This window comes from Ammodytes marinus (genome assembly GCF_949987685.1).
Source record: "Ammodytes marinus genome assembly, chromosome: 14".
In the NCBI taxonomy this organism is placed as follows: Eukaryota; Metazoa; Chordata; class Actinopteri; order Uranoscopiformes; family Ammodytidae; genus Ammodytes; species Ammodytes marinus.
The window spans coordinates 7,336,504-7,480,682 of record NC_137218.1 but is presented as its reverse complement, the minus strand read 5'-3'; the positions used below and the strand labels follow the sequence as shown (position 1 = coordinate 7,480,682).

Here is a 144,179-nt window from a genome sequence, read left to right as displayed (position 1 = left end):
CTTAGTTTGACATTGACTGTTTACCTAATCTGGCACAACAGGTTGGACATATCCAAATAGTCTCAATTGTAGGCGATTGTGCTCAGTCCGACAGATGTAACCCAGGAAAAGAAATGAAATCAAATTGACAGATTGTCATGAAATGTATTGATAATAATCATCATAAAGCATGGTCCCAGAGGATAAAAAACTTTCAATTCAGGTAAATCCATAAACATGCTTGTAGTCAAACCATCAACTCAGCTGATTGCCTCATGAGTTGCCCATTCAACAAATACTCTGTCCAAAACTGTATTTGGCTGCCTTATGGTGGGCTTATGATATGAGTTTTCCTTTAACACCTCAGCCCTGCACCTTTTTTGACTTGATAAATCAGGTCCTCCCGACTTTATTACGCTGGCATTAATGCAATGATTAGCATTATGCTAATCCTGTAATACCTGAGCTGTTACAATATTATCAGAGAGAAGATGAAGTTCACTGATCCTTACAAGACAAAGGCAAGAGAGCAAGGTCATTATCAAAGTTATGAGCCAACTTTATGGCTGGTAATTAATGTGACTTTTCAAGCGATCTTTTGGCAAGAGCACACAAGGGCTCAATCTACTATCCCAAGGCATTTGGTGGGGGAATATATCAGCATAATAAGTGGTTGACATTACAATTTATTATCAACACTGATTAGTGCCTGCATCTCACAAAACATTTGGAAGTCATGAGAGCTGTCATTAAAATAGAATTTGAATAATTTAATAGAGAGGCAAGGAGAAAAAAAAAGTACCAGGCAGGATGCAAAGTTAACATTGACCTCCCCAACAATGTACCTCCTATTTCCTTTGAAAGCCCCATTATCACAAAGGACCTTCAACTGAAAGGTTTTCTGTATCTCTGCAGATTAAGATTGAACCCGTGTGCTGGATTGAGTTCACTTGGAAATGTGCTGTTTTTGTTGGCATACTAAAAACAAGGTTGTTGCTAACAAGTAAACCCTTTGGAATAAATTGGTTTGTACTACCAGAATGAATAACTGCTGAGATTAATCAGTGAAGAAAGTGACCTAAATCAGTTGTTATTTGTGATATTGGCCCATATCAATATTATTGACCTGACATTATTGAGTTTAAAGCGATGATTTAGTGTTATGTATATATGATTTTGTCACGCTACTAACAAGTGGTCTTAACCAGGAGAACGTCCTTACATGGTTACCATTGAGGGGAAGAACTTAAGGTTAGCTCTCCCACTGCACTCCTGAAAATCTCTTTGAAGACCCAATGGAAATCACTGACAAAATGAGTATAACCTGGAAAGTCCGCAGTGTGCAGTCATCCAGAAAAATGTGAAGAAGCTGAAACGCATGACATGACAAGACAACAGCAAGGCAGATAATGGAGAGAGAAGAGGCTGTGAGTTGGGATGCACTGGAAATGTGATTATGTCTAAATGAAGGTTTGCTTCAGAACACATCTAGGACACAAATAGACCTTCCAAGTATGTTTGGCGGAAGAGACTGTTTACATAATTTACTTGCGTGTGGTTAATGTAATAACAAACAGGAATATGCAGCCTATAGGTCAACAGTAGCATTTCTCATATGCAGATTTGTTGAGATTAAAATGATTATCAAAGACGAATAGTCCCTAACTTAAACGGTACAACATCAATAACTTGTGATACATAGAGATAATTTTGCTGTTGTGCATTTATATTATAAACTGAGGTGGCCATATGCATTGCATTAGGCTCAATGAAACCCCTTTTGATTGCAATATGTAAAAGATGAAAGAACATTAAATCAAAAGGTGGCTGCGATGTGTAGAATAGAAAACAGCTGTTTTCAAAGTGCCTCTTGTTCAAGGAGCTGTGGAAATTGATTGGATTTGCGTTACAGCCTGTTGCCAAAACAGTCATGTCATTTGCCTTTGGACACACTGCACTTTCTAACTTCAATCAGCGACAAACATGTAGATATGCTACAATCTGGTGGACTACAATCACTCTAAACATGCTACATTTAATTTACAGACCTTCTTAGAGTGTATTTGAAAAACAAACTAATATCATGAATTTGCTTGAGCAAGAACCAACTTGAAGATGAAATGGTGTTTTTTCATTTACATTTGCTGTCTTGGCTCGGCCCAGTTTGGTTTGGGTCGGCACATCAGCCCAACATGGCAGGGTTTGCATTTCCATTACAGATGCACCGCCCTGGGTTGATGACTTATAGAGGCACTGCCCTCTGTTTCTGTTTACGTTTACGTTTTGCTCTGTGCAACAGTTGTTGGTAAAAGTATTTCAGTTTTACTACATTATCGTTAATCACTGGATAATGAAGAAGCCCCCCTCGCGTTAAAGCAGCGCGCTTGGAGCCCACTCCAGTGAAGGTCCATTTGGGCGCGGCATGGCTTGGCACAGTAAATGTTGTAATGGAAAAGCAAATCAGTACGGCACGGTTTGGGAAAGAGCCTAAAGTCTTCATGGCCTGCATATATACAATACATATCAAGGCTGTGTTCTTTATCCTGTCCTTCTCGTTGGATACCAACAGCTACACCTTCAGTCATCAGTAGGGGAGAACGGGGTAAGTAGGCACACTTTTTACTCTAGTGAGAATTGCTCATCACCAAAACATCTGTCAATAGCCATTCCTACATTAAATTGAAGCTTAAAGTGTTGGCTAGAAATGTGTGTCTCTCTTTTTTTCCAACTTATTGTAATGAAGAAGTAATTTACCATCAAAGACACTCTGACACATTGTGACAACCAACCCCATCAAGGGGTCGGTTGTCACACACTATGGGGTTGTTTGTCACAATGTTATCTTAATGGGAAAAATCTTAAAAAGAAGGCAAGGAGGCAGAACCAAATTTGAATGTTTAATTGCATTGTCAAGTTGACAAATAGGCCTACATAACGTTCTGTAGCCTTGGCAGCTGGTCTAGTTTGGGATGCACTGGGTTGTTTTGATTTTGTTGCCCTTTTTTCTTTTGCTTGCTAGCTGCCTTTTCCTGCTCTCTTCTTTCCTTCTCTGGGGTGTCAGTGAGGATACAGCTTGACAATTTATTTCGTTATTGGGTTCCTTTTCTGGCTGCAGCCTTGAGATAACATGTGACAACCAACCCCCCAAAAAATTTGACGACCAACCCCAACTTGAATTTCTTGCTAGCATCAAGGCCAACAACCATCTGACAACTAATTAGCTTGCTAACCACAATCTAAACTATAGTTTACCCTTCACACTTTCTGAGGGTAACAAGTGTTTTGTTATAAACCCATTGTGTAAAAGCCTAGAAGAAAAATACTGAGGAGCAAAATATTTTGAATTTGACATGAAAAACACAAAACATCCTCTCACCTGAAATGCAGCTGTCTTCCTCCAAGGAAGTCTATGTATGTGACCTCTGATCCCAATTCTGGACCTTTTTTATATCAACATTTCAGAGCTAGCGCACTCTGGTGGCGAGATATAACGAATGTGACATCCAACCCATGTGACAAATTACCCCGTTCTCCCCTACATCAGTATATCAAGCTTTGCGGACGACACCTCTCTATTTGGATACATCTGCTCACAAGCTTCAGAGATTGACCATCTGGTGTCCTTTTGTGGTCAGAACAACGTTGAGGTTTAATGCTCAAACTTTCACGGTAGGGGTCGAATTTATATTTCCCATAGATCAAAATTCAGATGTGTCATTTAAGTCACTGTTCCTATAGAAACACGAGCCAGTTGAGGAGTCTGTGTGACTGAAGCTCAAGCCATCCCTGCCCTAAAAATGAACCATTTTTCAAATTCACTTTGATCTTTTCTTCTTCATCTTTCAAAGTCAGATATGACTGGCACTACTCAGCTTTTCTCTTTTAATATACATAATATACACAGAGCTTGGTTGGATGTTAAATGTTTAATCGTAACATGCAGTGCATTAAGTTAAATCATATGGTATAGCTGAAATAGTAATTGGGTAGCTATATTAATACGGTGACATTCCCTTGAAATTTGATCAAAAGGAATCCTGGTAAATGTAGTTTTTTACTAACTGATTAATTAACATATGATAGGATGAAGGAAAAATAAATAAATAAAAAAGAAACAATAAGTTAACTTTACAAGTCTTACCTACAATGTGTCTGTGCTGAAAAACCCATACTCACACACAAAAATCAGATAAGAACTCCCATTTTGTATCAGCTGCACCCATGCGGTCAAGATCAGATTCCATTATCAACTCTCTGCCAATTTTCACTCCTGCTCTTTTCACTTTCCTCCCCCACATGAGCTGTCTGTCTGTCTGTCTGTCTGTCTGTCTGAATGCTGGTCCGTCTCTGTGAAAGCAACTTAATGACAAACTCTGACTCCCTCCAAATCCATTGTGATCGAGCCCTTCATCATCCCACACACACTAATGGAAGGAGAGAGAGAGAGAGAGAGAGAGAGAGAGAGAGAGAGAGAGAGAGAGAGACGGGGACCAATTAGCATCTCTGTGCCAAACTAAAACCCCAGAGAGTCTCGGGTCGTCTCAGGGTTTTCATTATACAGAAGACCTTTTTTATGAAACTTGCTGAAGTTCAATTCAAGTAAAGTCAAAACTCTCTTTAAAGAAAATAAAAAATCCAAAAGTCTTATTTCATACTTTTTCAGAAGGTGGGGAGACATCACCTGTCAATTAATGCAAAGTGCCTGCACAGCAAAATAGTGCCATACAGGCATGTTTGAAATATGTTGGAATCTACTTCCCCCCATTTTAATGGGTGCAATTATCCGCTGCATGTCAAACTATCTTCTCCAATCTGGACATGTAACCCTTAAATGCACCTCCCACACTACTATAATGCATAATATCATAACATCTTAACAATAAAAAAACACACACACACACACACACACACACACACACACACACACGTTTTTGCCATTTTGCACACAGGACATCTCATCGACCGGCACTTACCAAGCACAAATTAAACACACAGCAATCAGGAATCGCAAGACAATATTATATGTCTAACAAGTGACCATGATTTTAAACAAAGGTGTTTGATTGCACATTGAACTGTGCAGGAAATATATATCAAACATGCTGCTTAACTACACACTTAATAACTGACTCATGTGCATGTGCAACAATGTCCGTCATCCATCAGAAAAACAACACAACCCTGCCAGCAAACACAACCCCCAGGAAGCGTTTCATTATCCTCTGGTTTTCTTTCTGACTGTGTAAAGACAATATGTGGTTTAATCAGAAACAGCATCGGAGCTAAAAATGGAACCTGACTGACGCACATGTGTAGAGACGTCACATTGTAAAGTGAAGTAAGCGAGAATCTAAAGATAAAAATGATAAGTACACTGCTGCAGCTGAGTAGATAGATGCTCCCCTGTTGTTCAGTTCGTCACTAACTTGAAGACTAAATCAGGCAAAAGAAAGGTAGTGGCAGAGTTTGGGATTATTCTGCATTTGCCCAAAGCTGTGAGTAACCACCTATTATAGACATTCCATGTTTGTATAGAACAATATGATTACACTTTTTTTTTTAATGCTAGCTTGAATTTGCAGATCAAAGGGCTTCCACCACCAACACCATCTACATTCTTAAACTGAACATTGTAAACACCTTTTCATTGGCCTGGAAGTCCAGACCTGCCGTTGGCAAATTAGATTTGCTGTGCCTGTTGGTCTGGACACTTTCCATTGAAGCTCATTAAATATGTCAGAAAATTCTGAGCTACGTTTCAATTGGTTCTATCTGATATGGGCGGGCCATAGCCCTATGTATGGTGCTCTGGGGCGGACTTAACTGGATGACGACAGTGCTGAGCATGTGCCCTCGAAGCCGTGATAGTAAAAAACAGAGATGGCTGCGGATATGTTGTTTGAGTTTGATGCAGCTTTGGTCTTCTTGACACTTAAATATTTGGAAGACGCCACTTAAATCTTTCATTAGCAAGAAAGAGGAATGTTCTGTTTTGCAGACCGACCACGGCAAGTTTAATTTACCCGTTAACCCCACTGTTCGCTAAACAAACAGGGCTTAATACGTCACCTTGTTCATTACTCTGATTGGTTGTAGTGCTATCCAATTGCGTGCAGTGGTATTTGAAATGCACGCTTGAGTTGGGATCGCTATTGATCGTGGCCAGACCCTATATCGTTCTAGATATGGGTCTGGATTTCCAGGCTACCTTTTCATCTGATCGGGAACAGTTTCTCCTCCATTCTGCTTCCAGGCATGATGATGAGGTTGGAAGTCCTCGGTATGAAAGCTTTCCTATGTTGGGAGTCCATGTTATGCTTAAGCCTTTCGCCCTTGAAAACAACTCCATATGTATGCTGGCCGTACATGGAAGGTGAAGGTCGCACTGGATTTCGAGTTGATTGCTTCCCTTGCCTCTCGTCCTTGCCTCATTCTTACTTTTCAAAGTAAGTATATAGTCAGGGCCGCTGCTACGCTTTTGGGTGCCCTAAGCAGAAATTGTCAGTGATGCCCCTCCCCCCCCCCCCCCAAAAAAAAAGCACCCAGAAGCTCGCGTCCGCAGGGCGCGAGCAAATTTTTTCTCTGCGACTGCTTTTTGGCACATTTGCCAGCATTTACTAACAGAAAGAACAGCTTAACTTGTGAAAAAACTGCCTTTGCAAAGGAATTGAGTGATAGGATCATAGACTGATTATGAGATAATGGGCCCCTGGGCTTACACTCTTAAAGGGCCCCCCACTTGTCCCTATCCAGTCAGGTACACTGAATTTTCTACACGGATACATACAATTAATGGCAAAAACATATTAAGGAAGTCAGTGTTTCCCACAGGATCTTGGGGTATTGTTGGAGGGACCCTGTACCTTGTTGGGGGGTGGGTGGAATTTTTTTTACCTTTTTAAAGTAAAATGCATCAATCTGGTGCACTTTGTGAGGAAATTTTAGAGACTAGAGAGATATCAAATCCTGAGATGCAGAAGGAACATTATTTTTCAGATTTTTCTTAAACAGGTAGCACTCTTTACTCTGCAACTGTAAAAACAGTAGATTGGTCTGCAGACCCATGTTCTATGATGGAGAGGCCCATTTCAACAGATAAAGGGTGGATATGAACAATTTAGAATTCACACATATAAAGTTTATTTGTGTATGTGTGAGGGGGCCTTCAACCCCCTTAGACAGAGCTACTAATGCTGTTGTTTTTAACTTGCTTTTGTATTTCTCCCCTACTAGTTGAGGGGCCCATGATGATTTCTATCTTGTTACATTTTAATGAGTACTTATATTTAGGCTATTCCTTTTTGGACCCTGTTATTGACATCAGTGACTGAGCTCTTTGACTATGCAACATGAAAAGTTACTATCAGTATCTCTGGCTAAGGGCCCCCCTGAGCCCTTGGGCCCCTGGGCCTGTGCCCGGTGTGCCTGTGCAGTAATCCACCCCTGGATAGGTTACACAATTAAGAAAAAACAACGATGGGCCTGTTCATAACTAATTTATATATTTTTTGTAATGTAATGATTATCATGAACTTTAAAAAAAATAAACTATTTTGGGGGGCCCCCGGACCATCTCTTTTTCCTTTTTAATTAAAAAAAAAAAAAAAAAAAAATTATAATTATAATTATAATTTTTTTTTTTTTGGGGGGTGCCCCCCCCAGGAACTTGGTGCCCTACGCAGTCTGCGTACTCTGCGTATAGGGAGCGGCGGCCCTGTATATAGTATACTGTATGTATTTACATATTTAGGAAGAGAAGGCGACACGTTGAGGATGTTCAACCAGTGGACTCTTTCACCTGTCAACTCAGTAGATTGTATTTTGCTGTCAGTGAACAGTACCGTGCTGAGAAGAGTCAAGTCACATCTGTAAAAAAAATCCAGTGCCCTCTATTGTGTATTCTTTACACCACCAATCATCCTCTTTCTCTCTCCTCATCCCCCCTCTCCATCTGTTAGTCTGATGAAAAATTGGAGAAACATTGTTCTCACCATTTCCCATAACCCGAAATAGACCTGGCCTACTAAAGTGGCCCCTTCTTCACCTTTCCGTCAGAATTGGGCCAAGAATACCGCACAAGGGATAGTCAATGTTCTTTTCTCTATTTTTTTTCACAATCTTAACATTGAAATAATAACATTTTGAACCAATACTTTTCTCATGCAATTACCAATGCTGTTTTTACTGATTTTCTGTATTTCTTTTTACATTTCCGATTATTTTTATCTGTTGCTATTGAGGCTGTGAGCACACAAGAAAACAGCATAAAAACATTAATTATAAAGAAACAAACAAAGGGACCTCAAATGTGGCAGAAATCAATCAGAAATATGAAAAAAACATTTTTATGAACACATATAAAAACATCTGTCACAATCCTCAAATTAATTCCCAAAAACAATGAATGCTGCATGGCTATGCATTTTCCAACATTATTATGATAGTCTTGAGTGTAAATAACCCAAGCAGTAGATGCAAATGAAGAATACGACTTAACAAAACATGTAGCAGCGCATTATTGGATACTCAACATCACATTTCACATTTTGTGCCTGTTTAATTCCTAAACTACATTGGGGAAAGTGCTAAAAATCAGCTATCTCCCAAATGACTCAATTCTTTTAATCCTTTTCCTTTGAAAGAATAGGCAACTCTTTCACCTCTTCTTCTCATCCCTGACTTATTGTCTGCGTTCACACTTTCATGTCATGGAGGATTGTACTGCTTTGATTCCCCCTTGATACTTTAAATCTATGCAGGTGTAAGCACTGCCCTTGGAGCAATAGGCTTCTCCATCTTGTAAGTATCAACCGCTAACCCAGTGTCGACTTAAGAGGCAGCTTTAAAAGTCTTTGGAGTTTGCTGACTCACGGGGGGCAGGTAAAGTTTAGTTTACATACACAGCAGTTACATTGCATTAATTTTCCTTAAAAAGGCAAAATATCAAAACAACCATAAACACATATACCCTTTCACTAACCCAAATAACTTTCCCTAACCCTAACACATTTTTTATATTCCTTACCCTAACCATATCTACATGAGTTTATTTGCAGTGACCAAAGTCTTCACCTAATCTTAACCATACTATACTCTGTTAAGATACTGCAGAAAGTTTTGCATTGGAGGTCAATTTGTCTTCACCACCATAATTGAAAAGGGAAAATCTGCCATATAAGGAGTACTTAAGTACTGTAGCAAAACATCCTCCATCTCCTTCTACTGTATATACCGGAAGTTCAGACACATTATTCATTGTACGTCACCATGTGTGTGTGGAAAATAGACTTGACTTGACGTGTATAAAGTGTGTTGCCTGTGTAGACAGCTGGATGGATTAAAATAGAAGCAAATCTGTTCCATCAGATGAGCAAGAGACGGACGTCTGAAAGGTGCAGCTGATTCACCTCCCATGCAGACATGTTGGGGTAGTGTGTTATGTATAGGTTGTTTCATGACAGAATAAAACCAAACCAACGTGTTAATGACTGTCCCAAATTTAGCTAATTGGACTAATTCAAACAGACAATAGGACCTATACTTTAACTTAATATGTTGAAGATTGAGTAAAGAAAAAAAAGATTGAAAAGATAAGTTACTGGTGGGGCTCTGTAATTCTTACATTTTCATAAGCTGGCGAAATGCCTTATAAAAAGAAAGAAAGCGAGAAACAGCTGGGTAAAAAGTGTCAAACAAGAATCACTTTTGGCACCATAATACCAGCACCAATCACATATCACTGCGCCAATGATGAATAAAACGTTTCATTATATTATTTGATGAATAAGTCTTAGAAGTCTGGATTCAAAAAATACCCTCATACAAAGTGTATTCCGTACTCTTGAGAGACCCACACATACACATACACATACACATACACACACACACACACACACACACACACACACACACACACACACACACACACACACACACACACACACACACACACACACACACACACACACACATCTCCACTCTGGCATACACTCATACATTCACCACCTGCAGTCCTTGAATAGAGGCAGCGGACCTAATCTCTGCCACATACTATTGGGTGTAACATTGCATGGAAGATGCATGCAGAGAGAGGTTACACCCCATGACTGGGCCGTTATCTTTTTCCTTCTGGCCGGATCAGCTCTTATGTTAAAAACATTTTCAGCATAATCATTTCTTTTTGTAGGGCTGAAGAGTTTGAAAGTGAAACGAAGGTCGATTTCATCGGTTGAAAACTGATTCTTGTACTGTATAAGAAGAATAGTTTTCTATCAGCCTATAGCTCTGATGGGCTTTACTGTAGAGGGAAAGGTTATTTGGTGGACTCACTCTAACTAGGTTCTGCTGAGTAATGAAGGTCATTCTGTATCATCTATGTAAAAAGGACAGGGAATTTTATCTCTGAATGAATTGCAAATGAGAATGACTGCGGTAAGGTCACCCCGTGGCTCCATAATTACAGTATGTGCAGTAACCATTAAAACGAATTGAATGCTTCTCCCAAGGACCTAACCTCTGTTTGCTGGTTGAAATGAATCCATCATTGTGTGTTGTCGTAGACGGCCAACAGGAAGAAAACTCGGTATGATGTGAATAGCTTACTGCAGTGTGGCCCACTTTCCGAACACAAATTGCAAAAAAAGATCACAAAATGTTGGCAATTTCACAAATAACGGTCACTTCATACATGCTCATGGCGTTAGTTTTGAGAAATGTTCAATCTCAAAATAAATACAATTAAAATTATATCATGTTCCTAATCACAGCTTGCATGTTGCAAGTTTGAAGCAACAAGCCCCCTCTTCCAAACCGTCTTGGCTTGTGAAGTCAGAGATTCTGGAGAAAGCCTGTTGTCATAAGTGGTGAATAGCTCCTCCAATATAAAAATAATCCAGTGTTAATACAGCCTAGGTAAACTGTATGTAAACAAAGGGGCCCACCGTGAAATGACAGACATTTTAAAGTGTAAACTGACAGAATTTTTTTTAGACGAGTTTCAATTATGAAAAGCACACAGAAACAGGCTCCTACTGGCCATTTATTTTGAATGCACATCTGTAGGCAAAGCCCCGGAGCGAGATGAGAAAAGTGAACACTCAGCAGCTTAATGAAGCCTTTTACATCGCAGCTAACATCAGCCAGAAAATAGCAGCCACTTAAATCCTGCAATCTGGTCACTCTGAAAAGATGCGTCCATTCCATTATAGCAATGACCAACAGACATCCACGCCCACTCATACATCTCCCTATGATGTTCCAATTAAACTAATGCTTGCTGGTGTAATGCGCTGCCTTTGCTATATTGCAAAATCAAACAATAAAACAAGAATAATGTTTTACTTTCTCCGACAAACAAATCTTTCGCCTGGCTTTGAGCGCCCCTGCTGCTTGCTCAAGTGCTTTACTTTTTGACTGCCATTGGAATCTGTTACTTGAAGGCCAACGCAGACATAAAACTTGAAAAACGCAACCCAGCAGCATGTAACATTTACAGGCCTCGTACCGTGGCTGCTAAATATATATATATATATATATATATATATATATATATATATATATATATATATATATATATATATATATATATATGTATGTATATGTCCCTGGCAAAGTCCCACTTTTTCACTAGAACCCAAGCAGAACAACGGTTGAACTTACAATCATATGAAAAAGTTTGGGAACCCCTCTCAGCCGGCATTATAATTGACTCTGCTTTCACAAAAAAAATATAAAAGTGGTATGTCTTTAATTTACCAGGAACAGCTAAGTACTGGGATGTTTTCCAAACAAAGATTTTTTGAAAAGCAGTATTTGGTTGTATGAAATAAAATAAAATGTGAAAAACTGGCTGTGCAAAAATATGGGTACCCTTGTGGTTTTGTTGATTTTAATGACTGTAACAGTATGTAAAACTGATGAATTTAAACACAAAGTTGGTTGGATTATGTTGTTAAGCCTTGAACCTCATAGAAATGTCTGTTTAATCATGAGAAAATGTATTTTAGGTGCCTAAATGCAAGTTGCACTTCTCTTTGACTCTCTGCTGAAGTGAGACAGAATGGGATCATCACAACTGCTCCCAAAATATCTTAAAAACAAAGATTATTCATTGTCATGGTTTAGGGGAAGGCTACAAGAAGCTTTCCCAAAGGTTTCAATTGTCAATTTCTACTGTAAGGAACGTTGTCAGGGAATGGAAGGACACAGGCACAGTTGCAGTTAAACCCAGGTCTAGCAGACCAAGAAAAGTACAAGAGCGGCATATGCGGCGGATTGTGAGAATGGTTGCACACAACCCAAAGATCACCTCCAAAGACCTGCAAGAACATCTGGCTGCAGATTGTGTATCTGTACATGGTTCAACAATTCAGTGCAATTTGCACCAAAACATCTGTATGGCCGGGTGATGAGAAGGAAGCCCTTTCTGCGCCCACGCCACAGATACAGTTGCATGGAGTATGCAAAAGCTCATTTAGACAAGCCAGATTCATATTGGAAGAAAATGCTTTGGACTGATGAGACAAAAATTAAGTTATTTGGTCTTTATAAAAAGCAGATGTTTTGGTGCAAATTGCGCTGAATTGTTGAACGATGTACAGATACACAATCTGCAGCCAGATGTTCTTGCAGGTCTTTGGAGGTGATCTGTGGGTTGTGTGCAACCATTCTCACAATCCTCCACCTATGCCGCTCCTGTTTTTTTCTTGGTATGCCATGCCTGGGTTTAACTGCCACTGTGCCTGTGTCCTTCCATTTCCTGACAACGTTCCCTACAGTCGAAATTGACAATTGAAACCTTTGGGAAAGCTTCTTGTAGCCTTCCCCTAAACCATGACAATAAACAATCTTTGTTTTTCAGATCTTTTGGGAGCTGTTTTGATGATCCCATTCTGTCTCACTTCAGCAGAGAGTCAAAGAGAAGTGCAACTTGCATTTAGGCACCCAAAATACATTTTCTCATGATTAAACAGACATTTCTATGAGGTTCAAGGCTTAACAACATAATCCAACCAACTTTGTGTTTAAAGTCAACAGTTTTACATGCTGTTACAGGCATTAAAATCAACAAAACCACAAGGGTACCCACATTTTTGCACAGCCAGTTTTTCACATTTTATTTTATTTCATACAACCAAATACTGCTTTTCAAAAAATCTTTGTTTGGAAAACATCCCAGTACTTAGCTGTTCCTGGTAAATTAAAGACATACCACTTTTATATTTTTTTTGTGAAAGCAGAGTCAATTATAATGCCGGCTGAGAGGGGTTCCCAAACTTTTTCATATGACTGTAAGTGTAACCCTCTTTGGGGCTCGGGTGATTCAAGACTTTTTTTTTAAAGTGAAAAAGTTGATATGGTACTTACTACACCTGGCAACATTTGCTTTCTCTTAATGTATACTTGTTAAATTGTACTGAATCTGATTTTTTTAATTATTGAAACTGTTCCTTTTAAGTAAAGCTTTGGTCCAGGGTTATTTCAATATCAGCAAACAGTTATGCCTCAGATTATAACAGAGGGCAATGTTGCTTTGACTGTTCTACATGTTGCCGTTTTCAATGTATCAAATACACATTTTCATAAATCCAGGACTGTGGAGAGGAGCTTGTTATTTACAGCCTCCGTATCAATGCATAATCATATACTCACAATGCAAGGCTGATGCAACGCCGACCCAATCACTGTCAATTACCAGCCCAATTTTCCTTATTTTCTCTCTTGATTGGCTATAGGTTGCCATTTGTCTGTGTGCTCTCTCAGAACCCCCTCTGGTTATCAGTCATTTATTCTCTAATCTCTGGGTCCAGGAGAAGCCTTGGTCAGGCTCCATATGGCAGAGAGCGACGGTGGCAGCTGGCTCTTTTATCACAGCCCACAACCCAGGCCAGGTTACCCACTATATAACTAACTCACACTCCAGGAAAACGCATACATGCAAACAGTGACACTGCAGACTGAAGCTGCACCTGCAACTCCTAGCAAGCCCCTAGCCAAATTACACATACAGGCATAATGCAATCTACATGCAGGTTAACAAACACTGGGACACAAGCATTAGTACAACACATACATTGTCAAAAAACAAGCACAAACACCCATAGAACAGTGTAGACGCATGTTAACAAGAAATAGATCAATCAGAAAAAAAACACTATATATGACTGGATTGTGAACACAAATCCAAACGTAATCAAGATGCAAGCACTCAGGGACACGGTTGAACATTTCAAACAAATAGTCCACATTTCACGCACAATAGGTTCAGAATGTGCCTTCACATTTTCTGCAGCTCTGTCACTCTCCCCCCCTCCATCAAAGGTTTTGTTTGTTTTACATTGTATTGAAGAGGGTACAGCTGTTGGGAGTGGAGTGCTGTCTGAGGTTGCCTCACTCTGTCATTTTGAGCGGCTCCACATTGTTGATTCAAAGGCATGCAGTGCTCTTCATGTCTATGTTAGAAATCACTTCGTCTGTCATACACAGTTTGTTAGCAATCATTATATAAGGGACATATAGTGTATTTCGACCCTGGAATTATTTTGAGACTGCATGTCTTTAATGGAAAAAAATACAGCTTTGGTTGTTTATTATGCTGTACATTATCTTTTCATGTCTTGCGAATATTGACTGTCCTCTCTCAGAATATGTAGTCTGTAACAAAAGAAGTTCTAAAGCTCTCTTGTTTGTTTAATCTATACGACTCGATGCCATTGTAAATGAGGGTCACCCCTCAATGATCTCTCGAGTATGGATAACGGTTGATTGAAAAAATGAATACTAAATAGTGCCTGACTATTTCACTGCTGGAAACAATTGTCCTGGAAAAAGCAAAGATGGCAGGAGATCTCTTTCCCTTGTTATGCTGCTATTACATTGAACTTGGAAAATCCCAACATGTGCCATCATCCAGCATTTCATTTCTCCCCAGAACTTATATTTTTACTTCATGCGATTTGAAATTTCATTAGATCAGTGAAGAAGGATTGCTCCACTTCTGGGTGAATAGACATTCCAAAACTCAAACTCAAAACTGAACTTTTTTAACACAAAAATGCACTTGCAACATGCAGAAAGCAACAGCTCATTTATATTTAGTGCGCAAAAACATATCATTTTGAAAAATAATTTGTTTCACGGTATTACATTTTGCGATCACAACTTAAGCTTGAGAGGTATTTTTTACGGCCACATTTCATGGTGTTGGCTCTCATTCACTATTAATCTACTGTAGTGAATGTAGCAGGGTCCAGTTCTGCCACACTGACAGCTTTTTGTAATGGATGGGACAGAAGCTGAATCATGCAGCAGTCTAATGTATTGTCAATTACTTGATTTCTGCCCCACTCTGTCAGATGCATTGATATCTAGTGTGGGTTTACAGTGAGAGCTCCAATGTCCAGACTGTCAATAGAGCTCAGTTAAAAGCCAAACTGGCAACGCCGTGTTATGTATGTGGTGGGTTAGCACTAAAGACACATAGTGTGCAGGGTCAGCTCATTACTCATGAGCAATAATCTACTGTATTATCAATAAGTTGATTGCTGACTGGCCGGAGGCAAATCTATCGATACAGCAGTGTGTAACACAAGTGTGTGTGTTTGTGTATGTGTGTGTGTGTGTGTGTGTGTGTGTGTGTGTGTGTGTGTGTGTGTAAAAAAAAAGCTTCTTGTGTGCACTCAAACAAGTTGACAACATTTAATTGTCACCTTACCTATAAAGTTGTTTGAACTAATTGGCATATACACATCCAGATTGCACAGATATTCATTTGGAGTTGTATTTTGCTACAAATGTAAGTCTTATAGTCACTCAACTGATATTACAGAACATGCTCTTTTGTATTGTCTCCTAAGAAGAACATCTGAAGTTGAAGAGAGTGCTGAGAGTGCATCAAAACAGGAAGGTTTGGCCATAAATCCCCAAAAAACAATAAGCTGAGAATTTCACAGTGGATGGTTAGAGAAAAAAATCCTATTTATGGGTAAACCCAGAGGTTTATGGCAGCAACAGAAGGGTGTACGTCAGGAGACAAACAGGGGAGAAGGATACTGAAGTGGATCAAACCCACAGTGAAACATGGCGGTGGGAATATTCAAGTTTTGTTAATCGAGAGAAGGACACCTGCAGAAATGTAAATAGAAGTATTGACAAGTGGTGGAAGACTTTTGAACTCAACTTCAAATACATTTTAATATACAGGCTGTTTCCTGATTGTCAATCACTAGATCACAGGATTCAGTTTGTACTTTGTAATGAATATGTTAAAAACATAAAATGTAGTGTCGATATTTTTGGTAATTTAAACTTTAAAAGGGTTCCACTGTTCAAAGCGACAGTCTCCCTTCAGTACAGTTGGCAGCATTGAAGTAGCTCTCTTTGATATGCAGAGCACACACACAAATGTATGTACAAGGAGACGCATGAGCAGATATGTTCTATTACACAAACAAATGCTCTCACATCTACATCAGATATAAATACAGCACATTACAAATACAGACGGCTTTGGGAGAAAAAAAAGCCTTCCACTGATGATATCTCTTGAAAGCTGTAAGGATTCTTGTGTCTGTAGAATGGAATGCATAAACGTTGATCATTTCCCTGTCAATCAATATGGAAACGATCTCTTTGCTCTCGGCTTTCGTAAGGCAAAATCTAAGGGGAAATAAAGAGGAAAAAAAGAAGTAGATGGAATGCAGAAAGAAATCCCTCATTCATGAATTCATTTCGACCATATCTCCTCCCTGCGCCTGAGTTGTTCATATATCTACTTAATGTGGTTTCATGCAGACGAGGAGCCGAGGCCATTAAATGCAAAGGAAGCTGCATAATGGCAGATACCGCGAGAGTCATTCACAGCCTCAGTCAGAAAGAGGATTTTGGGAAATCTGTATGGACGGCATTTTGGAGGAAAAAAAAGGAACTCACTCTGCATTCCAATACCCATGCCTCCATACTATTTAGTACGACAGAAAAAGATTTAGGATGTCCCAAAACATACATGTCAAATGCAGCAGGCCTATGCCAAAAATACCTGTATCCCCTAAAACATCCAATTGCATTTTGCAGTATGCAAATGTGCATACTAAAGTACAGAAAATACAATAAAAAGTATGTGATTTGGAAGGCAGGGTGACATTTGTCCGCTGAATTAAGTGGCCATCTAAAATGCCATCCTTTAGTTCTGCTGTAAATGTTAATGTATAACACTGAAATATTTCAGGAAATCAATTTTAAATGCCAATAGAGATGTCAAGTATAAAGAGATGGAAATGCATTAGCTGACTAACGAATGCATTTCTTTGATTCAAATGCACACATAAAGTACTGTTTATGAGAGAAAGCCACATTCACTGAAACAGCTAAACTGCCGCTGCTGGAGTCACAGCTGAATTTCACATTTATAAATCTTTTCTGTCTTTTAAATGTCAACCTATCTGTATTTTTCCCCTCTGAGCCTGTGAGCTTGAGCTGTGCCATGTCAGTTCCATTCACCCAGTGAGGGGTTCACATCATGTACCCAACAGCCTGTCACTTAAAAAGTTCTGTTTGCCCAATGTCCCAGTTGTTTTTGTCAGAAATGTTGACAGCTGCAGAGCACACACACTCTTACACACTCACACACACACACACACACACACACACACACACACACACACACACACACACACACACACACACACACACACACACACACACACACACACACACACACACACACACACACACACACACACACACACACACAAACACCAACCAAACACCTGCAATGCAAATTGAAATCACGTTGGGTATTCTAAACCGAAAAGTTTGAAAAGTTTTGACAGCTTGAAAAACGTCTGGAGCAGCAGTAGAAGTATAGGGGCAGCAGTATGTTTTATGTAAAACATATTGCAGACTCACTGTGGGAGATGAAAAATACATTGGACTTTATTTTTTAATGCTCAGTGTGTTCGTCTGCTGGTTGAAGTGAAAACAGATGGATGGTCTTCTGTGTCTCAGAGTCTCTAAAATTGACTGTTTAAAAAGAAAGTGTTTTAAAGTCAAGATATAACAGCCTCGGTTTTACCACTTGTGATCTTTTTTTCATTAATTTGTTTTATGCAAATCCCCCTGAATTCTGTGGAAGTGCACTAAATAATACATACTAAATAGCTGGGTTACCACTTTTATAACTATAATTACAGGCAATTACAGGCATTGCACAGTACTAGGTGTTCTGCCATTTATGTTTTGAAACACAGACATTATTTGCGCCTGAAGTATGTGCTACCGCAGTGTGTTTTCATATGTTGGAAGTGTTAATGTTTTATACTGCTGCACGGAAGTGGTAGAAAGAGGATGGTGGATTCATACAAAGTGCATGACTTTGACACATCCTGCATAAGATTACATTCAGGCAACAAAAGGCAAACATTAACATAAGTGCCCTAGCAGCCTTTAATTGACCTCTATATCAACATTTTGCAATATTGCAAATTATTTGATTAACCTTAGCCTACTTCATTATGTTTTTTATTGACATAATGATTTGTTATCCACATAACAGATGTGTTGCTATATTTGAGTATACCGGTGTGTATAGTGTAGGCTACTGTTTGTAATGTAGGAGACAGGGTTGAAGGGAAAACACCATAGAACAATCTTTACGCAGTAGACAAATGAAGTTGAAGCACACACAATTATTAATAAGTAGGCTACTGATACATATTTGTCTTAAAACATGTTTTATCTATATCAAAAGGAAAGATTAACATCCCAAAAAATGACTATCATCCTGATCAGCCTGACAAAGGGTTTCATTTCAGAGCACACCACTTCAAACGTGGTTTTTGGCATTCTGAAAAGTTTTTCACTAAAAAAAGAAAAAAAAAACACTTCAAATCCTCAAAAACCAAAGCACGTCCCAGCCATGATTGAGACAGCTTTCCTACTCTTTTCTTAATCAGTTCATTCAATTCAGATGCTCACAGAACATCCACATTTAGTTAATCTTGTAGAACTTTCCCAAAGTTGGTTTCACTTTCATCCATTTTGGCCGAAACCGTAGCAGCTGTCCGAACATTTGGCCCTGCAGGCGCCCTGAGTGTTGGATGAGGTCCTGCATTATTTGACTTTAATGAATAATAGATAGAAGCTCAAGCTGAACACACTCCATTCTCTTTGACATGAAATATCTACTACGTCTATTCAGAGTACAAAGACAAGGCACATGTAGAATGGCTGCAGGAGGAAAGCACTGGAGTGTATCGCTATGTTCTTTATTTTCTCATACTTTTATTCCCTAAGTCAGCTCTGTCTATTACATGCAGTCTTTATGACTTGGCACTTTTGTCCCTTTGCCTCATGGGTGGACAGACAAAGCCACCTGACTGTTCCAATATTTTGATAGGGTGACATATGTCTAAGGTTGCAAGTCAGTTTTCAATGCCACATTGCAGGAAAATCACAGGGTTTTAACAATATTTTGGCAATTGGGGACTTGTGAATTAATTTAAAATATGATCATTTAAATTTCACCTTTAGTTTTAAGTGATTTCCTGAATGATAAGAAACTGACTATTCGATAAAACTACTTAACTGAACTGTGACTGTCCAATCACATCGCAACCTGCGATTACACATTGTGGGCCTGTTGGGCATAGAATTTTCAAATTGGTTGGCATCAGTAGTAAGAAATACTCTGTATCTAAAGGTAGGCTGATGATGTACAACACAGGAGTGCAAGGGTGAGGAATTGTTTCAACAGTGCATTTATCTGCACTAGCATACGCTGCAATTGTTAGCACAAACCGGTTTATAGCTTCCTATAACACTAGTAACTCACCATTACTTGCAAAACCGAGTAGCATTTCAATAGCTCATTAACAAGCAAGAATAGCCATATTTTTGCCTGGGACGTTTAGCATGCAGGGTTCTCACCATACAAATGGCCCAGTCCTTAGCTTTATTAGTTAGCTAGAGCTGAATCAATCTAGACAAAATCGAAGGTCATTAAAGTCTGCTATTGTACCTTGTAGGCTACTAACTTCAAGGACCCATTGTTTAAGAAAATCACTAATGAATTTGAGTGGTGAATTTGCCACTGTAAAAGCATACAGTATGTGCCATGGGAGAATGTAAGCCTGAAAGGCGTAGCGATGGTAACCAGGGGGACGGTTAATAAAAAAAATGTGTGTTTTGGATAATGGTTGGCAAACCAGAATGGTTGGTCTCTTGAGAATTGGATAAAACGTGCAAAACAAGGCGTGTGGTTCCTAAAATACAGCATTCATCCCTCTATCAACTTTGAAGGTCGACTTCGCTGGAAACTGTTACTTCTACTTTCATCCCTCCATCTCAGGGTAAGTAGAAACATTTGGCAGCACCATCTGTCTAACTCATTAAGGTCGCTGTTTGTTTAGAAAAGATGATGGAGGTATTAGGGGAGCAGTGGAGAGGAAATAAGGTATAAAATGACAGGGGAAGTGGATGGGATGGCTATGTTTATGGAAGAGGTGGGGAGGGGGGGGGGCTTTATGAAGGTATTATGATCGCATGGATATGAATATTTTCGGCTGGCTGGATACGATCATCGCTCAGATTGGTTGACGAAGCATCTGGAAGGGACAAGGAGAGGAGACAGAGACGGAACAGGGTATTAGGGTTTTTTCCTATAGCTATGGTTATAATGTTGAACATTGAGATGGATTTATTTAAATTTTTTTATATCTGATTTTCTTTCTTTACAGTAAAGTCATTAAGAGCAAGATCGTTTTTACAATGGCGGCCTGACAAGCGAAAAATAGCCACTTGGCGGAAAGGAAGGCGGGATAGGAGATTGAATACATTAGAAATAAAATACAGTTTAAAATTACACAAAATACAACATACAAAACTAAAATTGGCAATAAGAACACAGACAGCAATTAACAAGTATAACACAATGAGTAGTACGCAATGAATGGCTTGAGCTGGATCAGAATGAACTGAAAGAGAAAACTGCAGAGAAAAGCAGAGCAGAGCTGCAAAGTGATTGCATAACCATGTTCACGTAAGACTCAAGGTCCAAACATTCACACAGGGACATTCAGACCAGACGTTTATAATGGCAATACCACTTAATAACCGTGATGCCTGTAAAAGCTTTCTTTGTTAGCACTGAGAACTTTGAAAATGCAACAAGGTTTCCAGTGAACTCCAAGAGACATCACTATTAGAGAAGCACGTGTTCGATGGCTGCTGCTACTGCATGCATGCCCGTATCTCTCTTCTCATATATATTACACATAGTAAAAACTCTACATTATTATTATTGTTGAATTATTTTGATTATTTAAGCTGACAGTGGCCGTCACGGTTGCTGGTACATTTCATTTACTTTAACAAATAGGAATTCATCGCCTTAATGTATCTAGTAAAATTCTTCTTTAACAGAGCCATACTGCAAGGAGGTAAGGTAAGCCTGCTTACATACAATATGAATTTAAAAACTATAATATTAACATTAATATTTATTACACAAAATAAACAGGAATGTGACTGGTTATATATATGAAATAAGGAACAAAAGAGGGTTTGATGACCCTAACTAACTTTTTTATCCTTTGCTTAAAATACAACCCAGGCCCATATTTTAGTTGAGAAATGACTGCAGCATGGACCCAGAAATGTTTAGACTTGCTTTATTTGGAGATGTTTCTGTTAAATAGATTCCGGTGAGTCGGGAGGAACAGCACCATGTCTGAATTTTCATCATTTCTTCCACTGTGTTACCACAGGGCTTTGTCCCATCACCTTCCCCTATACATGCTGTACATCGATGACTGTAAAACTTCCCTTCCTGACAGAACATATTATACATTTTGGAATGAAATGACTCAGCCATTGTTACAGGGAATTGGTTATAGTCATGGTCCAGTGGTTTTTATGATTTTGTTCTGGGGTGTGAGAATTTAGGAGTTGTTCCAGGCACGCCCAGCTGGGAGGAGGCCTTGGGGAAGAGGTGTAGAATATACCATTTGGGAGATAAGTGATGTGAGTGTAACCAAAACAAAATGTGTGTGGTGATTTTAGAAGGAACCGCAACGCTCCTATTCAAACTATCATTAAGGGATTGCTTATTAAACAGGCTACCTTCATTAATAAACAGTTGGCAATTCAAACACCACGGCGGCAATTTGTAAAATAAAATAAAATAAAAGACCAGTAATAACTCCACTTCCTTTGAAACCAAAATGGGTTTGGGTTGTGGGAAATTCACAACACTCTTCTATAATTGATTAGAGTCAGTTATCGCCTCTTCCATTATATTTGGTTTTTAGAATCTCTCGACGGGGTACTAGAACAGGCTAAAACATACAGTTAAAGGGCCCAGTTGTTATGGTAATGGCTGGATGGACTCCAGGGCTTATGTTATGCTGTCACTTACTCAGTGGTAAGACTTTTACATCTATAGAAGCACTCATAACGTTGGAAACTTAGATATACCAAATTGCAATGTCATATCTGGATAGGTTTACACAAACCAAGTACCATATTGACCCATAGTGTGGGGCTGTACAATCAATTTCTAAAGGATTCTCAGATAAACATTACAAAAAAAGTGACTTCTACAATACTCATTCAAGCACAGAAGTCTGCCAAGAAACTTGAGGTTGACAATTTAACACAAGTGCAAGAAAGAGAAGCCCATTATGAACAGCTTTGGGGGGGTGGAAATGGACACATTGGAGCGCAACAAAAAACCAAGAAGAGGCAAGAGAAGTCTGAAAATGGGCACAGCGGTAAAGTGGGTATAATGGGGCAGATAGATTGTCCCACAACAGGGATTTTGCCCTAGACAAGCTTCTGGGCAACAATAACAGAAGCTGCATTCAGAAACATAAGTTCTTACCACCTGGCAGTGGCTGTGATATTTTCCAAGGAAGGTAGTAGTAAGAAAACAGCCGCCAAAGCTGTCAGGGTAAAATACACAAATGCAGTTAGAGTTAATTTAATGAAAGGGATGTAGAAAGTAGACGGCTGGACCCCGAGAAGACAGATTTACGGAGGGCACGAGTCCAGAAACAGCTCTGGGAATGTAACAGCCTAATCTTTCTTTCTCTGCCAGTTACACCACCAGGCTGAGGGAATACTGATGGCGCCTAATTAATTTATACACAAAAGAGGACCAGACCCCATTATTGTCAACACAGAAGGATTCTTGCATGCAAAATGGTTGATTTGGCATGGCACAAACACACACACACACACACACACACACACACACACACAGACACACACACACACACACACACACACACACACACACACACACACACACACACACACACACACACACACACACACACACACACACACACACACACACGTGAAATGGGGTTTTTATAATAAAGTCAAGCTGGGAGACTACTAAAAAGAGGGTATTAAAGTAATGCATTTCTGTTTAATTTAACGTTTGGCCACCCCGCCCCACAAGCACTTGGACAATGGGGCTTTCACTAAAAGTCCATGAAGTCCAATTATAGCGCTTATTATAATTAGTCACTGATGACTAATTAAAAACAACAACTCTTATTATGATTGAGGGCTTATATTTAATTGACTTGATAAACTCACTGTCAACACTTCTTTCCAGAGAGTCCTGTATACAGTCATTCAACACTATGTAATACTAGCAACAGCAAGTCACCCATACTTGGAACCATATTTACATTTAGGTTAGTTTGTTCCCTCTAGTTGATTCCAGCTGTAATGACCTATCATCTTCAGCTAGTTCAGAATGTGTGTGTAATAAGTTATCTGTTTCCAGGGCTTTATGGCTTTATCTTTGAGATGCATCTTTTTCCTAACCCCCCCCCCCCCCCCCCCCCCCCCCCTACTCGTGCTTGCCCATACATGATAGATTGCTCCTGCTGCAGATTAAGCTAGAAAACCTCGGCAATTATATAGAAAGCATCATATGACAAAAGTAAAGTGGAACCATAAAACAATTCTGCTTCGATTCCACTCTCACTCTTCCACTCAGCACACCAGTCATGCCTGGTATTATGTTGCTTGGTGTTGCCATGTGCAACAGTAATTCATCTGCTGAATTACCACTTCTTGACCTTTCATGGCATTAAGAAAGGACACTTCCACACATAAATTGTCAATGGAGTGTTCCTCCATAGCCTACCTCTTTATCACAAGCACCAGACAGGGAAGGCAGCATGGGAGTTTCATTATGGAAGATTGTTTTTAGTCAGCCATATAGGCTGTATTAGTGATTAAATGCAAATCTTCTTCAGCTTTGAATGTGTTTACCACAACCAACCGTAATAAAGCATTTGAATAGTGCCACAACTGTCATTAAATCATAACAATGTGTACTAGCTAGACATACACAAATCTAAGGCTTCAAGTAAATATTAACCTGTTGCACATCCAGGAGACACAGATGTCCATTTCTTATAAAACCAATTGCATGTCATTTATGTAGTGTGTGTGTGTATGTGTGTGTGCTTGTGTCACAATGTTATCTTAAAAGGGAAAAATGTTAAAAAGAAGGCAAGAAGGCAGAACTAAATTTGACATTTTAATTGCATTGTCAAGTTGACAAATAGGCCTAAATAACTTAATGCATCTTAACACAAAATGAGCAAGGAAGACGAACAGGAAACCCATATTAAGACCAGCCTATGTAACAACATAAAGAAAAAAATAAATAGGCCTAACAGTAATATCCTACTCAACTATGCTACACACATTCACTAACTGAGTTAGAGTGATGGCAAATGTAGGGTCTGGTCACTCCGACTAAGCAGAGCTTGTGTGCCCACTTGTTGCACATACAACACTTTCTCCCATACCTCCCCTGAACGGCTGCTGGAGAACCTTTCCATACAAACCAAACAAAAACTATCCTCTTCTTCTTATGAAGACTCCTCCTCCTGTCTCTTTCTCTTCTGTTTCTTCTTCCCCAGCCTTGTCAGCTGGTCGAGATTGGGATGCACTGGGTCATTTTGATTTTGTTGCCCTTTATTTCTTTTGAATGCTAGCTGCCTTTTCCTGCTCTTTTCTCTCCTTCTCTGGGGTGTCAGTGAGGATACAGCTTGACATTTTCTTTCCACCAACCCCAAAGTGAATGGTACGACCAACCCTAACTGAAATATATATATGTATGATATAACTAATGTGACAACCGACCCATGTGACAACTAACCCCGTTTTCCCCTACTATATATACTGTTGCAGATTTTACCTTGGGCTTTGGGAAATGGACATGCATCGTTTTCCATTTTATAGAGTGGGTCGTTAATATTGATAATAAATAATCATTAGAGGCATCCCTCTCTCATAGATTCATTCTGAACAGTGGGCAATAGGAAGAATTACAGGCTGAACAGTGCGGTTGGAAAGCAGATGAGTCCTCGCCTTGAGCAGTTTTCGAGTCATGGTATCAGTCAGCAGCCTTATCTAACATGGTGTCGCCACAGATGGTGTGTATATTATTGTATTTTAAAAGCTGCAAGGCACAAATAATCTTCCTTAATTCTCCACTAGGAGAAATTTCTCATTTACAGGGAGAGGTGACATGCTAGTTTGGCCAACGCTGCAGGAGCAGAAATGATTGCCCACATTTATCTGTTTTGTCTCCAGGAAAAAAAAACACTGCCAGCAGTAATCTTCAGCTAATCACAGTTCAGCTCAATTAAAAAGAAATGGCATTGCCACATTAAGCTGCAACAGAAAGAGTATGTACTTGGCACAGGTTAATGGAACAATTCCAGTGATGTGAACGGTATCTAAATCTATTTTTGTTCTGGCTTTGTGATTTAATTCGTTCCCACGTCGTGATGCGAAAAAAAGAGAGCTTTGTCACTCTAATTGCATAACAGCTTTCAACCTTGACACATACAGGGAAACAGGAGAAAACAACACCATGGTATGTGTATATAGAGTCTATATAGACATTCCAGTAATTAGTCCCCAAAGTAAAACATCTGTTTTTCCCTGACACAAGATCATTCACTCCTGTCATAACAAGGATGTAGGCTACTCATTAAGGAAATGTAAAGATGATGGATACAATGATGAAGCAAAGACAGCGGAAACACATTTCTAAATTAGGGGGCAATACAATGACAGTATACCGAACATCAGGCAAGGGCTGTTTTGCCTTTGCCTTTTTTTATTCAAACGTTTCTTGTTGCCTTCCATCTTGCAATCTGGTATCAATCTTTAATAGTCAATAAGTCCCTTAGAAGTACAATAAAAGAGGCTAAACAGACAAATGCGGAGATGTAACATGTTGAAAAAACCTGTTCCCTCCTCGCCTACCACTATCCTATGACTTAACCAGCTGCGTGACGAATGGAAGTTTGCAAAGGCTTAACGTTATAAATAAAAATGTCCTGATGGGCGGGACCAATGGCCTTGACTGAGAGGCTAAAGCATCATTCAGTTTGCTCACTCAGTTCAAAAGGTTAGAGTGCTAGTTTACTTTTCAATAGACATAATTGAAATTTTGAAAAGTCATTTCCACTGGCTTTTGCGGCTTTATCTGACTGTCACTCATTGCAAATAGCGCGCCCACCCTTCTCTTCTTGACCTCCAGCTGCCTCACAGTTCCTTATTGTTTTGAGTGGCATTCCATTTGCCTCTTTGCCCTTCACCCCCTGACACACACCATGAACAAATCCTCATTTCCAAAGCAGTCAAGCATCGCCCTAATCTCTCTTCTAACCCTTGTATCAGACAGGCGAGCGTATACGGAGTGAGAAGAATGAACGTGGGGTTAAATGAAGATTAGCCACATTGTTTAACGGAGTGGACTTGAACCAGGGATGCGTTGGGAGTCACCACCCCTCCTAATCCTGCTCTGGATGCTTAGAGGGAGAGAGAGAGAGAGAGAGAGAGAGAGAGAGAGAGAGAGAGAGAGAGAGAGAGAGAGAGAGAGAGAGAAAGACAGAGAGAGCAGCTTATTTCTCTCTCGTTCTCTGCCTCTGTACCAGCTCTGAGTTGTGACAATTCAATCTGTTCAGTGTCCTCCCTCATGAATTATGGATGAACCCTGCAACCTTCTGAATGTGGCGGAGGGAGTTGGAGCTTCTCTAACTGCCTCCTGCTCATGTCACAGGGTCAGCGTGGATTTGAAAGAGGTTTGAAATAAAAAAAAGGAAAAGAAAAAAAAAATCAAGGTAATTCACAAAGCATCAAAGCAGAGGATGTGCCAGTATTAATATCGTCCTATTCACACTCTCCTGCGCTGAAATCCATTAGCCCGAGCTCATTCAGAAAGAAGCCGGGGGCCGTGAGTTATTCCTGATAAGCAATTACAGAAGCGTCATTCTGTCCCGATGAACTGAGCCGTAAAATATGCATCCAGAGGTCAAATACACAGACAAAAAGACTCCTCAGAGGGAAGCATTTGGTGAAAGAACACCCCCCCCCCCCCCTTCTCTGAGAAAAGGTGTTTAATTTGAATAATATGTGTGTAATATGTATGGCTCGCATTCCAGAGCCTAGAATCAAGCATCGGTGGTGTTAATTAAGAAGTGAGCGCTTAATAATTTTAGTCATTGTATGCCCTGTCCCTGTATGTAAGTGTAGCCTTGAGATAAAATGCATAAGGAGAGCAATGAGAAGCAGAGAGAGAAATCTAACACAATTCTCAAAAATGGAAGACAGAGTATTTGTGTGAGAAAGTGAAGTGAATACAAAGAGACTCGGGGATGAGGACAGTGACAAACACTGGAAAGCGCCAACAACAAAATGACACAAAATAACTGTCACTATAAGTCAGTTTTATATTCTCTTAAAATAACCAACCTAGCTCCAGCCTGGAAAAGCAACATTGACAATGGATGGATTCATACAATCCTTTGTTGTCAAATATCAGAAAATATTTTGGAGGGGTTTGCCATATTTACTTAGCTGTTTTGTTTAGTACATACTTTGTCTCAACTGGTATCTCAACAACTTTGCAGTGTGACAAAAGTGACACATTTGGCAGTTTAAACACAAATTGAGCGAACAAAGTTTGAGACAGATCCACTAGATTATCTCTCCAAGTCACTTTGAAGATCATAAACCGCATCAAGCTGGATAGAGACAATACGAATGCCACAGGAAGTGAGGTGATTGACCCTTCAGAACAAAAGCATTGATTGTGTAATTGGCGGAATAACATAAATCTAAAGTTGTTTGTTGATGTTATAATAAGTAGAATAATACTGTTGTGATGCAATACTGAAAGATAACCTCTAATATGTCTAAACAATATAATACGTTATATATCTAACGACACACAGCACTAAAAAGGGATACATTGCTACAGAATAGGGGCCATGCAGGAGCTGACTTAACAGTATGAGTCCTTCCCAATTGTAAGATGGCAATTTTCCTTTTATCTTCCTGCAGCCCATTTACATGTGGTGCACAGTGTGGGTGCGAATGTGTAATTTGGTGGATTGTTTAGTCCCCGGCTGAGCTCTCATTTATACAGCTCTTCTAGGAACAACATTGCTATAGCGTTTGGGGTTTAAATAGGCAATTTGGCCCTCTCCATGCTGTTTTTTTTGATGAAGCTGTTGTCTGCATGAATTCAGTTTTTCTACTGTTCTTCAGAATAACCTTGCTTTGTTCCTATTACATTTATTGTAGTGGTTGTGGTGAGTAGCTATAAAATGTAACTTTTTTTCACATTTTTGAGTAGGGCTATTCACAAAGCAGAGCTAGTTAGTTTATAGAATTGTTTTAAGTTAAGTTTGAATCCATTGATGTTTGCATCACATACAACGTCATCTTGCTGTTGTCTCACTTGTCTTTTTATGATTTTTTTATTTTCTTACTAGGTTTAACATCTATTTTTGTATGCCTTGTTCACCCTGATGAACATGGGTTGAGTGCCATTTGCTTTGCACACAGGCAATACAAAAGCTCATTTACTGAAATGAATTTGACTATAAGAGAACTTGGTATTTTAAATGTGATTTGAATGTGAATAATCAACAACGTATGTATATACAGTGTACACATGTCATTTCATGACCATGTTGAGAATTGTTGAAGCAAACCTCTCCTTGAATTGGAATATACAACCTGACAAATGTAAAAGTGTCCTGTCTTGAAGGTTTCCTACTGTGCAATTTTCACTTTTTCTGTTAATATTGGTCCCTGGTGAGGTTGCAAAGAGGAGATTCATTAATGACACTGTGAGAAATGTAAAGGATTTTTGGACACTACACCATGAAAGGAGTTTCTAGTAGAAAAACAAATTACAATTTTGAACCTGGAAACAAGCATGTTACCTTTAAACATGAAGCCTTATTCAATGAATAGTCTATATACATTTTGCAGGATACAAAACAATTATTTTGCTCGTTTAGCTCCTCAAGAAAGAATTGTAGCCTACTTGAGACAAGTCATGTGTCTTAAGTGTTTTATTGTGAAAGTCATAACCGGATGTGGCGTATGATAGAGTATTTCATCTAGCTTTAAAGCATCTTCCCCTTACTCTCTCTCCCGTCCTTCGTCTCTCCGCTGTCAGAGTGAAAGTTGTCTCCGCGTGGGAGAGCAGGGAGCCGGGACTCGCTAGTTTCCATCGCCGCTGCTTCACAGTCTTTCTCCCGGAGAGATGAGGCGGAAAGAGAAGAGGCTGCTGCAGTTCGCGGGGCTCCTCATAGCGGCTCTTCTTTTCCTCCCCAACGTCGGGTTGTGGTCTTTGTACCGGGACCGAGTGTTCGACAACTCGCCCAGCACCGTGGACGGACCGGGCGGCAGCCCTCCAGTACAAGTAAGGAACATCTCGCTTTTAACAGTAGCCTACTCTTGTACTATTATTTTTTGTATTTTTGCATGTTTTTTTTGTGTGTTGTTGCTGTGTATCTTGGATGTTCATGGTGTCTTTAAAAAAAGAATCCGGGGCCAACTGTGGGCTGCTGTATCTTTATGCTGGAGAGTCAGGACCATGGAGAGCGCAGCCACTTTGGCCAAGAGAGGGGCTTCTTGGTTCTTCTTGTTAAACTGCTTTGATAAAGCATGGCTATGTCCAATCAATCAATCGACAAGATGTCATTGGTGTATATTACATCATAAGTTATAGCCTATGATACATTCTGCCCCTAAAGAGGCGATAGGTTAGGGCGTTCATCTCCTGCAAACTAATTGATGCTGTTAGTCGTGTTTGCTGCTCGCTGTTATCGATCTCCGCTCTCACACTGGGGGTGATTTGTTGCTGCCGGAGGCACCAAGCACTTACTAATGGCGTTTCTCATTTTGCTTTTCTCAGCAGTACCTGTAGCCTAGATGGTTTCATTTAGGCTAGTGGTCATTTTTCAATATGTGTATATATTGCAGCCTTTCAACTTCTGGTCTGCAGTGGTTTCCATTGAGAGGAACCTGGGCTGCCACTTTTTTTTTTTTTGTATTCTTTTGATCAATGTAAGGATTTTTGTCCATTTGGTACATGGACTATGTGAATACGCCAGCTTGGTTATCAGATCATAAAATGATGATTCTGGATTTTTCTTTGACCAACTAAACAAAGTAATATGAAACGGATTAAAACAGTAGGCTTAACCCTTACAAGGAAGAAGTTACAACCAGCAAATATTTTCATATTATAATAAAACCATCACCATTTTTTGTTAAGAATGACTCTTTAAGTTGATCACTAGTGCCTCAACTGACAAGCAGTTTAACAGCTAGTGTGTAAAATGATGTTGACGTTAACAGCCAACTGGATTTACTGAGATTGTACAGCCCACTGGGTGTGTTCCCGGTAGAAAAAATGCTCTGATTAAACTATCGGCAGAACTCATCGTGCTTAACTCATTGAATCACAGCATGTTGTCATCAGATACACGTGTGAGAAATGCCACCCGTAGCTCCGAATCTGATTCACCATTTGAGCATGAAACAGCCACTTTTCCACTTGAAACCATGCTCCAAATGACAAAGAGCCGTGCCACTTCAATTCAGCTGATTAAATAGAGATTATACAGCTTCAGGTAAAACTGTCCCTACTGGCAGGTCATTTGGCGCACTAGCAATCGGTGTGTGATCTGACTCCATCCAGAAACAGTGTCCTGTCACATATAACAAACAGTAGCGGGTTCAGATAAAGGTTTCCCCCCACACATTGTTAGTTATTGATGCTCCCATCCATTCCTCAGTTCCTTTCCCACTGTTCCAACTCTGTAGATGAGGGAAGATGAAAGCAATTGATTTTTTTTTATCGAAGGGTCTAGTGACTGACTGACTGACTGACTGACTGAGTCATTTACTGAACAGCACAGCTAAGGTCTGAGCAGTATGTGTTATTCTTAGTATCACTATAGGATTCATTGCTAATTGTCGCTGTGAACAATCTGTAACACTATGGATTTTTTTTCAGTTGTTTTTAAGTCAATTTTCCTGTATGAGAGTCTTCAGGCATTCACTCGTAAGCATATCTTTACGGCACAGTGTTTTGTAGTGTACACATTGAAATGTGTTGCTCCTTCGGTGCTTTTTGATTTGGAAGCAATTTCATTTGAGAACATAGATTGTCTTTAATATCCCTCAAGATTTCAACAACTTAACGGCTAATTGCACAATATATCTCAATTTCAGAGTTGGAATGGAACAATGTTTCATGCGAAATATTCAGTGAGAAGTAATAACATATTTAGTCTGTTTAAACTGTGGTTCCCGTCTCACAAGGATGTCATTAAATGTGGCTCTGTCCATGGTCTTTTATATAAGTATAATGTATAGTGAGGATAATCCTAGTACGTTGTCAAACATCTTGTATGTCAGGTCAGGTGTTTGACATTGTAATTCTGGTCTGGCTTGTGTTGTTATAGAGCTACAAAGCCAGCTAGTTAGTATGCAGGACAAAGAGTTGGACACACACACACTAATTGCCAGGCTGGCTGTTTGATCCTAAGCTCCTGTGGTCCACATTCCAAAGTGTTCTCGTGCCGGACACACTGAACTGTAAATTGTCGTTTCAGATCCTTAAACCTAAAGCTATGTGTTTCATTTTAACCGTGATGAAAGATGTACTCGGAACATTAACAACGTTGTCATTTCACGAGCAGTTGTAATGTTGGTTGGGTGAAAATTATAAAAAGGAGTGATTGGCCAGTACAATGCAATAGCTATGAATTTAACATTGAATTACCTCAGACAAGGGTTGTTGGCTGATGTGAGGCATCTATGTTTGTTTGCCTTATCAGGAAAGTTGTTAAGTTCTTCTTATTGGAGTTACAAATCTGAGTCATATAGGACTTGGGTGTTGTTGTGAAGGAGGAAACTGGTTTAACTCCCACGTGAAATGAATGTGCCATTATTGCAGTGTTGTGCGTACTGAAGGCACTCCTAACATGCATTGGGTGAAAATACACTGGAACATACTGACCTACCATCAGTCAGCGCAGTCATTTGTCTTAATTTAGCTTCTAATTTAACACAGAACCTCTATTAAACTGCTGGAAACTGGCTGCGGGCATTTCATCCCTGCTTCTGTTTTTCTTTTTAATCGTGTTAACTTTTGATAGCGATAGATAAACCGAACAAAAGGAACAAATTAGAAAAAGGTGAGAAGAAACACTACGCCAGTCTGTGTTAGAGTGCTCCCTGTGGGCTGTTATGGCTTCACTGAAGTAGATAAGAATCAATACACTTATCCCATTTGGCCTTTTCCCACATAAGTCTTGTTCCAAACATTTGTAGCAGATTTTTTTTCCTTCCCCTTGTTGGTTCTTGTTATTTTCTCCTGCAGACAACAATGTGCTTAAACCGTCAGAATGAGATCAGAGCAGATTGTATGTAAACCGAATGGGCTGCAGCCTCATTCATTTATACTCAATCTATCCCACTGATCTAAAAGTGATACAATATAATTTAAACGAACAAGATTCATACATATTGCTTTTAAAATATTTATTTGCTTCATTTATTTAGCAGGCTTTTCTTCCGCAGTGCCCGTGTTGTCGTCACATTATTTGGCAACTGTCTTTCTGCTTTCTTGCTCTAGAGCATTTTAGCCAGAGGTGCTTTGCAGTGTGTGACTTTTCTTCGCTCCGTTAGCTATAGAGGAAGAGCAGCAGTCAGCTGGGATTCACGACAGGCACAATGGATTCCAGCTGCAACTCCAAGTCCTGTCAAACAAGTGTCAAAAAGTTTTCAGACATCCATTGAAACATTTCACGGCACTCCTGCGGCTTAATCCACTTCTTAATCCCCCGTTGACCCGTAAAGCACAGCATGTTCAGATATGTCTCCCCATCATTTTCAATACATCATGTCCCAGTAGCTCCAAAGCTCAGCTAAAAAGAGTATTTAGAAATGTGTTGGGGAGGCAACCATTTTTTGAATTTAGCTGTTGGCCTCTGCAAAGTAGCAAGATTCCAATTTTTCAAAGCCACCTTTTAAGCTTGCATGTGGGTGGGTATTTAATACTTAAACGATATATTTTCTGTGGAGTACTCATTTTAATGCAGTTTAACAGCAGTTGAGATTGGAGGGAGTATGACAGCCTGACACAAAGCTCCTCTTTGTAGACTGTCTTGCCCCTAAATATGATAAGTTTCCATTGGAACTACTGGCTCCCAATATGTGTGCTGGGTTATCCAGAGTAAGTCATGTACACAGTCCAATAGGATCAGTCTAATCACTCATCAAATTCAGTTTCCATATTGTATTCACCCACTCGCTCTCTCCACGCTCCATCTTCCTCACTCCCCATTCTTCATCTGCATTCAGGATGCAGTCAAGGAATTTGAACATCCTTACTGGTGGACTTGGCAGCAGGGATGGAAGGAAGAATAAATGGCTGAATGAAAACAGTCAGTGATATGAAACCGGGTCTTCACATTTCTGTGTTGACTGATTAAGTGGATTTCAACAAAGTGTGGATGTGTTGAATGTTTCAGCCCAAACTGAGCCCAGCAGCATCACATATATAGATCCTGTGTGTGAGTTGAGCTCCTGTTCTTTCATTAGATTGTATATTAGATTTGTCCAACTCGTGCTGCGAAACAAGGTGAAAAGTGAAGTTTATTTAAAACTACATTCCCCTACAGTGTATTGGCACAGTGTGGCTTAATGCCTTTCGGCAGCACAGTGACAGATCTTAAATCATTTCATTTGCTCCTCTTAACCCCTGCCGCACATTGATCGCTGTAGTAGAAGCAACGGAGCGACCTGTCCCTGTCTCCTGGCTCTCAGCAAAGCACAGCATGACTCAGGCCCAGCAGAGCAGAACAGGTAAGTTTGAGGGGGACCGGGGAGGAGGATTAGGTTAGTCAGTGTAAGCCACATCTGTCCTGTAGTAGACCCATGCCGAACGGAGCCAAACTCTGAAGCAACACGGACATCATACAAGTCACTCATGAGTAGCCTGGACTCAGCTGACAGAGAGCCATTCATACGGAAGGAGAGAAGGGACCACTGCCACTACTACTTCCCAAAGACTCAGGGCTAAATGTGTAGCTCCAAAAAGACCGAAACCACAACATAGATCACTTATTAATCCATTCCAAAAGAGACCATATATTTTATACAACTCAATACAACTCAAACTGAATGACTTTTTCTACAAACAAAATAAATCAGTTTGGAACTGCCCTCCAGAAAGACATATAAGTGTTTTATTGGCAGGACACAAAATGCTGGTACTCTACACTTGTGGTTTAGCTAGACAGAGAGAACCCAAACAAATCTTTTAGGGCTCTAAAAGATTGTGGTTTTTCAATATAACTCTATAGTAATTCCCACATGCATCAACATCCCTAGTTGCAAGATGGTTTTACTGTTTTCAAGGCCAAAAATAAACTTGGCTCTTCTAAGCTCAGCTCAAAGGAAAGATGGTATAGCGGTGTTCCAAATTGCATACGAATTAGCGGGGGAGTATGTGTATTGTAACACAGAGTACGTGTGTATTACTGCTCGGTGTATGAGTACAGTTTAGAGCTGGTCTGTGCAGCTTGTGTAGAGCAGGCCGTTGGGGACTGATAATGGTTCCTGTCTGTGAGATCCTGTCTGTCAGCTCCGACCGTGTCTGCTACGAGACAAGAGGCTGCTCTTTGAACCGTCAGCCCCACAGCTCAGCACTTAATGGCCACCGTACAGTATTTCTGTGCTATTATTCCCCTGCCTTTGTCTCCCTCGGACATGATAATAAGGAGCTTATTTGAACAGCTAGAATGGCTTTGGACAGGAGCCAGTGGAGGCTAGCCCAACAGCGCCGGCACAGCTGTAAATTACCACTGAACCCTTCCAGCCGTTCAATCACACCATGCTCAGAGCTCATGATGTATTTCTGTGTCTTCTTTTGTTGGCAAGTATGTGCAAGGGTGCTTAGAATGTAATTTCATGTTCCCTTGAGATCTTAAAGGGTCCCATCACCCAAATTTCGAAAAAAACATATTTTCAAACATATTCGTAGTAATGTCTGGTCATGCAGATATTGTGTATGTGCTGAAGTTTATATCTTATCCTAACCCCAATACAATGGAGATTTAGAACAATTAAACTGCCCAAAAACATCATCCTGGTCACTCTTGATAATGCACATATTTCACTCGCAGTTATTTCTATATCATTTTAATATATCTGGTACAAGATGGTAGTCAAAATTACAACGCTTCACTTTAACTTTTTCTTGCACATTGCTGTGACAAACAGGCAGGACAGCACACAAACACAATAATGTGTGGCATGACTGCAAGCCATGAATTCCACTAGTTGAAAAGTGCACCTCATATCATTTGCATTGCTACTGTAGTGTCTACCATTGTCCTTGCACTCTAAGCCATACCACATCCATCCATGTCTCAAGGCGGCTTGACAAGTGATTCTTTTTATAGTTCATTCAGGTGGTACAGTTTGACATGCATCTCTTAAGTGTTGCTGAATACCTTGGATAACCTTGGGACCAGAAGACAGAGAGCATTGAGTTTGATCGTTAGGTTTCATGGCTATTGCAAGGTCAAAACAGGAAGCTTAAAACTATCATAGCATTCTGGTCAGCCTTCACGGTTTATGTAGGCGTTAAAATACAAAACTAAAACCGTGTTTCAAAAATAGTGTGTGCATATATTATGAAAGTGTTCAGTGGCAGTGATATGAGTATAAATTCAGATGTCTGCCTGTTTATTAGTTCTATTTTTTTTGTAATAATCTTTTAGCTGTTTGGGGGCTCTCTGCAGTGGTCTGTTAGCAGGTGATAGCAGTACTGCTTTAGGCTGGATGTGTGTGTGTGTGTGTGTGTGTGTGTGTGTGTGTGTGTTTGTGTGCATTTTGCAGTTTGCCCTCCTAAGTGTGTGTTAGAAGTTCCTTTCCTATTAATTTAGCTGACTGCGTATATGTCCTCGTAGTGTCTACCTCTTGGTCAGTGCTTGATGGTTTCTTTTTTGTTGTTGGGTTGGTTTACTGTGTGTGTATGCACATAACTGGACAGGTTCAAAGTATGCTACCTGAAAGAGAGACAGAGAGAAAAGCAAAGAGTAAACTATATGGCCAAACATACTGTATGTGGACTCTCTAATATTCCATCCATATTTGATTGGTGAACATCTCATTTCCAAAGCCATTTGCATTAATGTACAGTTGTTTCAGCCTCCACTCTTCAGCTTTCCCAGTCCATTCTAAAGGTTCTGGATTGGGGATAAGTTCAGGGCTCTGTGCAGGCAAGTTCTTCCACATTACACTGGGGGAAACCAGTCCTGGCATTATGCAAGGGGGCACTGCCATGTTGAAAAAGAAAAGGGCCTTCACCAAACTTTTGCCACAAAGATGGAAGCACAGTTTTCTAACATTTCATTGTTGAATGTTGTTTATAAGGAGTTCGATTGACTGGAACTTAAGTAGGTTTTACAACATTCACATTCGACCAATGTATCTCCATTTGTCTCAGTTTTTATATTTTGTAAAAGAAAAATAAATAAATAAATTAAACCACTATTCCCCTTTGCATGACTGACAAGCTTAGGTAAGGAACTTGACATGTCAATTTCTAACACTTCAAACCCTTCATCAAATCAGTACCTTTTGGAAAATCAGCTGCACCCACTGAAGAGGGTCACACACTGCTTCTCATTCCTCTCGGTGCAGATTCAAAAAACAGAGAGAACAAAAGGTTTGGAGCGATGGATTGAGCAATGGATTCTGCAGAAGGGTGTGAATACACACGTTTGCAGCATCCATCGTTCAAACCTCTTATGTCTCTGTTCCCACCCTTGACGTGAACTTTGATTTAATCGTTAAAATAAAATAAAAAAAAACGAGTGAGAGCTGTCATCTGTGATTCATATCCCCTGGCCTATTTCAGGGAGAGAGCGGGTGGTCCAAACATTTTGTAAGGCTTTTGTTCACGTCACAATCCATCAATATCTCTGTAGAAAGCCCGGAGACGGCAGGAGGCAGGAGACACCGTGCGTCCTGGCCTCTCTGGTCCTCTGTCTGCTCTCTCGCTCTCAGCGGGACTCTGGATAATGACTCCTTTTGGGAGATAATAGACTGAGCTCCTCTTTGAGGGAGTGTTGGAGTGCCTCACTGCAGGAGCCAAAGTCTGGAGGTCCTATATGCCTCAAGCTTATTTCTAGCTCAGGCAGGACAGAGAATGAACAACCGCTCAGAGCAAATAGCATCCGCATCACAATAGGGATGGGTATTGACAAGGACTTCACGATATGATACGATACGATACGCGTTACGATACGTGAGTCATGATATGATATATCACGATACATTGCGATACGATGCATAATTTGATAAATTGAGATATTCTACATAGTTCACAGATAATGTAAAAACAGAGCTAACATACAATTTCCTATGTATGATTATGGGTAGTATTCATATATCGCATCGTATTGATAATTCAGCAGACTTATTGAGTTAATAATTCTATCCAAAACTCAAATTTAAATTCAAAATCCATCATGTGACATCTACAACATCATCATACATCATGTTAGCCATAGCAACTTTACAAGATTAAACGAGTCAGCTTTTTGTGGAATTATTTTTTCCACTACAGACAAAAAAAATTATATATACAGTATATATCAGTGAATGCAGCTTTAACGTATGTGCTACACAGCAGCAGACACTCTGTCTTTCTCATCGGCCTTTACCCTGGCCTCCACTGAACTGAAGCAGGAGTATGGTCAGTTAGTGAACACTGAAGTTTCCTGTTCTTAGAAGTGGTAACGGGGGATTTTTTGAGCCTCCAGCACGGATTGACTTGTCTGTGAAGTGGCTGAAGGTGGAGAAGTTAGAGCAGAGGGGTGATGTGGGAGAGAAAAGACAGGTAATTGTGTCTCTGGGGTCCGAACTGGATCTCTCTGTGATCTGACAGAGCAGGAAAGAGAGAAAAAAAAACAGAATAGCTTCCTATTCTCAAACCGCAAGAGGAGAGGATACAGAAAAAGTATTGACCCAAGGTGGTCTGATTCGTCCTCCAGAGAGAATGAATGGGCTGCTCACTTCTTATCAGACTTGCTGCGCTAGTGGTAATACCAGCTTCTTCTCTTCCTCAAACAAAGGCAGCCCGATAGTCCTTCTCCTCTCCTTATTCACTCCTCGTCTTCCTTCAACAAAACAGATCTGAGAGCAGCTGAAAACAAGCAAAGTGTCTGTTCAAAAGGTGGCGCTAGAAATGTGCCAGACATTTTTGGAGATGGTCAATTATTTTGAGCAATTGATTGCTATCAAAGGGTATCTTAAAGCTTATCAATGTTCAATATTTGTCTTCAAAACATGTTTTTTCGTTGTGCAATGGAGTCACATCCTATCTTGATGCTGAGATACAGATACATGTATATACTGTATATATATATACAGTATATACTATATATATACAGTATACTGTATATACTGCACTGTATATGCATACTTTCAGTAGATGTAGTTTGAGATATTCATATTAATTGTACAGTGGGTGAGTTCATGCATTAAGCATGCTTTCCTACTGTGCATTGAATCTGTCTCAGGCATTATTAATGCTACGCCTGACTCATATATAACAACTTTGTGTGAAGTCAAGCAGCCAAGAGGAAAGCAAAGCTCGTATTTTCCAGGCATTTCTCTTGAAATAGAGCCAGCAGTCGTTAATAAAGTGAACACCAACATATACTGTAAATATGCACACATACTGGGTTTCCGCCAAGAAATACTCTCGCCATTTGTTACAATACTTAATGTAAATGGTTGTTTTGGCAGTTTAGTTGTACTATTGGGAATGCTTAACGCTGCGGTAATACAGAATAACAGCCTGGAATGCACATCTTGTATGAGAAATGCAAACAATTCCCCTGTGAGATTGACTTTGATAAGGCCTACCGAGGTGTTTTCAAATCGGGATAATTTAAAACGTTTTAAGGTTGGGGTTGCAGCTGCAAACCTGATTAAACAACTCTACGTTCTAACCTCTTGGGTTTAGCTTTGTCTGTGCAAAGTTTCCCTATGTGCTTTAATAGAAAGCTTAGAAGTTAAGGGCCAGACCTCGGGGGTCACTGGCCCCATTGTTCATATTTGGCTGTCACTTATTTCTCAGGAGAAAAAAGTGTCTCTCCTATGCCGCAACACATCCACGGAAGAATAAAGCCCCTGCCACAAAGCATGATAAAGTGGCTCTTTGCAGAAAAGGTGAAGCCTCAGAGGTTAGCATGGCATTTCTATTCATTGTGGGTTTTCATTGGATTTGGAAGGTGTGGAAGACCTTTTCAAGTCTGCTCAGGTGCTGCCACGTGGAAGACATCTTTTTTTTCCGAAACCAGTGATGGATGGCACAAAATGGTTGGCAGATACATCAAGAATAAGAAGTACTGCAGATCAATAAAAAAGGGCAAAATAGAATCAAGAGCGAAAAAGAGTTGAGAAACATGGACCATGGTGGAGCTGTCATATCCCATTAGTGCGATTGAACATTCACTTTTGAATTTGTTGAAAACAAACATGCAAACACATTTTGACGTATGGGCTGACTCAAATATATACAATACAAACTCTGTGAAGGGTTGAATATGCGGAAAGACCCAGGCTAAAGCTGCATGTAATCTGACAATAATATAGCAATTGTCACCAGTCTGTGATCCATGTAGACACGGAAATGAATAACAGTATTGTTCTTGTATTTCATGCTAGCTATTCAGTCCAAGTATTGTACAACAGTATTACACATCCTTCTAACATAACTCTGGATGCTTACTATAGAGAAATGCTTGGCCAGGCATCAGGGGTTTATGATTCATTATTTATTGTTTGTAATATCAAACACCATGCTTCCCCTTGTTAGATGAGAAAGGGCTATAGGGGATAAGGGAACGAGAAATGTGGTGCTGTCTCAGCTTTCTCGACTTTGGCTGGAGTCGCTGGATTGTAAACTTAATGTTACCTCAACTCTAAAGTAGCATTATTTTGGCTCCTACATTGTGGATGTTTAATGTTTTTACACTTCCCCGTGACAAATCAAATACTGACAAGCATTTTTTCTTTTATCTACTCCATAAATGCCCTTGTTGGAACACCATCTGCAGATTTTAGTACAGCCGGTTCGTGATCGTTAATTTGGGATTGAGTATAATTTTGATTTTCTATGATCAGTCAGTCAGTCAGTCAGTCAGTCAGTCAGTCAGTCAGTCAGTCAGTCAGTCAGTCACTCACTCACTCACAGACGCACATATCCATAAATTGCCTTCCATGGGGAACCTTTGATGTTAATCCCCAACCAGGGACAGAGTCAGCATAAAACATTAGATGAATACATCATTAAAAGGCTACATGAAAGTTGATTAGCGATCACTCATGCAGGTAAAACTGGACTCTCCCCCTCCTTCTGCCCCCCCCCAGCCCCTGCTGTATAAGCTTCATGTTTTTCTCGATACACTTCTATTGTAAATCGTTACTTGTCAGACATTGTGTTGCTCCTGTCATGTCCTGTTAGTTAGCCAGATGACGCTGTACCTTAAATATTGATGACAAAGAAAATGCATGGAGCAGAAATTTGTTTGTGGCAGTGTGCAGTCTGGTCCCAGTGATGATGGCCATTAGGAAGGCAGCAGCGGTGCACACAGCGGGGAAGCAGAGAAGGCAATAAGCAACACGCAAGGTTGGAAAGATGGCTGTGTTTACACTGTGGTGTGTTACAGTGTGTACTAACAGTACAATGTGAACCACACTTATAAAAGCTGTTGTGATGTAGGTGTTGGCAATGTTGTTGATTCTACACAATACAGGCCTGCAGCGGTGCACATTCACTTCTTTGTTAGAAATCTTTCCCCACCTGCCACGCCAATTAAATTGGATGTTTTTCAAGCATTGGAGTTGATGAAAAATGGTCAGGCAAAACCCTGGAAGGGGTCGTTTGGTGAGGTGGTAGCAGGTGAGGCACTGTGACACAAAGGAGAAATGATGGATAGCTTGGCTGAAAAGTTTTCTTTTGGATCTCACTGTTAATACAAATGGACTTTGGCTATTTGATATCAATCTGACAATCTGGTTCACACACTTCACTGTTTCTCGGCTTGGCAACCCTCCTTTTAGTCTGGGTTATATGCAGATCAGATTCTGCCCACATTTAGTGAAGATTTATATTGAAATTTGAAGGTGAAATATCTTCATGTAAAGGATGTTTAAAACTGCAATAGCTGATTGGCATACATGATGATCCTCAGCTGCTCATAAAATCATACAGTTAAAATGTTGGCATATAGTTTTCATCATCATCAACCTTTATATAAACAGTCAAACATTGCTAAGAAACAATGTCTTATTTAAGCAATGGCCTGGTTTTCAATGTACACAGCCAGCAACATTAATGGAGTCATACTTGTGTCCAGCCAATTGTAATTCTAATATTATTTACTCTTCTTCTAGCTCTGGTTTGGCCTCCTCACCAACTCTCCTAAGAAAAATCTTTGGCTAGTTGTTCTCTTTCTTTGCCAGATAGTTTTTAACTTTTCGTTTGGTGCTGGGAATGCAGTAGTGGTTTAATCAAAGCCTATTTTGTTCTGTACTGTAAGTGGGACTAAGTGGGACAGCACTGACACATATCCAAAATAATAAATGTGCTTTTACAACCAAAGCTATTAACTAAAGGCCCAGCACAAGGCTTACTTTTATCCTTAGTTGAATTACTTGCACTTTGCAAAAATAATTCCCTTTTGTAAACAAATAAAGACAAGGACTGATGAAAAGCATTTGGACAAAAATACAAATCCCTGTCAACGTGTCCACATTTCATTCTTGTTACTTGGCTTCATAGTGGGATTTTTTTTTGTGTAATCAGTCTGTCTCTCTCTACTGCAATGTTTTTTTTTGCATAGTTGATAAACGTTGATTCAACAAGGCAGCTCTGGAATTTTTTGTTAAATAGTGTTACAACCTTATGCTTACCAAATGTGTACATACAGTACATTTTTTTGTTTTGCATTTCTTGTTAATCATGACTCTAGTTTGTTATCCACTGTAACCTCAAGGGAAAAGGAACCCACTTTAACTGTGCACCGTTGTGATGCAGAATGACAGTAAATTCAAACTGAACTGAACTGAATTCAATTGAAGTTAAATGAATTGAATGAAAACGAATGTGCCTGTGTGGTGGGGAGGAAAAGGATGTTCCACTAGAATGCTGGGTTAATGTAGTGTCCAGTCTCATTTTGTGCATATTAGTGTTGAGTGATCACGGCAGCTTTGCTGGGACTGCAGTTCCCCTGGCTGTTTGTTTTCTGCAAGGTTCTCTATACACCTGCCGGCAGCATTGTTTCGTTTTTTTCGTCGGTTACACACAGATGGACTCTCGCTTCATGTCAGGTGGTCTCGGCCTAACGCAATGAAAGTAAATATGAAACGAAAAAGAGGAGAGTGGGTTGAAGTAGTGGCACTATTACATTGGCATTTTGCTTTGTAAAAAGAAAAACTAAACAGTTTTAACACAAACAGGTAATCATGACAGCTTTGGTTGTTGCCTTGCAGACCCAAATCAATGCATAGTAATAGACCTCCGTGATGCTCTCCATCTGTCGTTTCAGCTTACAGTATGGTTGGAGGTACAACCGAGTAATGCTTTATTCATGAAATCACATATCACAAAATGATACATATACTGTATCTACGTTTCTCTTCTCAGGTTCTTATTTGTGTCGCCATTCCCAACTTTTATTGGGCTATATTGGCATACCGAACATAAATAGTGTGTTCTAAATAATAGCTAATAGTTATTCAATGCAACACACCAGCTCAGTTATAAGTTCTACCTTTACAAAGATAAGATGATACTGTTGTGATTTTTAACACAACTAAATTACATGTTGTTGTTTACAATCACCAGATGAGATATAATACCGATTTTGTTAACAGCTCACCTTTACAACAACAGAACCACAATGAGAGATGTTCCTTTTATACACAGTGAATATAAAAATCTATTGGGATTCAGATGCGAGGATATTTGCTGAGCATCCATTTTCACACCAAAGGAAGAACTGTGTCCACTTTTATCATTACACAGGCTTTTGTCCAAAAATATCCTAATTGGCCAAATTATCCACTTTGTCCTTGAGACACACTGGCAGCGCCGGCTGAGAACATTTATTCCCCCTCCCAGAGAAAAAATAACTTGAGGTTATCCAACAACTCTTCTGTAGTTCTTTCCTCAGATCTAACAATTTACAATTTAGTCCACTTAGTGGCATGACTGGCAGAAAAGTGAAATAGTGCTGAGAATTTACCATCACAACCTCTAGGGTACACAAGCAGTATATACTGTATACAATTTAAAAGGAAGTATGTAATATTGATGTTTGCAGTATTTTATTTATTTTCTATACAACAACTACTAAGGGGTGGGAGGATATAAGCTTGCAGTGACAAACAACAAGTCAGACGTGTCGCAACTTCTCCTTAATTGTATTCACCCATGGAGCTAATTCATTTACCGTTGATCCCATAGTGTCTCGAGTCGCTGAAAGTCATTTCTGAAGCGGAGAGAATTTCATGACTGGCTGCTTTCCCGTTTTAATGCTGAGTAAAGAAAAATAGCTTACGGTGACTAGGGTGTGTGTGTAACAGCAAAATGTAATTTTCTAGGTGTCATACAAAAAAACAATGATTATTTTACTCCCCCTTGGCGTGAACCCAGCTGTCAGCAGCTCACTTTAGGAAGAAAATAATATTCATTCAGATTTTGTCTGACAGCCAGGAGGAAGATGTAGTAGCTATAAAGTCTGTTATTCTTCTTTAAGTATGTGTGTTTATTGAAAAATAAAATGAAAAATTGCTGTATCTTTTATTTAGGCATTTTACTGCACCGACTGCATTTTACTAGATTATAAAAATTCTTGTGGATCAGGTTCAGATTATTAATATCTACAATATCTTCTCCTGTTGTGTTTTTTTGGTAAATATCGCAGACAACATCTCAATTTAATCTAGCCCGGAAATCCAGACCAGTAAAATGAGCAGATTTCAATTTGCCAGCTCATTAATTATGTCGGAAAATTCGGAGCTGCCAATCAAATCGACTATCTGATATCGTTTGGTGCCGCCCCTTGAGTTGGGAAGCTCTATTGCTCATGGCCAAGACCCTAAATCATTCTAGATGAGGGTCTGGATTTCCAGGCTAAATTAAATCATCACTCTGATATAAAACACAAAAGTCCTTTATTGCAGACAATAATACTGAAGTTAATCAGGTTTCCGTGAGTGGTACCCCTTCTCTTTTGGAATAAACTTGATTTCTAGATAAGATAGAGATGATAGATAGATGGAAAGCTTTTGAGTGATCCAACTAAAATTTGCATCAGATGGTAAATTTTTCATAAACTGTGCCACTGTGCAGCTGAAAAGGCATGACATAAGTGCTCATTTCTTTGTTTTTCTTCTCTGTGCTCTTGTAGGGATTGAACCAGATGAGGCGGGTGGCTCAGGTGGGGCCGGATGGTGTGCGGCGGACGGACTGGCACGACTACGAGGCCATGATGAGAGACGCTGCTCGCTCAGGTGGGTCCAAACGCTTTTGCTGATGCTGCAGTAGTGTTTACTGTGAGGACATCTGCTTCACTTCAGCACAAGGCTGAGCACACCCATACACACTCAAGTACATGAACTCCAGCTCAACTTTGTCTTTTTTTTTACTCCTCTTTTCCCTTAATTCCTTTCAAGTAGATTTCTCTCTCGCAGAAGCAGAGTGAATCAATTCTGCAAGTACAATTCTGACTACAAAAAAACAAAAAAAAAAACACTGCTAAACTTCTACAATAAGCATTGATTTAGCCCTAGGCTTTTGGAAACATAGCGTTGCCTCTTCATTACAAATGTAACAGATTTAACTGGCTTTTATACGGTATTAGGGGGGTGCTTATTTGGCAAATGAGCTGGATTTGTGAGAGAGTCACAAGGGGGTTGAGACTCTTAAAGATAATACAGTAGAGCTGTGGGAATCTCCATGTATTTCGGGCATGTGTATTTTTCCCATTCATTTTCTCTATAGAAATTGATAGGTGGTTCACAGTTGTATAACACTTCCAGAGCTTCCTGGTTGAAGGATCAGAATAAATATTAACCACTGCACAGCTGTAAACACCTATATTTGACAATACTTTTTGGGGGGGTTTTTGATCAATTTAGTATCACGTTTTGCAGTAAAGATGTGTTTAGAATTTTCTACAACCCTCCCTCGCACCTCCGGGTGACTCGTCACTATGGAAAACTGTGCCTGAGGCTGTTAAAAGCTATCCGCCATACCAAATGAAGTGAAATAAAACATGGACTCCCAAGGTTGAAGTTACGGTTGCCTTACTATGTAACTCCAGCTGTGCCATTGGATGTCAATCCACTGGGACTTTGAAATATCACTTTCCATTTAATCAAAATATATTTTCAAAGATTTAAGACGTATTACTTTATATTCTTTAGCAAAATATTTGTAGAGCAATCTCACCATCACCTCCAGTTTATTTGAACCTTGTTAAATGTCCCTGCGAGTTGTGACTCCGTTTTTTTTGCATTGCATTGTGTGGCAAAAGTGCCTATGTACAGATTTTGTAGAGAGGGAGACACACAGAAAGAGCGATCAAGTTTCAATACCCAATGCGGTCTTTAGCCCTTCACATGCCTTCAGCTAACTAGGCAAGTGTGTGTGGAAAATAATTCCCCACGCATGTAACCCCCCCACTGCTTTAGTGCACCATTCAGACCTAAGTGTTTCTCAAAATGAACGATGAGTTAATTCTTTAATCTTGTATCTTACAGGGTAATTTTATTTTCTTGCTCGAGGAGGACTGGAAAATGTAACTTAAGTGATCAGTCTAACAAGTTCATTCTGTGGGGAATAGTGCAATGTTAAGAAGAGGAGTTTATCTCTGAAAATGAGCAATTAAAGTGTAAGGAGTTATTCTGCACGGTTATTACCTCCAGGAATATAGACGGATAATTTCTATCTAATGGAACAAGGCAGCTCACTTTAATTTGATGCTCTGCTCTGACTATAGATCAGCCTCCATGCATTCGTCTGCCTGTGGTTGCGTGGAGTGCATTGATGAGGGGCTAATGAAACATGCAGCATGGTGTAATTTGATGCACTCCTAGAAGGAGCTCTGATTTCATAGTGTTTGTGTGTGGTAAAGGGTTGTCGGGAATGTGATTAGGTGTCTGATGCAGATGATTAGTGGAGAAAATAATCCTCAGATTAATCAGTAATGACAGTAACTGTTCCTTGCAGCCCTGAAAAAGAAACATTATCGGTGCTTGAATGCTTCAATCCCTTGTTGCATATATCTGGTAAATCTTGTTGCTAGTTTTGTCCAGGTCTCTCTTTTAAAAGTGATAGTGTGGCTCAAGAGACTTTGTGTTGAAACAACAGATGGACAGATCTGTAAAGCAAAAGAAAAGAAGATTGTTTTCCTACTCTATTTGCAACTAACTGTTTGGTTTCTTTATCATCTTTACATACAGTATATGGAGTATTAAAATAATATTTAAAAAATCTGCTTCCTGCTGATGTGTATCATTTTAAATGGCCAACAACCAGGAACCAAATATTGACAGTGTACAAACAGAGATCTTTAACCAGTTGTTTGTTGATTATTTGGCCACTTTGGGGTCCACAGCTCAGGTAGTAAACACAACAGTAACATAAAATCAACTTGTAAATATGCTAATGATGTGTAAGCACAGTTGCCTATTTAAACATTGAGGAGACACAGAGCAAAATTAGCATTCATTTGGACTTGTGTTTGACTCTGTCACAGCAGCAGGGCCTTTGTGTTGTGTGTATGTTGCAGGGTGCCTCGTTGAGGGCAGCTTGCCAGTGCCCTCAACTTCCCATATAACTCGCCCCATCCTGCAAGCTTCCTATCCTCCTGGCATCATGTCCTTTGTTTAGTTCTCTGTAGTTCATTTGAATTATTGCCTGTGTTGAATTAGCCTTAATCAAGTAGATATTTTATAGTGTGCTTTGGCTTCTATATTTGTTACGGTCTACAAGTTGGCCATAACAAATTGGGGGCTCGTCCGGGATATGACATAACATAACAGACTCACACATGCGCATGGTCACTGATGGAGCGTTTCTTTGTGTGCCTTTGATGCAGGTAACGGTGAACAGGGGAAGCCGTTCCCTCTGACAGATAGTGACCGGGCAGACCTGGCCTACAGGGAGAATGGATTCAACATCTACATCAGCGATCAGATCTCCCTCAACCGTTCCCTCCCGGACATCCGCCATGCAAAGTGAGTCATCTGTGTGCATATTTGTTTATGCCTCGCGGTCAAAAACGTTGCTCATGTACATACAAACCCTTTTTGGATTGGCTTACTGGCAACTTTTCCCTTTTTCTCAATACATTTTTTTTCTTTGTCAGTTCACATTATTTTCTTTAAACCATGGGTCCTTATGGCTATTTAAAAAAGCAAGCAGACCTCATTTTGTTGCAGAGATGAAGAGTGCACTACTCTCAGTGCTCATTCACATGTTAAGCCATGATTTGGCTTTTGGTTGGCTGCCTCTGCACCTGTGTTTTCATATTCATGACAGCCGGCCACGGAGTGAATGTTTGGTTTATGTCAAGGACTTTGACGCTGTATCAGGAAATAGTGAAGAAAAAAACCATCGACTTCCAACATATTTTATAACGCTTTTGAATTTATCTTTAAGAAACCAGAATCTGTCCAGACTTCAGTGACCTGTTTGCTCCCTTTCAATCCAGGAATATCAATGTGAAAGGCCTTTAATCACAGCCTTTTTCTTCTCCTGACAAGAACTTTCCTCTGACACTTGACCTCCATCTTCTTTTTCATGTGGAAAGTGGATGAATGCTTCCTCAATGCCAATTTCCCCAGGGGGACTGATTCTTTTTTATCAGTGTTTATAAAAGCAGGCTTTCCTTGACCTAGCACCCCTCTTACTGACAGGTTCTCAAAAGTACATCCAAGATCTCAAACATTCAACTTCAGATACTTTCTCTTCTTTTATACGGGCCCAAAGTTCAGTTCTAAAGCTGACTGATGTGGATGCCCGCTAGAATGTCCTTCTTTTAAAATGCTGATCATTTCAGCAACACTACATTTATGTTGTTTCTTGTCAAAGCTCCTATTAGTGGTATGTTATGTTCATGACAGAAACCAGTTCTGTTCCTGGCCTAACAAGTATATAGCACTTCTAAAAAAACAATACATCATAATTAATTGAACAACTCTTTTTAGGGATTTTAGTAAGCCAAAACGTAGCTCCTGTTGAGTCTCAAGCCAAAACAAATCTTTAGATAGTCAAGTCTCAGCTATGTCAAACCCTTCCTCTCCATCCATTATCTGTACCCACTTATCTTCTGCAAGGTCACATGGGGCTGGAGGGTTTAAATTGGCCCAGATGGCTAGTCTGACATTGAGGCCTGACACATTTAGACTGACAGCTATTCACAGTCACGTTCACACCTACGGGTCAACTCTAAAGCGCTTAACCTGCATTACTGTAGATACTCAGGGGGGAAAGTGGACACTGGACACTCGATACTTGACTTTTCTAACACAAACTGCATTTTGCTGCATTAGTTATCCTGAAGGGATATGTGGTTTAGCAGGAACAACTATTGACAATCGCTGTAGCTATATGTTGCTACAAGCCCCAGTGTCCCTTGGGTGAGGGGATTGTGCTGATTTGCACTTCACAAGTCCTCCAAACTAAACTAAATTTCAGAACATATTATTTATTTTTTTACAGTGCCGTCCAAAATGACCCATATGAGCATTTTCTGATCTTGTTCCAGTTGTGCCTTGACAACATCTTTTGTCAGGTTCTGCTAATGCTACGTTTCAGTATGATAGGGTTTAGGAAAACAGGAAGGCAGCTGTCATATCAACAGTACGTGTTGATGACATGACAGCTGCTATAATCAGTCTTGCTTTAGTGTGGTTGTAATTGGATAATTAGCATGTAGATGTGTTGAATAAATGGATGGTGGTGAGTATTGATGTAGCCCCCCTGGCTGCCAGATACTTGTCACCGTCATGTGACCAATGAGACGGACACCCCTTCCACACACACACACACCCACACACTCTGTCTCTCTCACACACGCTCTCTCACACACACACCCACACACACACACACACACACACACACACACACACACACACACACACACACACACACACACACACACACACACACACACACACACACACACACACACACACACACACACACACATAAATACACACTCGACTTTGCACCCACTCTGCATCTGGTGGATTGGTATGTTGCTTGTGCCTCAAAAGCAGCCAGATCCACACCAACGACTGACACATTCAATTCCTGTACGCTGACTAGATTTAATTGAGGCACACACACACACCAGACCCACAGACACACACACACACACACACACACACACACACACACACACGCACTGCTCCGTCCACTATATGAGATATGTACAGGGTTTAGAGTCACCAGCCGGCTGCTTGTCAATCACTCCGTCTGTCTCCCAGCATTCATATTTGAATGAATAACTTACAGAATGATGTTCAACCCAGACGTTGATCGACTGCCACTGTTCACTTCACACTGGGTCTCTTTCTCTCTCCATCAGCCGAGGAGCATGACTCTCTTCCCATTATTATCTCCTCTGTAAGTGTCCCGCCACTTGCTGTGATGATCATTTACAAGGTGATCTCTATAACCTTTCACTGGAGCACGTATTGGCGTATGTGCTGCAAATAATAAAATTAAAGCTGTCTTTGTTGCAGGAGAAACATGTCAGTGGCATTGCTACAAAGTCTGCTGCATCAAGCGCCATTCAATGGCTGAGGGATGCATTATTAGTGGTTGTAGCTTCTTTTTGCCTCTATGTAATCTATGGGTATTCCGTTTGAAGCAAGAACGATTGTTCACCCAAGAATCTCTGAAATCACTGGTTGTTCTCCAATGGCTATGATAGTTTGAAACAAGCAGACAACCTCAAGGATCAATATTTGGGCCATTTCTGTTCTCTCTGTATTGTGTCATGCTAGGATTATTGTGATGTAATTTACCTGCCTGTTCAATGGTCAAGCCTTAGCTCAGACTGTGCAGAACTCAGTAGCAAGTCTCCTGACAAAGAACATTATTTATGTTTCGTCTGTCAGGAGCAAAGCTAGACGTAGCCTGATGTTGTCATAGAAACATCAAAGAAGTGTTACCTAAACCTTAATAATAGCAGTTAAGTGTCAAATCAAGAAAACACCCGCATGGATAGTTCTTAAACAGTGACATGTAATGGTTTTGAGAGGCAGTGACTAACACTGCTGTCTTGTTGAAGGGCCTCAGGCTCAGGACTCAACAACAAACAGCACATGCTGCTTTCAGAGATTTCTTTTTTTGTCAGATGATTGCCCTGCAATCATGGACACATTTACATCCTACCATTTACTGTTAGCCCAAGTTGTTTATTTCAAATTATTCTGTATTATTTCTTGCGGCACTCACGGATACATTTTGAACCAGAAATGAAGGTGCATGTACATTTGCGATGTAATGGGATCTTTGAGCAATACGTATACATATATTTATCTTCTTTGTTCTTTTCTAGCTCTCTGAGAGATGAGCGTGTACAATTCTTCTCTGTTATAGCAATTGATAGAAAATTGATTGAATCGTGGTTTCAGAGAAGATTACATGTGGATTTTTGCAAGCTGAGTAGAACTGCTGTCTTGCAGCTTGCGCAAACACATCAATTCGAGCACTGAATCCATATGGCACCTCACTGACCTCCGATCTGCTTAGGAGGCGAGTGTGTAAACAGAAGAAATATCGTTGATTGAGGGATTTGAATTAGATGCTTCCTACCTTCCCCCAATACGTTGTATGGAGAGAAAAAAACAAGGACAGAGTTGTAAAATAACCACTACAAAAGCATAAATGACTATATATTTGTATTTTCTTCGCCCGTGTGTAGCTGTAAACAGAAGCTGTATGCGGAGAAGCTGCCCAACACCAGTGTCATCATCCCCTTCCATAACGAGGGCTGGTCGTCTCTGCTGAGGACGGTGCACAGCGTGCTCAACCGCTCTCCTCCACAGCTCATAGCAGAGATCATCCTGGTCGACGACTACAGCGACAAAGGTAGAAAACTAAAACCCTCATCACTAAACAGAACACAGGTCTGCACTGTATAACACACTGCCTCAGACAGGTGTAAGGTTCCATTGCTGTGACTTCATTTAAATGTATAATTTGTATAATGGAATTTAGAATTTTTATTATATAATTTGTTTAATTCTATTGTTATGGTATGGAAGCTTTGATCAACGATATATTGCTTCAGTGAGTCCGATAACCTAAATTTGTTTCCACGGGTAAGTTTGCTTCAATAAATGTATATTTCCGATTATTTTCTTGGTTATCCTTTCCCTTAATGTTTAGCATAAAAGTGGTTCATGTTAATATCAGATAGTCATAAGTCTGAACAAGAAACTGAATGAATGATTACAGTCAAACAAATCTAAAAGTGCAATTGGTTTTCCTGTGGACTTCTGTGTTCAGGATGAAGTGTCCATTTATCATTAGTATTTCATTGGTATACATTCTATGCTTGCTTTTCACCATGAGATGCTAAAAGCTTCAAACACCACAGGACAAAACATTGCAGTGTAATCACATGATTGATTCAGGTCCAAGGTTTTTTTTTGTTATATTTCTCTAGTTTCAATTAAGTATTTTCTCAGAAGGGACAAACTTGTATGTTGCACATTTCTAGTTGGTAAAATAGTAAAGGTTATCCAAATGAATAAAGCTTTTCATCTGCACAAAAGACACAATATTAACTACTTATAGCCAGGGTCTGAGAGTTCTGGATTTCAAACAACTCTATTGATCTCCTGAACTCCTCGTCCAGGAGGGTTTTAATAAAAAAAAAATCCCTCGTCTGTCTGTGACCTCCTTACGCTCCGTCTCACAAAACCAACTGACCCTGTACAAGCTGTGTTTCTGAGATATAAGCATGGTGAATATGTACAAAAACAGACTAAACCCGCCATGTGAAAACCAGTCTAAATCAATGGACTATTGGGATTTTCTTAGAAGCTAAGTGGAAACAATGCATCCACCTTTGCCCTACCCAAAGCTTCTGGGAAAACTATTGAACCTACATTATAAAGATAAGGTATACAATAGAGCGTTTTTTAGCAGCCTGTGAATTTGTTTCATGAATTCAAAAGTGTGATTTGGGGATAATTTAGAGGAAGAAAATACACTGAATGTTGTATTTGTCTTAAATACAACTTGCATAGTGAACCTGAACATTATACAAGCACCCTGTGGGCTGGTTTTGTGTAGGGACATCATCTGAGACTGGCACAATAAGTGGTATTATATATACACAAAGAAATGTGGATAAAGTTTGGTGAGTGTTCCTATTAGAGTTCAGTATTACTCTTCATGTTAAATGAGGTTTTGACCCTTCAGTGAATGAAAATAATGAGCCCCAAGGCGACACCATTCTGTAGCCCTGTAATAAAGTATCTTCAAGCTGTATTTAAATCCTTTTTTCACCCAAGCATAGAGGAGACACTCGAGCGGCTTGGTCTGGCCTCATATCTACCTCGTATCTGCTTGGGCTAAACTACTGTAGGTGGCTCAACTAGCTTGATTGGCAGCTTCACCTGAATGCCACTATTATTGTGTTACCATGTTTCCAAGAGCCTCTGAAGAAAATACACGTGGCTGGATGGAAGGAACATGCACATCAAGTGTGTTTAGTCAGATTTTTCCAATAATACTTTTTTTTACCTGGAAAGAGGCTGTAGCACACACATGGCATTGTGTTGGCTTAGCAGCATGTCCATTGGTAGCTGAAGAGTGCAACAATAGAATGGCCATTGTCATTCAATGGCCCATTCCTCACTGTCATCAAGAAAGTGTGATTATACCTTACGAAACCAAAATATTTCCTCCCTGCACTGTGTACAGCTCTGGTCCATTCTGTTCAGCATGGCTTTGTGTGTTTGTATCTCTTCTCCTCCCAGCAAACACCTGTTTTACATTGATGCATATGTATGTGTGTGTGTGTGTGTGTGTGTGTGTGTGTGTGTGTGTGTGTGTGTGTGTGTGTGTGTGTGCACATGTGTCCGTGTTACTTTCATTTCCGCTCTCTCTTCACCAGCCCTCTTGAGCAAGTGTTTAATTCCTTGTTAATTAGCGCTCTCTGTCACGGTCCCTCGTTGAAGGATGTGTTTACCTCTCGTCTCCAGCGGTAATGAGATGTTCTGCTGCCTCAGACTCATTTAGAGGTCATCAGAGCTCACAGACTCAACCCTCCCACTGCTGCTGCTGCTGCTGAGTGGAAGAAGGGGACAGACGCAATGGCCAAAGCATTACTATGATTTAGAATTTTGAAATTATAGGGCACTCGGAAGTCTTTTTTTTTTCAAGTTAGGTGTAGAGAAAATGTACGTGTTGGTTTTGTCAAGTTACGAAATTCTAATTCAAAGAAGTTCATATGCGGTCAGGCTCACGCAAACACAACATCAATTCAACAATAAATAGTCCATGATCATTCAGGATAATAAATATAAAATGTCACACAACTTCAAGAAAGAAAAAAAATACAGTATATAAATGAGGTAAGCCCTTTTTTCCCTACATCATCCGTTCCATGCTAATCTCCCATGTTCCCTGCAGGTGGGATGTAGAGAGCCACTGAGTAATGTGAAAGTGGCCCAGAAATGGGATGGGTCTAGGCCCTCTGTCGCCAGGATGGATGGAGGAACATTAAAAAGCTGCAGGGAAGGGATTTACCCTCTGCAGGCCGTCTGCTCTAACACTGCCACTGTCCTTTGAAAAGACATTAGTCATGCTTTAATTAAGACACAGGGAAAGAAAGTGAACTTCAATTGGTTCTGGACCCTGGTCGACTAGCTGGTGGTGTAATGTCAGAGATCATAATCCCAGTCAGTTTCAGTTGCACAGAATACCACAAATTAGCACTCAACGAGCGTTGAGCCCTTGCATAATACATTGGGTAGTGAGTGCATTATATAGGAGGACAGAAAAAGTGATTTATTAGCACGAGTGATTCAGATTTACAGTGTTGTGCTTAATTTATTGGTCACACATACATTTACAAAAGCTGAGAAAAACATCTCCCGTGAAATAGGGAGTTGGCAATATGAAGTGGGACAGCTTGAATAAGTTTGTCTGCATTTGTGTGGCCGTGTCTTACTTGTTCACTTCACACAGTACAATTTGAGATTTTTTTCCCCAAAATTTAAGTAGTTTTTGTTTCAGAGTGGGAACACAGCCCATGACAATAACACCAAATGGATGTTTTTATCAAAACACTTACCGTACATCTAAACAACAAATCTAAGCAAATAAACAAAGCAAGTCTATCTTTACAGTAAATACAACTTGTATACACACAATATTAACATGTTTTGAAGTTTGAATAGCAGGACCTGCATTCAAGCCCTGCATAACTAACTACCCTTACAGTGGATTAAATGTATTCTGTCTGATTAAAACTGATCCGTCTGGGTTTGTATAGGCTGTGCCAGGTTTGATTGACTCGCCTGTTAGGTGGGGGCGTTTTACATCTTCATCATTCATAAGTAATTTAAGGTATCTCGACCTTGCATTGATCCCTGCATAGTTTTTCCCACCTCCAACCTGAGCAGAAATCTAATCAGCCAACGTCAACAGAATAGACACTCCTGCTGGGATTAAGGTGTTTAAACCAGCCCACTTGGGAACCACCAAGGCAATCTCTCAAAGTATACCCAATTATAATATGTCATTGAGACCTTGGGATTGGACAAATTTGATTTCAGTTCTGAAATGTTGATGAGGAGGATGTACAGACATTTTGGAGGCAACTCTTTAGAACATTGTGGACACTACCATCCTTGATGCTGTTATTTAAAAAATGTAATCTAATCTACAAAAACAATTACATACTTTTGAAACAGTTCAATTTGGGTGCTATTTTTCTGTAGCACAAGGCGCAAGAATATCGATTGGGGGGCTTGTCCAACCATTGTGGAGTCCGCACAGCAAACAGTCATGGTAGCTGCTGGGCCCGGCTCTGAATGGGAGACTTAGGCAAGCTGGTAGTAGCAAAGCATAGTGGACGGGTTTGGGGTGTACGAGTACCGATGTCTTGAATTGGATTTGTGCCAACAGTGGTAGAAAATGAAGATGAGCGGTGAAGTGTGATATAAGTCGGGTAGATGAAGGCTCAGTCAGGCTACTGCATTCTGGTTAAGCTGCAGAGGTCAGTTGGCACATGCAGGCACAGCTAGGAGTGAGATTAAGTAGTCTGGGCAACATCTGCAGAGGATGGTTGTAGCGCTGTTGGCGATCGACAGATGTCACACCCAGGGTCCATGCAGTCTGGACCAGTGACATCACAGAGTTCTTGATCGTAATGGAGAGGTCGTGGTTGGGCCAGGCCTTTTCCTGGAAGCAGGAGCAGCTTGGTCTTGTCGAGGTTGAACTTCAGGTGGTGTGCAAACATCCAAACAGATTATGTTTGCCAGACACGCAAAAACATGTGCTGCCACCTGGGTTTCAGACCATGAAAAAGACAGAATTAGTTTAGGGCAATCCACTTAGCTGTGGTAGCAAAAGCCATATGGGTGAATTACAGAGGCAAGTGACTTGCGGTAAAGAGAAAACGAGATGGAATTTAACCACAAGCATTACATGAAGACATGAATTCACCCATAAATACACACTTAATGGAGACTTCAGAATGGAGACTTTTTTTAATGAGAGTTGATATAAAAGATGATTCTTATTAAGTAGCTCTTGATCTAATTTACATTCACAAACAGCAATCAATCTGAATGAGTCGTTAACGTCTCAGCCCACCGTGACAAAGGCCCTTCTCCTTTCATAACACACACACACACACACACACGCACACACACACACCAACACGTACTGGTGTAAACGAACCCTCCCAGCCAGTTCTGCTGACGCTGAGTTACCGCACTCTGCTTAACAGCATCTACAGAGCCTACAGTCATACTAATGCCCCCTTATATTTATACCACTTCATTATGCACCAGAACTGCTTGTAACTGTTATCCTTAGGGAAATTAACTCATGATGAGGCAGTTTTTCTAACGCTGTGAAGTTTGCCTGTAAGGTGTGTAAGATTACACATGTTGTAATTATAGAAATGACCTCCAGTTTTATGAATGCGTCATTAAAGGATCCCTCCAGTGCTGGTGCAAGTTGGCATCATTTTCCATCTCTCTCTCTCACTCTCTCACTCTCTCTCTCTCTCTCTCTCTCTCTCTCTCTCACTTATCAACCAGCTGTGGATGTTCAAAGCTGTTTTACGTAGTTAGCTGAACTGAAACAGTTGTTCAGCTCAGTCTCATTAAAATTGTGGCACTCAGTAATGTGTGCAGTATTGAAATCCATTGAAGAAATGTCTGTCATCGTTGAGGTTGATGTGACGTTGACCACTTGTTTTTCACAATTCTACAATGTAAACGTTAGTCCACAAATAACAGGTAGATTAGCTAAAAAATGTATTGACGTCTGCTGAACAAGGAATTAGAAGACATTACCTTTTACTATCAATATCTCTTCACTAATTTGCTGGCATCTGACAAACTTAACAAATAACAGAAAAACAATCAAAAGGTGATTTTGGAGAAGCACTTTGTGAACCCCTCATCTCCCATGATCTGGTCATGTGCAGAAATGTTGGATTCTTACCATTTCGGTGTAACTAGGTTCTCAACCCTCTCATTGCATCTGAACAAATGTTGTCTCACATTTGTTACCCCTCCCTCCCCTCCTAATACACAGGCCAGTGACAACAAGACAAACCATTTTTAGGACAGTTCAAAATCACCAGGTGAATCCTTTAATCCTGTTTTGTCTAATGTCAGCATTACAGATAACATTAACATGTAAAAGAGGATGCTTCACTAAAAAGTATTGTTTACCAAATTCCTGCCAAGAAAAATCTCTTTAGTGGCTGACTCCGGGTTTATCTGCCATCTGTTTCCCAGCAAGCTGCTGATGACAAATGCTCTTTGTCAGGTGGCAGTGATGTTGGAGGGATAACATAACAATAAGAGCCCCATGGGTATAGTGGGAAAACTGGCTGTGGGAGAAAGCTCATCTTTGCATTCATCGAACCATCCATCTGTGTCCATCAATGTATTCACACCTGTGGCCTCTTTTTTTTCTGGCACCTGGCCATTGTATAAACTCGGTCTCCTCGTTATCTATAACATTTTTGGGATGTACATCTAGTGGCATGTTATCCCTTACATACAGTAGAGAGCAACACATTTGTATTTAGGATCTTGAAAACGTCTTTGTGCAATTATTCAAGCAGTGTGAGTGTGTAATGTAATTTATGTATTTGTGAGGGTTGCCAGGGCCTTTAAGTTCCATGTAAATGCAATGCATATGTAATGTTAAGGATATCTACTTTTTTCGTATTTCACTGTCATTTAATGTCCTTGCATGTGATTACATCGTCAAAACACTTTCTTTCTGTAGCTATATGAGGACTGGAGATTCTCTCATTGCGCTTATTTGATAAATAAAGAATGGCACTTCTCTCGCCTTTTCAAATGATCAAACATTAGCATTTTCCACTAAAAAGAGAGTTTCCATGCATTTCCCTGTTTACACATAAGAGTCTATTGTCTGTGGCAAATCTTACATTGAAGGGTCTATCCTCTCCCTTCCTCTCGCCGTGGACCTTCAGTCTTGTTAATTGAGTAAATAATAACATCTTCATAGTCCTTCATAGTCCTCTGTCTCCTTGTAAAGAGTGAAATTGGCTGATATTTGAAAGTGCAAATTGTAACACATCTAAATTCTACACAGATATTCAGGTAGAAGCTACTATAAGCACTGAGCGCTGAATACAGAGAGCATTTAAAAAAAAAAAAGACTTCTTCGCATTCTCTTTTAATTGAAGACCAGGTTTTAGTTGTGGCCAGTTCACTATGTCAGGGGAGATTGACCGCACTCCCACCCTCCACCGCTCTGCCTCGCTCAGCCTCACTCTCTAACCACATCTGACCAGCAGGCAGCTGTGATTTACAGCCAGCAGCTCGAGCGTGACACTGTGACACAGACAGTGAGCAAGTGTTGCTATCAGAGCTGACAGCGGCTTTTTATATATCTCCTCGTTTTGTCTATTTCTTTTTTTTGTTCCTTTGCCTCTCCACTGTTTACAGTATGGGCCCTTTTGAAATTGTGAAATATTTAGAGTCTAACCTTCATATGTTTAATATTTTCAGATGTAATATTGCAATACAAAGGCATTGGAAAAAACGAGACCACTAATATTGATTGTTTATTTCAAATGTGTCTATATATTATTGTGCTGCCAAGACACAAATAGCAATCCTTCTAACACTATTTGCATGGATTTATTTAGCTTCCATCACATTAACTTCTCTCTGAAATGCTCTGCTGCTTAAACATACAGCTGCCTTTACATGGCGTATAATAATGGATGAATGAGAGAGCTGATATTGACTTTGAAAGAGGTTGTAATACCTGACATTGTAATATTGGTTCACTTCAAAGAAAGCAGTTTGCCATTTAGCTTAATAACTGTCTCTTGTGTTATACTTGATATGTCTCTCTGTCACACCGTAATACACAGTAGAAAACAGCAGCAAAAAGGAATCACATTGTGTTTACCAGTATTTGACTCTAATAACGTAACTTCAAGCTTTTTGGATAGACTAACAAATGAAAGTTACCAGTTGCGATCATATGAAAACTGACTGTCAATAAAGTCAACCAGTTGGACAGCTAAGATATCCGCCCCTTCTTGTTTAGAGTAAGTATCATATGAATTAATAGCCCTTTAACGGGGTCAACCCTTACCTTAACCTTGAACCTAAAATCAAGTTTGTATAAACATAGGAATTGAGTCAACCAATATTTTCATATCTTGATTATATCTACATTGCTCACTCGTATTAACACCATTGTAACTGGAGTGATTCCCATGGCTTCCCCTCTGCTGTGTAAAGATGGTCACACTATGAGGTAAATGATTCATGCGTGCCTGACAGCTTAGCGTTGGTAGATGGGCATGAGCTATGAATTCTGTCGGCAGAGCCCAAGTCATTTCACGGATTTATGGCCAGACGGGGCAGAGAAAAGTTGCCATAACGTGTCGCAGACAGAAACCGTAAAAAGAACAGAAAGCCGCCCACATCTTCTCTCTACATCAGGTTAGGGAAAATAATGCATGGGAGAAAAACTTTTGGTTTGATACAGTATGTGCGTCTGCTGGAGCTCTCATGCTCCACCAAATAATCTTGTCCTGGGATCAAATCAACCAAGCTCCTAAGTCTGACTAAAACATGTCCGCCAGTGTGAGTTTAGTCACTACGGGGACTCATATTGTTTAAATTAACCACTGCTCCCAGTCCCAATTCATACTGCTGACTTGGAATAGTTAATCACTTGCATGCTACAATGAAAACTCAAGTTAGTATCAAATTCTCAAATTGTGTAGCCTAGAAATGGGTCTCTAGAAATGTTTGCTTTCTGCTGTGAGCTTGAATTCCCAGTAGTTACAATGGATTTCAATTGTGACAGGTTGTCAAGGGAAAGAAGTACAAAAACATCCATGGAAACCTTTGTATGGTAAGCTCCAAATGCTCATTAGTTTTCCAAGAAAATAGCTAATTATGCTACCATGCTACTCCTGGAACAGCTTCAAAGCTCTCTTTGTAACTGTTGTGAACACAGCTGCCTTCCTCCTCCTCAAAGGACACATAACGCCAACATCATTTTGTTTTTCCTCAACATGAGGATATCCAACGAGGATATGTTTGTACTGGAAATATGAGCAACTGTTTACTGCCAAAGCAGAATGTTCATTGTCAATATTTAGTTTTGGTTAAACATCTTCTCGTGGCAACATGTAATAATGGTCAAACAGATACAATTAATAGAAACTCCCCCAAAAATTCCATTAATACATTGTCATGTCACAATTGTAATTATCTGGTGAAGAGAACGTTGATTTCAGTTACACATTTAAACTGGTAATCCATAATGATCAAGGTTTTACAATGCAGTGTTAGATTTTTGGTGAAAAATGCTCCTTTATGTTTACACTCTATGGAGAGGACATTTTATTCCTTTATTTAGTTCAGTCCTTGAGTAAATACTTCTATTCCATTTGTCGATAACATTGATTTTTATTTAGAAGAAAAACAGACTTGTGTGCTGTAATCACAGCCAATAGCAGAGCCTAGTATTTATTTAGTGGGAACGCGGTGGCACGATCAGCGACTCTTGATGGAAGCCTGCCATTTGCAGATTGATCGTCCAATTACTTTCCTACTTTGTGCTCCCCGGGATCCGTTGGAACAAATGGCTGCAATGCATCATTTGAAACAAGGAGTGGTCTGTTGCTTTGCTCTTATGCAGAGTGACTGTTGATGTATTTCCAGTCAGATTCAGAGGCGCTTTTGGTGGCATGGCTCCCAGCAGGCGTCAGCACGGCCCCCCCAAATAGGAGCCACCGCATGCAGACCGCAAGAGAGATATACTGCTAATTGTGCAGAAATATGTCATTGTGTTCAGGAGGGGGGAAAAAATAAAGAAAACCTCTGCCAGTGCCGGTACCCAGTGCTGCCAAGAGAAGCTTGTGGAGGGCCAGAGACATTTTTGCAGATTTGCTATTAGTATTAGTGAAACAACAAGAGCTATTTAATAAAAAATTAATATTGAAAATTAAGTTTCAAATAAGCTACTTACTGTTGGTCAGTGTCTACGCCATTAAGGAGTCAAGTAACTGTCCGTCCCTCAAACTAATTTATGTCCATCCGTCATGATATCATGTCAATGATGAAGGACAAAATGTTGAACTGTTGACCTGAAGCCCGTGGTATCTAAAAGCTAAGAGGTCACCTCACCAGGAAACATCTTCTGTGGACCATACATATTGTCAGCAAACGTAATAGTATTTTGGCCAGTAGTTGTTAAACTAGACAAGGGGTTTGTGGTTGATAAATGGACTGACTGACAGACTCGTTGTGCCGACAAACAGGCCAGAAATGGGCATCTTCTAGGTGCCTGCATATAACAAACATGCTTAAATGTTTCTTGTCAGTACATAATAGATTGCTTTTATTTCCGGGACAGTCTCATTAATGATTGCATTGCTTTGGTTGTAAGCTGCTGTCAACAGTGCAGAGCTACTTTGAACAGTCTTATCAACATTAGCAGCCACACTAGCGGCAGTGACAGAGATGTGGGGAGAGGAAGAGATGGTGATAAGGAGATAGGAGACAATTTTGGGGTAAACTGGCAGCGAGGGAGTCGAGTTAGCAGGAAAGTCTGGACAAAAGTTCAGCATGTTTATTCATTCGTGTCAGGGTGTGTGTATCTGTTTGTGTATGTGACGGAGGGTGTGGGTAAGATAATGAGGTAATGTTGCTCGGTGAAGCATGACAGAGAGACGAGGGAGGGAGTGATATGAAAAGAGAGGATGAGAGGGAGACAGAGAGGACAAAAGAAGCTAATTAAGTGTTGCCATTTGGAGATGTTGAGGCATTAGCGGGGAGCTGATCGATTCAAACGTCTCTCGGAAGAGGAGAGCAACAGATTAGTCACGTTTACTGCGTGAGGGCAAGGTAAAGATCATCTACTGTAGCTCTGACAATGTATGTATTGGCCTCTGCATTAAGCCATAGCCTGGACAATGTAGTGTGGAGCTTCATTTAGTAGCACAGCAAATGCACTTTTCTTTGATCTGACCTTTCGTTTATTTGAACCGTTAAAAGTCCACCATGAAAAAATAATTGCAATATATTTGAATAGCTTTTTGATAAAGTAATGAGGCTGTTTCCTCAATTATCCGCTAATCCAATCCTGTGTATGGGTACTGTATAAATGTATAGGAAAGAATGAAAACCTCCATGTACAGTTCTATGTGAACAAAGGTGTTTTTGTCAGGTGTTGTTTTTATTAGGCCCAGACTGTAAAAGGCCCCCAGGATAATCGGTTCAACCCATCACTCTGAAAGTATGAGACATTTCCCAAAGTAAACTGAAAAGTATTTCTGACTCCGAAAGTTCATTGTCTTGTTTGTTTTGCTTCTTCAATATTTCGCTCATGCATATTTCATTGATTTGCATTTTTTTAGAAAAGAGCTTATATTTAGATATGCAGCACACACTATAGGGATTTAATTATCTCCGCTGATCTGAACTCTGGAGTACGATATATAGGCTACGCTCAGAATTCTGAGATACTTAGAGGCAGCGTCAGTGTGTGATGTTTGACATGATGCAGGTAGGTCGTACAAACATCAGAAGCGCACAGTGGAAAACCTTTTCAAAGGCGGGGAAGGCAATCAGATGTTTTTGCCCCCACAGGCCATCAGGGCCAAGGTTCAAGGTTACTTTATTCCTACCCGTGGGTAGATTTGGTTTGAAGCGAGGTAAAAACAACTGTAACATCAAACTAAAAAAAAAAACAGCTGTGTAACCCATCCACTTTTCAAAAGATGGTCCATTCACTTTTTTTAAATTCACCTTTTCTAATTTTTATTTAAACTTGAATGGAGACACATTTTATTGAATTTTTTTTAAAGATCTTGTGTCACATAAAACTGCAAATAACCTGCTCGGACCTTGATGGAGAATATTTTTCAATATGCTTTTAAAACCAGTTTAGAAGTTAGAAGCTTTTCGAGCTTCTTTGTATTCAGATTCTGGTGGAAGCTGGTCTGTAACATTTTGTAATTATTTTACAGTAGCAGGTGAACGTTAGCACACTATAATTACCAAGTAAGATGTCCACGTGCTATCTGTATGTACTGTACAGAGAGCACTTGTTAAAAAAATTTTTTTTGGGATTTATTGTGTTTTTTATCTGCCTAGATCGTAGTGGGACAATGATGTGGTTTGGAGAAACTTTATTCATGTTATGTCAACTTTTTAGAACATCTTGAATTAACAGATTTTGATTTCTTCAGGATTGCATTTCCACCTTTTGCGGATGCTGCAGTTTCCTCTGGCTCTATCAACCTGTAACCTTGCAGCTGTGTGTAAAGCTGGATTGATACTTGGCGGCAGTCCCTTCATATACAGAATATTTCCCTTTTTATATTTGATAAGGGCGATTGTGGGCCCCCCAGACCTGCCAGAGGACACAGTAAATTGCTACAACAAACTCAGTCACTCCCCGAAGAACCCTGTTTTTTAACGATAGCAGCAAAAATTCAAGTTGGCGCAGGAAAAAAAATATTGATAGAGTGCTCTGGAGTTCACAAGGGCATTGGAATATTTTTTGCTGAGGGAATAAACAAGCAGCTCCAGCCATTGGTGTTGAGCCAGAGAATCTTGGGAGAGCTCAGTCCACCATGCTGTATCCACTGTGTATCCAGGCTGATGTCATTTTTCTTCATGCTTTAAGGGAGAATGTTGCTAGTGATACTTGTGGTTAAAACATATGTGTGCATATTTGATTATCTGCTAGTTTGTGGTCCCCCTCAGACAGGAAGCCCAGTTGTAATCCCAAACGGTCCATGTCACATTTAAATGTAAAGGCCCAGCCATGTAATGGCTATGAATATGAAGGCTACATACATCATTATTCAACAATATAGACCTGTTTGAGAAAAATATTTACAATCACAGAAAAAAGGTCTCGAAAGCTTGTTATTGTATTTAAAAAATAAATAAATTGTCATTACTCTTCCTCCTCTCGTTAAATTCAATTTGTAGTCAAAGCAAATGAAGACACATTAGCTTTGCGTCTATATTAATTTTACATTGACATTAATAAGCCTATATTTGTAGTCCACATAATTGTAGCTGACATATAGCTAAGAGGGACATTTTGCAGTTACGCATGCTTTTGATGTCTTCAATTTTGTGAATGGACTACTCCTTCAAACACTCCAGTCAAAGGGGTTACGGTTTCACTTCACTGGACATGCATCAAAGTGAGACATAACACATTTCATCAATGACATCTTAAATGCACATAGACATTTTGTAAAGAGCCCGAGGCCTGCAGCCGGACCTTTCATCTGCTAACCGCTAATACATGTTAGAGTATAGGGCCCCATGTGAGGAGATGAAAGCAGGCCAGGCAGCTACAGCAACGTCCACGGGAGAAACCAGTGAGTGACAGACAGGGGCAGGGAGGCAGACAAACAGAACAAGAGATGGATGGTATAGTCAGGGTTGTTCCTGCATAGAGAAATTGTTGTTGGCCCCCCAAAGAGGTTTTATCCAGAAACAAGAAAAATCAACGCTATAAGAGAATAAAAACAGCTGTTTCAAAAATACCTCTTCAACTTTGTTCCTTGTTCAGCCTAATTCAACCCATATTGATTGCAGTTGCTGTGGTGTGGATCATTTATAAATAATCACATTATTTAATAGGTACAATATAAAATAAATATTTTGACAAAATAAAATATTTTTTAACCAGTTTTACTAGTTGGGGTTTCATGTCCTCAAACATAAAGGAAATTATTTCTATTTTAATAAAATGGTAAGAAATTAACAGAACATAAGATACCACTGACTTGTTGTCGTGTTACACCAACCAAATGCCCATTCTGAGCCAGGAAAAGCAGTGATAGTGAGAATACAGGTAGCTATAGTCTTGTCTGTGCAGAATAAAAGTCCTGGATTTATATCAACAAACGGGTGTGTGATGGTTCACATTCTAATAAAGACTAATGTGTTTGCCGACATCAGCACGCTCTCATTAGCATGATTAATTGCCTCCTTGCTATCGGTTAACATTATGAGCTGTATTCCAATTTATTCAGCGAAAATGAACCAATCGTAATTAAATGCTATGATCTTGCCTCTCCTTACTCCCCCACCCACACAAGCTCTTTTCACACACATGGGCAAATACATTGTTCTTTAATTCACTTTGCCTTGATCCCTGTCATTAGCAGGATGAGGTAAGATTCAGTTTGTGTGGGTGGAGTGTTTATAAAGAAAGAGCCAGAGTCAGGCTAGTAATGGTCAGTTTTAAAAGGGTTGATTTATTACAAGAGCTGAGAGGGCCTTGCATTTTCCACGCAGTTTGGCCATGACCTAAGGAAGCCCCTCCGCCCTTGTGGCAATGTCACACTTTACAGCGTATGTATGGGGCGGCTGCTGGGCAACAAAATAAACCCATCAATCGGAAATAAAGATGGCTGACCTTCACTGGAATCAGAGAGAATCTTGAAAGGAGACACGCAGACGTCAAATAATATCTCAAAATATGTGATGGATAGAAGGATGGAGGGATTGGATTTGGGATTTGCTTTTGATGTGGTTATATAGAGGGAGATGGCAAGAGAGATAAATACAACAAAGATTGATAGCTTTGAACAGCATCACACATACTCAGCACAGATAAGGTGTGTGGGAGAGTTGGTTATTTGCAGAATACATCACTGAATTGCGGCCTTGTTTCAGTGTCCAACTCCAAACCTGCATCGTCATGCAGCACAGTGGACACTGTGGGTTACAAACAATGGATGTAAAACAACTGAATACAGCAGCAGATGTAGTCCTATGTTCCTGGTTGTTTTTTTTGTTTGTTTGTTTTTCTCGCTGAAATAGTTTTTTTTTTGTTTTTTTTTATAAAAGCTTCAACCACAAAGAATAATTTGGAAGTAAGGGGAGAAAGAAAACTATTAAGGATGGAAGGATGGAAATAGCTGTTATTTCTGCATTTCCCTACACTCAAAATCATTAAAAACAATTACTTTTCCAACTTGCTGCAGGTCGCCTGCATGTACTGTATATACCCAAAAAGTAACACTTCAGGGAATTTTTTTCCTTCTGTTTCTCTTACTTCTGTCAACTTCAGCTCAGTACGGTTTGCACTTGCCATGAAAGTAAATACAGTTTCCAACGGAGGAAGTTAAAAGGTCAACAACTGTAACGTCTCTCAGCCTCTTTCTCTCTCTCTCTCTCTCTCTCTCTCTATCTCCCTCTCTCTCCATCTCTGCTTCTGTCAGCATGCAGTATTGTGGCTTTTTGAAAAGAAGCTGTCAAAGTTCTATTTCATGTTTTTTTTTTTCGACTGCTTCAGTAACGCTTTCTATTCCAAGAAGGTTTAAAAATCCTTTTTCACATTGACACATTGGTATTTCGAGTTGAGATACCCGACCCAACTGCCATCACTACCTATATGGGCTTTTAGCTCAACTATGCCAACAATATTGGACTGAAACCACTTCTCACACGTTTTCACTTTTTTTCTTCTCCACCAAGGTCTAGGACAAAAACAAAATTCTTCAAAGACATATCTCAAGTCTTTTATAATATATATAATAATGAAGCCTTCCCTCCATTCAAGGCCATTTGTCTGTTGGGTTGTTATGTGCTTTTGTTGATGTAGTCTTACAGTTTGGCTAGAAAGAGGCCTGCAATATTCATTGTTGGGAGATAGGTAATCATTTTAGACTGTTACGAGAATTACTTTATCTTGTATATTTGTTTCAAATACAAGCATTCTCCATTAGGAAAATTGGTAATTTAAGTCTCCAGATAATAGATTATCAACTATAAGTCTAAAAATAAAATATTCTAGTTTGTTTGTTTTTCTTTGTTTGTATTTTTTTCCTTCTTAAAACATTTCCCCATGTTATGCTCATGCGGTCATTGAATCTGTCTGGTGCTGTTACATTAATACAATTGATTTTCATCAAAAAATAAATAAAGTAAACCAGTCAGGGACCACTTGTTGTAAAACACTACCTCTTCACAGAACTATGGCACTGATGATCCATCTTCCCTATCCCTCTCCCCTACCATCTCTGAGCACCTTAAGGTATAGGCACAGGCAGATGTCTTGTTTGATTGCAATTGCTAATAGTTCAGTTTTCTTTTGATGTTTTTTTCTAAAATATGTGTTGGTGAGGATTAGCCATTTGTGGCCAACTTTCTGAAGCGGCACTTTTTCATGTCATGTACAGCTTAATGTACCTGATGACAATGACATCAATACAGTTTTATATCCACCATTCTAAATACTGCTGTCCCTGTCTCCATCTCTGCAGAGCACCTAAAGTTGGCGCTAGAGGAGTACATGGTGCGGCTGCCAAAGGTTCGCATCATGAGGAACAAGAAGAGGGAGGGGCTTATCAGGACTCGCCTGCTGGGAGCTGGCGCCGCTAAAGGAGAAGTCATCACATTCCTGGACTCCCACTGTGAGGCCAACGTCAACTGGCTGCCTCCTCTGCTGGGTGAGACACACACACACACACACACACACACACACACACACACACACACACACACACACACACACACACACACACACACACACACACACACACACACACCTACACAGCTCACCCCTACTGTGAAACTGAGGGACTCATCTTCCACCTCATGCACTTGCTCTCACTTTCTCAATTACCTTTTTTTCTATTTCTATTAAGGACACATGTTCACAATTCTCTTTCCCAGCATGGCTCATAGAACCATTCCACTACAAACCTCATGACCCATGTTACCTCTACGTCAGTGTGTTCCCACAGCACTTGTGTGAGCAGAATGTGTGTCTGACTGCCAGTGCGTAAAATAAACAGACGGCCTTTGTGTTCAATGTGTTGGGTCTTGGGAAATATGAATAACTTTCAAAGAGATGGTGCGAAAGCGGCGACAACACGAATAATAAAATGTAATCCGAGTGGTTTACATCATGTGCGGTACATGATAACACTGTTACAACACTATAGTAATCTGTAATAATAATAATAAAAAAATAAAAAAAGATATGACCACACAGAATGACAGAACAGTCCTTAATCCCAATGCCATGTAGTCAAAGAAACGGCAAGAACATGTGTTTCTGTGGAGCGGGAGTAAGTGGCATTAACACAATGGTTCCCTTATCTTCATTGAAGGGCAGTGCACAAACAGACAAGCACAACCATACATTAATGCACTTACTTACTCTCCTACCACTCTAGATGAGGGACACACTCTTACACACGACACACAGACATACGTAAACAAACAAACAGCTCTTGAGTGCTGTAACGGTAAGGCCTTGTTTGTGTGTTTGCTTTGCTTCTTCTTCATTGGAAAGCTTTTACAACTGAACCAAACATTAACCATCTGCCCGCCACTCTCTTTCTCTCTATCTCTCTCCCTCTTCCTCCCTCTCTCCCTCCCTCCTTCCCTCTCTCTACTTCCCTCTCTCTCTCAGACCAAATTGTCCAGAACAGGAAGATCATTGTGTGTCCAATGATTGACGTGATAGACCACGACAACTTTGGCTATGACACTCAGGCGGGGGACGCCATGCGAGGGGCGTTTGACTGGGAGATGTACTACAAACGGATACCCATCCCTCCAGAGCTGCAGAGGGATGACCCTAGTCAACCTTTTGAGTGAGTGACAACACACTTAACTTAAATGATACTGTCTCTTTAAGTGTTTTTTTTATTACATTCGAACAAAGATGGAATCTACACATTGTACAGTTGACATAAATGTTGACATTAAGTGAGGATTACCAATTATGCCTTTTTTTCCTTAAAGGTTTTATCTTAAATAGCACCAGTTTTTTTGGAAGGAAATGACAGAATGTCAGTTTATGAAGCTGGGTTGACTTAAAAGGCGGTATCTTTTTGTTCTGCTCTAGTGGTGCAATTTGGCATAATTTTCCCTTCAGCCCCACTGGTCTGTTAAAAGCTTCTGTACTTTGTCTTGACGCTTCTGGTGTTGTTTTTTTTTCGTGTAAAGAGCCTCCATTAACCAACATCATAATAACTGTCCTGGTCTGACAGGACAATGTTTGCTAGAAGTGATGCTAGTTGGTTCAATGCACACTAGCTAGGACATACAGTGTTACATTGTTGCACGTTTTCCCGAGCAGACATCAGGTGTGATGTGCAGAGAGAAGTTGTTATGCTGCAGCTCTGGGGAGCATTTTTGATCAAACTGCTGCTTTTCTTGTGAGTTGAGACGTGTTGAATTGGATATAATAATAAGATGGTGATGTATTTGTCAGTGCATATGGGCTTACATAGACAACATAGTTATGTGTATTTTGGCATCTATGATATCTTTTGATATGGTGATGCACGAAACCATGAAAGATCAAGGAATAATGTAGGGTGTACAACCATATCAAATGCTACAAGTGTGTTAGGAGTGGTACAGCTGTGTTCAAATATATTAACAAGAGAAGTACAGAGAGAAGTACAGAGTTTTTATTTTTTTTAATCACTGCAAGATTCAATTTACCCCTTTTACCCCCTTGGAGAAAGAAAAATGCAGAAACCTGGCAGATATCACCATGGGACCCGTATCCGTGCTCCCTGCTCGTAAGGCGTGGGAAACCCCAGAGTGTTTCTCTAGCGCTGACAGGACAGTTAGCTGTGTTTGCCTATAAGTGATCCTCCTGGGGGACAAATTTGGCGAGAGCAGCAACACACTACCCCCTGGCTGGCTGCCTGCCTCCGACTTCTACCTGATGAAAAAGCTTGTAACGATGACAACCTGCCGCAAGTGTGTGCTGTGATGTTTCAGCCATGAAGAATCGCATCAAACCAATGGAATTTTGATTGATGGCTATGCGATCAGGGTGACATGAATCATGTTGAAGGAAGGCATGTGGTGGAGAAAAAGTTGAGGTTCCTCGTAAGAACTAGACATTATTTGTGATTCTCTGCACCTGTTCTGCCTCAGGTGTGTGTCAGCTACAATCAGGTACAGCAACACAACACAATAGCTAACAAGCCCCCTGCACTCAGCATGACAGAGCGTGTCACAGCAGGCAGAAGCCACACTGCTCAGCGGTGGGCTAATTGGTTTTTCCTACTGTTCAGAGCATCTTCCAACATATGGTGAGAAATAGTGCCAACCACAAGTACATGAACCCTGACTTACTTACGTCTGTGTCTCTGCGTATTGTTCTTTTTTCACTTATTCTGACTTTGTCTTTTAGTCATTTGAAGTTGTTTTATTCCTCCAGTAATAATAATACTAAGATAAACTTAAAGGTGGGCATAGTGATTATGGAGAATGTTTGTTGACAAATCAAACTTTTGTCATAATCAGTGATTATCTCCTCACGATCGGCTACCTGTCCATACTCTTTCTGACTAAAAAATCTGGTGATAATAGCCAGGCTCTGTAAACAGGCATGTTGCTAGCTACGTTGGACGCTCCTTCGTTTAATTTCCCGTTTACATAACCTAGGCTTTGTATTAACAACAGATTTTTTTCTTCAGTGCACACACAGTTTGGACAAGTAGTGGATTGTGAGGTGATGTTCACTGATTTTGACAACAAAGTGATTTTGACAACAACCTTTAATATATGCAGCACTTTTCAAGACAAAGTTGAAGTTGCCTTTGAGTGTACTGTAGCTGTTTTTAAGCTTGAAGTTACTGCAAGTACAGTGGATTCCAACCGAGACCCCAGAGTCAAAAAAATAAATACATGCAAATATAAAAATGAAAAAAAACTCCCAAACTCCTCTCCTCCAGCACTCCTTTGATCCATATTCTCAGTGTGTTTCAAACAACCATTGCTTTGGCAGCAGTCACATGATGCAGCAGTGCGACAGAGAAGCCATGACTATACACAGCTTTTCAATGGAGAGAAACACCATGGTGAACATATTGAAGATACATTATAGAAATACATCATCATTTTTTTTTTGTAAAATTAGAAACTGTGTTTGATTGAGCCCATATTTAACAGTAATAAATCATAATAGTAATTTATCTGTTTTGTGCTTCACATTTGGAAATCAATGATTCCCTGGTTAAAGTAGCAACTGTACATTGGATAGAAAAGACCGTTGATGTGATGTTTTTTACTTGACGATTTTAATTGGAAACATTCATAGCTCTTTGTCCTTGTTATATATAAACAAAATATTTTAAAATGTCCTGTACACGACTCTGTAGAAAACAAACTAAATGATACTATTTTTCATCTATCTTTGATTACACACAGGCACATTTGACTTTATTTCAATGTCACATGCACAATGAAGTATAACCTAGAAAATGAAACGGTATTGATAACGGCCAAGGACGAAATCCCTGAGAAATATATAATTTCTCTTTTTTTCTGTGCGTCTGTGTACAAGTATCCAACTGTTGTAAGGTGTAGAGATTTGAGCGGCCTCACTCGCAGAGAATAAGTAGGAGTAGGGCAGACAGTGAACGAATATTACAATAAACCCAGTCTGTAGCCTGACCATGTTGAAACGAAAGAGTGATTCAATCATAAGAGTTGCAACAATGTCACCAATCTTTCTTCAGTACCTTGTACGGTTTCTGCGCGTGTGCACGGAGGCTCTGAATCATGAACACTGATTAATCCTTTGGAGGAAAAAATGAAAATGTTTGTGTTTGAGTTTTTAAATTGACCTTAAACTCACATTGACTAGACAGTACACACTGTGGTTTACTCCAAACTGCATATGCACCTTTGTCATACAAACCTTGTGAAACTGCTTCTCCTGGTTCAAGGATACAAGGGATATAAAAAAAATAAAACTCACAATCGATATGTTTGTCTCCTTCTATTCCTTTATTGATGTTTAACAAAACTGTCCTCTTGTTGACATTTTGAAGTTTTAGTTTATTTTTTAGAGATGAGGATTTTTCTCTCTCTCTCTCTCTTCTCTCTCTCTCTCTCTCTCTCTCTCTCTCTCTCTCTCTCTCTCTCTCTCTCTCTCTTTGTTCCTTCAACTCCAGCCATGTGATCTAGAGCTGAAGGATTTGGTTAGTTGTTGTAGCAGTCGTGAGAATAGAGCATGACTGAATAAATCTTTCATTGTTTTAAGATGTTTTCTGTGACAGGGGAGGACTGGAAAGTGACGCTGCATGCAAATTTAATTTTTTTTCGGGTACAGCTGTTGTACAAAATGTACTGCGAGTAGTAAGTGTGTGTGTGTGTGTGTGTGTGTGTGTGTGTGTGTGTGTGTGTGTGTGTGTGTGTGTGTGTTTATTTCCCTCAGGTCACCGGTGATGGCAGGTGGACTGTTTGCTGTGGACAGGAAGTGGTTCTGGGAGCTGGGAGGATATGACACGGGCCTGGAGATATGGGGAGGAGAACAGTACGAGATCTCCTTCAAGGTAAAAAAAGATAGATAGATAGATAGATAGATAGATAGATAGATAGATAGATAGATAGATAGATAGATAGATAGATAGATAGATACGTTATTGACCCCGAAGGGAATTCTGATACTATTAGAATGTGTCCCCTCGGAAATGAATGTTGTTTCCAAGCGATGGCATCATCTTTTTGTCACTTCAGGGTTCAGTCACATTTATGATGAAAGCTTTATGTGTCTGTTCACTCTAAGATTTGATTGGTTTCCAAAAAAGAACAAGGTGTGTGTCTTGCCTTTGAGAGTCCTGCTCCCTTTCTAATGTTCCCCCTTTTCAATTTCATTGGAATGTCCCTCTGGCCGCTCTTTCGACCTCATTTTAACTCACAAAGAAAGCATTAAAATCCCCGGTAGCCAGGTATTCACATTTTTAGTTCAGACGGGAGGCAGTTTGAGAAAATGGGGGCAGGATGTTCATGGTAACCCTTTTCCTTCTCTACTAGCGTCTAATTCAGCAAAAATATTTCTGTGAGCAGGTTCTCGCTATCAACCAAAATGACTTACAACGGCTGAAAGATGAAGATGCTTTGTGGAAACATACTGATTTAAATGCATGAACATCAAATGGTTGGCGTTATTAACAATTGCAATGTGATTTCCATTGTTTTTCATTCCATCCCATGCCTACTTGAAACCAGCTCATGGACAGTGTTGTATAGCTGATGTCTGAGCTTTATATTTCGGGTGGCATGAGAGAAGAATGTTTCCCAATGTCCATCAAAAAATCCTGCTTAAGAGATTCTTGCTTATTTGCTCTATATTTTAACTAAAGGGACTATTCCTGTTTTGATGTCTGCTTACTTCAGAAGCCAGCATTGTTTTTTTAAGCCATATCTATCCTGAACCAATTTGTTTGTGTGCCATTAATACACTTTGCCCAACCTTAGCCTGATACAGCAGTGGCAGTTCAGATGAATTATGTTTAAACATAAACAATGTTATTGGACGACACTGAGAAGTGACAGTAGTGATGATAGATCAAATGCTCATATAGGTAATTTCAGAAACAACAAACAACATTGTGTGGTTACGATGCCAGTTGTTATTGTTGCAGGTTCAGACAACATCCACTAAGTTGAACTAAAGGCTCAGGAACCCTCTTCTCTCTACCTCCCAACATATTTTGTGATTTTGCAAACCTTTTTTCAGCAAGGGGAATTCAAATTCAAGCACTGCAAAGGCCTGATAACACATACAACACATAATGCCTAGTGTTGCCGTGCTTGGCTTCAACAGTTGATACCTGGGGAAAAAAAAAACAGAATTCAATTCATGCATCAGAGGCACCTAACAACACTATTGTACTCTGTGAGCCATGTGAGGAGTGTAATTCTACCTTAACGCTTGACTATACACCATAAACCTGTGTATTTAAACCCAACAGAAAGTGACGGTTTCTTATATTTCAAGCTGTGAAGGTGAAATGAATAATAGGCCTAATCTGACATCAGTCATGACCCATGGCAAAACCTCTTATGTTTAAATAGCTTTTTGAGGCTTTTCGTGTATTTAAAAAAAAAGTAATTACTAGAGATAATGTCCCACACCAAGGTTATTATTTTGGCCAAGATTATCACACTATTAGATTTTTGCTATCAGCACATGTCACGCTGTGCCCCTTAAGTCTGCTTTATGGCCCTCCGATATTCAATTTGGTTTCCTCTCTTTTTTTATTAAGATCCCCATTAGCTGATACAGTGCAGAAGAGTGCAGTCTCCCGAGGTGAGGAGATTAACAGGCTCTCATGCTAATCCCTACTACCAAACTGCCAGGCCCTACTCGCATGTTGAAACACAATCGCTTCATTCACTGTTAATCTAAAGCCCCCATCCCGGTCACACTAGTATGGGAACATTGAGCCTTTCCAGCTCACACAGTGCAATAATGACAGTATATACAGGCACACAGAGGCAGTATGACCTCACATGCCGAGAAAGAGGCTATATATATAATATATATTATAGTTATATAATATCGCTCCGGCAGATTGGAGTTTCAGTTATTCACACATTTCCGAATACAGAAATAATGAAACCACCGTGGATGGGGCGAGAAAAAGTAGTTATTCAGAGTAAAAGTTTGTTAACTGGCCTACAGTTGGCAGAGGAAATATTTCTTCTAAGCATTACAAACTAGACTAGGCTATGTGATGGGGTTTTTTTCTTGCTAAGACACCTTCAAAACGTTTATGCTGGCCAAATAACTCATACCGGTACTTTATATAAGGAATGACGTGTAGTTATTTATGCACCCTGCATGATAGCAACTTTTTCCTGCATTGACCTCTGCTTCAGTTGTCAAACAAGGCGCCAACAAAAAGCACTGGGTCGGTCCATTCAAAATTACGACAGAGCCTGTGATTATCTTTTAGGCATAATGTTGTTTTTTTTAAATCCACATTAAATGTAGTTATACTGGCCTGTGGTTCCAAGTCATTATTCATGTAGAGGAACAAACACAGTAGATATGCAGTATGAAATGCTGCATATGCTGAACTGTGTGCACATATGTTTTATTTATTCAAAGACAATAATAGAGACAACTCAACCGTTAGTGGCACTTTCCGTCAATGCAGGCTTTTGTCTTGCAGAAGCATTATGTGTTATTCATGCAGTTGGAGTGAATTTCGTAGTGTCTCTGTTTCTCCGTTAAGTTGATGTGAGTTGGTTGACTTGGTTTTGGTCGGGCATGCTGAATGCTTTAGTGGTTCTAATGTGGGTTGGCACTTGAAGTGATTCGCATGATGTGGCGAGTTGTTTTGTAACAATACAAACGTAATTCAAGTGAGTGAGAAAGGTTTGAAAGAGAAACCAGACAAGACTTGCGAGTTTTAGTACGTTTATTTTCTTTCTTCATTTGAATGTCTTTGCCGAAAAATACATTTTGAATTTGTACATTTAGAAATAAGGCGGGCAGAGTTCTATATTTTTTGTTATTATTCTTTTTCACTTCCCTATCTGTGGCGTTCATATCTAACCCAATATGTTCCATCTAGAGACCAAAGAGTTTGAAAACAGGTCACATATATTTATAATGAGTTATCTAGTCTTTACGAGGAGCAAACATATAAGACAGAGTTTTAGTGCCTCGCATAGGATTTAATGCTGGAAGAAAATAAGAAGGTCACCGGACATTATGGATCCAAATCTGGGGACCATGAATCCCTTATTACATTACTCAGTGTAATGACTGTAAATGAGCTTAAATGCACTGAAGTTAACCTGAAGTTAAGAATAGGTGGTACAAACCTAAACACTGTAAAATATGTATTTCATATCCCATTATTCCTTTCAATGTACTTGGACTCCCTGCAGCGTTGGCCTGCCTCGAACATTCAGATAACAAACGTTCTGATTTACATATTAAGGAAACTGCGTTGGAGCCCTACACTTTTTCTTTTCTCCCCATACTCGTTTGTTTCCGTGTTTAAAATCCAGCTTTTCATTTCCCCACGTTTCATTGTGCCATTGTATCAAGAACAAAACCTTTTTTCCACCTCACTAGCTGTCTCTAATTCTCTCTTTCTTGCTCATCCTTTCATTGCCTCCTTTTTCTTTCCAAGGATTTATTTTCAACAATGAGAGCCAAGACAGAGAATAATCATTGTTGTCTTCATAATGGTTGGAGGAGTACATTTTGGAGCCACTGCTGGATTTATCTGTCATAATGCGATAGACAAGGGGAAGGGAAAAGAAACAAGATAATAATGCTGTAAGGGAAGGGGTTTGTTTTGGCTTAAGACAAGCCCTTTAAGGTGCTTAAAACATGTTCAATATCGCATTGTATAATTGTAACATTACAAAAAACAGACAGCACACATTGCTTCCTTGAAAAGGGTCTGCATTTTTCTCATTCATACTCATTATGTCATAAAGTGTGTGTACAAAGCCGTATGACAAGAGATGTGTCACCTGTGTGTTTTTTCAATGACAATCATGTGTTCTTTTTTTTCTTGTGTCTTTTTTATTTATTTATAATGTGTTCCCATGTGTCTACCTTCTAGTTTAAATTTAAAATTTGTTATACTTTACAATTTTTTTTTACTGATTGTCCTTTGCTGAGGTTTTTGAAATGAAATAAGATAACATAATTCATACGGTTACTTTCTTTATGAATGCATGTTGATACTAAAAGAAAAACAAATGTTATAAAAAAAAACAGAAAAGCTTTCGCATGTAGCTCTTTTTTTTCCCAGTGGCCATTGTCTCTCCGTTACCAAGACAATGTAAACGCTGTGATGAGATACTGTACCGATGACGTAACCCATCTGCTTGGGTCAACCCGGCCGACCATTATATCATTATATCATTTTCTCCATCTTCTCTTCTTCCTCCACTATACTGCCATTACGTTGTTATGGCCTCTCCCTCTGGACTACACTCCTCTCTCCTCTTTAAGTCTCATAGGATTGACAGAAAGGCCGTTAGAAGCCCTGTGTACTTCAAGCCTCTTTCTTCTTCTTTACCCTCGGTGTCCGGCCCTATCTCCTTGATCGTCTCCTACCAAAACATTCAGTCTTTGAATGTTAAGATGGACAAAGAGCCCGACTTAGATCAATCAGATGAAAGAGCTTCCTCTCTCTACCTGTGTGCCTCTGTAGGTGTGGATGTGTGGTGGTCGTATGGAGGACATCCCTTGCTCCAGGGTAGGACACATCTATAGGAAGTATGTCCCCTACAAGGTCCCTGGTGGCATCAGCTTGGCAAAGGTAATTCTTCACACTGTGCACCTCCACGGTTCTTGACAAAAATACAGTACAGCAGATCAAGTCACAATCTTTTACCATATAACAGTGTGATAAAGGGCTCAGGGTTCAGTGTCAGTACAATGCTCTCACAGCACCTCTGTTATATCGGAGTTACAACACAGCAATGAACTACATTAGTCATCGGTATGATTGATAGCAGAGCTACGCTAAGCATTGTGGGTCTGTAATGGCTGTTTAGCTTGTCCCTGATTACGTCATCGGCGGTTGTTCTTTCAGACTTGAAGAGAGCTTATCCAGAACCACAGAACACATTATACAATAGTCCACAATGAGTAGTACTAACAATGTAGTAAATTGGTTTTACATAATTGGGGTTTAATTGAGTCTTATTTCACTCGTCAGTGGGGTTTCTTGATTAGACAAAAAATAAGTGAAAGAAAAACTAATTATCATTTTCCAAAAATCACAGCAGCAAAACATATTTGACCTTAATTAGAATTCTGCAATATCAAACCCAGAGCTTTTTCAGCATTTGAATTACAGTCACATGTAATTCACAAAAACACTACAAAGCATACTTTCTTTTGTGTTTTTATGTCTTATTCTAAGAAATCCTCTTTCTTCTCCATGCGTGAGAGAACTTTACAGTCGGCTCAGCCTCCACTAAGAAAAGACCACCAGACCATATGAAGCATATTCACGTTCTACTACTTATAGGCTTTGTAGCTGTTATTGTGAATAATGAGCATATGTTTCTTTCTTCCTTTTGTTCTTCATATTACCACCAAAGAGTGAGCAATTGTCTAAAAGTGCTAAATCATCTGGGATGTAGCCCAACACTTTTCATTATGTATGCCACTGCTGCAGCCTGTAACTTGGCTCAGTATGCAACTGAAAGGCACCAATTGTTTTCAATTTGTTATTCTGACCGAAAGTCTTTAAAGGGGACCACAGTGAACATTTACATAATCACACTATTTCCCTGCAAATATTTGAAATGACTGTTCTCATTATCATGGATATACCTCCTTATTTCTTCTTTTTATTATAAGAACAAACCATCTGAAACCAATCTACCATACTAACAGCAGTGTATGCAAATGTCTGTTCCAAAATATCATCTTCACTGCCAGGTAGGCTACTGTGGGATTTTGTGGGTGTCTGTGAGCCTATTTGTGAGAGGCTCACAGACATTCTTGGAGACTTTGGACGTCTGCTAAGAAAAACAGGCTGCGTAGTGAATGAATATAACAACTCTCTCTCTCTCTCTCTCTCTCTCTCTCTCTCTCTCTCTCTCTCTCTCTCTCTCTCTCTCTCTCTCTCTCTCTCTCTCTCTCTCTCTCTCTCTCTCTCTCTCTCTCTCTCTCTCTCTCTCCCAGAACCTTAAGCGTGTGGCGGAGGTGTGGATGGACGAGTACGCCGAGTACGTGTACCAGCGCCGGCCCGAGTACCGCCACCTGTCTGCCGGAGACATGACGGCCCAGAAGGAGCTGAGGAGCCGCCTCAACTGCAAGAACTTCAAGTGGTTCATGAGCGAGGTGGCCTGGGACCTGCCCAAACACTACCCACCGGTGGAGCCTCCTGCTGCAGCCTGGGGAGAGGTAAGGGCTGATCTATGAAGTTGCTTTGATAAAACCTGGAGTCAGTAGATTGCTGTTTTTTTTTGGTAAAAATCTGTGAATATCCCCTCCTGATCTGCTACCTGTCCATACTGCGTGTGAGCTGAAAAATTGGGTGTTAATAAACAGCCTATAGGCTCTTTAAACAGGCATGCTGCTAGCTACGGTGGGCCCCCTTTGTTTGCATACCCATTTAAAGAGCCTAGGCTGCGTATTATCACCAGATTATTTTCAGCGCAAACACAGTGCGGACAAGAAAGAGATATGCACTGATTTTGAGAAAAAGTGATTTTCAAAAAGCGTTCTCCAGAATGACTGACTCCATATTTACTTGTAGGGGAAATCGGTCATTGGATAATAAAGTAACAAACTCCCACCCACTGTCAGCATTAACGTGTTATTAATATAAATGCACATATGTAAGTTGTCCATGACTGATTACGGTCTTCCACAGTCCATGAATGCTGCTGCTGTTCAAAATATATGTGTGTATTTTAGCTGCCCTTTACGGTCTGTTTCACACTGCGTTGCTAGAATGCTGAGGACACATTTCCATTGTACGTAATGAAATGGATGATAAAGTGTGCGGAATATTGTTACTTAGCTAAACATTAAAACATTGTTTTTAACCTTTTATCAAAAATGTCAATGGCTCCCACTACATTTTGTAATGCCTAAAAGTCTCCTTTATCAACTCTGGCTCTTTGAAAGCGAAAAAATAGCCTGAAATGAGTGTTTCCACCATGAATACACTTAGCACTTAGTGAGCTCATAATGGATATGTTCATGATACAATCATGGAAGTACAGCATGTACAAATCTGTGAACCACTTCCTTTACTTAATTCAGGAGTATGCATGGGTTCCGCAAGATCATGAATAAAATGCTAATACCAATCAGTTCAGAATAAACTTGAAGTGGCACTCAAAGACAAACTAATGGCAGGCAAAATGACATATGATATAACCAAAAATCTCTATATTTCAAGAAATGGAGCAGTGAGCACGGGAGGCTAGTTATGACTACAATGGCCTATCTTTTTTTACTTTGATATATTTTTTTATACATTGTTAAAAGTACTATGTCGATCATTATAGATAGAAAAGCTGTGGCTATGGCCTCAGCTAATGTAGATCCCAATACATCAAAAGTTACAACAGTTGGACTGTGCAAATGTAAATTGGGTTTAGGAATGTCTACAAAGCTGGACACTTCAGGAACACATGTGTATGATGAATGGAATGGGCTGTGGCGTCGTCTGTATGTAGCACAAACACTGCATGGTGCTATAACGTTAGCTGGGTACAAAGGTGACCATCCCAATGCACACACCATGTTCAAATTCTTAAGGGCTTTTGTAATATTAAGAGGCATAACTGCTAGTCCTTTTGGGTGTTATCCAAGTTGAAAGCAGAGGGAATGTGCATTGGGCTGGAGATGGGGATTTGCAAAATTCCCAATGGTAGCAATGGACTAGAAAAACAATGATGAAATATATTTGCAATAACAGGATTTCTTTGCCCTCTTCTCTTGCATACTGCAGGGCATCCTAGGTGCACACTCAGGGGCCAAACCATAAAAAAACTCAAACTGCTTTTGGTACAAATGGCAAACTGACAACACTGAGTCCTTTTGAAGTGTAGGCACACTGCATTCAGTTGTGTGCGAAAATAAAGAGGTGCGATCAAATCATTGTTGACCCAGGCATTTATAAGATTGGCTATAAACTATAATAGTGTCATTTTATGCAGAGGCCGAGTCAGTTTTACCCCCATGGCATTTTTATAGGTTGTAAACTGACAAGAAATGTAGACAAAGCGGGGCCTCAATACACATGATCTGTAATAAACTGGTATTTCAATGTAGGACCGAGGGCCCTAAAACTAGTAATTATATAAACCAATATGTGATGGGATCTGTGCTATGACTGTGTTTTTGTGACTCCATGTAAATTTTTTTGTGTTTTATAGATACGGAACATGGGTAGCGGTTTGTGTATGGAGATCAAACACTTTGTGTCCGGGAGCCCCATCCGCATGGACAGCTGTGTGAAAGGGAGGGGGGAGATCAGCTGGAGTCACGGACAGGTGATGGTCGTTCATTACATTGTTCTCTTGTAAAATGTCTCAATCTCCTGACCTGGTTTTTATAAGCTGTCTTGGAAGCGCTGCACTGCTCATGTTCTATCAGACACATGAACACGCTCAAGCAGGGGGCTAATGGTTAGCTTAGCACATTGTCCTAGTGTTTCAGAAATGTTCATTGTAGGGGCAGCACAGTTTTGCATGTGCAGTGGAGAGACAGGCCTGGGTGTTTTTTCTGTAGGTGTTTTTTGTTAAAAAAAATCCTTAACAAATGGATTGCCTTTGTGTGCAGACATTTATGGACGAGCAGATGGCTCCTAATGAATTGTTTTAGGATTCTACTTTGTGTCATATAATGCCCCCTCATAGCGTGCACATATGCAAAACATTACAGTACATAAACAATTCAATCATGTTAACATATTCTTGCTAAGCCTCATATTTTTTCATCTAAGCAGAGATGCGTAAAAATGATAATCTAATTGTATAAGTCAAGTGACTCATTATACTCTGTCTCTCTCTGTGCTGCAAATCAATTTCAGACTCTGTATTAGAACTATTTGAAATGGCACCGTCTCCATCAAATAAAATAAGAATTCCCATTATGTGAAAAGCACTTGACAATCATTAAGGATTTGTAGGGCAATCAGCTCTGAGCAGGTGCATATGTGGAACTCCTAATCAGAGCCGGCCCAAGCCTTCAGGGGGCCCTAAGCGAAATATGATTAGGGGGCCCCCCTCCAATGTTAGCGCTGCTGAAACTATAGATGTTTGTTAAATATCATTCACACACCCAGTGTTTTCCGCTAGTGCCTCCACTGTGCGGCTGTGCGAAAGTTTTAGACAGCCGAGATTGAGACCCTCCTAGGGGGGTCCGGGGGTATGCCCCCCCCGGGAGATTTTTTTAACCTTTTTAAAGTGAAATGCATGAATCTGGTGCACTTTGAGAGGAAAATTAAGAGGCTAAATCTGAGAAATTTTGTGTGAACAAATAATTTGGAGACACTGGGTCAGATGAATTAGAAGCTATTGAAGAAGGACACATGGATTTTCCATAAAAATATTAATATAAAATAAAATATTATGGAGGGTCCTCTGGGATGGGCTTGGAGCTCTTTTTCTTTCACTGTACATATTTCTCTGTAATATAGTGAATGCATTTAAATGCAGTGTGAGGAACTAAGCAGAAGAACTCTGTTGTCCAGCTACTGTATCTTTTTTTCCACAGACAAGGCTGAAATAGGCTATAGACTATACACAGTGTATGGGCAACTGAGGGCAGCCCCATTTCCAATTGTTTTTAAATAAACTCAATACACACTGTGCATGGATGTGAACGTGACATGATCAGATAATTTTGGATTTCCTCCCAGATGAACTGATTACATTTTTAGGCTATTAATTATCTAGACCAAAACATTGTATTCCTTTTTTTGTATGATAACTGACATTTGCATAATGTGATGTTAATATCAAACACACAAACTAGAAAACTGGTTTTCGGCCAGGTTTTTATACCAGTGAGTCTTTTTGTTAAAATGATCCACTCGAACACCCAGTTCAACTGTGTGGAATAGATCTAAAAAAAATATTAAAACAATTGTATTTTCCCCTCTCCGTTTGCAGAAAAATTCATGTGCACACGTCATTATTTTTGAAAATGTCTCCGTTCACACGACAACACACAAAACGATTGAAAACGCTGACATAATCGGGCCAGTCTAGAAAACATTGCTAATGTGTCTCGTCAAACACCATAGAAGAAGAATTTGGGCATGTGCATGAAGTGTCTTCTTGAGCTGGGGTGGCACTGGCTCAGTAGATGTAAACCATAATTGCCATGAGCAAATTGAGTTCGCCTGAGTTTCTCGAAACCTCCGATTTCCCTGTCCCAATTTTTGTGGTTACCCTTCTGGAAAAATGTTACCATTACAAATTGGAAAATCTGCTATACCCAAAATCAATTGCAATCTAGAGGGTTTTTACCACCTGTATACAAGATATTACACACTATCCTCACACCCTCACTTTGACGCGCAGGTCTTGACGTTTGGCTGGAGGGAGGACATCAGGGTGGGTGACCCCATGCACACGAGGAAGGTCTGCTTTGACGCTGTCTCCCACAACAGCCTGGTCACTCTCTATGACTGTCACGGCATGAAGGGAAACCAGCTGTGGCGCTACAGAGAGGTACGGCAGATCTGTCAAAACATCGTATTAAATTCATATGAGGGGACATTGAAGGATACGTAAATAAAAGTTGTTACCTGCCACTGATTCACTATATAAGAGATACAATTACTTTATGTGTAAAGTGGTAGTTGAGTAAACAAACCGACAGTATTTTTCCGTCTTTTTTAATGCTTTGCTTTGGTATTATTTAGTGCAGCTTTACTATTTTGGTTCAATCTTTACAGCATTCATCAACTTGTGTAGCTGTTGGTTGTGTAAATAAAAAAAACTGTTTTTAAATCTCAACTTTATGAGATGATATATACTAAAATCCAAGGTAAACAGTAATAATAATAGTTACAAGAACAAGTTTCAGTAGATGTAGCAATGGCTACAAATATTTCAACGTAATAGCTAACTGAGGAAACCATGATCGAAGTCATGGTTTTTGGCATATTAATAGGTTGATTTACTATAATGTGAGGGCTAACCTTTGGACTGTCACTGTATAGAGCACAGTATAAAGAGCTACAGCATGTTTTTCTTGCACTTAAGGCTGTCGGCAAGGTTGCACTATATGCACCATTATCAGGGCTGAGGTACAGAAATCCTATCCTTTTGAAACTGTTTGCTTTTAAAGGATTGGAAGAAGAAAAAATAGAAGTGCTATATCGTATTGAATATAAGATACCTTCCTTTCAAAGCTTGTTTGTGCAAGAAGGAAACAAACATCTGGGTCATCTTGGCTAGAACACCACAGAACAAAATGTATAAAAAAATTGTTTATGATGGGATAACTTTTTTTTGTCCTTCAATGAAACACTTAACTAGCTGTTGGCCTGGCTCTTTCCATCCACTGTAGGACAGCGATTTTGTATAAAACAAATAAAAAAAGACAAATAATATGGAATTAAGGCAATAAACACTAAACCTTTTACATTAACACATTTGCCCTGTGGCAAAATAATGCGATGCAAAGTATTTGTAGTCCTTTTCACCAAAATGCCCAACTAATTGTATGAAGAGAAATATATGCCCTGTGTAAACGTTTACAACATACCTTTTTAAAATATGGTATCTCTGTACTACCTTCTGTCATCCAGGATAAGAGTCTGTATCACCCCGTCAGTAACAGCTGTATCGACAGCGGACCAAACGAGCGGCGGATCTTCATGAACACGTGTGACCCCTCCTCTCTCAGCCAGCAGTGGCTGTTTGAGAGAACCAACGCCACCGTGCTGGAGCACTTTAACCGGGGAACCAACTGAGGTCAACTGATGACCATATTTGATCAGGTTAATAGTACAATAACTTCTTTCTACCCTTTTTGTCAGAATCTAAACATTGTCAATTGCATAGTTCTGAATATCAAAGTTTTATTTCTTCTAATCGACAAAACACATGCGAGAAACAAAATCAAAAGATTAATTGAGACAGAATCATTAATGTTTTTTGGTGTTTTTGTGGGATTTGTTGTTGAAAAAAAATCATCAGCCACCCTTATTCTCATAACTGTGAAATATGATCCTGTCTAAGCACAAACCATATTATTGGATAGTCTGTAAATTGTTTTCTTTGGTTCATTATTGTCCAGTTAAGATTGGAAGTTACAAAGGACTAAGATGCTGCTTCAGAGACATTCCTCGTGGTACATCACAGATCCAGTGTGCCGGCTGAGAGCTGAAGATCTGGTTGGACCACAAACGACAACAACATCCAGAATACAATCATACAGTCTCAGCTTGTGATAGGGAAAGAGGTAAGCACACGCAGGTCTGAGCATTGATGCCACCAACAGTCAGGCAATCTACTATGAACCCAGTTAGAAATGCAGAAACAAAAAAAAAATGATTTATTCTCTGTATTCTGCCTTTCCCTAGGGTAGAAAAACCACGATGAAAATTGATTGTCCAGTGGAGACCCAGAAGACACAGAGCTCAGAGTTTGGACTTCAAGAATTTCCTGGAATCAAAAATCTGCAAAGATGCTCCCTTCTATCATTGCCTGTTTAAGACCGTCAGACACAAACTCTGCTCTTGTTGCCTTAACAGTTCCAACAATGGAACTATGTTCCCTATGTTTTCATCCAAAGTACCAAAACAAGCAGTTTTGACATACTGTGTGTAGGATGTGTTTGCAGGCATTATGCAATGAGAACTGGAAAAATTGCTTCACATCTTCTGATTTTTTTTCTCTCTCCTGCACAGTGTACAAATGCATTACAAGAATATGCCTTTTTATCGACAAGTGTAAATATAAATATATATTTTCCTACTGAGAAATAAAGTGACAAAATGACCATCTACCGTCTATGTCCAACTCTATCTGAAAATGCACGTTGTGTGAGCAGTATGTTACCTGCAAATTGTAAAAGTCCTCAGAAGCCTAAAGGGGAAGAAAAAATAACGGATATACATATACTAAATCAGATAATGTTTCTCCTACTGGGATATATTACAGGGAAGGGAAACCGATACAGCTTTCCGTGTCAGTTAACAAACATTACCTGAAAATCATATCCATGCTTCTTACATGTTAGGCCTAGGTAAAATACCTGCTGTGATTGTTATATCAATGGTCCCCAAAGTACAGTATGTATCCAAGTGACGATTTGTATGGGTCGGTTTTGAAATGAATTTTTATCTACTGGATGGATTATCACATTTTGCTAAGATAGTCAAAGTCCAAAGAGGATACGTTGTCTTGACTGTGATCATCCCCTTTCATCTAGTATGTTCTGCAGATTCATACATTTGGTTCTGATTCAAATGTTCCAACTATCAGTTGATTTAACATGAGATTTCATTCTGAAGATTCCTGTTCTTCACAAATGTAACAACGTATCAGTTGACAATGTGGAAAGAGTTGCTCACAGTGATGAACCAACAGGGAGACACCTGCTAAATCTGAGGCCCCTTTCAGTTTATCTGAGCAGTTCAAGGAATTGTAGCTTTCTGCTATGGTGCCATCGTAGCAGTTAGCGGTTTTGTTTGTGGATTTCAGGCAGCTCTAGCTTAAACGCCACCATCCCTGCTCTCACAGCTCAGTGTGCCTGACTCAACCTGACCCGATCAACTTATTGTCTGACAGGAAACGGCTTATTAGCTCTGGGAAAATACATCTCAAGACTGCCTGACCGTCTGCCTGGTTGTTTCTCATCTGATCGTATCGCTGTACACCAACAGCTGCAACTCCAGTCATCAGTCAGTCAAGCTTTTCTAAAAGTTTGCAGGTTTGCAGATGACACCATTCTGATCAGGCTTATCTCATTTGGGGGATGGGTTTGCCTACATGTGGGATATTGATCATGTGGTGACCTGGTGAAGAGAGAACAACCTGTATCTTAAATGTTCTAAACAGTGTAAATGGTCCTATGCTGCCCTATATGTGACATCCCCCAGTCGGAAGTCAGTTCCTGGGCACAGTCATCATCCAGGATCTCAATTTGGAGCTGAACAACTTTCTCCTTCATCAATAAAGCTCAGTCGAGGATGTACTTTTCCCAAGCAGCTGAGAAAGTTTAACCTGCCAAAGACAATGATGGTGCACTTTTGCTCCTCCATCATGGAATCCTATTCGATCACCGTTGCTGCCACTGCCAAGGACAAGGGCGGACTGCAGTGCATTATTCGCTCTGCTGAGAAGGTGAAGGCTGCAATCTGCCATCCCTCCAGGACCTGTTCGTCTCCAGGACCCTGAGGAGTGTAGTAAAGATTGTTCCCTGACCTTTCTCATGCCGCTCACAAACTCTTTCAGACACTAAACCCTCTGGCAGGGGGATGCAGTCCATCAGGACCAAAACCCCACGACACACTAACCATTTGTTTACTCAATGCAACAGGCCTAATCCAAAAAATCTTGGTGCCTCATTGTTAATTTTGTATCCCCTGGAACGGACATTTCACGATACATTAACGTACATCTTTAAAAACTGGTAACATTTACCAATTCAACTCAATGCTGTACAATTGTAGAGGTTTACTCTTTAAAGAACGGTTGCATTCATTACATTTGTATTTTTTGTATTGTAAATAAAAAAATGTATTTATGTTCTTTGACTTTTTTTTTACGTATGTTCTCTCTGTTGTGTCTATTGTATGTTTATTTTGTATTCAATAAAAGTAAAACTTACAAAAACCTGCACATGAAGCTAACATTTCCCAACAAAGGACACTAACTGCGGAGGTGTAAAGATCACCTGTCCCTTCCACGTCTTTTATTGACAGAGGGAGTCATCAACATTAGCAAACCCAATACTTATAGAGTATGAGTTATTGGCTGTCTTATTCCACCAAGGTCTAACAAACAAACAAACAGAGCGAGCCACTAGAGGAATTGTTTTTCATGCCACTACACTCTAATTACCAGATTTCCCATGTTAGTCCTAGCTTTGATACATGCATCCAATAATGAATTCACATACTGTATATGCATTTTTAGAGTTCTGTGCAGTCTAGCGCAACAGCTAGCAAATGTACCTGCATTAATATAAATAGCTTTTACATTAGTCATAGTGGCACAACATTACACCCTAGCTTTAGGCTTACTGGAAAACCACTTCACAGCCTAAACATACAGATGAGGCAGATGGGTGATTCAACCTGTATGTACTGACAGATATTGGGCATACTAATTGTTTCATCTTTCCAATGTGAACTGATTTAAAAAACAATTGAGTGTGATATGGAATTAGAATACAGGGAAATGTTTTTCTCACTCATGAGTGTGTCCCACACAACATCCAATTATAAAAATAAAGAGAAATTAAAAAAAAACATAATGCCTGGTGTGCTCTGTCTTACTGCTGCTTTAATTAAAGGTGCCCTCTGCCAGCTTTGGGATTGAGTCCCATCAGAGCTTCCTCTGCTTTTGTAATTCGCTGCTAAAAGTCAAAGAAATCCAATATTGGTTTATGAAAAAAAAATTAAGATAAACAACAAGGGAAATTGTCTTTTGCGGCTTTTTCTTGCTTTGTAAATCTACATGGCATCTGTTCTGATGCTCAGTGAAATCTACATCAGTGGTTTTGTTCCACACTATTAATTCAGGCTATAAGAGAGACAGGCTTGCAGACTTGTTTTGAACATTTTCATTCGCTTTCTGCTCTTCATTGTGAGTGCTGTTTGAAAAGACGCCTGATTGAAACTTTGACATCTCCAGCTCTAAACAGATGCAGAGACAATCATAAGTGAATAGCGGGTAATCTTCCACAATTACCGACTCTGGGAGCCGTATATGCGTAATGCGCTGTGTCAAGTCAATTTTCACAAAGGTGGAGAGGCCCGCTGTCATTTAAATTCCATTTTCTGACACATCCAAGCTCCACATTCTTCTCCATCATATTATGACCCTGCAAATTGCACCCACTTCTTTTTGATGATTTGCAAAATAGGAACATCGGACAAGCATGAAATGGAAAGACAGATGTGAGCCTGAGACAAAACGCAAAACAGGGAAAAATGTTAATTGGATCCTGCCCTTACTGAAAAAAATAAGACAATTTTAGTTCATTGGTGTCAACTTGTATATTTTATTTCTGAAAAATATGTTTGCAGGAATAGTTCAGGGCTACAAAGGAAATTATTATCCTGTGTATTTAACCAGGCCAATTGAAGTATAAATACAATGCTGGAGATGAGAGTGAAACAGTGCTCCAATGCAACATGTAATGGCTCCCGGTAAATGTGCAGTCTCGCTCCCTGGGGAGACGCCGGCTGCCAGTCTGACTAATAACTGAATGCTCGACCTGGCTTCTGATCGCTCAGTCCAGGGAGCCATGAGAGGTGTGACAAGCTCTGCTCTGCCCATAACCTATCAGCTGAATAATTACTGCTAACCTGCTTCTTCACAGGGGCTTCGCTGCTATAAATGGCCACTGCTGTCACACACTAATGGAAAATAACGGCTGCGGCAGAGTCACAGGCTCAGGTCAGCAGGGACCTGGGCGGACGTATTGGGGTCAAATCCTTTTAACATGCATCGCTCTATAAGGAGGCCGATTGGAGCTGTTCTACAACGATGTTTTCAGTCGATGGAACACATTCCCTGGCTGTCATTGTAAAGTCAAGCTGAAAGTGCTTGTAGATTGCAGGTTCCATGATTCCCATGAATTTTCTTGCGGTTGGGTGTAACTTGTTTGTGCATATTCCAGTCGAGATTCCATGGTTGACTTTGATGGAGGACTAATATTTCAAATCAAATAAATGACATTTTGTCAGATAACATAAAAGTCACAGCTAAACTGCAGTCGAAGACACAGCATTAAAAACCCTCACACTTTTAACCTGAATGTAATGGTTTCATTCATCAGAGGAAAGGTTCACCGCAAACGTCAGTGGTATTTATTTCTTCATACTCCTGTTAACAAAACACTACTGGTCTCTTTTACTCTTAAGGATATACAGTATGTACCTGCATATCGGTATAGCACGGCAGCTCACAGGGTTGAAGGTTAAAGGAGTGACGTTTCTCCAAATACATTTTTTCCTTTCACTTAAAAGAAAATATTAAAAAAACATTTCAAAATCACTCTGGTACAGATTTTTGACTGCAAAGAGTGATACACGTTTTGCTGTCCCTGACATAATGTAACTTGGCTTATTTTTAAATTCTTTTTTTTTTTTTTACACTTGAATGAATTTGCTCTGTCCATGGGCCATGGCATGCTGACATGAACAATACTGAAAACACCTTTTTAAGAACAGTTATATGTTTAGTTTTTATTCATCAGTATCAATAATTTTATTCTACACTGTAATCCAGCATTTTTCTCTTTGCAAAAGCTTCATGACAGTAAATTTACTAATCTTGAATATTGAAGGTTTTCAGCTTTGGGGGAACGACTCTTGTGGGAGTTAATTATATTATTAAGGTTACAACTAAGCCTGATTGACAAAATTGAGTCGACCTGGTGCACTGCTGTTGTATGTTGGTAATTGGAGCATGTTTGCGAGGTGTATAGGAAGCACACTGCACATTTTATTGGTGTACTTGGTAAATAATCTAAGTATTTAAAGTGTGTGCTTAATACTAAACACTCACAAAAGCTACAGATTCATGAGAGGCGTGAGATAGCCTGCCACTTGAGAGTTGTAATAATCCATTATCCTCCATATCTTGGAATACAATTTTGTAAACGATATTACCAGTTTAAATTCTCACTTCATCCTGTTGTTTTTACTCCAGCAACATATCAGTGTGTCCCTAATCTGTGTTTTCTTTTTTCATCATCATCATTCTGGCTGTGTATCTGTGGTTCAGTGACTTAGTTAAATACCTGTTGTTATATTTAATTAAAGCCATTGAGCCTGTGTGAGTAAATGGCAGACTGGAGCATGCAGCATAACAGCGTTTCCACAGTGTCGAGCAGACGCTACAGCTAATTGTAATGCAGTCAGCTGCCACCTCCGTCTTTGGACAGATTTCTACCGCATGCTGTATATATTCTGTTTAGGTTGCCACCACCGGGCGATCGTCCAAACACTGCTTGCGAACACGGAGCCAAACTGCTCTTCATATAGTCTCTTCAGCTGAGAGAAATCACTAAAGAATGTCAGACGAAATTAGAGTTCACATTGCGTAACAAGGTCTTCCGGTGTTGTTGCACTCTCAGTCCATTTACTGCAAATCAACTTTACTGCTGTGTTTTTCTTTTTCTTTTGAGCGTCATGTCCAAGTCCTTGCCAAACCTTTCCATTTATTTTCGCCCCAGATTGAAATTTGTCAAAAAACATGAGGCTTACTTGATTTCACTTGTTTTCAGTACAGTCATCATCACATCCGCAAAAGCAAAAGTATTGTTATTCAGGGAGATCACGTCTTGGTGGCGGTCAGGATGGCTGTATCCTCACTGAGCCGACTGAATCTAATATAAATTCATGTTAAAAATTGAGTCCTATCTTGTGTTTTTGTTGCCTTAAGGAAAATAGTAACATATTTTGTATTCTTTATCTTTCAGTCATCAAATACTGAACATGTGTCACAGGGTTATTACAGTGGTAATAATAACTGAGCAATTGTTTCCATCACATCAGTGGTATGACATTCAACTCCCTGCATGGAGAAATATGTCATGTGAGAGAACAAGTCAGGTACTCACACCTTTGCAGTGCCAGAATGAATTGCAGAGAGTTGGATAACGGCTGCTGTGTGAAATAATCTTCCAGCAGAGTGGGGGAATTAAAGTCTGTTCCCATTTGCAAGTCTTCTGCAGAGGCCCTGGAAATGAATGAAGACAACAGAACAAATAGAAAAGGGATAGATAGCAACGCCCCAGCTGTGTGAGGAGGAAGAGAATTAGGTTGTTCCTTGCTGAGCGACATGTGTAGGCTTGCAGAAAGGTCAAACAAATTAACATTATTCTGCTAGTGGTAACCATGAATATTCAATGCAAAGTGTTTCAAAATGTGGCAATTATAATTGGCCGTGACGTATGTCAAGCACCAGCTTCTGACCAGCTACTCCCTCTGTTCGCTGATTGGACAGCCAAAAATCTGTCTGAGAAAAACTGCAAATATACTGCGGACCCAGATTGACTACTGAAGGGAAATGAAAATTGAGCGGAAGTAGGTAGGCGAGCAGTGCCAGGCTATACGTTTTACATAGTGTAGAACTGAAAAAGGCCTGAAAAGTAGATTAGAGTACCATGTAGTGGAAAAGCACTATTAGTCCTCTACAGATTCAGGACAATCCGCATTATAAAAAGCAGCACCATTCCTTACCCACATATTTGTACTGCGACGGCAGAGCTGAGATGGATGTGAATCTTTAAGTTTCTAAGATCACACAGTAATTCTCACATGAAAGCCAGAAAGCTGAAAAGGAAAAACATTTTTCTCTGCACTCCTGAGCAGGCCAATCATTTCAATTCCATTTGATGTTGTGTATAGAGTCAGATCTCACGGCACCTGGTGTCCTCAATCTTAAGCATTTATCTGAATGCTCAAGGGCTTTCTCTGAGGAGAAGATGATGACAAGTGAAGAAAAATCCACCATTGCTCCACCAGTGTCAGGCTGTGGGATCTACAATGCACTCCAGGAGGTGTGCTTTTCTGATCAACGGGTGTAATTTACCTTTCTGTGTACCAATTTTCAGTCAAACCTGCATGTCGCGTCTACCAGTTACTTACTTTACTTACTTAGGCCTTTAAGTTCCCTAGGGAACATAGGCCATCGATGAAAACCCTCCATCCTCTTCGGTCTTGTGCCATCCGATCTAGTTGTTGCCATGACAGCCCTTTCGACTTCATCTCCTGCTCTGTGGTTCTTCTCCAGGTGGCTCTAGGTCTTCCCCTCTTTCTCCTGCCTTGTGGGTTCCACATTAGGGCCTGTTTTGTAATTGATTTGTGTTTTCTTCTGAGTGTGTGGCCAATCCATTTCCATTTTCTTCTCCTGATTTGGGTCTCTATTGGTTCTTGTTTGGTGAGTTCCCACAGGTCACCAGTTGGACATTTCCTAACATTTTCCTTTCACAAAGAGGTGACAGAAAGAGGGGAAAGATGATATGTTCTTAATTTAGCCTCCTTACAACTTTCCAATTCCTTTTTGGAATACATTTTTAGCTGAGTGATATATTTTATCGATCACCTTGGACCCCTGGGGGACATTTTCATATCCCATATCCCTGACAAACCCACGCCCATTCTGATAAAATCCACATTTGGATTTGTCTTCCTGTCTCAAAGCACTGACTCTCCTGCTTGGCCCACATCCTCTTTGGAATCCTCCCGTCTATCCAGCAAAGGTAATTACTATTTCATATCAGGTCTTCAAAGCACAGAGGTGCTCACCCCCACCAACAATGGAATCAATCACAGCTGGGGAAAAAAGAGAGGATATAGTAATGTATGGTAATTCATTCCTTCAAAAAAAGGCCATCACAGACCATCTATAATGAAAACACAGGCCACAGAAGAGAATAAATGCATTGTGTCCCCTTTTGCAGTATTCTGGGGTACGTTCCACTATAAGTTTGTTAATCAAATTAAGGTACTTTTAATTGGAACATTCAGCAGGGCACAGGGAGTTAAATGTGTAGGCAATCAAAGCAATCTCCTGTGTATTAAACACTAGCCAAGTGGAAAGAAGGTAAAGAAAACTAAAGACTAAAGCCCGGCTGTTTATCCTGCAATGTTGAATACACCCTCCAATACAGCAGTGTTAAACCCAACAAACATAATGAATATTAAGACATTGTTGGGCCACATACTGTAAATATCAATTATAACATACTGTGTAAAACCATGGGGTTGTCAAAATAACATTACTTTATCTCTAGTGTAACATTCATTTGCTCAGCATATTTACACTAACTAAAAGGCATGGGGCAAACTCAAAAGGTGTATGCCTGAATTAAGAGGAACTGAGTGCTGACCTGTACCAGAACTACCTGAAAAGCTCTTGACAAATCATATCAGCAAGGCAGGACAGTAACCCATTAAGTGCAGTAGGAAGCCATTGCAAATTGATCTAGTCAGTCATTTCCTTGCAGGTCTTTCCATTTCATATGATTCATTTGTACACTTGCAGAAAGGTCAAACAAAGTGACATTATTCTGCTGGTAGCCATGAATACTAAATGCAAATTGTTGCAAAATGTGGCAATTACTATATTAGATAGATTTACATAAAGTCAAGTTTTGGTCAATTAAATAATTTGATCCGACAGTGGCCCTAGATGAAGGTCAAGGGGTCACCGAAATCAGTTTCATCTTATGGAGACAGCAATTATTCCACTTCATGACAATCTAGCTTTTAGTTGTTCTGCAAATTCCAATTTGTTGGAAGGAAGCCAGAAATTAAAAAATTGTTTATTTATGCTCTGCAACACTTACCTGAATATGAATCACCAGACGTCGTCCAGATACACTTCGATGGCTTTAACGACGTCTTGATGCATAAACCAGACAACCGCACACAAAAACATTATCCTTGTGGCAATGTAGATATTATGTATGGATGCCTCACGGCACCAGTTACAGCTGAATACTGCTGAGAAGAAAGAAAAAAAAATAGTCACACCCTGTGATTTCAAATGGATTTTGGCAAGGATGAACTGACCGTTTCATCTGCCATAACAGCTTTGTTATGTTGTTTTCTCCACAAGTTAAACACAGCTGCAGGACAAACAAACCAAAAGGGGAAAAAAACACATTTACTACATTGGTTTATTCAGAAACCCATTCACAGCAGGTGCTGAGCAGAGTTTTGTATATATATATATAGATAAAATCTCATCCCCTGGGCTCTTATCCAAAGAAAATCTCCACAAGGGAAAGTGTGTGTGTGTGTGTGTGTGTGTGTGTGTGTGTGTGTGTGTGTGTGTGTGTGTGTGTGTGTGTGTGTGTGTGTGTGTGTGTGTGTGTGTGTGTGTGTGTGTGTGTGTGTGTGTGTGTGTGTGTGTGTGTGTGTGTGTGTGTGTGTGTGCGTGTGCGTGTGTGTGTGCTCGGCTGGGGGGCAGAAGAAGTGCTACAAGAACCAGAGGAAGACAACATTGAAGAAATGCAACATCAACCCGGAGGACCTGGAGGACCTCATCCCCCTTATTTTCTTTTCTTTTTTACTTTTTTTGCCCAATAAAAACAAATTATTTCCCATTTAATTCTTGAGTTGTCGTATGTCTGGTCTGTGATTAAATATGTAATAAATACACTCAAACACATGTACACACATGCATCATTTCTGTATTACTTCATTGTATGAGGAAGCGTGAATTCTGATAATTTTCCCCAAGCGATGAGTCATCGTCAGTTGGAGCACAAGACTACAAGGGTGTTAGAAAGCAGTGATCTGATGCCAGACCTCTGTAACCTGTTCATCTCTGCTTGAGGCTAGCAGCCCAAGGCTACATTAGGCAGCTACTAGCATAACGCATCCAAATTACTGTCGGCAACGGTTGAATTGCATTGTGATTAATGTAAGCGCCAGGTTTTGACAAGGAAGATTACATGGAATAAAAGAAGATATCTGGTTCTGCTTCAATGTTTTTGATGTCCGATGTAAGTCTCAGGCCTACCGTAAGAATGTAATGCTATTATGTTAAACCCTGGGTAAATAACTCTAATGTAGTTGTTTAATTTGAGCAGAAACATGTTAAGCATTGATGTTGACATGTACAAATCATTATCTATACAACAAGATGTTTGTCAAAGCACTGCCCTCATGCTTGTTTAGTTATTGGTAACCTAAGGTATTTGGCGAAATCCTTACTCCATATTTTGCTATTGGAGCGGTTGACATTAAAACTGCACATATAATTATGAGTTTGAAAAAAATTGTCTAAAAGAATGAATAATCTCAATGAAGCATATGACAAATTATGTATTTCAAATACAGATTCATTCGATTCACTGTTTTGTCACGGGTAAAAACAAAATTCCCATCACCGATGCATTTGGAGCTCACTTGGACATGTTGACTCCATTGTAAACATGACTTACTAAGTTAAGTTTCACGCAGTCCATAAAATCCATTAATAACTTTATGGAGCGATTTTCATTGCAGCGATTAAATCACTAAAAAACCCTAACTCACACACACACACACATTCACACTCACACCAAATAACCTTAGAAAAGCTTGAAGCTCCACGTTCGGCAGCATGAATCCGTCACATAAAGAAATGTGAAGAGTGGAGTGCCTTCTCTAATGGGCCTGCCCCTGCCTCCACCCGGTGTACCAAAAAACCCTGACACTTGTCAGAGTAATTTTCTTCACTTGAAATAAGCTGCTTCTAATAAAAATTTAATTCAGTTATTACAAGCGCAGAAAACGCCTGGAGTGCTGCCCCTGAGCCCTGTCTGCTTTATGGAAATGTATCCGCCACATGCACTTAAGCCTCATGCAAATTAATTTCAATTTGGCCGGGAATTGGTTTTAGTTCATTAATGCAACGTTGCCCGAGCTAGAAATGGAATGGGACCATTTGTCTGTATGAATTGACATCAATTCAAATTGGCTGAAGGAGTGTTCTGGAAGACATCAGGGCCACCTCACGTGACAATACCCAATGGGGTCCAATGGAGTCAATAGCTGCATTTACATGAAATTGCTTTCTGCAAAAATTAGGTCCAGTTTCTTCAGTTTCAGCTGCTCCAGTAATGGCTTGAAATAAATGTCAATGAGGGAGAGAAACTGCGACTGATGAAGGTTAAATTTCCCATGAGAAATCACCACTGGACGTTATACGGTATCAAGATGCATTGTTGTAGAAAAAAACGTGTTTTGGACTTCTTTGATGAATAAAATGAAAATACATGCTCAAATAGATGCACAAAGCTGTATCTCATGAACAGTGACATCTTTTTTTTATTTACTGTCAAGTTGAAGCTTTTCTTTCCATAAACTGTAAGTGTTAACAAATATACAAACAGCTTGCGTCATAAGCTGCCTTCCACACAATATGAAATATAAGCACCATGAATTTGAGATGGATTCTTGTTATATCAGCGTTGCTTTTCAAAAAGTAGTAAGCATGTTTAATTAAGACGGAACCCAGTGAGAGATCATTACTGTGAACCTGATTCAGCTGATGTGTGTGACACTAACCCCATGACATGACTTATTGTCACCATGGAAATTAAAGTGTAGCATGGTGTTTCTTCAACCTATGTATTACATAAATAAATGCATCATGTCAAAACAATTCTTGAATTTTCCTTCACACTCTTTGTCTTGAGAGTAAATGTTCTCTTTGCAGAAAGAATGACATCACTGTTTTATGTCAATAAGTCATTAAATATAATATCATGTCGAGATGTTTGACTTGCCTATCCTTTGGTCACCTGGCGACTAACCAACCACAGATTTTGCTACATTTATCTCACGTTTACAACTATCCGGGAGAATCCAATATTGCACTGTGCATTGGGACCTTGCATACGGTTAGTCTTGTTGGATCATTTTCTGGGTCATCATGACCATGTGCTTATTGTGACCTACACGATGTCTTCTCCTGGAGCGAGGGAACTTAATCCAGTTTTCAAGGGGGCTAAAACAAAGAACCAGCCCAATCCACAGATGAAGGGCGTCACTAATACAAATATATATGAGAGCTCTGTATGAACCACTGCACACATACTGCGATAAGGGCATACCTAAGAAGGATGAATTTGTGTAACTGAACGAGAAACACATTCATCTGCTTAATGTCTAAATGGTGGTGACAAATGTAATCCCTAAATGGCAGAGCTTAACCCATCATTTATAAACCCAAGCAGTGCAAGGAGAATAAACTACATACCTGTACCTGATGAATGGCCTCTTTGGGGGGGGCTAGATTAATTTACAGTTGAATACATAACCTTATATCCCTGGGTGTTGACTGCTGTTATAAATGTGTATTCCACACAAAAATATGTGCACTGAGATATGCACACACACTGTTCTGGACTGCTGCAGTGGGCTTTTTAGGTGAAAGATTGCTCGGCCTACCTGGAATCAAATAGAGGTAGATGATATCAACCCGTGCTGATGTATGGCCTACTCCTGAACACCCTTGATCACAAAAACATCTTGTAGACTTTTCTTGTATTCCAAATCAACTTATCATCTTAGTTCCATAGTTGGTTGAATTATTCAAAGCTATAGTGAGTAACTTCTGCTGCCCCGAGGATGAATTCTGAGTTATACAACAACACTGTCTGCATTTTTTTCTTTGCAATAGAATCAACAACTGAAACAATTCTTTGTCGTTTCTTGGGATTTTTCTGAGCTCCTGCGCTAATGTCGGGGGGCGTCACAAGTTTCTATACGCTGCCATACTGAGAAATACACAGAGAGTTTTGTGGAGCTGAAGCCAATCAACATTGTGTCAACTCGTTTGGCAATGCCTCGGATGTAACCAAAAAGGTAACGCACTATAGCTTTAATATCCCTTGTTGGGCTCCAACACAGACGCTGTGAGGACATGCTTGGGTGGATGACCAACGAAGGTGGAGGATGGTAAAGACTGAACACTGGAAGGGGCCTCCCTCATCTTTACTTCAAAGCCACCTGAATCGTGTGGTCCGTGTTTCCCACATTATTTGAAACAATATCATATTGTGAGGAGTCAGGACACAAAATATTTCAGCCCGGTGAGGGCAAGGAATCTTTCAGCTCCGTGAGAATGGTTACAGATTCACTCACTGCAATCAGGTGTGGCACTGATTGGCTGATTGAGCCCAGGTTCTTTCTAAGTGTTCTCTGGCTTTAGTTTTTGAAAGAAAACTGTTGAGTTCTTTGTTTGTGTCTTCAGCTGCTTGGTAGTGGTGGTTAAGTTGGTAGTTTTAGTGTGTTTCCTTAAAGGTAGCCTGTGTGGCCCTTTACAGTTCCCCATCTTCCCCATAGTGATTTAGTGGTTATAGCTCTGGGTATAACTTTAAGACTACCCTGGGTCCGCACCTGCTGATAAGCCTTGTTGGTTTCTAGTAAACTGTGATCACTGAATACACAATTGATATTCACTTCCTAGAAGTATCCCTGTTTCAAAACCAACAGGGATGCAACCAAATTGTGAGCGTGCAGAATCCATATCCTTCTCTGCGATTTATAATAACACAAACAAAAACATGAATTCATTATGACTCCAACCGGGAAAACTGACACACAAAAAAGATCGGATCTTAATCATATGTAAAACAAACCAGCATCAAAGGGGAAACAGACTATCAGCAATGCATGAAGAAGGATATCCATTTAGAGATGGTTAATGAATACTAAAAGTTAAGATAAAGCATACATACTTATCCCAGTTGTTCAGTTTCTGAAGGTGAGCTGCAGTCATTCCAACACTGCATTGATTTTTCAGCTCACAGGTGCTGTTGTTTTCTCCTCTCTACTGACAAGAATCAGTCTTACATCTAGCCTGTCGCCTGTCATATCAAACTTCACACAGGAAGGAGACTGATCTTTTGTCTGTGCAATGCTCATGTCGGTCAGACAAAAATCTAACATATTTAGAAGAGTATTTTTAAGTCTGGATTCAGACTCATGTCCACACTTTCAATTTGAGTGTTGTTCAGAGTCTTGTTTTTGTGATTCTCTTTTGGGAAAATGTAAATTTTTTCAATCAGAAAAAGCTGTCATGAATCCCAAAATCTGTCTGAAATAGGTGAATGTGTTTTTTTTACTTTCTGGGGTTTTCCCCAATGATCGTATCAACAACCTGAAGAGAAAGTTGAGTAAAAAATCCCAAAGTTGTGGTCAGAAATTGGACTCTATTCCATTGTTGTGCAATCTTTAATTGAGACTACTACTGTGGAAAGTTGAGCCTTAAACTGTGTTTCTACACTAACAAGTTAATCAGACGAAAACAAAATTGTTTAACATCACGAAAACCAAAGACATCTTTATCATCTCAGTCTCACATTTATCAGAAAACACTTTTTTCATGACGAGAATACGTTGAGAATGCAGTTTGTTTTGAAGGGACTGGATGAGAGTGGCCTTTTAATTGGACAGCCCTGCCAGAGAGCAGTTAACTTGTGATATGTCAGAGTCGACCTCATTATTTTCATTTTATGCTGCTTTATACTTGTACTTCACTACATTTCAAAGGAAAATATTTTTCATCACCAAATGTATCTGACAGATTTGACTTGAACATAACATATAAAAGACTTGTAAACTTAAAAAAAACAAAACTATTTATGGTTGATGAATAAGCCAGTTACCTTTTGGCTTGTGACTCAGATTATTTCATTTAAATAACTTTCCCAAATCAAATGTATCTTAGAAGGGGACCCACCTATAGGTTGGCAACCACCGAACCACTTACTTCCCCAGTGTATAAAGTGGTTCAAAGCTAGCTCCACATTAACCAGCAGTACAACAGTAACAGAAAAATGCTGCGTATTACAAGCATCGGTATTTACAATGATATAATGTCAGATATAGAAAGTGAATCATTCACAAGGGAGATTTTTACCATGGCCAGTCATTTTACATTTAATAACGTAAAGTATGTTTTGTTTATTGTACTTAAACTGTGTTATGATTTTGAATGTGGGACTTTTATTTGTAGTACTTGCCAGCGCAGCATTCAAGTTCCAATATTATTCAGAACCTTAATCGATTTAACTATTTTAGTCCAAACAGAAACTAGTTTGACATTCTTATAACCCTAGCAAAACACACACACACACACAGACCATGCATTCTGTACTGTGTTGACAGTACGCGACCACTAACAGTCACTCACTCCTGCACGCTGATGATTATCTTGCATAAATAATGGACCGGAGCTGAACGTAAACACAGCCTGCCAGTTTTGCCAAACTTGAAAAGAAGCTGCGAGCAAGCGAAGAGCGCCTAAATAATAAATGAGGAAAAGCTTCTTGTTTTTCAGCTCGAGTCATATTATGGATGCTTCACATTCCAGTGAATCTGGATCCAGAAATATGATATTACAGCAGGGAGAGACGTGTAGGACATTGTGTCACACAGGCAAACACTGCCATATAACTCCTGCAATAAAATCATGTGATTGATTTTAATATAAAATACAAATGTTTGCAAGGACGCGAGGGCAAGCGTACGATGGTGACATTTAAGAATCAACGTGTGGATCAGTGCTGTCAGTCATCCTTTGTTGTTAAATACCATCAATTCCCATTGATGTCTGGACTTTATGTGTTTCCCTGGAAACCTAGCAATACTGAACATGGTGCTTTCATGATATTTTTTATATATATTTTTTTTACCTAAAGCTGGCTACTGTACACAACCAGATTTACACAAGGTGACATTCTAAATGAATTACATAAGGTGACATTCTAAATGTATAATTTGTGTTAATAAATTATCTTTTGGAGTCGTGGTTTCATATGTATAATGGTGATAATGGGCATCAGACTCTTCACATGCAAGAAATTCACAGCAATTCCAGATGGAGGGGGGTTTCTGTGTGTGACTGTAAACTCCTGTTAACTTCTACTGCAATTTACACTTTTCACACAGTGTAGGATGATCTCATTATATAACTGCAAGCTCGATGGACAATTGAAAACACTGCAGGCTGGGCTGCACGCTGACTATCTTGTTTACAGGTAAATGCAAATATACAAAATCCTTTTGCGGTTGTTATTTTGAAATGTCTTTTGACGCTTATGATTTTCAGAGTGAAGGTCACCCAATAACCTGCAGCAGACGAAGATGGATGCAAGATTCCTCCACACGGCTTCTCCTCTGTCGCTGCTTTTCTGGCTCATTACACTAAACCCTGCTTCTCCACCCACACAACATGCCAGCACACAGTCTGTCTGACAGATGGCCACAGTGTTGATTCCATTAGAGCTGGACAAACCGTGAAAGTCCCAATGTAAGGTCATAGAGCAACAGGTGAGGGAAGGCGGTGTCCTTCTGCTGCCAAGGTTACATAGTTTATACATGCTGGATAGCTCAGTAGGTAACACCAATGACCTTGGTACAGGAAAACAGAGTTCAATTCCTAGCCAGAGTGAGGTCAAGTCTAGTGAGGGTCCTGAGGCAAAACCCTTAATGGTAACTGTTTAGCGCTATGTAAGTCGCTCTGAAAAAAAAAAGTGTCTGCTAAATGATAGTCTTCTTGGGATAACACAAGGAAATCACACTTTGGAGTGAGGTGGTTTATTTGATTTAGAATTGAAAAAGGAAAAGAAAGAAATTGACTAGACCCAATTTTGTCTTCTGTCTGTGCAATCATACTACGTCCAAGAAAGAAAAGAAAATTGTGAACATACTGCTGTATTATTTGTGTTGAAGGGCTCTCTCTAGACTTCCCAACAAACCACCATGACAATAACTGTTGTGATTAGAGCATATCTTAAATTATTCTTTGTGTTTGTAGACAAATGCAACCCTGTCTCCTCGGAATTTAATTCACATCGTACTCAACGGTTTTGTTTTGCAAACACGCTCAGTATGAACATTTTGCAACTTGGCAGATACGGTCATTAAACACATTTTGTTGGCATTACATTTCTCCCTTAATGGATTGTTTCTCTCTGGCAAACTAAGGAGCATCCAAACATCATTTCTCGTATGTAATCCTGCGGCAACAGCGCTTGAAAAATGGATTCTAATGATCGGAATGTCATTACAATTTTGTCCCATTTTTAACAGTTTTCTGCTCTTGCTTTATTTAATTTATAAAACCATCCTGGCTGACTCCAAACAGTGCTCATATTTCATACATGCCCTGAAAACTAAAAATAGATATTTTCAAGTGAGGTGAAGTGATTGAAAAATGATAAGATGCTCCTTCCCCTGTAATGAGAGAGCCAGCCTCTCATTGTATTTCTGTTTCATCAGCTTGCCTCATTTCACAAGCTTTTATTGAGTGCATGGAGAATAACAACTCCTTTCCCCAGGTGCACAGGTAACTTAAACTTAAAATTAATAGATGGAGACATGTAATGGGGCATGAATCCATCACAGACACACATATGCACATTACCTGACTAAATTATGATGTGATAAACGCACCATGACACACGTTGTGAAATTCAAATCCTGCCATCAAATTTTAAACATTATTTCTCAGCAGCGTCGGCAAAATGAGACGTAACAGTTAGAAAGCAACCCAGAATGGGCATTTAATTAATCAAATTGTCAGCTCAATGTTGAGTCAGAAACCTCCACTGTTGATTGATATAGGCTGTCACTCCCTTTTAAAAGCTGCCAGGGTTTTACAAAAGTGGCACAAAGCTGACACTCCACAATAAGGGCATTTTAAATGAAGTTCTTTTCTGTAACTGTTTTTGTTGTGTGACAGTAATAGATGAAGGACGGTGTGTGGCAGTAAGTATGTGAGCAGTGTTGCACATGAAAAATACTGTATTTGACTGTTCCAGCCTTCTAGAAACTTCAATTCATCCTGGAGTGTTATGACACCATAACTGGATTAACTTTCTTGAAATGAATTTGTAAAATAGTTTTGATGTGTAATTAAAGACAAAGTCAAAACTTCATCAGTTAAAAAATTTGCACATTTGTATTGAATTCAAATCTGGTGGCTATTTGGGTTGCACAGTGCTTTGGATGGTTGTGTATAGATAGTATATATTATGAATGTATTAATCCCTTTTTGTCAAAATCACTAAATATCTCCTCATAACGTGTCGTATTTACTGTAAATAAATATGTTGTTCAGACACAGTGTTGACACAATGTGGAAAGGTATCGGATGGAGAGGTGATATTCATTGATTTTGACAACAACATTTTTTTTTTGACAAGCATTCTCCAGAATAACTGACTCCACCTTCAACCACTGATGCTTGCAGCAGAGTGCATGTAGTCTTGAGTGATTTATTTTCTTTGTAAAAACCTGGAGCTCAGATTCTGCAGGGTTACACACAAACCAATCACCTCACATATGATTGCACTGATAAGTAACTCCCTCTGTGGTTAAAGATGTGCCTTTCAATGTAACCACAAGCTGAAGACTTTTCTCTTGCCAGCTGCGGCTCTATGTGCTGGCAGTGTTTCACAGTAGGGCCACAGCTGGCTCAACTGATAAAAAAATAAATAAATGAATATAAAATACACTCCCTTTTCTCAAACATGTCACATCTGACAGTGTTGCCTCTTTACTATGTGCAGGTGAAAGCTTTCAAGCCTTTTGTGTGTGTGTGTGTGTGTGTCTCTAAGCAAACACAGATATTGAAAAAGCAGGGCTTGGCACGCTGACTGGACATGCCATATTTCGTAATACATTTCTGTGATGCGGACTGAGACTTTACCTTTCGACCATAGTTCTTAGGATGTCATTTCGTGTCACTCCTGTTGTTTCGTTCCACTATCAAAATCCACAGAGGAGTGAGGGAGATGAGGCCATTTGTGCACAGCAAGCAACATTTTATTTATTTATAATGGGAAAAAGCCTGAGGTGTCCTGATATATTGAAAAACAAACACAGCAGGTTAAGAACACCATGGTGTTAAGCACAGTCTCTGCAGAGTATGCACATCAGAGAATACACTAATGTTTTATAAGGACACAGTGTGATGTCCCTTCAACCCGGTATCACGCCGAGGCGTGAGATCCACACGCATGGACCGGCGGCTCTATTACACGCCTTGCCTGACCAGGGCGTGTGAGTTACACGCGCACCTCCCGCCGTCTAAATGAACGGAGAAATAGTCTAAATGAACGGAGGAATAGCACCAACAGGGGCCGACATGTTTTCCCAGGAATAGCACGACATGTTCTCCCAGCATTTCAATACTATCTAGCTGCAGCCCCCTGGGTGGTTAGGGTTAGGGCAAGGGGACAGGGAGAGGTTAGAATATAGATATAACATTGACGGAAAACCGCGGCGGCCATCTTGACTATGGGAGGTGCGCGACCGCGGCGGCCATCTTGACTACGGGAGGTGCGCGTGTAACTCACACGCCCTGGTCAGGCAAGGCGTGTAATAGAGCCGCCGGTCCATGCGTGTGTCCACGCCTCGGCGTGAGATCGGGTTGGTCCCTTACAACCAATCATCTGTCCCAATTGTATGCCTCTATAAGGCAGTGGTCAACTAAATGTATCAGCCTTCCAGCAATACAGTAGTGAAAGAAAATAGATAGTATACTCATTTGACTAAAAGTCTCTTCAAAGGGCCACTTTGGTGTTCGGTCTCTTAAGGCCAGGACACACAGGCCCGATAATCGCCGTCGGAGAGTCTGGAAGGGGCGGGGACACACATCTGTTTGGTGTGTGCCGTGACGTCGGTCATCGTAGATGTCGTCGGGCTTCTTTTGAGCCGAACATGTTCAATCGACGCCGGGCAGTCTTTCAGTTGGAGCAGTGAAGCCCGGAAGTGAGGCGGGTAGCACAAACTAAAAACAGTTAACTATTGTTTTAATGTGTTTGTTTGTTTCGTTCAGCGAGTACTCACATGCATCAACCCTTGTTGACTGCTCGACACCATGCTCGACACTCTCTGCTAAAAATGGTGCTCTAAAGATAAATACGTATATATTTTTATGGTCTAGAGAGCTGTCCCATCATTTCCGGCTTCCGTATTTTTTTGGGCCACAATACAGATAAGCGCCGCCTGCTGTTATGGAGACATTACGTCCCGCGCAAGCGCAGAGCATACGGAAAGTCAGTAGTCGGCTCGGTGTGTTTTTCGCACTTTTTGGGCCCGACTTCATTTTCGGGTAGTCGAACCGGTGTGTCCTGGCCTTTATGGTCTACCAGTGGATACCTTAAATACTTGTTGAATGGTATCAGTTAGTGCTGACTAGATGTTCTGACTTCACTCATGTAAGGTAATCCAATTGGGATACTTCTGGTGGTCAAGAGTTCCTGTGTCATCATTTAAATATCCCTTAATTCAGTGTTTAATGCATAGATTAGTGTACAAATGTAAACCACAAGGATATCAGCAGCTTCCTGTGTCCAACTTTCATCATAGTTGTAAAAAGAGCAGAGCTTGCAAAAACTCCCATGATCTTGTTAAAACTTAATCTGTAATGTATTCGATTTTCTGGAGATGCAGCATGCAATCCATCATTAAAACAATGGGCCACCATAAAGAGTGCATTCATTCCCCGTGCAGTAGTAATAACTTTACAGTGGAAATCTGATTGTGTCATCAGAATTCTTGTCGAATGCCCACTCTAGAATGAAGGGCCACATTAATCAAGGAAGCAGAGCCCCACATGAGATGTATGGAGCACACTGCCCCCCCAAATAAGTTCTCCTCATTCAACACACATCTTAATAAGAGTGGAATACTGAAGATTTGAATGAGTGTGAATATGACACGTATTAGCCTTAAATTGCAAATGACCAGTTTGACGGTACTTAACAAATCTGTGTGCCTATTATTTCAATCATTGTATTAAATTCTCAAATTCATAAAAGCGTTAGCATTTGAAAAGGCAGAGGCACACACTTTTTGATTTATTCAACAGCCCTCTTCCCTTATACTATAGCTACTCCTGTGAGATATCTACATGCTCTCATATCTACTGGGAAATAGAAAATTCTCCACTGGATTTGCATCTATTTTAGAATTACCTCACAGATATCCCCCAAGGGTTGAGTTTTGAGTCCCAGCCTGAACATAATGAGGCCTTGCCCAAAAACAGGCTCTGGTTAGTCTTCATTTCCACAGTGACATAGTTGGTCACTAAACTTTATTCTCCATTTTTTTTCTGCAATACTTAAATCAGCTCATCCCCAATAATTGGGTTAAATGAAAACTTAAGCACCTGGGGACAGACTTACTTGGTATCCAAACTTCCTCAGTTGAGAAAAGCAGCTTGACATGCCATCTCAACGCCTCAGTTTCCACACCTTTGGACAAAATATGCCAAACCTTTGTAAGATCATGTATTAATGGGTTGTTCAGAATTCAATTGTGTATATCCAAAATAAGGAGAACCACATTTAGAATCTGATCAAGCATTCCCTGTCAACATTTGATACTTGAAAGTTGTACATACACCATTCTAAGTCAGAAACTTGTGACATGTGCACATCTCTAAAGGGTTCAAGAGAGGGAGCAGATGGACTAATAAGCAAAGTGAAAAGTTTTTCTCTAGGATTCGTTGAGTGTTCCTGTGGACAGAGCTGAAGGGAAGATTGTCAACTGACACATCCCAAGTTTGTCATAATCAGTTATTTGCCCATCTCAGAAACACACACACACACTCACACACACACACACACACACACACACACACACACACACACACACACACACACACAGTCAGTCCTTCAATGTCTGACTCTGAGTGTATCAATCTGTGAGCCCATCTGTCCATCAGCATGGTGAAGAAGACGAATTGTTGGGATCAAATTAGCGGTCATCATTTATAGATCAATTTGGAAAAAATATGACAGAGAGCTGAACAGAGGGTTGTAAGGCTTGTCACACACTCTGTCACTACTTTCTTCAGACCCTCCGCCTAAATACATGTAGCAGCTGACAAATCCCCACACAGAACCTAAACACATTTGTCCAAAACCTGAGAAATCCTATCTCGCAAGACAATAAATGTAAAGTGAAATAGCAAGCGATGCGACGTATAGCTCAAGCACTCGTTACTTAAGCATATTTTTGAAAAAGCTCTTCAACTGGCTCTAATTTTCAATTTTTTGATTTGGATTTGTGTGTATGCCTGTGTGGAGAGGCAATAGGGCCACACACAGTAAGGAGAAAAAAAGAAGGAACAAAGCAATACAACACTATAAACACATAAAGTTTCCCCCAATGCTAAACGCATGGCTGCCCAGAGGACCACCAATAGCACTGTGTTTGCTCCATGTTGTGTCTGGATCGATGTGAAGAAAGGGAGAACAGCGTGCTTTGCAAACTTTCTCTGAATGGGTCTTTCTTACACAGCGGGCTGGAAAACTCTCTGGCAGATTGTGTGGTGACTCATCGCAGAAGGAAGGTGAGGCAGAGACAGAGCAGAAGTCTCGCTGATAGCAATTTGTACAGAGAGCTGGGGTTCATGGTTCCGCAGTCTGTACAAACCAACAGAAATAAGTAAGGGGGACTTTTCAGGTTCTAGATGCTCAACAAAGGCCAGCAGTTAAAACAGACCAACATTATTAATAAAAGATATAGCTTAGTTTTTGATGATAAGAAATACAAGTTATTTTGTTAACAGGTTGGGCAATTAGCTGAAGGAATGTACATTTAGTTATACATTAAAGGCATCTGTATTTATTTAGATTTTTTTCTAGAATTTGTTTGTAAAAGTAAGTCTCAGAATGTTGATACTGAACATAGATACAATATTCACTGACAATGTGTAGTATTTTTCACTCATCTGTATTAGATACATGTGTGCTTTCTTTCTTGCAAAGACACAACTAAATACTAATATTTGTTGATGGAAACACCGTGTGTGTGTGTGTGTGTGTGTGTGTGTGTGTGTGTGTGTGTGTGTGTGTGTGTGTGTGTGTGTGTGTGTGTGTGTAGGTACCCATCTAGACTCAAGCATCCATTTCCTAACGTAATTGCCCCACCACAGGCTGCATAGCTCACCTTTCACAATGAGACTTCCACTCAATTAGAAACACACAGGAACAAGCAGAAAACTGAAATCAGATAGACGCTGCTTATGACTTCCACCTCTTCAGCGCGAGCGTGGGTTAACATTTATAATGTTTTTGACTGACAGGATTAGTAGACGTAATATATTATTCAACACAAGTTTTAGCTGCCTAATTATGTGTTGGCTGAAAATTGATTGGACAAACACAACTGATATAAAAACCCAGGCGTCATTTATTTTTATTAAGGAATTATATTTCCATCTGAAATAAGGAAGTAAGTGAGTAAGTAAGTAAGGAAGGAAGAAATAAGTCAAATATACAGCTCTGGAAAAAAGTAAGACACCAGTCTGGATTTTTCTTCAATCTTCATCTCTACCTATCTTATAGAAAATGCTCTTAAGGTGAACCCAAAATGTTCATTCTACTCAAACATATGTCTATAAATAATAAAACGAGAGACACTGGACATTTGGAGTGGTCTTTTAATGTTTTCCAGAGCTGCATTTTACTGGGGTTCACACCTCTTCCCCATTGCTCTAAACCAGATCACGCTGCTTTGTTCTTTGCCAAGAGAGGCATTGTCTTGTTGCTAGGCAACACAGCACAGCTGCCAGTCACTGGAGTGTCAGCGAGATTCACATACACTGTTCCACAACAGCTATGGTGAGACTCGGGTTATTGAAACTACAGTAATAACATAATGGACAGATCTAAAAAGAGAACTTTAAACGTCCAAGTTCCTTCAGGAAGCCTGGGTCATATTTCACCACCAACAGGAGGACTTGCTTATGTGTGATAATGTGGCTTGCAGTAAATTAAATGGAGATTAAAATAGGATTCAACCTGATCTGCTCACATTGGAAAATGATCATCAGCAATCTAAACATGATTCAAGCAAATGGGCTGGAACATTTAAATAATGAATGGGGTTTGGTCTGTTTAACTTCAGAGCATTCCAATGTTAACAAAGTGCAAACGTTCAAGAACAAATACCATTTAAACCTGCGTTTTTTAAACTTGCTACACGGTGGGCTGTATCAACATGCAAATCAGTATCCTCTTATCCCATGCCTATAGCTTTCTTTGACTATTGATGTATGCATAGTGAGTGCAAACACGTTCCCATAAGTGATGCAAAGTGGGTGAGGGGAAGAATCTTCAAAGGCTTTGCTACCGTCTCCAGAGGTTCTCCACCTGACTCCCTTCAAATCAACCTGCTCATCTCCACCATCTCACAATCTCACAATCTCACACTCACTCTCTCTCTCTCTGTCTCTCTCTCTCTCTCACACACACACACCTACACACACACACACACACACACACACACACACACACACACACACACACACACACACACACACACACACAAAGTATGAATAGTAAGACCCAGTGGAACTGATATAAAGAAATATTTATTTATTTAAGTTATAGAACAGGCCTGCTGTGCCGTACGGAAATCCATCATCTATTGCTGCAGCGTCAGGCCCTGGTCGATCAAATACATTTCCTTCTGGATTGTCTGCTGATTTGTAAAATTCCAATGCCTCCAAGAATAAAAAAAAAAAATACAAATCAAATCAAAAGGCAATCCCTAGGAAACAGTTTTAACACCCAAACTACTAGGAACAGTTTCACTTGTGCCCTTTGAGATTTACAAGTTACCTCAATGGAAAAGAAACTTCTTCAGGTCAATGGTGCACTGCAGAACACTGATGTTTCTTCTCACAGTCAGGGATGTGTGCTGGCAAATGTATTCAAGAGAAACATTGTATCTGCAATATGAAAATGTTTTCGATAAACTCCAAGTATTCTGATGTGGCAAGTGTGCTACGTCCACGTCGACACGTTTTGTCCGTCACTCACTTTGTTCCCTAGCAATATCACTATAAATGACATATTAGTGTTTTTTGCATTTCTGGGGTCTTGTTCAAATTAGAACACACACACCCACACAATTTTACTACTTTTACTTTTATGAAAAATACCATCAATAGATGTTGACGGTTATCATTAGTCTAAGCTTAATAAACTTGTGATCAGACCATATCTTTGAAGGGATTGGAGTACTTTGTCTGCATTAAGCTTCCAGAGATCCCTTGGTTCTGGAGCATTACATTATATTTTGCAATGGCTATATTTGCTGCAAGGAAAATAGTTTTTTTTTTTTTTGCAATTACAGACAAAACTAGAACTGCAAGCAGTTATGAGGGGGCCAAGCCTCCGGCGCAACTCGTCGTCGACCGCTGCGCTGGCCGCTCACTTCACAGAATCCGGGGATGTAAAGTTTTTCGATGTGGGATGTTCGGTTTGGGAGTTATAGACCAAAAAGCAAAACATTCGCTTAGAAATAGGCCAAAGTGGATGAGGAGATATATACTTTTTGTGTTTTTGGCGCCCCCTTATGGCGAAATTTTCAAATGTTATTTATGAACGCTACTAAAAACATAGCTAATCAACAAATATTCAAGGCACTACTGTTTCGTCATCGAAGGTGGAATCAAAACTCTTTTGAATGATTTTTCACCGTGTGGGAAATGTGGGAAGAGTTGCGAAAAGTCAGTTTTGCAGTTTTTGCGATTTTGCGAACAATCTATATATACGCAAATGGGCGTGGCCTATGCCAAAAGATGCAGCTGACTCAAGTTAATCTGTGGATATAAAGTTTTTGACTGTGGGATGTTCTGTGTGGGAGCTATGACCCCAAACGCGTTTTCCTTGGTGTAGCGCCACCTTGTGGCCAATTTTTTTTGTCTGCGTACACGGCACGGACCTAGATATAGTCATGCAAGTGGCATGTCCGCACCATTTACGGTTTGGTCTGTGGACACAGTTTTAGCCGACCAAAAATAATACGAATCATAATAATAATCCTTACAAAGACAATAGGGTTCCCTGCCCAGCAGGGCTTGGGAACTGCGTTGCTCTGCAAAACGCGGTCCCAGCTCCTGCTCGGGCTTGGCTCCCTAATTATACAAATTTCGTATCTACCAGTCCATCGGCCTATCTCACTAAATGGTCAGGAAACAATTTAGTGCTTCCTTGGTTGTGTGGCTCCGATGAAAAGTGTCACACAATACTGACTTGAATTTAGAGGAACATGGGCTTTCAAACGGGGGCTAAAGAGTGTCAGTAATATTGCAGAAAGCAGATGTGCTTTTTCGTCACTGAGTGGAGATGACAGAATTAAATAGCTTGGCCACATTCACTGATGCTAATTTCACAGTCTGCAGATTTCTGAGAGCTTGTTCTATTAGCTCTGTGCACTTTGGACATGTTCAAGATCCATTGGCCAGCAGCTGCCAGCTATACAATTCTTTTAACCTTTTTATCTTCCCAGGATGGGTATACGACGGACATTGTTATATGTATTCTAGGTAATCAATGTTGCTGTGCTCCCACCTGTGAACTGCTTAGTTTAATCAAAGTGTCCTTCTGTTCAGCAATGACCATCTGCATCTGAGCAAATAGGGGCTGAGGGCTTGAGTCTGAAGTAAAGCTGTACTGATTTAACTGTTACAGATACACATTCTAATATCTCAAATAAGGGCATATTTTCCAAATGTTTAATATATGTATCATGTGCATATAGATTCATGTTTGTACCACATAACATGGTGCCATTTGGTTCATTATAAGGCCAGAACTCAAATTTTTCATTCTTCTGATTGTAATGGTTTGTTGACATTCATAAAGATGGCTAACAGTGCAGACTACAATACAGAGAGGTAACAAATGCATGCACATTTAATGGCTATGGCACATGAAAAGTCTGCCATAAATATAATCAAAAGGTGTGTTTGATATGATGATAACTTTGAACTTGAATAGGAACTGAATCAAAGTGAAAAAATAATGAAGCATTGTATCAGTGTTTGTTAATGTTTTAATTGGATTTCTCTACAAGGTATTATTTTGCAGATTGTCCAGTACCTGGAGGCAATACTGTGCTGTTAGCGGCATAACTCTTTGATCAATAAATGGATACTGCATTATCTGGTTTTCTCAAATCTTAACACGATGCAGGGGTGTAACTAAAGACAGCAAACCGGGCAAGGCTGCGTCCCTTGTGTTATATTTTCTTTCTGTGGAAGTTTTTCAGCAACATGAATCCATTTGACAATGTGAATGTGTTGCAGTGACTCAATCCTGTTTAATCGTTCTCTCACCACATAAGACTGGTTAATGTCATATTACTGTAGCTTTTTCTAAACACATCATTTAATTCTTTTTCCATTTCATTACAAATTCCTCCAGATCAGACACTTTATTTTTATTTTCAATATATGTTGGTTATGTTTCCCGAGTAAAGCTTCATGCAAAACCTTCACGGCTGGCTACTGTCTTTGGAAGAATGTTTTCACTCTTCTGTGTTATCTTGTGTACATTTATTACATTTAAATCTGGAGTTCCCTTTTTAAAATGACTCCTGTTGACATATTTTACAGATTGCTTTCCCATGTCAGGAGTGTATGTTTAGTACAGACCCTTAACCATTGTAAAAAAAAAATAGGCTGTTGTGTTCCATTCAGGGATTCAATCATTGTTGGTATCCTCTATGGAACTCCTGGATTCTCCATGTACTGAAGTAATATACCGTTGTATTGAAGGTCTCTACATGTTCCTAATTTTAAAAGAAACACAGTGTATACTGGTGCCAAGAGTAAACCTTTCAATGTGTGCATTTTGCTAAAGGGATTATGCATCATGGATTCCCAAACGGTCCTCTTGTCCGCAGAGACGCACTTTTTCTATAAATTGGAAAGGCTCCATATTACAAAGATCTAAAGAGTGACAATACATCTCAAAATTATTCTGTGCACTCAGAATATCCTACACTGCCTCTGACGCACTTCATGTAACAATGGGATTCGTAAAATCTAAACAGGCTTCTTCATCTAGTATGAAGGTGAAAGCCTCCATACCCACTGGCTTGATCCATGTTATAAATACATACAGGCTAATGGCACTGCTGTAAAGCACTTCAGATAATTCGGCTATAACAAAAGATGTTTGTTATTGGTTTTGTGTCCAATTCTATGCAGGTTTCCACAGTTTTTTTTAAGGCAGCACCATTCTTTCAGCTTACACCTCACGTTGCATGTTCAAAGGTTGTTTTGGTCGCTACCACATCCCCCCTGTGGCCAACACGCATATGTTTGCATGGATAATATATGTGCAAGGTGCAACAGTTAACATTGCCGGATGAATCATTGCACATTCAACTCATTCAATAAGACAGCCACAGTATGTCAGCAGCCCACGTGTCAACCAATGATGCCCGTTAGACCCTGAAGCAAACCTGCAGTCACAGAGATAGGAAATGAAAACCACACAAATGAGTGGACCATTTCTGGATTTATTCCTTTTCAACCTTAGATGAAAATAAGTTATAATATTTCCCTTTGACATGCATAGCATCTTGTCAAGATCTTGCTGCAGCTTATCGGTCTTATTTTTCTTTTTATATGCGATATTGTCAGAAGCAGGAATCTATTTGTGCAAATGATGTTAAGGTAGTATTTTAAAGGTAGACTTTGTAAACTAACCTGTTAACATCCCTAAGAACAACAGTTGTGGTCTTGAATATACCCATCACCCCACCCCAATCTACTCTCTTTATCTTCCATAGTTTCTAACATTTCTTCCATAGAGCTACTCTATGCCAATGTATGTGCATTCAATCAACAACCAGTGATGTCATTTTATGGTTACCAAAACACTGCAATATCAAGGCAATTCAGGGTGAGGAATTCAATGTAAGTGTTAATATAAACAGCAAAATCTATTTTAAAAAGAAACTGGGTCTTAAGTGTTACCAACATAAAGCAAGACATAGAGGCAGCCAGACTGAGAGGAGGAAAACTATCCTGCAGAAAAAGAAATCTGATTATAATCAAGTCCACATAGCGAGTGTTCCCTCTGAGAGCAGCTGAAGGACATTACACAATATGATAAAGTGAGCAGCCTCATTATATGGCGACTAATGAGGACATAATGAATAGGTAAAGTGAACAGTAAGTGTCATTTACATTACATTATAACCAGGCTTAATTATAAAGAATGAACCAAACCAAATCAAGCCCGCATACTAATTATACAATTGAAGGATTCTGCACAACGACTGGCAAGGTTCAGCAGCAGCAACTGTTGGGGCAAATGATGATTATAGTAGGCCTATATAAAAAATAAATACAACAACAAAAAAGCATTCAAATTCACATCATAGGTGTTTTAGCCATCCTATTGGGTATGTATTTTTACCCCAATTGTAAAAGTAAGCTGTAAAAAAATAAAGTGTTTGCTCTCTGCAGCCGTTAGAAGTCATATCTTAAATTTCCTTCAATATTTGTCTCCATTACTAATGCAACGTACACGCATGAAGGGGGACGTTTACCGCCACTACACCGTCTCAGGAGCCCCTCACAGTCCCGCCTCACATTTTGATCGAGTACCAAATTACCAGATCGCTGTTCCATGAGCAGCTGACAAATGTCCTAGCAGCCAGACAAGTGTGTGCTTCATATGAAAGATACTTTTTAATTTTGCGCCTACAGAACTTTTCAATCCCATTCTTTGGACAAACTGCTGAAGAGCCATTGTTCAAGTTGCTTTCCGTCTGCCCTGCTGCCTTAGAAAATGCCCTCTGGGGATTTCATCGATGGCATCATTTTGGGGAATGTGATGGGGTGCCATTAAGGAAGTGACACAAAGTGTAGGTCAGGGAGTTGAAGACCAAGAAAAACATTGCAAAAAGGCCCAATAGGGCAATATTTCACTAACACACAGGAAGAAAATGTTGCACTAACACATTTTTTTCCTCCCCAACGTTCACCCTTCACCAAGGAGCAAATACCCTATTTAATGTTTGATTTGTGATATGCTGGTATAACAGCAGCACAAATAGAAAAGAGTCGTGCATGAGATATTATGAGACATAGGTAATGCACTATAACTTTAAGCAACAAAAAATCAAATCAGTATCACGTTTATAGCCCAATATGACAAGTAGCCATTTGCCTTAGTGGGCTTTACAGTCCATACACAATATGACACCATCTGTCCCTGGACCCTTAGCTCGACAACCTGTCCCTTTCTTACTTCCATGCACAAATGAAACAGTGGTTATCCAATAGAATGTATTGGATGAGGAGTGAAGTTTGAAAAATTAATGCTGCCCTTGCAGATCCTTTTACTTGTTTAGGAAAATACGATTTTATGACTCAAACGTAGAAGAAAAAGTCAGCCAGGAATAGACACTACCTTCAGCACTAGACCTTCTGATGTGCTAATATGTGCTAATTTTGTTTGCGCCTTCCAAAATATGCCAATCAATTTGCAGAATCGGCAGTTAGAGAAGAGCACAGGTGAGCTGTGGAAAGTTTTAAAACTTTTATCCCCTTGCGCAGTGAGCTCCTTTTCAGTGGAATGCTGTGATATTTGTGTCATTGAGATTCCATATTTCTTGCGATGCAGATAACTCCTTGAACCTACGCATGCTGCTCGGTTTTCAAGCGGAAACTGCTGACAGAGAACGACTAAAAGCTTGCCGCGCTTCCTCCCACACCAGCACCAAATGCAAAGTTTTCTGTTTTTCTGTTTCTGAGCGTCGGATTCAAATGACACCTTTAACTTCGGCACAAACTTTTCCCAACGTGGGATTTTTTTGCTAAGACGAGTCAACAACAGTCAGAAGTTGAAAGTTTAGGGAGCAAAGAGGTGCTATTATGAGGGTGGTATGATGCACTTAGCGCTGCCTCCTGCAGAGCCGGTGGTGGACGGACTGAGGAAGACTGCTACACAGCGCAGCTACTTGCATGTCGGTTTCATTCACTGCTAATGAGGAAGGCTGCCTGACAGGCCCTTTTGCTGCAGCTGCTGCTACCAGCACACTCACACACTGGCCCACAAGCATACATATTCAACAGCCTCTCTTCATCTGTATAGCATTAACCCTGCTGCTATCACCCACTCCGCCTGACAACGCTGAGAGAAACATGCTGTGTGCGCTGTGCGAAAAAGGTTAAAACCTGGGTTTGTTTGTATGTTGTGATTGTTTGCCTGAAGGCAGAGAGGGCTGGGAGTGCACAAGCAAAAGTGCAATGAAGAGGAGACTTCTGTGTTAAACACTCTTCATAAATGTGCTGTAATTTTTTTACAATGCGAACGAACGGTAATAAAATATTAAAAAATGTATTAAAAATGTAATTTTACAGCACAATCTGTTCTGTTGAGTATTTTTTATTCACATACAGCACGGATGGGTTACGCTAGTGAGGTGGTCAGAGGCCAAAGCAGATTGCAGATGAACTGGATGATTAATAATCAAATCGTGTATTTATCTATAACAAATGATACTAAAAAAAACTTCATGAGTTGGGCCTATGTGAGGAGAAATGTGCTGATGTGTAGAGCTCTTGAATGCTCTCTGACCCAGTGATGATGAGACACTTTCAGAGCAGATGGAATGTAATAAAGGGAATGCTGATATTTTTCCTGCAGTGTAGTCTGACACTGCTAAACCCCCGGGGACATGCACTGCCTGGTTTTCCTGCTCTCTGTCTGACTGTCTGACTGGCTGGACGGACACTGAATGTCTGCAGGTCGGCCTAGACCAGCTGATGTCTATATTCATGGTTCTTCGTTCATGTTTTAACTCATTACAAAGCCATTAACAAAGGGTGAAGTTAGATGAAAATTGGAGCTAAATTTCCCCCATGGCTTTATTAGTGCAAATGAGACCACTGCAGTCTTTTATTCTTTTTGCATTTCCTGTTAATTCACTACAAATAGCCAATGCATTGTACATACATTGGGTAGAGTGAGCTTCAAATCTGCACAAATTGTGTGTGCTTGGTGTGGCCAATATTCTATAAAGTGGGGTAGGCTATAATTATGCATTTAGTATTTTAGATGTTATCATATACGCAGGACCCCAGGAAGACTAGTCTGCTTCTGCATCAACTAAATCAACTAATGGGGATCCACAACTAAACAATAAACAATCCTCTTAGGCTTAATTGGACATTTTAAACTTTCGCAGTCATGTCTTTGCTTACATTTACCCTACCAAGAGAGCATCGGTGTCTACACCAACAAGTCCCCCAAATTACAAACTAAACTTCTAACTTCTTAGGTTGTGTTACATTCAGTTCCAACTAAACATACTGTATGTCTTGCATTGAAAAATAAACATACAGACTTTGTTTAGCTAACTCACACTGCTGAAAATACATCAACAAACTAATTAAAGTAATTTATATCATCATAAATACAGAATGATAAACAGAAACTTACATCAATCTGTTGTTATCCTCCCCGAAGTGAGAAGCACAATGAAACATATTCAGTTGTATGATCAGAATGGTCTCTGGAGTGAATTAATTGGTTGGAGCATTTATCCCATTCACTGAGTCATTATGTGTATTCACTGAGTAGATGCTCTGTTCACAGCCGTCACACTGTTAAATTCTCACTCATGCTTGTTCATTCTTCTCCTTTTATTTCTCATTCTGTTGTCCCCTTTATTGTTCTTCTAGAGAGATAACCATGTTTTGTATTCAATTTCAATGGCTCATTGTTACAGGATCAATATCCAATTCTGCCTTCTATCACACTATGAAATGTCCCCTAACCCGATACTCCTTATAGCTCTAGTTTGATACTTATTCCTCGATGCTTATGTATGTCCCAATGCCTGGACTCTGTGTTATTATATTCCATCAATAAGACCTTCAATCATTGGTGATGTGTGTGACATTTGACCCTGGCTGCAGCTTGGTCAGGCTTTTAAAATTGTTTCAACAGTTCTCAGTCACATAAACAAAACATGATCCAGGTTCCATAATCTTTCTTGGGCAATATCCTTGCTTTTGGTTAAATAGTATTCTTTATTTGTATGATTTTTATTGTTATGGTGAGTAGATATTTGCTGATTTTCACAAAAAGTGTTCTGGATAACAATAACTGAGTAGGCCTTTAAGTACTGCATACAAATAGGTATAAGTGTCATAGCATAACTGGTTCATGTTTTATTTAAGCTAAACACATCTTTTAACACTTTTAATGTGTTGAGTACAACTCAACCTGAATGAATTAAAATACATGTCAAAAAGTTCAGATCTGTTAATCAACAATATGAATCACTTTCTAAATGTCTCGTCAAATGTCCAATACAAAAAAAAAAGTTAGTCTTCAAAAGGTCTGCAAAATAAATGTGACAACTGTATATTCAGTGATTACAGGGGAATATCAGACTGGTGAGGCAAAAGCAGATTCACACAACTTCCTCTAAAAAATTATATATTCCTGAATTCTTCCCTTCTGTCTTGCGGTTCGCATCGCATGAAGGCAGTTTATAGCAGTTGAGCGGCTCATGGGACTGTATTTGCTAGCAGCTGAATGCTGATGAAGCAAGATGGTTAGTGATACGATTAGGTGTCCGCTGGCCTTTTTATAGTGGCAGGAAAGTGCAGGCAGGACTCTTGGGGATGTACTTTAAGTGCTATGCAGGGGTTTGGTTTTTATACACCCATGCACTTTTAGAGAAGAAAATCGTCAGAGGCTACTAGGTTTTATATCTCCAATGAGCCGATCATTGAGTTTTAATAAGGTATGAAAAAAGAAGGCCCCTTCACCATTAATATGTATTGGACATGAGCTTAATCAGTGTATTTCCAATTTAATTTTGATAAATGGCCCAGCTAGCTTACTTTGCGTTGCATCAGTAGCTTTATGTTTCTGTGGTGAAATAGTTGGTGTGTAAGTTATTCAAATTATTTTCATTTGTCACAAACAATCACATAACTGGTTTCACTGACTGCGTTTTGCTTTATGGGTCTGCAGCTTATTTATATACACACATACACACAAAAATAAATAATAAAATACTTTTCCTCAATTATGCTTTCCCAATTACAACTGTTGAGTTGATTCAATTGAAAACTTTCTGATGACATATTTTAGTTACAAAACTGACTATGCCAAAAGTATCATTACCAGCTGACCAACAAATGATCTAATGAGTGTTGGTTGACATTTCCTCTAGCTTTTGCCATCCTTAGGCTGTATGTGTATATTGGGAAACTGGTGAGATATGTAAAGATATATCTAAAATGCTGGCACATAGTGATCACAATAAACAGATGTCGAACCACACCACACCACTTAACACTTTCCTCATGTCAATGTAGACATGAGTTGATCCAAAAAACAACAGAGCCCGAGCACTTTGCATAAGGTCAATGCTTCTGAACAGTTGTTGTAGGAACTGTTGGGCTTGAGCTCGGGATGAGCACCACAGCCAAGAGTAGAGAAAATCATAAATCATGCATTGAGAAACGGACCAACAAATGTTTAGTTTGGTCTCTTTGTGGGATTTATTGACCCTGAGAAGATTTCTACTCAAAATATGCCACAAGTAAAATATATTTCTTTTACTGCATGAAGCTGCATACATACTGCCACCAGCTCACAGGAAAAAAAGTTTACAAAAGACTTTAGATGATATTATATTATATGTATGGCTCAGAGTGGGTAAAACGATTCTTTTTAATACAAAGTTTAGTGCGCATACACATACAGTAGGGAAACCTATACTGTATGCTGTTGGAGCATTTGGCCCTGCAGGCATGGAGACTGGTGGATGAGCATCTACATTCCTTGGCTTTGATGAATAAAAGATGGAAGCTCAATGTATACCGGTTTCTATTTGACTTAAAATATTTATACATTTTCCCATTGTAAAGACAAGCAGGTACCACAGGGGAGCCAGGTCAAGGAGAGTTGGGAGTCTTATCCATATGATCCTTTCTGCTCTCTCTCGTTCTCTCTCTCGTTCTCTCTCTCGTTCTCTCTCTCTCTCTCTCTCTCTCTCTCTCTCTCTCTCTCTCTCTCTCTCTCTCTCTCTCTCTCTCTCTCTCTCTCTCTCTCTCTCTCTCTCTCTCTCTCTCTCTCTCTCTGCATGGCATAGTTAATCACCTCAGACTGCTGTTTACATAGCTTGATAGCCTGAGGAAATGTCTCGGAGGGGGAAACTGAAATGTCCCTGCCTCAGCACAAACAGAAGAGAGCATGTGAGATAAGAAGTAAGAGTTTTACTCATGACTGCATACATATTTTATCCACTTTCAAACCATTATGGAATTGTGACAGCACGGAATAGGTTGAGATTGTTTGGCTTTACTGCATCTGAAAACTAATCACCTTGAGAAATAAACACACTGAACCGATGGAATGATGCTCAGTAAACAGGATATAGATGTATACTAACTCATCCTGAAGGCTATGATCTTCATTACAGCACATAGTAAATAGTGTGTGGCTGAATAAACATATTGACCAGTTCTCTATTCATAAACACTTTTGCAGAATCAGTATGAGTACAAATTGAATGTAGATTCAATTTAATTGTGCAATATTGTTTTGTGGCACAAGGGCAATGGCAAATGATGTCCTCGATGGGAAGGGTTATCTTCTGGGGAGAATGAATGTGCTTGGTAGATTGTATAGCAATCTGATCATATATTTCGTATGTACAATGGAAAATTTGGACTAATAGTGTCGAAAAAGAATGGTTTGGGGTCGTCATCAAAAACATTAGGAATCATCCTCTGGGGACCATGAATATCCACAACAACTTTCATAGCTATCGAACCATCTGTTGCCGTTACTGTATCTTGCAGTGGAACAAAGTGTTCAATGTCCCATCCTTTCGAACAACATTTCCAGAGGCAGGGCTAGTGGGACAACAATTTTGGTTTATCTTCGCATTGGGTGGAAACAGTTCTGATCTTTGTAAATGATTTGCATCATTACAATCACAGAGGATGAGAGGGAGATCTATTACGTAATTAAAAACTAATTTCTGACCTTAATTTTTCATGACACATTTGGCACATATTGGACCAGAACTGTTGAGGTAATGCTGTAAGCAAAAGACCAACATTAGCACTGAGTTCCAAAACTAAGCCTCCTCATCCATATCAATGAAAACACTACATAGCCGGTCAGACATAAAGAATAAATCAGGTTTTTTCTAAACTTTTATAACTTTAAGTTTATCAGACAGCAAAGCATTGCAATACACTGTGGTGTACAATACTTTGAGCCGGGATTTAACAACTCAGCAAAAGACAAATCAAATTGTGTGATGATCAGACTCACTTTGTGATAAGGCATTCTACTGCAAGAACTTGTCTAGTTGTAACTCTAACATGCAACATATCTACGTTATGGGTTGGTACATGGATGGCAATGCTGCTTCTGTACCTTATTTTTTTAAATTATCTGCCTGTAAGGCAAAACCATTCCTGATCTAGAAATTTGCTGCGGATTTATTTATACACTAATTTTCAAGTTAATATTTTGCTCTGACTTCCCTAAAGCTGTATTTATCAAGTACAAAAAAACAAGCAGTGAGAAGAACATTTTAATTAGTACATTTCCCCACTCTTTAACTGGTTGAAGTATAGAAGACACATTAAATCCTAGCCTCAAAACACGTTGAAATATGATCTGATGTGTCCAAATGACACCTTTGAATTGCTTCAATGAATATCTGTTGGTGCTGCATCATCTCTGCTGTTGCTCTTCCAGCTCAGAGGAACATAACTTGACATTTGTCTCAAATGCAACTTTTATGACTTCGCAATTACTTTCATGCTGTTTCATCATCTCAGATGAATTAGAAAACAGCAATGCATCAACGACAGGTACAGTTCAATTCAGAAAACGTCATGATGAAAACCTTGTATATAGTAGACAGCTCTATAACAAACAGGACAGGATATTGTTTAATCAATGGCTATTCCAAAAGGTTAAGAATAAACTGTCAAGCTCAACTCCACTGATTACTCAAGTGAATTGCTATTACGTGATTATTATTATTTTTTCACTTAAATGTAATCAGTCCAGTATTTATGAGTGATACATTCAATGTGTGCTGCTTCCACTTCACTTGGCACAGGGCACCGTTACTTTCTCCGGTGCTTAATTATTTCTGCTGGATTGTTTACCGCACTCATAACTTACTCTGGCACCACTCACATAAATGATGCATTAAAGTGTGCTGTACACAGGCACACAATTCCTCTTTGAGCTGCAATCTCATTCTCACATCAGCCCTTTTTTTCATATAAGGTTTATTCCTATGGAGAAAAATAAGACTGGCTTCACGGACAAAATACATTGCATTTGGGGCGCTCCGGTGGCGTGGTGGATAGAGCGCGTACTGTGTTGGCTCCGGCCTTCGTTGCAGTGGTCGCGGGTTCGGGTCTGACCCGTGGACCTTTGCTGCGGGTCATCCCCCCCTCTCTCTCTCTCTCTGTCTCCCCATTTCAACTCTGTACTGTCTAGTGAAGCTTGAAAATGACAAAAAAATAAAATAAATAAATAAATAAAATAAAAAATACATTGCATTTAATGTTCTAGTGAACCCACGTCATCATACTTAAAGCAAAAAGCATGACTATTTGAGTAAATGATTATCACCATGACAACTCTTCACACTTATTTTGCCTTTATGCTGTCTGGAGAACAGCATCAGGAGCAGTGACTCACTGTTGGAGAAAGATTTTAAGGACATCACAGCGCCTTGCTTTGCTGCTTTTCGCATTTTCATTGGGAAATGACATGCAGCGACTTTAATGTTGCAGTCAACTCATGGTCTTTGCAATCTTCACCACAAGATGACAACTCTCTGTAAAAAATCATAAACAACATCGAAATCCTTTAGCTATGCCGTTTTTTCCGAAAACTAACAAATCAAAGTGACAAGACCTCTACTTTTTGATGTACGGCAGCTGAAGTGCAGGGAGTGTCTGATCCACAATTTGGAGCTATGTGTTCATTTTCACAGAGTTGAACGAGACTGCGTTGGAGTCAGAAGAAAGGGGTAAGGGGGGGGGGGTGGAGGGGGTTTGAAGCCTGATGAGAGCCCCCAAAAAAGAAGGCGAAACAGCGGGGGAGTTTCCTTGGTCTGAAATCACTCTCTGTCTCTGATTGCCACAGTGGAGCCATGCCGCCACAGGATCACAGGCACGGCATGGGGGCTTGTTTCGTTCACTCCGCTGGCAGTGATGAACACAAGGCGCCACTTACCTGCTCCTATCTGACCGGCTTGCTGTCAGGCCCCTCAAGAGCACTTTGTCTTTTTTGGACTGTCAAAGTAAGAAAAGCTCTCCCTTGGGCACGCTCCAGTAAAAGACACTCGAACAGATAAAACAAGGGGGTTGAATGATGGATGGATGTGTGGATGGGTGGACAGAGATTACACTGAAGAATAGAAGGGTTGGTGAGAGAAAGGAGGAGAGTGGCGGATGTTTACCCGCGTGGATGGCAGGATGAAATATAGACTGTCTGCTAGGGTAATGGAAAAGCAGATTGTTGGAGGGTTGGACCAAGCAGTACACACATGCTTTTACAACTATGTTTTTGGTCTTACTCATGAGTAAAAACCCCTTTTCCCCCTTGGTCAGTTCTGTTGTATAACACAATTATATCAGATGATCCTTTTTCCTATGTTTGAGTAAAAAATGATTTAGCATCTTGAACTTATTGTGGCAAACCGGTAGAACAAATGAAAAAATAAAAATCATTAGTAATTCTAGCCTTTTCTGCATGTGCCATATAGGGATTACAGGGTTCTGGCTGAGGTGCATGGTGAGTGCTGTGTGGGGCACTTCTCTTAGCATGTGAACTGCAGAGGCTCAAGCCTTTCAACTGAATTTTCCTTCTCCTAATCTAATAACTGTAATTTCTAAATCCCTTCCCAGATGTACTTTGCTCCAGTGCAAGTGTGCAAATGGAAAGGAAACTCTGGCTTTGCATTCAAATGAGCTGATTTGAGAAGAGAATCACTGCAAAGCTGTGTAGTTAGTCCAGTGCCGTGTGTGTGTGTGTGTGTGAGAGAGTATTTTCAATTGTATTAAGTATCCATGCTTGAAATATCAAATGGTAATGCTTTAAGAAGTGTATTTGTTCGGTTTCCATTAACTTCTTAAAAGTCTCTTCGCCAGCTAGTGACACACGTGGTCTATCGGCCAGTTCATTCTGAGTATTGAACAAGGTTTGCCTCTACTAAAGGCCACTTTCACACTCCCCATTGCAATTTCGCCCATATCATTGTAATCATCATCTTTCTTCCGTTTTAAGTCACGGTTATGTCCCTACTACTATGCCCAATGAATAGAAACACATACAATGATATACGGGGAGTCCTGGAGTCTTATATAAGGTTTATTCCAACACCAAACATTCTGCAGCATCCAAAAGATTAAACCGTTCGATTGGAACATACCATGCAGCATTGCAGATGGCCAGGGCTATGCGAAACAAGCAGCTATCTGTATTATTTACAGAGGGTTGAGAGTCTGGCATGCAATGGATGAAGACAGTCCTTGTCAATATCACACACAGCTTGAGCCCTCAGTCTCAGATGTGCAGTAATGCTTATGAATAGAAACTACATCATTTACAGGATGAAACATGTAAAGACAGTTTTTTTAGGAGGGCCCAACACTTGGTTGACAGCCCCTTCTGCAGTACATTGGAAGGCAGAACACTATAATACAAATGTGAGCCTGAAAATTAGCATGACATGTTCCCATTCATTTTACACTAGTTTTGTTTTAAATTTAAATTGTGATGTTTTTTTCTGACATACTCTCACTCAATAAATAATTCCAGCATGTTTTAAGTGAAACTTGTCTTTTCCATCTGCACAGAAAGGCCGACATTGTACATTTTGAGAAGAAAATTCAAAAGTAGTGGATTCAATCACTCCCACATAAAGACAAATTTGCTCCAACACGTGTTTTGTTGGTGTGAGGCCCAATGTGCTTTAATATTGCCCACACACCAGATGGTTATGGAAGTTACTGAACATAAATAACAATATCAACTCTAAACTCAAGGCAGAAAAGAGCAGGGGGGGGAAGCCTATAGCATTCACAGCCTGAAAGCAACGATTCATTCCAGTGAGTCTTTGCAATTTCTTCCATTTCACTTTAATGGCCCTTCAAGAGGCCGACCAGCTTTGTGCCTGGCGCCAATTTCACCCTGTCTGCTTCCTGTTGACGCCTTCTCTGACTTTGCACACATTTGCACCATAACTTATATTCACATTTGTCAAAAAGTCAAACACACCCGCAGATACATAGGTCGAAATCACACACACACACACACACACACACACACACACACACACACACACACACACACACACACACACACACACACACACACACACACACACACACACACACACACAGCCAGTGTAGCTGTTATAACAAGACACACATGAACACCAAACACTACAATAAAAAAACACAATTTATTCTTCTGGTTGCCTTTTTCTGAATCCTCATTATTTGGTGGCCAAGTGTGCACTTTCCCTTCAAGGCTTACAGATAATAGGAAGAAGATCTTTGTACAGTAATGATCATATGAAGCAGCCGTTCGTTTAGTTGTGGATCTTTTTCATGCTCTGTGAAGATTTGAATTTACATGACCTCAACTTATCACAAAATCATATTTATTTTACAAACAAAAGGAGTTAATGAATCGCAAAAAAAAAACACCACTTAAAACATTCTGGCTGGATATACAGCGGCTCCCTAAGGCTGGCCTTTTTCTTCTGATCATTTAAATCAAATAGACTTTCAGTTAACACTTTAATTGTTTTCTGCATTATCAGGCATGCGTATTAAAATCAATAGCTGCGTATTTGTGCGCTTGCATGCTATTTTCAAGCCCCTCAGGCTCATTAAAAGATGAATCACTTGCCTGCTGTTGTTTTTTTCTTCTTTTTTTCCACACTGTGAGCATGGCAGGCTTTCAGACTTAACTGACTCTTGATTGTGTTGCTTGTTAGTTTGTTTTGAAAGCGGGGTTAATGGGCGATCCATTCTGTCTCACACTGGGCCACTGACCAAAGACTGAGATAACAAGACTCTGGAGAAGGAGAAAAAGATAGGCAGATGGAGATAGAGACAAACCGACTACATATTTGAACCATTAGAACCAGTGTTCACACTTCAATATGGATCGGACACTGCTACATTTTGGTGTTTGAATATGACCGTTTTGTAAGCCATGTACACTTTTACCCCCTGAAACATATTGCAAACGATGAGTTAAGAAAAGCAACACCAGGCAAAAGTTATACTTTAAAATAAACAAACAGGAGGTAAATGCTAAGAAGCAATATTTATTTGATATCAACAGTGAACCAACAGACTCATTGTAGTGTTAGAGCTACTGAGCTTTTGTCATAGTCCGTTGTTTCTGTTCTCCACCAGCAAATGGGAGTCTTGCCACCCAACTAAAATGTACAGTATGTACTATGAAAAGCATCAGGTGGCTGATAAAGCCACAATTTCTTATTTGGAGTGAGGGGAAAAAACATACCCAAAGAACCAATTCAACCTGTACACACACACACACACACACACACACACACACACACACACACACACACACACACACACACACACACACACCCTACAGTCCATGTCTGTAGCCGTAGGTGTGTAGGTCTTATACAAAATTCAAATCCCTTCTCCTTGTACAGTGGGAAGAAGTAAATGAGCTCCTTCTCCCTAAATGGTGGGCAACTATCGTTTAAGATGTATTAGCTTTTATTCACTTATAAATAACATTCAGTGAAACATAGAGCCTTATTGAGCTTGGATAACAGACCACTTTTCAGTTATTCAGATAAAGCAGCGATGATAAATGTCATGTTTTGGTGCCAGTACCTCATAATCACAAAAAAACAACTAATTTCAATAGATGCCACTTTGCACTAATGTACAATCAGGGAAACAGGAGTCAGAGAAGGGGCACAGAGATCAATGCCTACTTCCACAGAAGCAGAATACATAGCAGAATAACATGAAGCAACAAAACATTGTGTATTAGGCAGGAAAATAAACTGAATGAAGGAAAATCGCATCATAACAAATCAGTTTTGTCGAAAGCACTTTAGCGGGGATTATAAAGTGCCACTCAATTTTGACTAAAAGAAGTGTTTAAGTAGCAACATGAATCTGCAAAAAAAAATAGGTTATGTATACCTACGTTTTGGGTGATCCTGGGTATTAAAGGGTCAAGTTTTCTAGTGTAGTTTTTCTCATTATATATATTTTGGAAACAGAATGACATACTGCATAGGAAACAATGAGGCCCTCATATAAGTGGACTATGAAAAAATTGAGTGCAGAACATACATTCAGGTACAGTTTGGTGTATCCCACTCCGCCAATCTCTTTTGTCAGAACATATTGCCTGATTTAAGATGCATTTCCTGAACAGCCTCTGCTTCAATGCCCTGCATGGAGTCTTCTTGTTTTCCCTTGTGTATTTAGAGGGTGGCGAAGAGCCCAGAGCCAAATGATTTTGTGCCAGCGCTGTGAATCTGCCTTTACCTGAGCACCAGACCATGAATGTAATTATGTCCGAAATATATACCAGGGTGTCATCCCAAAGCTGCAGGGTTGCAACACTCTGTGTGTTTGAAGGAAGACTGGAGAAAAGCCTATATGTAACAGGCCAGTGCATTGTATTTCTGTCATTGAACAGTTCCTCGGAAGATCAATTGTTATAATTAGACTTGGAAGTTGCTGAAAAATGGTTTGAGGGGATGCAAGAAAAAAGACAAGAAAACAAATCCTGCCTTAAATACTATTGAGGAGTTAACTATCATTACTCAGTGATGTCAAGACCATAACCAGAGTTACTTTGTGAAGAAGTGTTTTTCTCCTACTCACTTATCCTAAATTTGCTTTGTCTCGCCTTGGCTTGATTTCCTCAGGCTTTCTATAATCTACTCTCCCACACAAGTTTAATTTAGATGTGATAATGCTGAGTTTTGAATACATTTGCTGGTGCAGATTAGGTTGACAAAGAAGATTGATGTAATCACCAGAAAAAAAGTTTTTCTTTTTGAGTAGACTTATTTTGGAAAGACTTATTTTTAATTAAGGATACTCCAACTGTATTTACAATTGGAGTCTCTGAATGTAAGTGTAGACATTGAATGGTTTTCCTAGCACTTGCAGAATCCAAGTTTCCTATATTTCCCTGCCTTTCCCACATCATCTTTGAACAGTCATCATCACTATTTCACTCTCTCTCTCTCTCTCTCTCTCTCTCTCTCTCTCTCTCTCTCTCTCTCTCTCTCTCTCTCTCTCTCTCTCTCTCTCTCTCTCTCTCTCTCTCTCCACAAACCAATCTGTTCTTAGGACATCCATCACTGCCTGCTTTGGATCGGCCAGGGACAGACTGCAACGGACAATCAGAACTTACAGTACATACAGATCCAGAATCAGGGAACAGGACTGCAGACCCCTCACACCCTGGAGACAAACCTACAAACCATCTATACTTAATTCCATTACACCGTATCAGACATGCATACACGTGCATACATAATATACACAATCATCCATGCAATGTATGGTATATCCATCCTATACTTATCTATATTTCTACTATTTATAAATGAAAGAAAAACGTGTCGGTGTAAACATGCTTGGCCTAATCAATCTTATTCTGATATCATTCTTCATATTAGTGTGCTTGCATGTACCAGTGTGTGTGTGTGTGCGTTAAAGAGGCAATCTGTGCAATAATCAGTCTCTTTGTCTCACAGACTTAATCGCACACACACGCACACACACACACACACACACACACACACACACACACACACACACACACACACACACACACGCTCAACTGTATTTATGTGGCAGGCGGCTTTGTTATTTAATGTCTCAGTTGCATCAGCCAACATCTTGATTACTAATTAATGGCCTCAATTACTCCTGCCATTTGTATTTATAATGTTCCACTCATATCCAGATTAAGAGTTTAAGCAGATTTCAATCGCTTCGTTTCCACTAATTGCATCGTCTCTCACATGCAAAGTCATTACTTCTGCATTGTGTGGAGCTACTGTAAATCTGCTGAAAGTCTTGTCAGTAGCTGTCAAACAATTTGTCGAAGTAAATGGCTGTATCTGCACATTCCTGTTCTGCCGCTCTGAAGAAAGATAACAGAGGAAGTGTGCGCACCTGTGTGCATGTGAAAACGCCGCCCTTACATTGTTGCAAAATTGATATTCTCCTCACAGGGCGATCAAGCATGAAATAGAAGAGTGCCTTTTCTTTGTGTAAACCTGCAGTTCTCAGCAGTGCACATTTGGCCATTCAACAAGGGAAATTATATAAGAAAGAGCCATACAGAAAACCAAGCCATTGATTGTATTTAATCTTAAATCCATCTTTTTTCCTTTCATTGTGAAATCTCTGAATAGGATAAGACCTACTGAAGAGAGAGTGGCCTCCACGGGTCTCTGTATGTGTGTTCACATTAAATCCCTTTGTGGGGACAGACACCTACTCGATTCACACGTTACAGGGACTCTCCTGACTTTTAGGGGACCAAACTCTGATCCCCACAAAACTACAAGGTCAATTTGAGGGTTAAACAGATGCAGTACACATGACCCTTCCCCTTATCAACTTGACTGCTCAGAAACATATACAACAATCCTTATTTTTATTTAAGCTCCACCTGCCCTATGTCTGCTGCTGTGAAAGAGCTGGACCACTATATTGATATGATATTCATAGGCCAGCATTAAATTCTCACAGATATTCAGCAATTTATGAATGCCAACAGTTTTGGGATGATCTTTCCACTTTAACTGTGTCATAGTTAATCATTATTCAAGGAGAAAAAAAAAGTTAAACATAGATTACAAAATGTAATGTGTTCTTTGTGCGATAACCCCTTACTGCAACAAAAACAAAAAGGTATTGATGGGCACTGGATCCTTGACTTGTCTTGGACATTTAGATTGCATGTAAAGCATGTATATCATGTTACTTTCCCCATTCATATAATCATGATGTACTGAGGGTCTATACTGATGAAGCAGACATTCTTTAGAAATAATGATTACCATTTGGGGGGACACTTGTTTCCTCCTATTGTATCTCACACCAACAACCACAACCTGATGATATCCATTGGTAGTATTTGTATTGGTATTAAGTGGGAGTCGAAAACCCATTAAAATCAGTGGGAATTCAATCTGACAGTGTATTAAAGCCCACACACCAGAGCAAATGTAATACTTCAGGTCATTTTGTGCTGCCACTCTAGAGCCCTATCCGATCGGCCTAACAAGTGTGTTATTACAATTTGTCATTAGCAAGAATCGACACTCATTACAATTTGTTGTGATGCCTTTGCTGTTATATTAACACATTGCGCCAATCGATTGTGTGGTCCGACTCTGTGGTCTATTTATATGACTATACACAATGAGGTGTCCTGATATATTGAGTGAACATAATGAGTTTGAGGTGCTGCTCATGAAATCATTGATACTTGCTTAAGGTGTTGGCTTCTCATTTAGACTTGGTTGTTGCAGGGCTTCATGAAGGCAATCGATTGTTCTATCCCTGTGGTTCATGCTGCAGTATCTTAACTATGATTAGACGGATACATGTTGTGCTTTCATTGATGGTCCACATAGGACTACTGACTTTGGTGATCCCCCGACATTCCATCTAGTGCATACATTTTACAACAATGGGGATTAAAGAAACCAATCTGTTGACATGAATGTGAGTCACTATCTGCCACTGTAAATCATACTGTTGTGATTATATCCTTTACATCAGGCATGGTTTCATCTAATATATTTCAGTTTATTTTGAGTGAGTCTTAAAACACCCTCTACTTGATTTATGAGGGCTGCAATATGTTGCTCTGCGTTAGTGCTTGGAAATAAAATAGTACAGTATAGTAGATCAAACCTTGTGGAAGCACATAGCGGAATATACTTGGATGCACTGAACATCATCAGAATGCTCCCTGTTAACTGCCACTAACCACAATATATCTGTGTCAAACATCCTTTCACCATGCCCATTTTTGTAGCAGTCTGTCAGCTCTATTTACTCAACCACAGGGAGCTCAGGTTGGCTGTTTACAACTGCACGCTGCTTCCAATACCTGTGTTAATCAAAAGCTATGGATATAGACCATTCATAATTCAATTGCAGGTTTTTACATCAGGCCCTAGTGTTTTCTGATCTCATTGGTTTTCTTTAGGACTCAGAGCCAGGCTCCATAGCTATATTCATCACGTTTTAGTGCTATATGAACTTGAGATTCTTTGGCAGAGGTCTTGCTTCATTTAACTTGAGTTGTATTTTTCTTGGTTTACTTTACTTTACCCATACATTTGCTTTATTTTAACACTTCATCAGCCATGCTAGTGCCATAGTCCATCGCTCTGATCCAGCATGATATACCTTAACAACTAGTGGATATATTGTTCTGGGATTGATGATCTTGCTGAGGATGAAGCCTCCTCACTATGGCAATCGTCTGATTTTTCAGATAGCGCCACAATTAGGTTGATATTTGAGGCCTGTATTGAAATGTTTTTGAACCTATCGAATGGATTGTCAGGAGACTCGGTTCACACATGTATGTCCCATGTAAATAAATGCTTTGGTATTCCGCTGCCCAAGTGTTATGTCAAAGACCAGGGCAAAGTTATGGGATGAATTGTATGTCATGATGCATAACCAATTACAAAACTTTGGTAACTTTTTTCTGTCCGATCTAATCGTTGGTTTTCAATGTTACTTTCAGTTGTTTGTCATTGTTTTGTTCTAAGAATTATACATCAATTAATATTTTAAATCTAGATTGTAATATCTGTCTGTTTCTTGTCTTCCATAGCTCCTGTATTTGTCTTCCATTATGTTTTCCTTGTGTCTTTGGCCCATGTTATTACCTGTTTTGAACCCAAGAAGTAGGCCCTATGTACATGGATTTTAGCTGGTAGTGTCTTGCTAAACTAGCTACCAAATTGACCCCTTACACTGGTTTACAACTTGTCCCTTAACATATCTATGTGACACTTGAAACCGGTTGGGATTGAACTGTGAAATAACTGAAGTAGAACATTCCACAGGACCATATCTGCCATGATTTAGAGACCAAAACTCCTTTGTGATTACTGCTTCCCTCAGGGCGGACTGTAAAACATGACATAAAAGGAAGGGGAATTAATTGCCAAAGGCTTCCTCTGAGGTCGTATCTTTCTTTGATAAGGAAGAAGTTGAGTAGGTAGAAAATTGAAAAAGGCAAAGGACAAAGGAGCCAACACATTATCTCTTTTATGTGATGCAGATAAAATGTTGAACATGATTTTTTTAAACATTGTGCTCTTCCACATACCAAAGGTTATGAGACAATAGCACAAATCTAATGTGGCAATCAACAAACATATGAATACAAGGTGAAGAGGAAAGGTGAGAGAGCAGTTCTCTGTGGTGCACCTGTACCGCTAACTAACTACCTATTTAGACATGCATCCAGTCAGAAAAACAAACCGTGGTCGGTCCATCAGGTAGTCAATCATCCAGGACGTTTGTTAGGCCCTGTATTTTGAGGAGCTTCTCACAACGCAGCACTGTAGACCATAGTGTGTTAAATGCACTGGAGAAATCAAAGAACATGATCCAGACAGTGTTTGCCTGCTTTGTTCAGGTGAAAGTTGACTCACTGGTAGATAATGGCATCATCAACTCAAGAAGTCAATAGTGTTAACAGTGAAGAGTCTGGTACAGGAAACAATTGAAACCTTGTTACAGTAAGGGTCTTAAGACTCCACAAAACAATGGCTGTGAAAACTAAGCACTGAACTTTTTAACTATAACTCAGGTTACAGCATGTACTTTATGGTTCAGAAAGTTCCTTCATTGAGCTAAATAATGAAGTTATTGTTGTGAGATATTCAGTACACGTATGAATGGACCTTTCTGTATAAATGTGTCCAAAGAAATTACTTTAGGCGACTTGTTGGTGACTCAGTGCAATTGACAGTTCATTTGTGATTTGAATTATAACTTCCTCCTAAAAGAATATTAAAAGGAAAATCAGATCCTGAGGACTCTTGTTTAGTGGCCTGCAGGGCTATTAACCTCATATATACAGGGCTTTTTAAGTGCTATCATTTTGTGTGGAAGAGAGCTTAGATTGAACTAGTACAAGATTGAACATCAGGCCTTATGTACAAACTACAGATTATGTATTAACTTTATATCTAACTGAACTAAATAAAATTGGATCTGCGATTCCCCCCTCTAATTAAAATATATTGAATTGCTGCAATTTATCATTTATATATTTTGTGTTTGTGTGCATAGTGCCATCGTAACATTAGGGGCTCCAGGCTCTCAGAGACTTGTTAAGAAAACATTTGTTCTTCACCCTTTTTCCTTAAGTAAATAAAATCATCAATAACTATAACTATAATATATTATTAATAAAATATAAAAAATCCACAGAAAGCATGATACATACCATGGTCCAGCAGGAACATTTACAATAGAATAATGCAGAACAGCTCCTGTGTACATTGGTATACTCACAGAAGCGGCTTAATCAGTTTGAACTATAGAGTCCATGCACGGCATTGAACCCTTACATAATAAATCAGGGGACAAGTGCAATATTATCACTGTGTGATGCATAATTTCCTGTTCGTATTTCCATTTCCCGGGGTGTTAAATAATGCACTAAAAGTATGTGGAGAGAGGAGGAAAAAGAAATTAAACCATATACTGTTATACGTGTGTGCCAGTGTGTGTGTACTTTTGTGGCTGGCAGCTACAGTGCCTCCCCTCAACTCTTGAGCTGTTGTGTGTGTGTGTGTGTGTGTGTGTCTGTCTGTCTGTCTGTCTGTCTGTCTGTCTGTCTGTCTGTCTGTCTGTCTGTTTGTCTGTCTGTCTGTCTGTCTGTGCGTCTGTGTCTGTGTCTGTGTGCCTCCTGCTCAGAGATCTAATTATATCAGTTATTTATTTTCGGATGTGAGGTTTACATAAATCTAATACTAAAGCCGGGAACACACCGCACATATTTGCAGAATGTATTGGAATTCCAATATAGTACAGCGAACACATGGATTGTGGACTTGGCTAAGGTTTGCAGCCTCTTCAATGTATTTACCAGGTAGTTTTTTAACCATGTTTAACCAACTGTAGAGCTACTAAATAGGTTGAATAGGCGATATAGGAAATGAACCAGTGTGCTGAACCAAATTAATGTGGATTATCTCAGCACTTCAGTCCTTATCTTTGCTGACATTAGGCTGTCCTTCATGGGGGGCTGCAGATAGATGTGCATCATGGTATCTCCAGCTGCTTTTTAACAGCATGTGAGCAGCTTATCCCACAGCATTATAAGTGGGAACCTCAAAGTATCTAGCCCAGATTCCACCCTTCAATGCAGGTACTTCTGACAAACAGTATCAAATGGTTTATTGGTCAATGTAATTGTTTACATAATGCTTTGTTGAAAAGATCTTCCAGTACATCTGCTTGGTCTTTGGTTGGGTGTAAAGAAGACCCATAGCCTAATGTTTCTAGTTTGAAGTATAAGTGAAGACCCTGTGTCTTTTTCCTAACAACCTACTATTTGAGTGTCCCCAGAAACCATTAGCTTGATGGGTTGTGTATAGTAGATCAGAGGGATTTAACACAATAAAGAGTGTGAGCTCTTCATATCCTCAGCATGGTAAACAGGAGCCATTCTCAGGAGAAACATTTTTCAAAAAGTACATGGGAACAAATATAAATTGCTCACATGGCACTTTGCTAGTAAAAACCACAACATAATGTACAACACTCTATAAAAGTGCTAACAAATGTGTCCTAAGTTCATGTAACCTATAGGAAACACTGCCTGTTTGGAATATATAAATAAATGAATGAATATACTCACAACTGACATTCTTGATTACATTGCCCTCAAATGCCAGTGGATCAGTTTTGGCATCCTAAGCTTGTCTTTTAAAGTTGGTGGATGTATTTTTTACATGCCTTGGCACAGCACCAAAGATTAAAGATGCTAATGTATTGCTCCAACAAAATATCCCACTGCCCTTGTGAACTCTATCACATCCTCCCAATCTCCGTGTGCTCGGCTGGGGAGATTTGAAGCTGCTGCTCTTTCTGCCGAATGGACATAAAAATAATGAAAGGCTGAGGTTGTGCTGAAATAACTGAGTTTGAGGGATTTAATATTTGTTGTTTTAATTTATCTTAAACCCCTCCTATTATACAGAGTCTTCTGGAAAATGATGAGATCACGCATAGGAAAACCATACCACTCCACAGCGTTAACAGCTTGGTATTTTTGCTGTATACTGCAACTATCAATTTAATTAAACATGTTTTCACAATATCTCCACAAAGTAGTGTGATAAAACAAGGAACATTATTGATACATTTATTCTAATCTTAATCGTAGGACATGAATACAAACTTTAAAAAATCTCATTCACTATTCAGTTATTGTTGTTGTTAGTTTATTAATGTACCCTCATTTGTAATGTGTTACCAAATAACTTAATACGCTTGATAGAAAAAATCAGCTAGGCCAACAATCTGCTTTGAAACCTGATGAACTGAGAAATGTACTGTCAAATAATCCCGCCAACGATCGCATCACATGTCCTTGCCTCTGCACGTTGTCACCTGTCAGCAGTGGCGGACTCAGGGGGGGCGACCGCCCCCCCTCGTGGCTCAATGGTTGAAAAAGCGCGCTAAAGTGCCCTCAAGAGTGGTGAAAACAAGAGGAAATGCCTTAGTGGCTGCCCTTTTCAAGTGCAAAACATGATTGGGTGCCCTCTAGGGTGCCCCTTCATACAATAAATTATGATGATGTGCCCTCTAGAACAAGAAAATTTGATGACGTGCCTTAATGAGTGCCCTTATATTCCCCTTCTGCCCGTCTGGTGCCCTTCTAGTGCCCCCTTTAGTACCCTGATAGTCCCCTTCTGTCCATCTGGTCCTTCTAGTACCCTGATAGTCCCCTTCTGCCTGCCTGGTCCTTCTAGTGCCCTTCTAGTACCCTGATAGTGCCCTTCTGCCTGTCTGGTCCTTCTAGTGCCCTTCTAGTGCCCTGATAATGCCCTTCTGCCCGCCTGGTCCTTCTAGTGCCCTTCTGCCCGTCTGGTGCCCCCATGGTTGAAAAAGTGTTGCTAAAGTGCCCTCTATGGTGGTGAAAACGAGAGAAAATGCCTTATTGGCTGCCCTTTACACGTGAACAAAAGTGATTGAGTGCCCTAGGTTGCCCCTCCATACAATAGGCCTAAATGATGATGATGTGCCCTCTGGAGCAAGAATATGGTAAACCGAATAAAACATGTTTTGGTTAGCTAATGAGGTGCAGACGTTCCTCTCTTTGGTAGCTGACGAACGGGGAATGCGAAAGAGGCGTCGCTTTCATGTGGCGTCGCTATGACAAACAGCTACATCGAGTGGTTCTTAAATCTCCACTGGATAACGAAGCAAAAAGCTGATTAAGAGTATGTCCGTTCCCATAGTGGAAAAGCGCAAGTAGATGCCAAGTTAGAAAACTTAATATTTTCAGTTTGCGTAATCCGTTTAAAATGTATAAAAAAAATGTGAGCGTTCAAGCTCATTCAAGTGTATGTCATTTCATGACAGAGAGACGATAATAGTCAGCTATCACCTCAACATGAAGGAAAACTTCCAAACATTTTTCCGTAGCTGGCTGTCAGCGGTCAAAGACTGTATGGTAGCGGCACATTGAATTTTCTCCAGTCTAATTTTTACTTCAATGTTAGTAAAGATGAAAACAGCAAGGCGTCCTCCTTTCTTTGGCTAAAATGTGAAAGTGCACAATGATGTGAACAAGTCATTTTGGTGTTTATAAAGTCGCTAGAATAAGGGGAAACAGTGTCTTTGAAGCACATTTTGTTCTGGGGGGGGACCCCCATACCCCCCTTTTAATTGTATGTGCCCAATATTTTTTTTCAAGTGCTACATGGAGATGTAACATGGGACCTTCAAGGCAGTGCTTACTAAGGTTAGGGGATAGGGCCTTCCAGGCAGCGCTGCCTTTAAGGCTCCGTTGGAAGAACAAAACACCTTCAAGTTAGAAAAGCCACTGTGTGCGCTGGTGGGGCCCCATGTTGTCCAGAATGTGCCCTTTTTATTTTTTCGCCCCTGCCCTTCAAACAGTCTGAGTCCGCCACTGCCTGTCAGCAATGGCAGGAGAAGAGCCCAGCACACATGCACTGATCACACTTTATACCTGTTCTATGGAGCTCCTGTGGATCCAGTTCAGATAATCAAAACCCCTGTTATTTGCTCATTTTTGAAGCATAATGTCCTACTAACAGAGAAAGAAAGGCAATGAATTATGCATTGGCTTAAAAGTGAGATAAGGCAGCGCGGTGAGAGAAAGAAGGAAGAGGGATGGAAAGAGTCGTAGGAGGGGGAAGACATAGGTTGCCCTCCAGAATGATTGGCAAAGAGGAGCCAAAAAGCCGTAATTGTAATGAGCTAATCTTTACCAAGGCTACCAATAAATCTGGAGGGCACAGTAAAAACCACAGTAACACGCTGATTTGAAGCTGCGCTGTCATGGATATTATTCATTTTGTTCGGCAGGGATCATTTTCAGCCCTGGCAGGCACGCGAGGAAGAGAGAGCAGGGCTTTGAAAATGTATAGCGTGGATGGTGATTAGATAGTGGGAAGACTGAAAATATAGAATATTTGTGTTTAAAAAAAGTAAATTGACATTGTTTTATCCATTGTAACTTGATTTGGTAACACCTCAAATGTCAGGTAAATTAAGGCAGCTGAACTGAAATGAGTGGATAAACAGAGGTGAGGAGAGTGGGCAGTGAATGAAGTATTCGGGGCTGTTTTGCTGAGGGCAGCTCCAGCTGTTCTCTGGGTTTGGAGATGTTGCAGAGCCTCAAGCAGCCATCACACTGCAAGCGAAGGGGCGAGTGCATAGTACAAGTATGAGATAAAAGGAGCCACAACATATATTTCATATGTTTAAACCTCACACCAGCCTGCATTTTGTTCCATTTTATTTTATACTTTTCAAGCACTAGCTTTTTTTTTACCCGCCAGTGACAATTTGAATTAAGGCTTGGGGATTCTTAATAAAATATTAATGATAAAATATATCTTTTTTATATTAAAAAGCCTACGCTTGGCCTATAGGTTTGAATTGATGCTCTGATAAGTCAGCAGCTCGCTTTGGTCAGCCTTGAATAACAGAAGTTACAATGGATTTTTCTCTCTGGCCGAGGGTCATTTTTCAGAAGATATAACCTTGATCGGGCCTGTGAGCATTTGATATTTGAAAACAAGTCAGATAATCTACAGCCATGCCAGCAGAAGAGTCACAGAATCTGGTCACAGAGTCACAGAAATTCTAGAAATATTTCTGTCTTGACCTATACAGTGGTGGACCAACCGACTTACCCAATAGCCATTCTCTATGTACAATGGTTAAACAAATCCCATAAAACGCAGACACCGACCAACAAACTGATTAGCTGCTAATGCAACAGTTTAAAACAGGGTGTTAATTTGTTCTCAGTTGGACAATACAACGCTTTGCTGATGTGCTGTACAAACTAGGCACCCCTCTTTAAAGGCATCATTACACTGTGGTCTGATAAGCTCCAGTTTATAATCAAGTTGGTGAAAGTAAAGAGCCAAGTCCTCTCTTCTTTCCTGTTCCTCTTTCATTCTGCCTATGATTCATCCCCACACTTTGCTCACTTGTACATCCTCTCTCTCTCTCCTCTCTTCCCTCCATCAGCTGAACAGAAGATGGGCCCTCTATACTCCCCAGGGCAGGCAATAAAACATAATAATATGCCTTTGCTTACCTATTTCCTCTCCCTCCCTCCAGCTCTTTCTCTTTCTCTCCTTTTAAAGGTGTACCGGTGACACATGATCAGTCCACAGACTAAGACGACGTTGACAATGTAAACAGCGACTTTATTAAGAAACTGCCAACAACACTTCAACACTTCTTTGTACTGTTACAGATGCTAATGAAGCTGTGTTCCTCAGGGGGGAACAGCCCTGTCTACGCAATAAAGAGAAATGATAATAATCGCCACTTTGTGTGCAAGAGGCCTGACAAAAGAAAAAAAGTGGTGATTTATGTGAGGCATTTGAGTACGTCGTTAAAAAAGTGCCAAGCGACTATTTGTAGTGACAGGCCTTTTCTTTTAGGAGTGATGATAAAATAGTGCGCTGCTGGAGCGCGCTGCAGTGGCCTCAAATGCTGTTCTCTCTCTGCCGCAGTGGCTACAGATGGCACGCCTGCATATGTAAACAGCACCTTGTACCCCACGGCCTCATAAACACATAAACACAGCTCCGCTAAGGAACACAAAAGGTAATGAGTTAGCAGACAGCTGCAGACAAATCAAGGTGGAGGTAATGGTGCTGAATGCTCAGCCGGGCGTCCCCCCCTCCCTACAATCATTTATCAAGTCGCGTCCATGTGAATATCAACGTGACGCAGGTGAGCGTGCACATACACACACACACACACACACACACAGCTGTTTGGAAAGTGTTTGGCTGTAATGTTTTGGACAGTTTTACTGAGTCTGAGATGTTGTTTTATTTTCTATAGCGCCAAATCATGAAATAGATTACCTTTATGATGACACTAGGAGGTCCAGACCACGCTGGAAGAAACATTGACAAGAATTTGGCTCAAGGTGGCCATGGGCCTTGACAAGTTCGGTTGAGAGAGTGATAGAGAGAGGGAGACAGATAGAGGCACAACAACATTGATAACAATGAATATAGAAATGTATTTATGTATAGTCAAATAATCATAATAATACTCACAGCAGCAGGTGTCTGATGAGAATCAGAGTCAGTCTCGTATGAGTGTTGATATTGGATGATTCTGTAAAACTAGAATTTAGGGAGCAAACATACTTGGGCACGGTACAGATGGCCTAGTGTGAGTTCGCCCTTAGTGAGGTTGGTTTGTGGATGATAAGGCTTGGCTTGCAGACAATGTTTTAATTCATCCCAAAGGTGTTGGATGGAGAGTGAGGGCTCTGTTCAAGCCAGTTAACTTCTTCCAGCCCACATTTCGAAAGCGTTTTCTTTAAAACAGGCAAGTGCAAAAACTCAAATGCTTGACACAGAGTTTAAGCATGAAAAAAATGCCCCAGACCAAAAGTGTAGATGGGTACTTTTTGTATTATTATATATTTTTTTTACCATATTGCAATACTCACACGTGAATATTCAATGTTTGAATATTGTGAAATGCCATAATAGGTTCTAATGATGCATTAATAATAATGATAACATACAAAGAGGAAAGCACTTCTCTTTATAAAGATAGAGCTTAATGTGGATCTGACCTTTTGAATATTTGTAATGGCAGAGAAGGAAGACACACACACACACACACACACACACACACACACATACACACACACACACGTTTGTACGGCTATACTTGAGAGGACATTCATTGAAATAATGAATTCCTTAGCCTCCTATTACCCTAACCATCAAAACTAACTGCCCCCCATTACCTCACCTACCTTTTATTCTCCTTCCGCCCCCCCTTACCTTACTTCACCTTACTAATCATTAGCTTTGGCCGGGCCAGACATCAGACGAGGCCGGTTTCATTAAAATTGGCATAAAAATCCTTCCCTCCTGTATGCCACCTCATTCTGTGCCCTCCCTCCACCCTTTAGTCCTCTCCCTGTTACCTAACTAAAGCCTCATCATTAGCCGTATAGCCTGCCAGACATCAGATGGAACCGGCTTCGTTAAGACTTGGAGATTGGCATTTGCTCTCCACGGGGCATCTCTCTCCTTTTATATGTATCTCTGCTCTCCTCTGTGTCTCCTTCTATTTGATTCTTCTGGAGCTAAAGGCGGCTAAACCTGCAGCTCACAGCACCCACTGATGAATAGATTCTGCCCAGAACATGGCAGAGTACAGAGGTAGCCATTATAATCCAACTTTCCACTGCTTTTGCCCACCCGCTATAACTGTTATAGCTGCATCCTTGGCTATACAAATTATATTGTTAAATAATTTTTTTTTTTTTCGCTGTCGTAGGTTGACAAATAATAATAAGATGAAATGACATAATCGTAGTCGACCCTGAGTGCCTCAAGGTTCCACTAACTATGTGTACACAACTGTCCTTCATCCATCATGCACATAAAGACAGTTACACTTTTCATGAAACTAGACAAATAGAAATGTCATGGCTGATCATTCAATGTTTTGCGGTCTGCAGCAGTTATATGTAATGTGCGTATATAGGACCAACTGTTTATTGAGCCTTGGCAACCTTGTAAACAACCCACAGCACTATTTGAGACGTATATGAATTGCATCTAAGACGTTTTGAAGCACATCAGAGGAATAAACATGAACTCATTTCTCCAATTAATTTCAGATGGTTTAAATTGCACATATCTTATTCAGCTTCTTAGCTTTTTCTAGCTGTCATTCCTTGAAAGTGCCAAATGAATGCAATGTGATGTTAGTGGAACCAACTTGCAACATGCAATGACTTCTATGATCTATGTGGGATAAAGCCATGAAAAGGGGGATGGTTATTCACTGGCTGCCGCTGAACAGGTGATTTCTCTGATCATATCCCATGCCTCTTCTTTCTGATCTTACCCCTCGCTCTCTGGGCTTGTCATTACATCTTCATATTTCTCTGCACATGGCTGGATCTTTTTTTTTTCTGTACGTCAGTGCCTTTATACACACACACACACAGACACACACAGACACACACACACACACACACACACACACACACACACACCTCTCTTTGCCTTTACCTCTGTCATGCAGATGGCGAGTCTGCTGCTAGTGATAAGACTCTTCAAAGAAACGTAATCCTGATGACAGCTGCTTTTGAGCAAGAGGGAAAAAGAAAAACACATTAATAATAAAAGTGTCATGAAACCAAATGCACAACTTCCACAACTCTCATAAATAAATAGGACATCAAGTTGACATGACATTTCCTTCCCATTGCTATTTTTAATTAGAAAAAAATATATATTATTGAATATATTGAATAAATAATGAATACATTTATTTTTATACGCAGTTTGGTTGAATATACCAAGAGGCTGTTCCCTTAGCCTCAGGCCTGAGGTTGTCTGAATGTAGGGAGCTCATCAAGATAAATTACAGGTGCTGAAGTGGGAGCATGATGAGCTGCAGACAGCAGGAGGGGCAATTAGGCTTAAAGGTAAAGTGTAATGATGTAGCCACTACCGGCTATATTAAGGGATTATTACAGTCCAGGTCATGTTTGTTCTTCAAAATGACCCCCTTTGTTGTCAATACCATCCAGAAAATTAACTACACATCGTACACGGTGACAACTTGAAGTATTCAAACACAAAAACTTGTCATAGAGTTAGATTATTATGTCAGGAAAGTGCCACTAAACTATGCATCAACATAATACCTATTCTAGCCAAAATTAGGGATTCCAATCAAAACAGCCTTTGAGAAATCAGCAGGAGGAAGGACTTGTTCATCAGATTTTGTTCAAGACGAGAGCAGGCGTGAAGGGAGGGCGACAGACTGTGTGGGCTTTTGTTTACACAATTAAACCCTGACAGGGAGCGTACCAGGAAACGGCTGGTCGATTTAGCACAAAGTGTGTCATTTGCAGCGGAGTGAAAATAAGCAGCTTAAAAGCATATGAAGTTGCACTCCGGCGGATGGCTCTGTGTTGTTTGGCAGCAGGCGGTAATTACTCTGTCTGGACTTTATTGCACCGCGCATTCACAGATGAAAGGGGGAAGAGAGAGAGAGAGGACCGAAGGCGAAGAAAGCGGATGGAGTAAAAAAGGAGTGAGAGAAATATCTCAGATCACAATTTACAAGAACAAGGCCCCACAATGTGTTGCACGTGTGAAATGTGGACCTTGTGTACCTGTTATGATTCAAATATGCTTATCGGCATTCAAACGCCAAGAGGCAAAGGGTTCATATAAATGGGAACACATTAAATGTAATTGAAGAGGAAAGCAGAAAACTTACAACATGGGCTTAACTGTTTCAGGCCATTCTTACGCCACTAAGGCTCAAAGCACTTAAAGCTTAAGCTGTGGTTGATCAGAAAAAGGAGCAAAACAAAGGTGACAAGTGTGGGCAAGATACTGATAAACAGACTCTTGTCAACTCAACTGTTTATGTCCTCTATGAAGGTGTGAGATAGGTTTTATTTCATGGTATCCATGTTCCTATGGGTTGTTATAGCATTGCCCTCAGATAGTAATGCAGGCTAACCTGTGGTTCTCCAAAAGTAGGCAGATCATTCAACTATCAGGCTCCCCTTTTGTGGAAGCATCCACCAGGGTTGGACCGGGATGCAGACACCCTCTTAACCTTTTGAGGGCGCTTTCAAACATACATCATTTGGTCTGGACTTTCTGACTATTCCAATTGTTCTGACTAGTTGGTATGTTTTGGAGAGGATGGAAGAGAGAGGATTTGAGAAGACAGAAAAGCAATGAACAACCTGAAAGTAAAGATACTAGCAATGCCATGATAACCTTACTAGAGCAGCAACAACATTCACGTTAATTAACGCAAACCGAAGCACGCCCATCTACAAACCAATACATGTCCAGTAAAGGGAGACGGCAGTCACGGAACTTTATTTTGTGCGTTCGCATAACTGCAATGTGAAACCAGAAACTTTCAGGTGTGAAAAGGTCCCAAGAATAGGCTCAAAACCTTACTTTTTTTTCGGGCTGACTCAGTTTCACCATGGACCAGCCTTGAGTTATGCTGCAATAGGCCTAGACTATGCCGGAGGGACTTTGTGCTACACGTTGAGCTACTCTCCTTTTCCATCTGTACTTATTCTATTCTATTCTTAATGCTTGTTAACTGCGATATCTTTGTGCTTTCTCGTCTCACGGGGTCTAACAGACCGCCTGCTGCTACCACCTGCTCCACCCACTGCAACTTTTATTCTTGTATACTACATCCTTATTTGTATTAATAACATCACGCTATTGTTATCATTAGTGCTGCCGTGTCTCTTTTGAAAGGAGAGTGAAAACTGCAATCATTTCTGTTTTTAGAAATACAATTGACTTGGCTTTAAAACGTGAATTCTCTACTCACATATTGTGAAATATTTTAGTTTTGTATTTTTTATT

At 39.9% G+C, this 144,179-nt stretch overlaps 1 protein-coding gene across 1 annotated transcript; it reads left to right on the top strand.

Annotated features, from left to right (window-relative positions):
• Positions 1 to 29,581: 29,581 nt before the first annotated feature.
• On the top strand, positions 29,582 to 84,844 carry LOC307260910 (polypeptide N-acetylgalactosaminyltransferase 10-like; the record flags this gene model as incomplete). Its single annotated transcript, XM_080041277.1, has 13 exons — positions 29,582 to 29,740; positions 44,835 to 44,937; positions 47,529 to 47,667; positions 51,369 to 51,535; positions 67,458 to 67,643; positions 68,615 to 68,798; positions 72,392 to 72,509; positions 77,148 to 77,255; positions 78,635 to 78,856; positions 80,845 to 80,961; positions 82,999 to 83,148; positions 84,234 to 84,425; positions 84,725 to 84,844. The coding sequence occupies 12 exons, from the start codon at positions 29,582 to 29,584 to the stop codon at positions 84,396 to 84,398; spliced, it is 1,818 nt and encodes a 605-aa protein (XP_079897403.1). The 3' UTR covers positions 84,399 to 84,425; positions 84,725 to 84,844.
• Between the last annotated feature and the right edge of the window lie 59,335 nt (positions 84,845 to 144,179).